The 141,924-nt window shown below is 47.7% G+C and overlaps 8 protein-coding genes and 1 non-coding gene across 9 annotated transcripts in view; 4 read left to right on the top strand and 5 right to left on the bottom strand.

Moving 5' to 3' along the window:
- Window positions 1–2,081: 2,081 nt before the first annotated feature.
- On the bottom strand, window positions 2,082–2,184 carry LOC8030618. Its single transcript, XR_003918969.2, has one exon. It is a non-coding gene; the product is annotated as a U6 spliceosomal RNA (small nuclear RNA).
- Window positions 2,185–26,612: 24,428 nt separating this feature from the next.
- On the top strand, window positions 26,613–28,830 carry LOC8036334 (nucleolar complex protein 4 homolog). The gene has a single exon (XM_002411775.4). It carries the CDS (start codon window positions 26,743–26,745, stop codon window positions 28,243–28,245), a length of 1,503 nt encoding a protein of 500 aa, XP_002411820.3. The 5' UTR covers window positions 26,613–26,742; the 3' UTR covers window positions 28,246–28,830.
- Window positions 28,831–29,324: 494 nt separating this feature from the next.
- LOC121833021 (RNA-binding protein 25-like) lies at window positions 29,325–40,034 on the bottom strand. The gene is made up of 6 exons (XM_042286072.1): window positions 40,007–40,034; window positions 39,125–39,366; window positions 38,008–38,160; window positions 32,574–32,707; window positions 30,218–30,302; window positions 29,325–29,835 (listed from the first exon to the last, which is right to left on the bottom strand). Exons 1-6 carry the CDS (start codon window positions 40,032–40,034, stop codon window positions 29,692–29,694), a joined length of 786 nt encoding a protein of 261 aa, XP_042142006.1. The 3' UTR covers window positions 29,325–29,691.
- A 4,639-nt stretch (window positions 40,035–44,673) lies between these two features.
- LOC8036333 lies at window positions 44,674–55,062 on the bottom strand. The gene is made up of 8 exons (XM_042286073.1): window positions 54,762–55,062; window positions 54,614–54,690; window positions 54,404–54,535; window positions 52,088–52,357; window positions 47,589–48,247; window positions 45,541–45,589; window positions 44,893–44,988; window positions 44,674–44,807 (listed from the first exon to the last, which is right to left on the bottom strand). The coding sequence occupies exons 1-8, from the start codon at window positions 54,875–54,877 to the stop codon at window positions 44,674–44,676; spliced, it is 1,533 nt and encodes a 510-aa protein (XP_042142007.1). The 5' UTR covers window positions 54,878–55,062.
- Window positions 55,063–55,290: 228 nt separating this feature from the next.
- LOC8036331 lies at window positions 55,291–72,879 on the top strand. The gene is made up of 4 exons (XM_029982779.3): window positions 55,291–55,556; window positions 60,415–60,508; window positions 65,528–65,843; window positions 70,183–72,879. Exons 1-4 carry the CDS (start codon window positions 55,399–55,401, stop codon window positions 70,704–70,706), a joined length of 1,092 nt encoding a protein of 363 aa, XP_029838639.2. The 5' UTR covers window positions 55,291–55,398; the 3' UTR covers window positions 70,707–72,879.
- Window positions 72,880–73,514: 635 nt separating this feature from the next.
- Window positions 73,515–74,720, bottom strand: LOC8036330 (ragulator complex protein LAMTOR2). The gene is made up of 3 exons (XM_002411771.4): window positions 74,535–74,720; window positions 74,230–74,392; window positions 73,515–73,761 (listed from the first exon to the last, which is right to left on the bottom strand). The coding sequence occupies exons 1-3, from the start codon at window positions 74,609–74,611 to the stop codon at window positions 73,615–73,617; spliced, it is 387 nt and encodes a 128-aa protein (XP_002411816.3). The 5' UTR covers window positions 74,612–74,720; the 3' UTR covers window positions 73,515–73,614.
- A 184-nt stretch (window positions 74,721–74,904) lies between these two features.
- On the top strand, window positions 74,905–107,165 carry LOC8036335 (protein ecdysoneless homolog). Its single transcript, XM_029982778.3, has 12 exons — window positions 74,905–75,109; window positions 75,173–75,290; window positions 75,395–75,482; window positions 80,339–80,670; window positions 81,306–81,468; window positions 82,160–82,300; window positions 93,056–93,269; window positions 95,138–95,243; window positions 99,169–99,365; window positions 99,830–99,904; window positions 100,636–100,826; window positions 102,599–107,165. The coding sequence occupies exons 1-12, from the start codon at window positions 74,917–74,919 to the stop codon at window positions 102,812–102,814; spliced, it is 2,034 nt and encodes a 677-aa protein (XP_029838638.2). The 5' UTR covers window positions 74,905–74,916; the 3' UTR covers window positions 102,815–107,165.
- On the bottom strand, window positions 107,165–110,331 carry LOC8036336 (ankyrin repeat and LEM domain-containing protein 1-like). Its single transcript, XM_002411769.5, has one exon. It carries the CDS (start codon window positions 110,182–110,184, stop codon window positions 108,172–108,174), a length of 2,013 nt encoding a protein of 670 aa, XP_002411814.3. The 5' UTR covers window positions 110,185–110,331; the 3' UTR covers window positions 107,165–108,171.
- A 30,208-nt stretch (window positions 110,332–140,539) lies between these two features.
- The window catches only part of LOC8026866, a 68,824-nt gene continuing 67,439 nt past the window's right edge, over window positions 140,540–141,924 (top strand). The window contains exon 1 of the mRNA XM_040205236.3: window positions 140,540–140,844. The gene's annotated coding sequence lies outside the window, so the exon portion shown is untranslated. The remainder of the gene's footprint in view (window positions 140,845–141,924) is intronic.

Below are 141,924 nucleotides of genomic sequence, written 5' to 3' on the forward strand. Positions count from 1 at the left end.
TTCACAAAATCAAGTTTAGAAAAGTTAGGGTGTAATATCTAGATTCTGCGAAGTTGGTCAGGCAATTAAATGAGACGACGAGTGTCCCGGATGTGCTGGAATATTTGGCAGTGCAGAGTGACGTGTGACCATAGATCAGTAATTGTGACTGCCAGCCCGGGGGGGGGGGGGGGGGGGAGGGGGGGGGGGGTCTTTAACCTGCATCACGCAGTAGTGATCACACGAACACACTGTTTTACGAGACTCATCCAGTTCGAAACGGCCAGGGGTGACCAGTAGGTTGAGGCTCAGAAAAACCTTGTAGCGACCTAGCAAACTACCTCGCCACCCCTTGCACGCTGGCAGTTCTCCTATCGAACGCCGCCCGAATGACGCTGGCATTTAGTAGGTTAAGTTTGTAATTGTCCTGGAGGTTTATTTTCTGGGACGGAGGAATCGCCTCGCAAAAAGCCGACACAACTCGAGGTCGAGGAGCGTTCGGAAGAGGAAAAACGGGGAGAAAGAGGGTAGCGGGGGGGGGGGGGGGGGGGGGGGGGGGGGAGGGGGGAGGGGGGGGGTTTTAGTTTTTTTTTTTCTTCCAGATATTTCGGACTGTTAAAGAAAAACAATACGGGGAAAGAGGACGTGGTCGAGCTTATTTTAATCTGAAATTATTTATGCATATGTATAGCTACTGTTAATTGCTCTTCACTGCATAAAAGATTGCGTAGATGGTCATTGTTAGAAACTCGTTGTCAGAGAATGCACTACTCGTCACATGCTTAGTGGTTCGGAAGTTCAAAGTTGTCTTTTTAACCTAAACACCTGTGCCAATAATAAAAAAAAAAAAAAAAAAAAAAAAAAGAATAAATGCGGGATAAAAAGCTGGAGAAAAAAAACTATCAAGAATTCGCCAGAAGTGTTGTATTCTTGCATATTCAGAGGTTCAGAACTTCGAAACAAGTTTCTTTTACCAAAATGTGTACAGGCTAAAAGAAACACGTCCCAGGAACGTGAAGCGAAAAAAAAAATGTTTTCTTTTAATGACGTGCTGAACTTGAACACAATTAGGAATCTTCTCCCATGGGTTAATTACGTGAAAAAACAATAAATACATTATTTTGTATTCTGCAGATGGCAATGATATGTACTGTCCGTGGTGTTAATTTAAATGCGATACCTCAAACAACTTAGACGAAAATAAATATCAAGTTTAGGGCATAATTGCATGTAGATACATGTTTGGACATTTCTTCGAAACTCACGTAGAATAACAATAATTACATCTTAAGACGGCACTTACCTAGGCTATACATAGATCATTCTTTAAAAAAGTGTAACATCTCTACCATAAATAGCTTCGGCTACAGCGCGCTTCAAATCTTGCACAAACGATAATCGTCGAAAACCCGTCGTCCTTCCTCGCCCCTTTGGGAATTTATGTCTTTAAAACTAAGCATGCCAGAACATTGAAACAAACGGCATTGTCTTTCGTAAGGAACGCAGCATCGCGTGTAAAAGTTCGAGAAAAAAAAATTACGAATGTACTTTACTACTTGAATTCAAATGAAACCGGCCGCCGGTCTTTCGAAGTTCGACGAACGTCGAACTTTTACCCTAAAAGTTCGAAGGTCGTCGAACTTCTGACTTTTCAGGATTCGAAAGTTCGAAACTTTTCGAATTCTCTTGATAAATAACTTCGAAAGTTCGAAATTCATCGAATTTTTTGGTCAGTTAAGTTCGGAAGTTCGACAAGCATCGAACTTTGCAGCGCAATAAGTTCGAAAGTTCGAAAAAGATCGAATTTTCTAGCGTAATAAGTTCGACGGTTCGAAAAGCGTCGAACTTCTTAGCTTAACAAGTTCGAAATTCGACTTTCGTCGAATTTTACGATGTAGACAATTCGAAAAATCGAAATCTTTCGAACCTTTCGAACCGCTTGATTCGATCATCGAAACTTCGAATCGAAAAAGTTCGCGGCATCCCTAAACAAAATTACGTCTATGCGCAAACATGTTCATTATAAAAAAAAAAAAAAAAGAAATTTGACAGAAACAACTTAATTTTGCAAGTTAGGGTTTTCCATATTGTTAACATCGTCAAAAAATGTGGAACGCTTCACGATTTTGCGTGTCATCCTTGCGCAGGGGCCATGCTAATCTTCTCTGTATCGTTCCAATTTTAGTATATGTACTTTGGAAGTACAAAACCCTACCGTGCACTTCGGCTATTTATGCCCCCACCACACGGGCACCGTTTTGTTCGGTGACCATTGTCAAACATTCTGCAGTCTACCGCTCCTGTTTCTATATATCTAATATAAAATAAGTTCTTAGCAAACAAGCATGCGATTTCATATATTTCTTTATTTGGATATTATTTTATTTGCACGTTTATGTAGGAATTTAGATTTTATATACCTTATTTTGCTCCCTTTGTCGCCCGCCGTAAGGAGCCTCTACCGCACAGCACCAGGAGCCATATTTTCTCCCTAGGTGGCGCAACGTTCCACCAAATTTAAAGATTTCAACCTATGCTTCAACCGTATGAATGCCTGCGACTGGCGGCTCTGTGCTGGCATGGTGCTGGCCCAGCTGATCTCTATGATGAAGCCTAAAGTCAGATTTGTGTTATATCACAGCTTCTGAAGCCACCGTGTCTGTAACACACTATACTCCGCGACAACTTTTCTTGGCAATGCAGTGGAAGGTAGAGGCCCGCGTCCCCTCTCCCGTTTTGAGTGTGCGCGGGCTCTCCTCCTCTCCCTGAAATGGGGGAGGAGGAGAGCCCGCGCACACTCAAAATGGGAGAGGGGACGCGGGCCTGTACCTTCCACTGCATTGCCAAGAAAACTTGTCGCGGAGTACACAAACGTTACTTCATTTGTAACCTCAGTTCGCCGTGGTATGTGACGTTCATTTCTAGGCTCACTTCCTTGACCTTCCTCATGCAAGCGCGCGCGTTGCTCAGGGGCAGAGAAGGGAGCTCTGAATCTGTAAGGGTAAAGCAGAGGGGTAAAGAACGAAAGTCTAGAACAACTTACGTTACACTTTCCTTTTGCGCTTTGTTTATATATCAATAAAAATTGTGAATCTTCTCTTTGTTTCGTTTTATCCTCAATTTTGCTTGGTCTGCAAGCTGAAACTGAAAGAGGAAATTTATGAACACAACAAACCGAGGCTCTGTTAACACATTTACTATCCTGTACTCTTTAAACACCTACTAATTGTATTGCACCAATTAAGCTGAAATAATTTCCACTCCAAGTTATATATTTTGATTAATTCCAAACATATGTGTCAAAGTTGAAAACATAAAAATCGACTGTATCAGAACTCAACGCATCAAATGGAAATTAGAAAGAGTAAACCTTTTTGGGGTTATTGTTTCCTGTCAACGCTTACTTTTATGAACATGGTCCTACTCAGATTTTTTTAACATTAAGTTCTTTTTCGACCGTCGCGAGCGTGGCTGTCTTGATTTAAAAAAAACACAGCAACCCTTTCGCATTGACAGAGCAATTCGAAAATAATTACAATATTTTATATATAAACCTTTGGCGATAACTTTTTCTTACAATATTTTGCCACCAAGGGGAGAGGCACAACGACGCATGCGCGTCGGTTCTCCTGCAAGAACGACGGTCACTTCCCTCAATGCTTGGATAAAAATGTCGTACCATTTTTATTCACACGATCACCAGCGACCTCCGCGCTTCCCAGTGCCCCGTTGTCCGGCAGCACCACGGAGTGAATTTTACGACAGTGTGAAATGCGGGACATTTGAAGATTTGGGAATTTCTCGCGGGACGCGGGACGCGGGACACGAGCCCTCAATGCGGAACGGGTGGTCAACCTAACATAAGCGCGAGCGGAGCCAGTGCGACAAGCACGAGTATGCTTTCTCTCTCAACACATTCAAAATAAATAGTGAATCATCTGAAATCGTGGAGAATATAATTGCAATTTGGCGGTTTGACATGATCATTAAAAACTTTCAGCCTTTCCACTCTGGTGAGGAAGGAAGACCAGAGAAGCTGTACTATGGTGGGGCGACCTCAAGGACGACTTCTTGGGTGACATCAAGGACGACGCTTAGAGGACCACGTCTAGGACGACATCTCGGGCGACCTCAAGGACGACGTCTAGGAAGACCTTAAGGACGACTTCTCGGACGACCTCAAACACGACGTTTAGGACGACCTCGAGGACACCACCAAGGACGACCTCAGGGACTGCCTCAAGGACGACATCTAGGGCGACGCCTAGAGAAATTCAGCCTTTCCACTCTGGTGAAAACCAGAGCTGGAAAGGTTGCCGCCATCTATAAGCGAGGCCGGTAAACCGGTTGTCTGGTTGCCGCCGTCACTCATAGATGGCGGTAGCTGCCCAGGGTTTCGCGTCGACATTTCTTTGCGGGGGACACTATCCTGAAAAAACTAGCCCTTAACAGTTCCGCTGTAAAAAGGACTTGCGATTCCTGTGAAGCCGAAGTGGCGGACAGGCACTCACGAGACACTGACCCATAATGCAACTCGGCAGGGACGATTGGGACGATTATCCAAAGCATTGGGATCCACGGTTAGACAAACGGATCTAGAGCGGCTTCAGGACGGTCAGGTGCGAATGCGGGCTCTAAATTGGGTCACTTTCACACTTATATGGCGAGAAAAGTCCACATGACCGGCATCGCGCCGCTCCAGCTGACCGAAACATCGAGACGCTTGGGAACATCCAGAGGGCGCTTCCGTCGCAAACCGGAAATTAGAGGTGGGGTAAGTAGGGTTTTTTGGAAGAGAGAGGGAAGAGAATGGCGGCCCTTTTTCCCAGATACGGGGGCTTTAGAGTGAACGAGTGTGTTTCGGATCCTGGCCGCTGCAAAAGCTGTGCGCTGACGTCCAGGTTCCCCGAGAAATGGCTCTTTAATGCTCTGTGCTACCAGATCCTCGCGCTCCAAATCTGCGACCGGGCACGCTGTGGCTCCGTTGTCGAACTGCCAGGCCTTGTATGTAGAGAGGAGGTTATGCTTTAGTACGCGATTCTGACGGCACGCGCTCACGTTAAATATACAAATGAATAGCCGGTAACAAAATGGAGCTTGCTGCCAAGAGCTTATGCCGGGAGACGTCATGTCATGCGTTCCATAACAAAACAAAAAAGGGTCGCTAACAAAATGGTCAGATGTCAACGGCCCCAAGCAAAGCACACGGGAGTGTGCTCTGCTTGGGGCATTGTAGTGCCCTAGGTACTACAAAGAATGTGGTAAATCGAAACAGGGCATTGAAGCAGCCAATGCGGGACAACTGAAGGACACTAAAACAAAAAGGGGCATCTGCTGCCGTTCGAGACGTTAGTTCGTTTGGCGCGTGTTTTGTTCACACGCCAATATGGCAAGCTCACCTCACCGGACTCATTGTCCCACTCTGGACTGTTAGTCCTTGGAAACGGTGGATCGGTGGTTGTGGTGAAAACGTCTTTATCGTCAAAGTATCAACGAGGCCATTAAATGGCGTTTCTACTTTTGCCCATATAACTTTTACATTAAACCTCCAACCTTCACTGGACGCCGCACAGGCATCCGTTTTCGCTTAGGTGTATTAAGTTCTACACGAAAAATTATTGAAATATCGAGTTTTCACCCTCTACAACTCACGTCAAAGTAAGCCGTGGAGTAATTTAGACGGTCGTGAAGTGCTCTGTCACCGGAAACGGAAGTTGTCTCGGCAGGAAGAGAATGGGAACGTTAGCGGCAAGCTGGTGGTGTGCCGGTAGATTTTACCTCAGGGTTTTACTGCGCTGATAACGCCGATGCCGGCGACATATTTTCTGAATCGGCGTCTCCCATCTCCGCGATAGCCATGGACACATGTCAGCCGAATGAAATTCAATTAGATATGTTGCGCTACATTGACAGCATGGGACTGGTTCCATACGCCGGTACGCCTGTTGGAAAGTGCGGCGACTCTTCTGCCGAAGACTCCAGTTCCTCGTCGGAATCGGACGACAAGGAGTGACGACTCCGATGTACGGAATGCTCCGAGCATACGCGGATGACCTTAGACTTTGGGTCCCTCAAACCGATGAGCCTGCACCAAGTGCTTCGACGTGGTTCCTCGAGTAGCAAGCGATGAAACTTCAGTATGTTTTTTAGATGCGGAGCATCTCTTGCTCGGGTCTATGTCCCGCGGCGTCGTAGTCCGCATTCACACTACGCATGCGCAACTCTCCTCCTTCCCTCTCTCCAACAGCTGCGCGTTACTCTCTCCGCTCTCTCTCTCTCTACCAGCTGCGTGCACTTCGCGTGCGTTCGCTTCTACTCACACCGCGCGCGCATACGCAACTCTCCTCCTCTAGTCTCCTCTCCTTCAAGTGTGAATATAAGCAGCGGTAGCGCGCTGTTCAAATCACCCGCTGTCGACTCCACTTCACTCCGTTCTTCCGATGAAGTGTGATGGAAGCAACAGTCCCGTCAGTTAGTGGGTTGGCGCAAGCAAGCGTCAGCACCAACCCACAAACTAACAGCAACGCTACGTCCACTGAAGACAAAGCTGCGAAGGGCACGCGACGCTGAGCGCAAACGCTTGAAGCGAGCGGCAGACCCTGAACTACGGCAACGAGAAGCGGCGTCCATTCGTCAACGTCGAGCGGCGGATGCTGAACTACGACAACGGGAAGCCGTGTTGGTTCGTGAACGTCGAGCAGCAGAACCTGAGGTTCGGGACCGTGAAGTTCAACGTAAACGTACGAAGCGAGCGGCGGAACCCGACCTTCGAGAACGGAAAGCCGCGTTGGTTCGTGAACGTCGACCAGCAGAACCTGAGGTTCGGAACCGTAAAGTTCAACAACGTCACTAACACCGTTAATAACGATCCGCGATGCTCCGCATCACCCCATGGTTCCCCTCGGGAAGATGGTGTAATTTTTTTTAGAGCGCAACTCTTAGGCGCCCGTTTCCAGCTTGGGCGGCATCGCCGTCGGCGTGACCGCGTGTTGCAGTATGGGACGTTTCCCATAATGACGTCACGCGTGACGTCACGTGTGGCGTAATGAGGGCCAAGAGTGACGTCACAATGGTCACGAGTGATATTACGAAGGTCACGACGAAGATCACGACCTTCACGAGGCCTTCACCAGTGACGTCACGAGGGAGGAAGGGAGAGGGAGAAGAAGGTGGAGGAGGAGGGGCATACCCTCCTCTCCGTACCCTCCCCTCCTCCTCCTCCAGAGCTGCGCTCTAACTCGGCATTAGAGGGAATTGTCTTTCATTTTTTTAAGCTCGGGACGGCACAAACTGCAAATCGGGCAATTGCAACGAGCGTGTTAGCTACGACTTCCTCCGTTGTGACCGGAACAACCGCTCTGCGCCGCGCGTGTACACTCCTGCAACTACTGCAAGAAGTGCAGCAGGTCGTCAGCACTACAGTCGCTTCTCCGCCGCCGTCAGCCGTTTCCGCGGTATCGCTAAAAAGAAGGGGACGCACTGTCACTCAATGACGTCAGAAAATGCAGAGCTTTCTATCGGCTCAAGCTTTATATTTTATCAGGATAGGCTCGTAGGGCAGAGTGGATGAAGAAAAAAAGAAAAAGATGCAGTAAACATTGTAAAACCCGAGACGAAGGACAAAAGGAGAAGAAAAAAGGGGACAACACAGGCACAGGTCTGCGTTGTCCCCTTTTTTCTTCTTCTTTTGTCCCACGTCTCAGGTTTTACAATGTTGAAAGTTCACCAGCTCGCTTACATCTTCTCTGATTTCTAAGATGCAGTACGCCGTCTTGGACGATCACGACTTTAAAACACGACTTTACTGATAGTATAAACCTCGCCACACGCCTTTTCTACGATTGCAAGAGACGATGTAATCTTAGCGGAGATATAGCGACGTAGAAATATGATTTCGTGATCACAGAGACGTTCCGATCGTTCAGGAACGTTAACACTTTTCAATTTTCTCGGGTGACGAAAACGCGACAAAATTCGAATCCTTCCTACACGCCTTTAAATCAGGGACGGCGCCAGGCTTTCCATGGTTGGGAGGCAGTGGGGAGGCACACAGCATTTTGAGGGAGGCATGGGCTTTCGAAACATTATTAAATATCAGGAAGGCGATGATAATTGAATGCAAGACAGTGGCTCCCGTTGAGTTATTTAGTTGAGCTTCCGAGTACAGACGTGGTCGCTCCCAGCGGGCACGACGGTTGAAGATTCCATATCACATTATAGAAAGCAGGCTCCGGTAGTTTGGCGGTTTCACAACAGACAAGACAAAAACACAGGGTCTGCTATGTTATCCCTAAGACGACTTGAGGGCGAAAGCCCAAGTGACAATGCGTTAAATACAGACACATGATTTACTTAATGATTCCTCTTAATTCCCTTTGTCATCCTTCTTAATTTCATTGCCTATAATTTGCCCGAGTGGTCAAGTAGACATGATAGCGAACCTCCGAAGACAGCGCACTCTCTGACGACGCACTTTTGGCGTATTTTAGGACATTTCGCGTCGCCAATGTTTTCTCAAGGTCGACTGAACGATGGGACATATAAGGCCTTAATAAAAAGTCGGATGAGAGCGGCATTAGAGGCTTCTTGGTGGCAGGCTGAAAGTTATTGGTGCTGTGATTACTCGACAGAATAAATGTCTAAGCTGCCTAGACCAAGAATATCACTGTTAGCTATCACAGATATGTAATGAAGCGCGGGGAGCACGTGCCGCTCTATGGATGCTCCCACGACCAGTTGACCGATCTTCCTTGCCAGTTGAAAGGAGACCCTGGAGGAGGCAGTCGGCACCCACATGGCCGTGGGCTCCCTCCCGCTTTTAGCTCTTCTAGGAGACTATCTGAGCTTATCGTGTCACATGGTCTTGTCTAGAGGCATTGCAAGATACTTTCTCGTTTGTAAATGCTACCGAAGGACACTTCTTCCTCGTTCGCTGAATGCCGCTTATCTGCTTCTAGCAAAAAAAAATAGAGAGAAAAAAAAAGAAGCGTTTGGTAAGGAGGGGATTTAAACTCATTCTCTTTTGTATCTAATGCTCGTTTATATTGGGGTGGCAGGTCAAAATTTAGGGGAGGTGACCGCCACCCCTCGCCTCCCTTTGGCGCCGTCTCTGCTTTAAATGCAGTACGCACCAGTAATACCTTGAATTTGAGCACACGCATGGAATGCGCAAAATAAGAAATCCGGGATGTTCGACGACACAAATGCTAAGAAAGCACCCCTGTAGTCGAAGTGAACAAAGACGACGGCAAGAGCGTTTCTGCTCTCTTGGGGGTGCCGCCACAACATCGCCGCACGAGTAGATGGATTAATGTCGATAGTTGGGCTAGTTGGTATTCGTTGATCACAATGTAAAAACAGCGCAAACGAAAGAGAAAAAACACGCAGACGGTACACGCAGACGGTACAGCGCTTGTACCGTCTGCGTGTTTCTTCTCCTTCGTCCGTGTTTGCTTGCGCTGTTTTTACATTATGAGTAGATGGATCTTCTTTTCTAGGACGTGCTGGGTTATGACCGCCACACATTTCGAACATTCAGTCAAGGAGAGCGCTCTACGCGGAACGAAGAGCCTCCACCTCGCCAGCCACGTCAACGATCACCAGCGGCGCCGTGTTTTTCAGCAAAGAGCAGGAACCGCGAAAGAGGCGTTACCTTTCTCTTGCTTCTTTTACCACACGATAGATGGCGCATAGCTCCGAGCATTATAAAATTCGGCAATTTCCGTTACATCGCTAATTATTCGACAAAATGGGGATCAGAATATTCTTTAATAAAACTTTAAAGACACATTCGCGAGTTATTTATTGTTTGTGATCGCGGTGCCTGGTAAGGTAGGCTCTTATCTGAAAGACGACGTGGATTTGGCTGGCGTGCATTGGCACCGCGGATGCATCGCAGTGAAAATGCATAGAGCTTTCGAAGAAAAGTAGGTATGAAAGAGTTCGCTTTTCTTTTGAAAGTTATATGGCGAAACAATTTTTTGGATCTCTATTTTTGTGCTTTGGTATTAGTTTCACACTTTTTACGACGTGCCGTGGATGAAATTTGATTTCAAAATCGTTTCGTGGTCCCTTTGCTGCCTCCGGCCGGTTGTCCGATGCCAGGAAACAGCAGAATGGTTTCTGTAGCAGGGTGCCTCAGCGTCCTTTTGTTTAGCGTGATGGTATTCTTCGTACCACCCAATGCCAACGCGTGTGCAAAGAAAATGCAAGCGGATCTCAAGCTGAATGACACTCAGATGGTCCTCGAACTCCTCAAGCTGAGGGACGTTCAGATGGTTCCTCGAACAGATCTCAGGTTTAGGGACGCTTAGATGGTTCGTCAAGCAGATCTCAAGATGTGGGACATACAGGTATTCCATCAAGCAGATCTCAAGCTGAGAGACGCTCAACTGGCTCCTCACGAAGATCTCAAGCTGAGAAATGCTCAGGTGGTTCATCCAACTCATATCAAGCTAAGAGACGCTCAGATGGTTCCTCGAACAGATCTCAAGCTGATAAGGACGCTCATGTGGTTCCTCAAGAACATCTCAAGCTGAGAGACGCTCAGATGGTTTGTCGAACTCATCCCAAGCTTTGAGATGCTCAGATGACTCCTCGAGCAGATCTCAAGTTGAGGGACGCTCAGATATTTCTTCAAGCAGATCTCAAGCTGAGAGACGATCAGATGGTTCCTCGAACACATCTCAAGTTGAAGGACGCTCAAATAACTCCTCAAGCAGATCTCAAGTTGAAGGGCGCTCGGATGGTTCCTAAAGTAGATCTCAAGCTGAAGGTCGCTCAGATGGTTCCTCAAGCAGATCACAAGCTGAGCTGCTCTTTTTGTCTATGAAAATTAATATCTTACTTTTTTCTCTTCTCCGATATTTTTGTCTTTTTAATGCATGTTTTGACTACTCATGGCATGGTGTTAGCGTTTTTATTAGTCGACTGTTTAGTCGTATATTTCTTTTATGTTGTGATTTCCACTCTTCTAATAGCCCTCACAGGCTGACAGTATTAATAAATGAACGAAATGAGATGGTTCCTCACACACATCTCAATCAGAGGGACGCTAAGATGGTTCCTCGAGCAGATCTCAAGCTGAAGAACGCTGAGATGGCTTCTCAAGCAGATCTTCAGCTGAAGGTGGCTCAGATTGTTCCTCAAGCAGATCTCAAGCTGAGATGCCTCTTTTGTCTATAAAAATTTATATTTTACTTTTTTTCTTCCCTGATCTTATTGTTTTTATGGATGATTCGATTATTCCTAACATGATGTTGTTTTTTTATTGGGCGACTTTTTAGTCATATTATTTGTTTCTGTAAAGTGTATATCTTTTTATGATGTTATTTCCACCTCTGTAATATCCCTCACGGGCTGACAACTATTAACAAATGAATGCGATTAGATGGTTCCTTGAATTCATCTCAAGCTGAAGGACGCTCAGATGGTTTCTCAAGCAGAACTCAAACTGAGGGACGCTCCGATGGTTCCTCGAGCAGATCTTTAGTTCAAGCTGAGAGACGCTCAGATGGTTCCTCGAACTCATCTGAAGCTGAGGGATGCTCAGATGGCTCCTCGAGCAGATCTCAAGCTGAAGAACACTCAGACAGAGGCGGATTTAGAGGGAGGTCCGGATGTCTTGACCCCCCTCTTGATTTTTACATATGTAAAATATAGGGCGTAAAACAAGGGAGAGGGGGAGGAGGTTCCTAACTCAAGCTGAGGGTCGCTCAGATGGCTTCTCGAACAGATATAAGGTTGAGGGACGCTCAGATTGTTCCTCTAATCAGATCTCAAGCTGAGAGACGCTCAGATGGTTCATCGAACTCATCTCAAGCTTTGGGATGCTCATATGGCTCCTCGAGCAGATCTCAAGTTGAGGGACGCTCAGATATTTTTTCAAGCAGATCTCAAGCTGAGAGACGCTCAGATGGTTCTTCGAACACATCTCAAGTTGAAGGACGCTCAAATGGCTCCTCAAGCAGATCTCAAGTTGAGGGGCGCTCAGATGGTTCTTGAAGTAGATCTCAAGCTGCGAGACGCTCACATAGTTCCTCGAACTCATCTCAAGCTGAGCGACGTTCAGGTGGCTCCCCAAACAGATATCAAGTTCAGGGACGCTCAGATGGTTCCTCGAGCAGATATCAATTTGTGGGACGCTCAGTTGGTCCCTCAAGCAGATCTCAAGCTGAGAAGTTCTCAGATGGTTCCTCGAACGGCGGTACAGTCAGATGGATCCTCAAGCAGATCTTCAAGGGCCCCTTAAAAAAAATGTTTGTTCTAAACAGTCTGTTTGGGACACGCGTGCCAAAAAAAATTACGCGAAAAAAATATATTTTTAGAGCAATATTGATTGCGAGAGTATTATTTGAAATTCTGCGCTCAAAGTCCATGACGTCACAGGTCATTCCGGAATGACCATCTCGGGCAATCGCTTTTTTCACCTCAACGTGAAAGCGAAGCCGATCCACCTTTCCTCCACGCACCCGAAATGCCGAGAGAGAAAACAAGTGGAAAGGAGGTGACTGCCGACTAAATCGCGTCTCGCGCCGTCAATATTGCTCTAAAAAAAGAAGATTCGCGTATAATTATTTTCTTTTTTTACATGCGTGTCCCAACCAGGCTGTTAAAAAAGCTCTTTTTTTTTTTTTTTTCAGGGGCCTTTTAAGCTGAAGGACACTCAGGTGGTTCCTCAAGCAGATATCAAGCTGAGAGACGCTAGGAGTGTTCCTCAAACTTATCACAAGCTGAGGGGCGCTCAGATGGCTCCTTGAACAGATCTCAAACTGAAGTACGTCCTTGCTTTTCCAGGTGGCGGCCTTCACAGGACCTCAGCAGCTGTGGCAGCGCATGGTCAAGTCGTACGACGACAACATGGGAGACACACCCATCGTGGTGTATGACATGGACTTGGACGACTTTCTCGACAGGTGCGCGACAGGCACCATGTCGCCTCTCGCCGAAGCCCTCTGTGTAGGGGTCTTCTAGCAAGAGAAGACCCCTACTTTGGCCTTCTCCTTGGTGCGGAGACGCGCACCGGGCGCCTTGTCCAGGAACATTTGCGGGGCGATGTTGTTACGCGGGTGGTCGTTTCGCGATAGAAAAGCGCCGGCGGGAATTCTGCATCAACGCGATTCTATCGAACTTTTAGGCGAGTGCACACGAAGACATTCACCTGCATATGACGGACATAATTGTTTTTCTCGATTTTGATTAAAGTTAGTGTTATGAAATAATTAAATAATTACCACAAGACAAATGTCTTCTTTTTCTTCAGTCTCCGATTGATTTGGATTACTTCAGGTCCCGATCTTTCACAACACTTACTTAAGTCACGCGTCCGAACGAGTTTTACACCTCATCTACCAATTTGAGGTGAACTTACATCACGATACTCAATTGAGGAAATACTCTTTATGATATTCATGCTGCTGTTTTCTTTGTGTGTGTGTGTGTGAGGGGGGGGGGGTTACATCAACAAAGAAAAATTTTGCCCCCCCCCCCTTTTTTTTTCCTTTCCTGCATTGTGCATTCCCTAGGTCAGGGGTCTCAAACTCATTTGACTATGGGGGCCGATAACCCACCCCCAAAATATCAAGGGCAAACATAGGACGGGGGTGGAGGGGGTGGGTTATTAGGGGAAAAAACAGCGGTGTTCCACGTTCCAAAGCACCCGAGTCTCTCAGCGAAACCCAGATTTCCTACTATAGCTAAAAATCTCGTGCAATTTGCTTTTTATATATATATATATATATAAAATAGCGGTTTTGCCAGTGCCGTCTTTAGCTTTGATTTGTTCATACAACTACTTCGGGTTTCACCCTAGTGTGATTATAATATTTAAAATACTACCATACAGTCAACGAGCTGAAATTTTTCTATACAACTAGAAACCAAGCACACTGTCGTTACAATATCGTTCAATTCACGAAGTATACAACTTTAATATGCCTCAAATTATTTCTTTTCTTTTTTTTTTTTTGTTTTTGTTTACAGTAGTTTTTGTTTTCCTTGAGGTTTTTATCAAAATCACAAGAAAATTATTGTGTCTTAGCTGTATACAAAACCAAACACTCCACGATCTGAAAAAGAAAAAAAAAAGATCAGTGCGAAATATGTTAGAACTTCATAAGAGCAGAGCTACGTTTCCCATGGAAATGAATGGACGACAAGAGGTCACTATTTATGGCGCATGCAGCGCTCGAGGCACAGGAATTCGGGAGCTCGCAGCCACGGGACGCTTGCGGGCCGCGTGTTCGAGACTCCTGCACTAGATGTATGTGGGGAGTGCAGCCCGAGGTCGTCGAAGAGTATCACCAGGGTCCTTCTAGAATGACCTTAGGGTGTCAGCCCTTGCGCACACTAAAAAAACACTCTTACGGATGAGAGACTTTTAGTGTGCACTTTGGCGTGACTTAAAATCGTTCTACGTACACGCACCAGCAGAAAAATGACGGCGCAGTCCGTGCATGCAAACGTGAAAATGTAGCGGTGCGTTTTATGAAGCCTTCGAATACCGTTTATCTCCATTCTTTTTCCCCCACTTCCGATGTACGTCGGCAATCCGTGTGGATGTTTTGTTTCGTATTTCATCGTCGCTTTTAGCTTCCGGCCCATCTCGTAATTGTTGGCAAATTATACAATTACGGCCCTCCCTCCCCCTGACAATACCTAACAATAAGTCGACCGAAGCGCCACCGCCGCACGGCGCGGGAAACAATTACCGCTACCAATACGAGAAAGTCGTTTAAAACGGAAAACGTAAGGTGATACGGAAGCGAACGAAACACGAGAATCTCGTAAGAAAAATATCCCTAGTAGTGCAACCCCCCACGAAATGGGGAGGACGATAAACGAGGAATATTCGTACGAAGGTCAAATTAATACTTAGGTGCCCATTTTAGGCTCGAAACGGAGTGGCCGGCCAGCGACGGGCGGACGATCGTGAAAGCCGAGCCTCCTGTAATAGGAAAATTGGGCTCTCTTCCTGTCGTTTTCCAAGTGCCAATTATACACGCCTGGCGGGAATAATTTTCTCCTTCGCCGTAACCGGGCGTCACTGACTTGTCATTTCCGGCAAGTGAACTTCGGCTATTATCGGTTCGGATCGCACCGGCTAGAGTGACTTCAACTGTCTACTGGCCAGCGAGTGACTATAGCCGTATATTAAATTTATAAAACAATCGTCGTGTTCACAAGCTTGCGACTGCTTACGACCCTTTAAAACCTCTTCTCTAGAGAACACACTTGCCCCATTTATTGGGTGCATCGCGTATATTACAGAAACACACGAGTTCTGCAAAGGGCCAATGGCACCCGGCATCTGATCTGCGAGAGTTTTCAGAAAGGGAAGAAGCGTTGGCATCAGCGGGCGTGTGTATGTTTATACAGCCGGAAGTTGGCCAGCCCCAACGGACGTCTGGTGTCTCAGCCGTAGATGAGAGCCAGAGCGGTACAACCGCTACCCTGGGATCTTTAACGTGCACCACCACGCAATAGTGATACACGACCGCGTGCTGATTGATGCTCATCCAAATCGGGCAGGGGCGGGGATCGCGTCCCCTGGATTTGTGCAGCGCGTGTACTCTATCCCACTCGGCCACCGATCTTCCTATCAAGGGACACACGGGACACTCCAACTCGAAGCATGGCTGCAGCCAACGGAGAACACCTGTCGCAGAAGGAGGATCCTTGACCCCCTCCTCACCTAATTGGAGAAAACGAAGTTTGGGAAAGAAGTCTATCCTCTTCAACCACCCCACCCGTCTTCCTCTCACCCTAATTTTTCTCCTATCTCATTTTCTAAATTCCAATTCTAGTGTTTCTCCCTTCTGGCCTCACCAAAGTGTAACTCCGCTCCACTCCTTCGTGTTTCGCGCATCTTCTTTCCTTTTTTTTTTTTTTTTTTTTTTTTTTTGGGGGGGGGGGGGGGGGGCTTGGGAATTTTTTGACAATGTAATAGAATAGATAAACAATTTCTCATAGAGAGTACGTAATTTGATCTGGCAAGTCTGGCAAAACCTTCGCTCTAGTGAAATGCAGTTCCAGGGTCATCTCAGATATGGCGCCAGTGTGCCAATATGCTCTCAATAGAGCCTATATAAAAAAAGTTCTCAACTATCCGATCGGGGTGCAGAGGTGAAGGTAATGAAATACTGTAATTGAATTACCGTAATTAAATTACTTTTGAGAGTAATTTGTAACGCATCTCATTACTCTTTGATGCAAGTAATTTACTAATGTAATCAATTACCCTAGTGGCGGTAATTATAATTAAAATCGTAATTAGTTTTCGGATATTTGAGTGATGTTTTTTTGTTTATTTATTTGCCCGGATATGAACCAAAAATAAAGCAGTTCTTGCATTTGCAAAAAAAAATAAAATAAATAGATAAAGCTTCTTTAAAAAAAATATATGGAAAAAAAAAACGACAAATGCGGTTTTCGTTTGTGGCCGCTGGCTCGTGTGACGGTTGGACTGGGTGCCTTTATGTGCGCGCTGCCTTGAGGCACTCTATAGGTCCGACTAGAGGGTCGTGCCCCCTAAATCCTGCTGGGTTTGTGTTGCTGGGACCAAGAACAGGCTTCCCCAAGCATGGCTTTTGTCCTCCTCGAAGATGATCTTGTCCCGAAGTTCACACAAAGAAGACACAGACGCCTTCGGGGATCGACAGCGTGCGCAGTAGGTATTTCAGAACAGTTGTTACTTTGCAAATGCAGACTGCGTTCTTTCTTTTTGTTTAGCTCCTCCTTTAATATGTATGAAAGAGTAATTTGAAAGTAATTTCATTCTTTTGATGGGATAATTTGTAATTGTAATGAATTACTTTCGTGTAGTGGTAATTTGTGCTGTAACTTAATTACATTTCAGTCGTTTTTAGAAAAGTAATTAGTAATGTAATTTCATTACAATAAATGAGTAATTTGGCCACCTCTGGGGTCACGTGATTTCTTGGCCGCGTTCGCGATACGAGCTGCGAAGTAGTACCGAAAGCGTACGTTCATCGTCTGCGAACGCCTCCGCCTTTCCGCCTGCTTTCCTCTTCGCCACGTGACAACGGAGCTCATCGGCACTTGCGACCAATCTCCTCAGGGGGCACGTTAAAGAGGAGGGAGAGAGGGGGGAAGGGGTACTCCACGAACAGTACCACCTCCCCTCCCCCCCCCCTTTCTCTGTCTCTCTCTCTCTCACTACGGCTCGCCTCCCGTTCTTCGACGCGCTGACGGCTGCTAGGGTAACTGCAATGTATTTTATGGAATACGCACGTTTCGAAACACAGCTTCTAGATGGCGCTCAAAACAACGGGAGACGGACTGAAATGAGGAGTTGCACAATTTAGGTAATCTCTACTCGCTTACGACTCAAGAACCGTGATAAATATTTAAAAAAGCCCCGCTTCTCGCGGAGCATTACTACTTCCCTCTTTGTGCTTAGAGATTTGTTTTATATCTAGGTGCATCTTAGAGTAGTAAGTTCTATCTTGTCAAGGTGTACGCCTTTCAAAAGCCAAAAGCATCGCGCTTCTTTCCCCGACAACCACACCTTGTAAGAAGTCTACTTCGCGCGGCCTATGAACAATGCGCAGAGCGTCAACTTTTTTCTTGGGGGGAAAACAAGTGTATAGTAACGTTGGCAGGGGCGTCCGCCATTAAATTGAAAACGCTATCGTGGGATCGAGATGGACCTGCTCGTTAAAAGAGCCCTCTAATGACATTGCAGCTTCCGACATATTCATGTCATTACCTCGTTAGTGGTTCGGGCTACTCTGGGAACAAGTAGTAGCCACAAGGTATTACAACATCCGGTGGCAACAGTGTGTTGAAAACCCGCGACCAGCCGGCAAAATCCGTCAAATCTTTTTTTTTTTTTTTTTTTTTTTTTTGTGCAGGTTAAATACGTGTGTTTCGTAAACCATTGTTTTTTTGTTGTTTTTTTCAATAAAGCATTTTATTGAGCGAGAAAAATGTAAAATAAAAAAACTATCGTTCAAATGTGCAGAAACAAGGGAGAAATGAAAACCACAGCCCTATATACTGGGAGAGTTTGGCCGATAGGCGGAGCCTGTCGCCCGATAGAACGGATAGAACAAGCGGACTTTACGAAAACAAAAAAAAATGGGGAATTTTGCTTTTGGCCACCCGACTTACGTGCGCGTCCCGATTGAACAAGATGAGTAGTTGTTTTATAAACAGAATTTATTGTACTCTGACATTTTGCTATGCCTGCAATTGGTCACTATAGTCAAGCACTGGCCATTCTTTATTGATCCCCAAACATCACTAAAAAATAAGCTTTATTGATTTTGGTTTTAAACAAAGCTAGGCTTTTTCTAACAAAAATTAATTCGGCGATTGAGCGCAAGGGTTCGTAGCGCCTCTCCTAGATGGCGCCCGTCACGGCACTGAATTTTAGTGGTGGTCATTTTTGAGACCTAATATTCAAAGTACTGTAAACGACTTAATTTTCGCGGATTTCACAAATCGCCTACAATTCGCGAAAAACAGGTCCCGCGAACAATTCCGGTAAAATGTAAACACATTAGAATCTGTATTGAGATCCCACCGTGTCGCGAAAATCGTGACTCGCGAATTATTCCAAAAGTTCCGCTTTCCCCTAAATCGAGAACTATTGAGCCCTCGAAAAATAAGTCGTTCACAGAATTCGAAATTCACTTTTTACGAAAGAGGAATAATTTTAACATTTTAGACAAAACCCCGAGACTGGGGTGAAGGAAGGACAACACAACACGACGTCTCAAACGCAGCTGAAATTTATTGGACAGAAGATCTTGGTTTTATATAGGGTACATTTGCCCCGAAAACCAAAGGGAAGGAAAAGGGGGGGAGTTTGAAGTTGTCTTCCCCGAACGCACAAGAGAGGGAGGACACTGTCCAATAGCACACCGGTACCAAATACTTTACATTTCCAGTACCGTTCTAACGCAAACAAAAGGGGGGAGGGGGAAGATCCCTTATCCCACCTCGGTGAGGTCCTGATACACCTCACTGAGGTGGGATAAGGGCGGAGCGTGGTCCAGGGATTCTTCACAGATTCGAATGTGGCCAGCCAGAAGCCGCGAATAATGCCCTGGCGTTGGTTATGACAAACAAAATTAGTAAGCTTGTCAGAGTAACTTTCGGAGACTGAAAATAGGGTGCACGTAATTCTTCGATTACGGTCCTGCAAAATCAAATTCTGGGACAACGATCGACGTGATCCGTACGCCAGGCGCACAGGGCCGGGAAAATGCCGTCCGAGCGGTCAGACTCCCAACCGAGAAAAAAAGAGTTAGAGCGGCACATTCCATTCTGACATCTTTTTGCATGATCATAACCGAAGCATCACGTGCATCATATTTTCAACCATGAAGAGTTACTCCATTTAACTCTTACGCACTTATTAAAATTGTTTCCCACTACCACCGCGAGGGGGTTATTACGTCACAGTCACGCCTTCTATTTGCGCCTCGTGCACACCCTGGCTCTGCCCTCTTCTCTCATTGACCGAACTGCCATGCTTGCAGTGGTCTATAGAACGTACTAAGAACATAATGTTATCTTATGCATAATTAACCAGACAAGGGAGAAAGACAACGATGAAGGAGAGAAAGAACAGGAGTCTTAAACACAGCTGAAATTTATACACACTCATCTTTACTTAGGGCTGGAGGATCGTTCCTCGAATGACAATTCAATCAATCAGTTTATTTTTTCTTTCAAAAGGGTACACACTCCTCAAAATGGTACCTTGGCGCAAAAGGCGATCGTGTCGCCTGACTGGGCACCAAGGTCCAACAGGGGGAGGGGGGGGGGCAAAGTTCAGCAGCAACAGCATTAAAGGGATACTGAACCGAAAATTCGAGTTCACAGAACAAGGCCGGGCGGATAGGCGGGAAGCTGCAAAACCAAGAAATATCATTCATACGGCGATATATCTAACGGATCGCCGTATTTTTTGGAAAAGAAGTGCGCGATTGAATCCGGCCGACGAGGCCGACACGACAAGGCACGTCACAATTCCCGTTCTCTCTCCTCTTCGCTACGTCCCGTCAAGCTGGTGAACCGAAGCGAGGAGGAGAGAAGCGAGGACGCTTCTCCTCATTCTCAAATTCTCCCGGAGGACAGTTACGTCAAAGAACTCGCTTGATCGCGCCCTTCTTTCCCAAAAGTACGGCCATCCGTTTGAGATATCGATGTACGAGTGATGTTTTGGAGTTCATAGCGTCCCGTTCAACACTTCTGCAGCCTTACTTTGCGAAATCCAAATTTCGGTTCAGTATCTTAAGGGTTAAACTTCGACAAGAGAAAAAATACTTATAGAAGATATAACTGACACACACACACATGCACACAAGAGAAAATGAATGCACACATAAAATTGTAAAGAAGGAATACTAGCGCACATTGATGATGTTTATGTTAACATTGTCATAAAAACAAAGATTAAAAAGTAATACAAGACGTCAAGCAAGAAATAAATAAATAAAAACAAGAAAAGCACTTTCGGTATAAACCATAAAAGTGAAGAAGCTAGATTACACATTCATTAATTCCCGGCACATATAAAAATAGCAATCTGGTATTGTTCACACAATAAAATCTGAAAATAAACATGATCACAAGGTATGCAAGCTTTGTAATAAAAGTGGATGCACAAAAAATGCTGGTTAAAATATTTAAAAAAATGTATTTCAACATATCTATAGAATTATCAACTCAATGGCAATTAAAAAAGAGCGTAGATTTTTCTTAAATGTAGTTTGGTTTGCAGGAATTATGAAATTATTGCCGACTGCACTTAGGAGCTGGGAAACCTGAAAATTTATCATTTATTTTCCGTAGTTAGTCCTAATAGATGGTAGTCTGTATGTCCTTGTTGTCCTTGAATTATATTCAGACAAATTTGCAGGAATGAGGTCAAAGCCGCTTACTCCCAGGTGCGGATTTAGTGGGGGGGGTCCGGATGTCCTGACCCCCCTCTTGATTTCTGCATGTGTAAAATTTAGGGCGTGAAACGAGGGAGTGGGGGTTCCTGAACATATGGTACGCTGACCAATACCTGACCCCCCACCCCCCTCAGGAAATTCCTGCGTCTGCCCCTGCTTACTCCGTTTCTATGCCATCAACTGCCCAAGCTTATAATGGTAAAGTTTAGAAAGTGGAACGATATTTAATCTGTCAAATAGGCTTTCTTTTTCACTACCGTGATTCGACTGGGCCATTATCCTTAAAATACATTTTTGTAAACTTATAAATCCATTATAGTTGGTTTTAACCATGGTGCCACAAACTAGTTAACAGTAGTAATGTTTTTGATAAAAGAGTGTGTAGTATATTTGTACCTTCAACCATGTCGGCACGAGGTATTTTGTCTTATAAATTATTCCTATTGTTCTAGAGAGGTCACTTTTTATATACTCAGTTTGTATTGTCCAGGATAGTTTGTCATTAAACCATACCCCTAGGAATTTGCAATCAGTTATACGGTCTATAATGCAGTTGTTTATTGTCAAACATGGCAGTTTATTTTGGCGTAAATAACATATACTTTTTTGCAGCATTTAATTGCATTTTATTTATGTCGAGTCACCTGTTTAAATCGCATAGGTAGTTATTAGCTTCTTGTTCTATTTCACCTACGGAGGTACCAGAAAAAAAGAGACTAGTATCATCAGGTTACATGACTAAGTTTGAAGAAACTGAGATGTTTACAATGTCGTCTAAATAGATTATAAAAATCAGAGGTCCTAATACTGATCCCTGAGCGACCCCATATTTAACGGTCTTACGATCAGAATGAATGTCAATAATTTGTACGAACTGCTCGCGATTTTGTAGGAAACTCTTTATTAAATCCAATGCTTTACCCCTAATGCCATAGCGGGGAAGTTTTTGTAATAGAATTTTATGATTGATACTGTCGAATGCTTTTCGAAAATCTAAGTATATGCCAAGAGCAGGGATGGGCAAAATACATGCAAATATGTATCGAAATACAAATACAAAATACTTCTTCAAAATGTATTTAATTATAAATCTAATTACATTTCCAAAAAAGCATTTAAGTACAAGAAACAAATACAACCAAATGTATTTGGTCTCCTTCAAATACTTTTCCAAAAACATTCCTCAAAATTTGCGTCAGCGACTTCAGGGCACCCGAAACGGGTTTCTGGGTATCTCATTTTAATTTTGCATAGCACACTTGGGAGTTAGTGTGCGAGGCTCTAATAACGTAATAGAAATATAATCATAAAAAATGTAATCAGCTTGGACGTAATAGGTGAAAAAAGTACAAAGCTCCAAGCAGCTTTCTTTGTCGATTACATTTTGGTATAGACCAACAAAGAACCGAGACGACCAAGATGCTCATCACTAGCCAGAGAATTTTTTATTGTTGCAACTCGCAGCAGTTACGAAAATCTGGACGACCCGCGCATTTAGAATGTTTCAGGCTAAAATATGGATGGAAATCAGGCTGGAAAGCATCACAAGTTGTCGCAGGCACTTATTTAGCCAGTCTGCCTGTGAACGTCGATTTCGTCACTATTCTTGCCCTGGAACAGCACCGTAATCACAAAGTCACTAAATGCTTGTGCTTGGTTGAGAGACACTGCATTCTGTGCAGAACGTAGTTTTCTTCCTGCTCTGGACACGTCCTAGGATGAGCAAAATGAGTCGTGACAATAAATTTGAGGGATGTATTTTCGCCCACAAAATTGTATTTAATTACAATTGTATTTGAAATACCCACGTTTTAGTATTTAAATACACACGTCAAATACATTACCCAATTTGTAATTAAATACAAATGCAAAATACACAAAGTATTTGAAATACGTATTTCAAATACTTGTATTTGAAATACTGCCCATCCCTGACCAAGAGTAAGAAGTTTATTTTCAATGTTATTTAAAATTTTATTTTTTATAGGTGACAAGGCATCTTCTGTTGATTTACCCTTTTGAAATCCGTACTGAGCTGTGGATAGAACGGAGAATTTTATTAAGAAAGCTTGAATTCGACTGTTTATTCATTTTTTTCAAAAACCTTCGATAGCACGGGGAGCGCAGAGATTGGACGGTAATTGCTAATATCCTTTTTATCGCCATTTTTATGAATGACAGTTACTCTCGCAGTTTTAAAGGCATGTGGGAAACAACCTGTTTCAAATATAAGATTCATGATATGTTACAAGGGCTCACTTGTAATGTTAGACACGTATTTGATCGGTTCGGCTTTTATGTTATCATCCCCGCAAGCGCTTTTATTTTTTAGTGATTTTATAACAGCCTCAACCTCAAAAGAAGTGACAGGATGCAGCATAATAGTATGTTCTAGGTGGGCTCGTAAAGAAATGCTCGATGACGTGATATTCGGGCGATTGTATGCACCAACGTTTATAAAAAATTCATTGATCGCATCTGTCATGCCACGTCCACTGAAAACGTCTGACCCAATCTGCAGTTCATTAAGGGGCGTATGGTTAGAATTGGGCTTGATGATAGAGTTTAAAGTGTTCCAGGTACGCTTAGGATCATATTGAATGCTATTAAACTTGCGAACGTGGTAATGTGATTTAGCTTTTTTTATGTCACGTTTCAGTGCATTTCGAAATTGCTTATATTCTAGTAGTACGCAGTTATCCCTAGATTTTCGGAACTTTTCGAACAGTCTGTTTTTCTTGTTATACGTTGTAACAATTCTCTCGATATCCACGGTTTTCGACACTTATATCGCCGTGTTCTAAATTGTTGTAGAGGAAACGCTGCGTCATAGCACTTCTTAAGAGCTGCCAAGAAAGCGAAATAGGATTTATCAACATCGCGACTAGTCATCACACTGTCCCAGTTAGTATCAGACATCATTTTGTGAAATGCCTCTATGCTATGTTGAATGATCTTTTGAAAAAATTTAGTTGAGGTAAATTATGACTATTTCTAAAATGTGATAGAAAGCAAAATAAGGGGAAATGATCGCTCATATCGGCATGGAATACCCCAGGCACAGCGTGCGATTGGTTAACATTTGTAAAGCAAACATCAATAAGCGTGCTGCTCTGTAACGTTGCTCTTGTTGGAACACTTATCAAGTTCTTGCATCCATAGGACTCTATTATATTTTGAAGTTGACGTTGATTGCTAGTGTCAGAGAGTAAATGAATATTGATGTCTCCCATTATTATTATTTTGGTGTTTTAAGGCAAAAGATATGATAGCATGCTTTCAAGATTGGAACATAATTTCGCAAACTTTCCGGTTTGGGGGGGGGGGGGGGGGGGGGGGGGCATATACCATTACGAAGCATGCGTCACGGTGTGCGCAGCAAGACACTCATTATCAGCAGTAGATACAGAGCATTTATCGATTTCGGTCATTTGTAGCGCTGACTTGTGATAGATAGCAACACCGCCACCGGGCTTGTTATCTCGATCGATATGTAAGCATGTATAGCTGGGGAATTGCACTGGTAATGTTTTCGCTGATTACCATGTTTCTGTAAACGTTAGTACATTGAACTGAATTTTTAGGGGCGTCAAAAATATCTCGATATCGTCTTTTTTTATTTTGTAAGCAGGGCAATTCGTCACACTTCAGCTGGTAGTAGGGCTATTCATGACTATCAACGAAATTTGAAATATTCCCGTCGTGTTCAAAAATAGGTTGAATATGATCCACAATATCCGTAAATCACAATCGCACGTTTGTATTTTGAGCCTGGTGGCTGTATTTTTCGTTATAAACGGCCCACTCTGGCAAGCGCTCGGAGAAGGCCCAGCGGAGACCACGTGACATCCAACGCAATCGTGACGTAGGTCGTCTCAAGACGAGCAAAGCTACGGCGAGGCTGACGTCGAGAGGATGGCCTAGTCGTTCCAGCCACCGAAGCGGCTGCTTTTGTACGAATTTTGAGTGACGGGTTAATCTTCTATAATCTTCTAGGGGGACAATAGCGACTTCTGTGACACACAGAAGGCATTCTCGGGAAGAGGGGAGTTTCTCCTGCCCCTCTTCTCTCGTAGTGGCCGGAGGCGAGACAGTTACCGTCACTAGCTGTCAAGGTTCCTAGACGGGCATTACAAGCGAGGCATTAGCGACATCCACCAGGTGCTCTTTGCTAATCGTTTAATTCGTTTTAAAATTCCTTTTCGAGAGTTTTTAAACAAGATATTGAACGCATATAGACCAAAAAATGAGCGCCGAAATTTCGTTGTAGTATTCCTTTAACAAATATTTCTTATATTTGCAGCGTTTCTGATGTTTACCGAACATATAGTTTTTCCGATTGATTACAATTACCAGCGACCCAATTCCTTGATTTAATTTTTTTCCTCGTCACAAGAAATCAGATGTTTACTAATTTCTAATAGACACTAACTAAATATGCCTTCACCGCCATACCGTGTTGCCAGATTGGGCTATATATAGCCAAATTAGGCTACATTTTTTTCTAGTTGGCGTCAAAATTTCGTGGTTGGCTATGTGGCTATTTTGGGCTGTTTCTAAGAATGCGGCGAACTTTTGTCGAACCTCATGTTCGACGCCGAACTTTGAGGTTCGGCTAGTTAATTTTCGACCTTTTAATCAGTTTCGAAACAAAAAAGGTTTTCTTTTGGCTAGCCGAGAGGAGGGAGAGGAAGGAGAAAGGCTTCAAACTTCTACGAACTTTGGGGTTTTCACATTACGCGGTGAAGCAATGCTTGCAGAGTTCAAGCGGTCTCCCTACAGCGCAGTGGAGCAAACCAAACAGATTGCACTATTACCACAGGCCAGTTCTCGATCGGCGGTTTTCGGGCGTAATGGCGCGAATTGTGTTTTGGGTGGTTGGGCTCTCATATCATTTGTCATGTACAAATAAAAACCTCGGCGAACATAAAAACCTCGGCGAGCATTGAACTCTATCAGCGATCTTGTCCTCCGAACGGCCGGAAGGTTACAAGATAAAATAAAATAAATGAAAGTTGTGCGAGTTTTCTGGCATTAAAAACGGCGCCGCCGCTAGCGTTTGTCGTAGAGCCGTCTATTTCATGATGGAAGGTTACGAAATAAACATCGAGCGACTCAGCGTCAGGCGCCTCTTCCCAAATCGTAAGCTTGCTCGTTTTAGTAGATGAATTGACCATTCCTAAGGGCGCTGAGATTCATCGTCATGTCATTACGTGAAAATTAATGGAAGATGGAAAGACAACAAAACTAGCTTTTTTATACAAAAAGGTGACATTTATTAGAAAGCACCGAATAATAAATCAATTGACTACGCGGTTTGGAGTTTTATATATATAATTTCTTTAAAAAAAGAAAAGGTGACGGTTGTGATAAGAACATTAAACCGCAAAACAACCGACCATTTTCTCACCAGAAACCCTGAAAATAAAGGCATGCGCGCCGTTCCCCCGGCGTTTTTCGTTGCTAGGCGGTTGCTAGGCTTTAGGAGTCTGGGAGAAGCGAAGGTACGGCGAGAGGTCACCGATGACAATAGATGTCCAGACTCTTCCTATATATAGATCTGGACTGCTTGCATTCGTGTTCCGCCTGGTTTTAGTTTAACAAAGTAAATTTAATATTAAACCAATATAATATGTCGTTCACTTTTTGTTGTCTCATATTTTTTCAAGTGATCCAGTCAAAATGGCCAGGGGGCGCAAGGACGCTTTAAAGCAAATATGGCGGCCTCCATTTGCGCGTTTGTTCCCATGTGTTTCTTCGTTTGGCCCGCGTTGAAGCGCTGTTAGACGTCTCGGAAACCGATCAAGGCACGTACGCGAATTGATAATCGACTATGACGGTTAGCGAAATCAAGAAAAACGCGACGCTGTTCGTGGAGGACCGCAAACACTGCAACAAGCTGGTCGACATCATAGCCGGGCTCAAGTCGGACGCGGAAGACATCGTGGTAGCCAGCATTCAAGCTTGCAACAAAGTGTTTTGCCACGTCCTGAAGACTTCCACTGTCCTGACTGAGGACCATGCGCAAGTCGCTCCTGAAACGCAAAAAGCCCTGCAAAAATACAACGCGTGGTTACGCGAGAAGTACGCCGAATCTCAAAAGCAGATCCTGCAAATCCTAGCAGACGACTCGACACACCGTCGCCATGACATCGCCGTCCAAGTGCTCATGAAGTGGATTGAGCTGGAGACTGTGAATAAACAGCAGGGCGAACACCACGTGCCCGTCGAGAAACTAGCCAGCCTTATCGGCGCCCTGTTGTCCCCGAAGCGGGACGGGAAAGGATGTATCTCAAAATTCAACCACTTCCTGGAACTCGCGGACGTGAGAACGTACGCCCTCAAGACACTGGCTCAAGCCTCGAAAGACTGGGACTCGGATCCCGACGAGCCAGAAAAAGAACAGTACCTCAAGAACCTGTACCACTTACTCCTCGGGTTCAACATGACTCCACCGGTCACGGCGGACGACGAACCGGTGCCGGTTCTGGGCGGCACCTCCACAAACTTTCTCGTGAACCGGGAGCAAGATATTAAACGGATCTCGAGCGTCTGGATCGCATTTCTCAGGCAGAAGCTCCCGATCAAGCTATACAAGGAACTCCTCATCCTCCTGCCAGAAAAGGTGGTCCCCCACCTCCATAACCCACTCCTGGTGGCCGACTTCTTCATTGAATCGTACAACCGCGGCGGCGCGCTGAGCCTAATGGCACTCAACGGCCTCTTCATGCTCATCCACCGCTACCACCTGGACTACCCCTACTTCTACGAGAAGCTCTACAAACTGATGGTTCCAGAGGTCTTCTACCAGAAGTACCGGGCGAGGTTCTTCTTCCTTACCGACCTCTTCCTCTCCTCGACCCACCTGCCCGCTTACCTGGTGGCTGCATTTGCCAAGAGGCTCGCCAGAATGTCCCTCGTTGCCCCGCCATACGCCCTCCTTTACGTCGTCCCGTTCATCGGCAACCTCCTGGTCAGGCACCGCAGTCTGGCGACCATGATCAACGACTCTGGGGATGTGGATGCATCTACGGATCCGTACGACGCAGAAGAACCGGACCCCGCCAAGGCGAGGGCGGCGGAGAGCTCCCTCTGGGAGCTGAAGACGCTGCAGAGCCACTGGCACCCGACCATCGCCAAGAAAGCCAAGTTCATCAACGACAACTTACCCAAGATGGAGTGGGACTTCTCAGAACGTCTCGAGGAAGGCTACACGGAGATGGTGAGGCGTGCCAAGTCGGCCAAGCACAAGGAGGCACCGACCAACTTCCACAAGGTGGAAGGGCTCTTGAAGCAGAAGGAGGAGTTTCTCAGCGAGCTCTGGAGTTTGGAATGAGCCACAAGGCACAAGTGTACGACGCGGGACTTTTTATATTAAAAGGGAAGTTGGAAGTTTTAAGGCTATTTGTTCTGCGGGTTGTTTTGTGAAACTCACTACCTAACTTGGTGGAACCCATTTTGAGACCCATTAACCCTTTGACAGTCGTCGTCGTACCTGTACGGCAGCGATTACACATTTTAAAGTGCCAGGCTAAACGTAAAACCGCGTGCACCGGGGGAGGTGTTGCTATTTGTTATCTCTATGGCAAACTGTAGACATTATATTCACGGTGTTTTGCTTTGCTGGGGCCATTTCTAATTTTAAAGTTGACACTCCACACATGTGATACACACCAGTTGGTCGCTTCGAAAGTTGGCTGGTCTGAAGAGCCGGCCTTACGATGCAGACCCTTACGCTTATAATTGAACTGAGAGGATGAGAGCTTACCCTTTCTTTATACATTTCCTTTGAGAACAAAACCCAACCACTGGGCAGCATATTTCGGGCAAAAAACTCTACCGTCAAAGGGTTAATGATTAATGGATGAAGTGTGTGTTGGTGTAGATCATATTGAACAAAGAATAAACATGTAAAACGAAGATGACACAACCACATCTTCCAACTAGCAACAGATATAGAGCAATACCAAAAGCGAGCAACCAAATAAATCATGTCAAAGATGCTAGTGTTAGTATTTATTTTGGGAAAGGACGGCTGCAACACCGCAGAAAGTCCAGTGGCCCGCGTTGAAGCCTACGTCGCCGCACAAAGATACCACGCCAATACATTTGCTCATTGGGTAACCTGAAGAAATCTGATAATAAATAGTTGAAGACGTGCACAATTTTTATTGCTTCATATTGTTCATCGCGTGCTAAAAAAGGCTGCCAAGTTTGCGAGCTGTGTCCTATTAATCGGCAGGCTTGCTTGAGGTTCCCCTGTTCCCGCTCTTTCCAGAGTCATTCATGCACAGAACTGAGGATCTGTCAAGAATCAACCCTACGACACAATCGTGGCACTAAAACAATTATGACGAGGTGTCGCAAAGCAGATTGGGATAGCCAAGTTTTGTTTATTTGAAACAAGGTTCCGCATGGGGCTCAGGAGCTTCTTTTATTAGCCGGTTAAACCAAATATTTTCTAGATTATGCGATAAGACATTGAAGTTGACAATACTCGAATGCAGTCAACCTAAATGGCAGTTGGAAGAGACCATTTGAACACCATCATCCAAATAAATTCTTAATCTTCGAAGCCAAACTTAAAAAGTGGCTCGAAAATTCCTCGAAATATTTAGTTGCATTCTTTAATCTCTACGACTTTAAAAATGTATGGACGGTCTCGCACAAAACTGCTCGTGGCGCCGACCACATGAAAATGCGCAACCAGAACTCCACGCAATGTCCCGGTGGAGACAATTGATTGCAATGATATTGGTTGACGCAAAGGATGGGCAGTTTGTCAAATTCTTTGGCTTCGTTTTCGTCTTCGGACGGCCGGGTCGGCGTCTACCCATCCGTCTCGAGTGCGGGCGACCATGTCGTACATGTTTCTAGTTTCCTCTTTGAGCTTGTCCCTGAATTCCCTGCGCATCTTCTCCAGGACCTGAAAAAAAGGTGTCCAGCGTTTTAAAGCATGAACCGCTTTGTAACGGGACCCCCTCCAATCTCATAATTTCATCCGACCGTCTGTACATTTCCAGCTAAATTTAGAGGAAAAATTAACGAAAATGTATGTTCTACTCTGCTCCCCAAAACAACTGCTTAATGTCTTTTAAACAAATTTAAACAATCGGTCCCGAAATAGTGCATTTGGTGCACGACGGGACTTTACGGAGGTAAAGGTTTCTGCCAATTTTTTACCAAGGCAGGCACATTCAAAGGGAAACCTCAACTCGAGGAGTTTCTGCCGTAAAGCACTCCAGGACACGATACTTCTAGAGTAAGATACTTCAGAGACGTGGCATCTGCCACGGGGGCGGTGGTACCTGGCTCTGGGCTGCGGCCCTCCTGCGCATTTCTTGCTTCTCCTTGCCGAGCGATTCCGTCAGCAGCGACAGTTGGGACTGGTAGCTGGACGCAACCACAGCTCAGGAAGCCAAGTCAACTTTCCGACTGCAGTCCGACTAACGTAGACAACTTTATTTTCGTGGGCTCCATATTTCCCATATATTGCCACATGGGGGTTTACCAGTTGCAAAATTTGCTAAAGTTAGGACCTCGCGAAAAGTAAGTCGTTTACAGTGTGCGACTGCATTTCTTTATTCGTTTATTCCTACCACTTCAAAGGCCCACTCAAAAGCATTAGATGAGGGTGAGATCATTTACAACACAACGCAGAGATCTAGTAGATCGTAACAACGAACTATGAAAACAAATTGCACTCTCGAAAATATCGATGGCCCCTTCCCCGTCCTGCTACGACGTTATCGTTGGAGCAACAGAAACGCAACAAACACAGACGGAAGTACAAAACGAGCGGGACGGACGAATGGGGTGACCATTAGAACGGGTTCGTCAAACATTGTCCGCTCGCCCTTTCCAAACGACTGCGCTCGTCCAACTGCACGGGACGCTGCTCAGCGCTTTGCCCCACTCAAATCCCGCGAGCGAAGCAATTCCGATCGAGGTCGAAGAACCTTGAGTGGGGAAGGTGGGCAAAACAAACCCAACGAGCGACTTCTTAATATTTATCTAGAAAAAAAGAGGGTTCAAATAGAACCAGTCTTCCAATTAGCATGTTTGAGCGAGTTCTAGAAGACATTTAAATATTGTGCCTACAACGCCTACCTGCCCTTCATAATGCGCGTGACTTTGCGGAGACATTGTTTGAATCACTCTTTTTGCTCTCAAAACGTAAAAGAAAGCAACATAACTTGTTTCTCCATGTGTGCGTAAGATTGATAAAACATATTGTATAAATCGTTTTTGCATTTCATGTATGTTTCATTGACGCATGGGCGTTTCACGGACATGCGCAGAATGCAAATGAGTCGCTATGTTTGTTTCTGCGTCCAAGTGAAGTCTACGACGCGATTGCGTTCTAAAACGGCAACAGAGCAAGAAAAAAAGTGCTCGTTGCCTTTGATGCAGCACCCGACGTGTTTTGTGGCGTGACCCTGAACCGTATGGACAACGTCCGAATCAGAAAAGCAGACTTTCGGACCTCTGCGGAAAGAAAGAAAATGATGGCAAGTGCCAGGACAGACTTTGCGAGGCAGTGCAAAGGGACTGGGCTGAGGACTATGTACCAGGCACGTTTTAGGATTGTGGATGAGCAGCCAAACGTCCAATCGCAATTTCTGGAAAAATTAATTTTTGTACATGTAAGGAACATTTTCTCCGTAACTAATGGAGCTGTCGGAGACATTTCTTTGTCAATTATTACTACGTCCCTAATTTATTTACAGAACCTCATAAATGGGATTTCTTTGAAAACATTTTTATTTAATAATATAGTTCTCTTCACAAGGAGCATGAGAAATGGACTACGGGTGAATAAAAATTGATATTGAAGAAATGAGAGGCGCAATTATTATTGTTTTGGATCAGATGAAAGCCCACGTAATGAAGAATAACCAGAAAAGGTTTCGTGGCTCTAATTAAATTTGACAAATCATAAATGTTCCTTAACCAAAGTAAGTAAGTTATATTTTCTTTAGTAAATGGCACATGCTTTAGTCTTTCTGAATGAAGCTTTGTAAGGAGCAAGCGGAGACAAAACAGAAACAACTTGGAAAGCTCGAAGTCGCTCGTATAAAGTGAAGCTGAAATGATGTCAAAACAAGTTGAGTCATACATCAACCTACCATCCCCCTCAAAGTCGCCAAATTAAAATGTATCTCCGTCCACACAAATGCCTTCACAGATACTCGCGCAACAGAAGGTCAAAGACTGCAACTGCATGCACCGACAAACGCGTTGCGCTTTCCGCTTTTTCTCGCCTCGTCCTTTCCCACACCCTCTTCAACTTTTACCTCGCCCCAATGCGGCTGAGCTTCCAGTTTAGGAAAGAACGCTCTGAGGATTACGTTCCCCGCACGAAACTGAGGTTGTACGTCGCTGTCTAAGGTTAAAGGCACACACACAGCACAGTGCTAACATGCCGTTATAGACGCAACACCGACTTTGCGCTGTATCGGCACCTCGTTCGTGCTTCGCTGCGCGAGGCCCGGCCTTTTCTCGTTTTCAAAAACGCTGCAATGCCAATGCAGCCCCAGCATCGAGTTGTGGTATTGCAGAGATGCACGCGCGAACTGGCCTCAACCGTGCCTAGCGCCTCAATGTCGGCGACGAAGGGACGGCGTTACCTCTGCGGGCCAGGACCACGTGTGAGAAGGATACAAGTTGTCGAGGGAGGCCAGGTGCACCCTGTGGCTGTCCCTCTCGTGGAGCGACCTCTCTCGCACCGAGGTCCGCACGTCCCGCAGGTCCGCCCTTTGCGCCTCCACGCTTTGCTTGAAGGCGCCATGCAGCATCTGCGAGAAACGCAAGGTTCGGCGGCCGTCAGCAACGACCGAGTTGCGACCAAGTACCGACACATTTGAAGGTGTACTCTGGCGTTTTCTTCAGGCTCCCCGATTTGCTTGAAAACTCACTAAAAGAAACTACAAACATTGCTAAAATAGCATCCAAATATTCGTCCTCAAATAAATTTTTTGCTAAGTTATTAAATTTACAATTTTGGTCCTCAATGTGTTTTCAAACCAAAAGTGTCTACTGGCAACGACGAAAAATTGACGCCAGCGGCAGGCAGGTGTTCGCTCTTTGGACTGCGGGATTTGTTCCCAACCGATTAGAAGTTTTGCGGTATCAAATGAACGCTTTGGAAGCTTGCTCCAGCATCCGGGCAACATCCCAAAACAAATGCTTGGCGCAATTCATTTCTTCGACTGCCCGCTCGGCGAACGAGCCTGCCTGACGCCGACGTCGTCGCACTAAAAAGCGTGGGAATATCTGAATGTTGGTTTTGGCATGATTTTCGTACGCCGATTTCGCAATAACTATCTTAAATTTTGCGATACTAATATCCTACTGGAAAGGGTAAAGTCCCGGGTTGCAGAAAGTTTAGTTTGTTGGGGTAGCTGAATAAATCGCCCCGAGTACGCCTTTAAAGGCCCGCTTACGCACTTGCTCTGACTAAGCTGTTGCGACCTTTTATGAGGAGAAAACACTAGAGAGCTTATGTTACGGAGAGTTTGTAACTGCTCGGTGGGGGTTTATAGGCCGAGTTTGTAATACGAGCTACAAGGATCTACGGTCGGTGACAGGTCAACGACCAGGGGGAGGGCAAGAAAGGCTGGGGAGGTGTAAAAGAGAGGGGGATGTTTCCTCCTCTCCAGCATTCCATCTGCTTCCTCCTCCACAGCTTCCCTGGGTTCTTGGCCTGCCACCCGCTCCTACACCAGCCCATGGGCGCGTTAAGTCCGTGCTCCGGAGCACGAGAAATGGCGCTCCTTTCATAAACGGGCAGGAGTGCCACCGGAGACTGATACTCGAGCGCGCTCTTCATGCATCGAGAATTTCTCAGAGTGCGAGTGACTTCTTTGCGCTCCGTGACGTCACGTAAACAAACAATATGGCTGCGCTGTTGTTGGGAGCATCGAGAAGAAAGGTGTAGCCGGACCACTGGCCCTTTTCAGTTGATTAGTGCTTAATCCAGCAGGTAAAAACTATTTGATTTGAATGCCAAGACAGCAATTAGTGTTCTGAAAAAGGTATGTTCGTGCATCTCGCCTGAAAAAGAAATGAATCTGTCAAACGGTAGCGTGCCGGTAGCACAGCGACAGAAAAGTTGTCGAGATGAGACATTCGGACCGCTCTATCCCTTTTATAATGCTTAGACCAGCGAATAAGGATACTTCGATTGGAAAGCCAAAACATCAGTGAGTGTCGAGGAAAAGGTTTGTTTGTGCGTCTTGTTTGAAAACAAATTGATCTATCGAACGAGCGTGCCGACAGCTCGGCGACAGAAAAGTTGTGATGAAAAAAGAGTCAGTCCGCTGCCCTGCTTAGAATGCTTAGTCCAGCCGCAGCGAATAAAGATACTTAGACTGGAAAGCCGAAACACCAGTTAGCGTTGCGGGAAAGGTTTCTTCATGCATACCGCCTAAGAACAAATTGACGTGCTATCGAACGACGGTGTGCCAGTATCGGCGTAGCTTCGGTCTCGCTGCAAGATGGAACCGACGGAACAAGGGAATCTCTGACAAATTTTAGGGTTTCTTGTGTCGACGAGCTGGTTCAAGAATGTTGTCTTTAATTTAAATCGGAACAGCATGCATGGTCAATAAATACTGGGTGATTCAAGGAGCCGCCAGGCTCTTCAAACTGACCGCAAAATTCGGTTTCTTAACCTATCGTGCTACGACTTTGTGCAGCGTTGCCCACAGATGGTGCATTTTTTTTTTTGTAAAATTTGCAAAGAGCGAACTTACCTGAGGAAAGAGTGAAGAAAGAAAAATGAAAGCCGTTTACAAATCCCTGTAACGCCGAATTGGAGCGCAGCTCTTGAGGAGGAGTAGGGAAGGGTACTGAGGGGGGTCACGTCACCTGCAGGTAGTCACGTGACCTCGGGGGTCACGTGACCCCCCCCCCCCCCCCCCCCGGTTACGCCGACGCCGCTCAGGCTGGAAACGGGCCCCTAACCCCCCATTCACACTGGAAGCGGATCCGCGTTCGCGAAGCGGTTGCGAAAGCGGTTGTATAAAGATCCAGTGCAATTGCACGCGCATTTGATGTCATCGTGTGCGCGTGCAATTGTACTGAATCCTTATACAACCGCGTTCGCAACCGCTTTGCGAACGCGGATCCGCTTCCAGTGTGAATGAGCCCTAAGAGCTGCGCTCTAAAAGGCTTAGCTCCTATTGAAACGCAGCGACGCCACCAGTCTTCAAACAACACGGCGCCATTTCGCAGAGGAGACACGAGATGGCGCAACGAACACCGACAATGCAATGAACGAGCATACAGCACCGAGAGCCGGCCTCTTTAGCAGACAATCTTTTCAGCTCAAAAGCGGCGCGAGATTTTTTCATATCAGCTGCCAATGCATTATTTTATCATCCTTACTAATAAAACACATTGAATGGACACATAATTGATTTAAAAAAATGGTTTGTCGGGTTATTTTAACTGTTTTTTGTTTCTAGTACTTATGTCGTCTGCTTTGCAGTTCCTTGTTGTTACCGCACCTGTTTTTGTTTCTGCGATTGTCGCCGCCTGCGGAACGCGCGCCGCTTTTGAGTCGAAACGATCATCTGCTAAAGACGCCGGCTCTCGGCGCTGTATGCTCATTCGTTGGCGGCAGTTGGCGTTGTGACCGCTTGCGCCATCTCTTGTCTCTCGTGCGAAACGGTGCTGTATTGTTTGAACACCGGCGGCTTCGCTGCGCTTCCATAAGCCTTTTTCTTTCTTTACTTTTTTCTCAAATAAGTTCGCTCTTTGCAAATTTTAAAAAAAAAGATGCACCATCTGTGGGCAACGCTGCACAAAGTCGTAGCGCGATAGATTAAGAAACCGAATTTTGCGGTCGATTTAAAGAGCCTGGCCGCTCCTTGAATCAGGCCAAGGTAACTTTCCACGTATGTGCACGAAGCGAGTCTTCAAACCTTTCAGGAATATCAAAACGTTCGCAGAAACTTCATAACGTCGCCATCTTTTGCTTTAAGGCCCGTTCACACTCTTGCGACCGAGTACGAATGACAGAGACGAGATCTCTTACAACTTCTTAAATGTTTCTAGAATGAGGGAACACACTGACAAAGTGGCGCCATCTATGCGGTGACCCTAGAACTGCATTTCACAAAAGCGAAGGTTTTGCGGGATTTCCGAGGTCAAATGTGCGTAATACCCATAGAAAGGCTCGTTTATAACATTGACAAAAGTTTTTCGAGCCAAAAAAAAAAGGATATTGCACGAGAAATAAAAAAAAAATATGCCGGACCGCCGAGTTTACACTGCTTCCCAATAGATGGCGCCAGTGTGTTCTCTGGTTTAAGAATTTTTAAGGAACCCAGGTTTAAGAGGTCGCAAGCAGTCGCAAGAGTGCGAACGGGCCTTTAGAGTCTTCCGCTCCACACGGGCCTAATTAATTTATCTTCGAAATAATTTCGGCTTCTGCCACCTGTATCCAAGGTCGGAAGGAGCTCGTGTGGCTCTTCGATAGTTTCTGGCCATGTTCCAAAACTTACACAATCTAACTCTAGGGTAAAGGTGGTTATCGAAAACCTACTCGCGCCCAGCGTTTCTCTATTTTTGTTGGAGTAAAGCTATACGCACTCCGTAGTGTACCTCGGCCGGAAATGGCTATACGCACTACGCGAAACTCGTATAAAACGAAAGGTTACAACGAGCTTGCTAAGTGGTGGCATAGCATAGAGGTAAGCTGTCTGCTTCATATGCAAGTGGACGCAAGTCCGTTCCGCGGTGGGGGGCCTACTTTCTGTTGAGGCATTTGGCGATATTTACATTTCTTTTTTTACAATCAGCACTAAAAAAGAAAAAAAAAGTGAATGTTGCCGACGAAACTTCGCAGAACTAGATGGTATGGGACTCCCTTTCCGGAGGTGCAATCTGGGACAGTGGGGCTAGGGCTGCCAGCTGGACGCTGTAAGCAGCATGTACGAGTGAAGTTTTGTAATTAGCAGCCGCACACTGCCGCCATGCGAAGCGGCATGAACGCAGGCGGGGGGTGTGTCAACGAGCTCCCCAGTGATACACGCGTCGTTGGAAAAGGGTGACCCAAATGGCATGAGCTCTACGCGTAGTATGTATAGCCCTTTCCGGCCGAAGTGCACTACATAGTGCGTATAGCTTGACTCTTTTTGTTGTCATGTGACACAATCCGCCAGAGTAACTCGGATCCTTTCGAGTAGGTTTGGAACACAGCCTCGGTGTGTCACGCTCCTGTACACCATGTGTCGTTTAGTTGCTGCGCTCGGAGTATGAAACTCGGAGCATCGGAGTAGGAGTAATCAGGCGCGAACTTAACGCGCCCCATGTTTACAAACAAACTGGAGCACCCCTGAAGGCATGCCACTGGTGCCGCACATACGCCATGAGACGTGGGCAAGAAGCTCGCCGTGACCGATAAACAAACCATCAAATTGTGACGTCAACGTCGGTGGGAGTCCCCGTGTTGTTTTTCGCGTTTAATTGTTGATTCCACGTCTTCCTCGCAATGTCTTACCCGTTTAGTGGCCCGAGTGAAATTATCGAGGCTCGTCACAAAAACTTTGCGTGAATAAAGTGACGTGCGGCAATCCATTCGCATGAAGGCTGCAGAAGGCACGATAAAACAATGATGAGATTCTGCTCGCTATTTTCAGTCGCCACGACGGAGAACGGTAAAGAATCTCACGTCGCAGCTAAGCACGAGCAGTCATTCAATGTCCTCAACAACCGAAACTTACAATCCACACGACGACGAAAATAACAACGAAACTTTAAACAAGAAGTCGGGGCACAAACAAGCCGGTGAAGACCCCCCCTGAGACTGCACGCGAGCAAAGAGAGACTTTGTGTCGTCCTTCGTCCACCAGGAGCCTCGTAATTGCGTTATGCCTAACGAGTCTTCATTCTCGCCTCAACTTATGCCACCAATCCGCTAACCTGTGCCTTTCGACCTCCCCTCTATTACCGTCTGTTTTTCCGTCGCTGCCTTCAAAGCCCAAAGTCTTTACGAAATTGGTTTCGCCCTAAGCATTGTCGCTGACATGAGTTGAGGGAACCCAGCATTTTTGGCCCCACCCCCTCTTGGCCGACGAGAGTGGGTCACCTGCTGCTCTCGGTGCCGCTGGCTCGTCCGCCGCGCCCTCATGATGCGCTCGCGCTCCTCGGCGTGTCGCTTGAGGAGCGCCCTCCGCTGCCGCCGCTCCTTCTCCAGAGCCTCAATGGCGCCGTGAAGCCGGCGCTGGGTGTCCAGCTCGTTCTGAAAGACGCGCCGCCAACGCCCGGCACGGTTACGCATTCTCCCAGATCGCAACTCCTCCAGACTCGAGATCTTCAACGCACTTCCGTCCAAGATCTCAAGTCTTCTGGTCAAATCTAAATTCTCAACGAAGGCTCTGTGACTGTGTGCTTGCAGCAATACTAGCAACCACTCGCAGTCGCAAACCGTTCTGCATCCGCAGATTCGAGAACGATCTACGCCATAGGCCGCAGTATTCAATAATCAAGGTATCAAAAATTTATTCCAAATCATTAATCTAAACGTATCAGTCTGCCACAAAAGGTAAATTTGAAACTTCTCTAAATCTCGCTGACCGTCGTTTGCACAAATCAGTTCGTCGAGCGCGCCAATACGTACGTGGTATATTCCCCAATCGTGCACCAACTTTGGATGTCAGAGTTAAATACTTAATGACATGCCCTATTTGATACTAAAATACAAACATTTAAAGAGCTTTTTGAGTTCAAATAGGAGCTCCAAAAAGAAGGCTATGAGATTTCTTCATTTTTTCTTTTACTGAACTTGGATTTGGGTGTTAGCCACAATACTTTTTTCCTCTGTTCTCTTAAAACTCACAATTGAATTGCTCGTATTAAATTTTAAAATCCTCGTTTTGTTGCATTTTAACTAAATTACAAAATCTCCAGTTTATGCAGAAACGGCCATATTGAGAGCCATAAAAAGCAATGTGGGCAGCGATGCCTGGAACTTTTGAAATAGTTAAAACTTCAGTTCATCCCATCCGTTCAATGTATCAAAAAATTAGAAAAATACTTGTTGTTGTTGCGGATAAATTATTTTTCAAATATGAGCCTCTCCAACAATGCGGACAACAGGTACACGCCGGCATTTGCCAGCAAGGCGCCAACAATGAGACAAGCCGCCGCAAGGTCTTAAACAGATTCCACGATAATGAAACGAAACGAGCGTTGGAGCGCCTCACCATTCGCTGCGCGTGGGCGAGCTCCTTCCGCAGCTGGTCCATTCGGACCGTGTGCCTCCGGAGCAGCTCCGCCTGCTTCCGCTCCAGCCGCTCCGTCTCGGTCGCAACCTCCGAAGCAGACCGACCCGTCGCGAAACGGACGTGTTGCTCGTGGAGCTTGCGGAGCAGGCGTTCCGCGTGCGGGGACACGTCCGCGCTTCCGTCGTCCGTAACGACGCCGGGAAAGCCATCTTCCCCACCGGCTGAAAAAAAACGAGCGTTCCAGTTACGGTGCCAGGAACGTGTCTTGGATCGGCGGATGGGACCACTTTGGATGCGCCCACGCGCATCCAAAGTGGTCCCAAAGTAAACTACCACGCAAAAGCCAGAGTGTCACGCTGTTGCCATTCTGGCGGTTGGGCGACCGAGTTCCGACAACAAGAATGTGAGTTTCGCCGTCTTCGCGGTGGCTTCTGTAGACTGAGAAGCTGAAAAGCGACCCGCGGTAAAACGCGCGTCTGCCACTGCCACCACGATTGCAGTCGGCGACGGCGCAACACTTTTACGACGTGGTCGGGCAGAAATCGAGAAACCACTGTTTAGGATGCTGCAGACAAGTTCCAGGCACCGCAGTTGAATCGCAAAACTGAGAAGCAGTGTTTCCAACCCAAAAGTAATAAACCCGCTAAAGAAATCCCGAAATACCGCTAAACATCAGGCGCGGGCTACGGATGACCGTTTTAACACCATTAATGAAAAGACGGGGATAGATAACCATGACGCTTAAAACTTGAGACTGCGGTGAGGGAAAATTACGAAACTTTTGAGTCGAAGAAAAAAGGCGCGAAAGAAGACGTCTCAAACGCGGCTGAATTGTTTATTTTCTCTCTCTCCTTATATTACCTCCGAGATGTTTCAATGCTTGCCCCATAATACCTCAACGGCGTTGCAAGCATTATTCTCACTCGCAACAATTTTGCTGATAGTAAGCAAAAAAATAACGACCTCGTGACACTAACTTACCGTAGAAATTAAGCTATTTATGATCGATAAATATAAACTGCAGAACATTATGGATGGCCAGGAAACATGCTACAGGGACTTGAAAACCGCTAAAAACTCCAACAACTGCAAAACGACAATTTCCCCCACTAAGTTTTGCCGCCAAACTTAGCGGGAAAACAGCTAAATGGGCAACACTGCCGAGAAGAGACTAGCTGCAAAAATCCCAAAAGCCAAGCGCACGGCAAAATAATGGCACCTCCTGTATGGGGCATACAGGATGTACCTATAACTCCTTGCCTTTGCAGCATCTACCACACGACACAGGAGAGAGCGACAGAGAAGGTAGTGACACCGCTACATGTCTGGCCTCGCCTTCGTTACCAGGTATACACTGTAGTGGTCGCTATGTGTGAGCTGGTCCAGCTAGTGGCGCCCTCTTAGTGTAGAGGGGGGCATGCGTGTTCTTTAGAAGTAAAAGGGAGTTCCTCACGAGCAGCCGTCGGTGTCGGATGTCTTTTACCGAGCTCAGCCTCACAGGGTTTGAGAGGTAGGCTCTGAATCCTACATGGTGTCAGCAAGTGGTGGGATATGGCAAGCTCGTGGTGCGGTGTTTCACCGAGCACTTCGTCCAACCCGTGAACGAAGTATATGAATCAACGCGTTTCCATCGGCGGGTACACGCGGAGGAAACCGTAGATGCGTTCTATGCGGAGCTGATGCGTCTAGTCAGGCGCTGCAACTATGGCACCCTGGAGGTCGAGGAACATCTTGTCGTCTGTCTTCGGGACTCTCAGCTGTCTGACCGTCTTGGACGTAACCCGAAGCTCACGCTCAAGGATGCGTGGGTACAAGCGCGCCAAGCCGAAGACGCCAACAAAGAAAAGGCAACCAAGGCAAGCACGGGAAAATCTGAAATTCTAGGAGGTCAAGGTGTAAATCTTGATGCGACCAAACTTGCAGGTCGTCTCAAGCGGCGCGGCACTATAAGCCTAACACCACCAATGCTGCTCATGACCAGTCGTCTCGCATCTCTGCGGGCAGGCCTGGTTCTTGTTTCTTCTGCGGACGTTTGTCTCATCCTTGTGAGGACTGTCCCGCACGCAAGTCAAAGTGTAACTTTGCCACAAGCAAGGGCACTTCACAACAGGTCTGTCTTTCCCGCATGAAAAAGCAAGCCAAAGTAGGCACTCTGCAGCTTTCTGTAGTCGATGCCGGAGAGAGGGCCAAGTACACTGATGTCACCGTGAAAAACTAACTATACAGCGTCCTCCAAAGTGGACTCGGGAGCCGAGGTGACGGCTGTTCCAGATGATTTCCCTCGGAATCCCCAGCGTTTGTCAAAGGTGCAAAACGCCATTCATGGATCGGGCAACCACCCGCTTAAAGTGCCGGGTTCTTTCTCATCGACGCAGTGGTGGAACGGCAGATCTTCCAAGCAGCAGGTGTATGTCATCCAGTCTCAGAGAAGCCCAGCAAAGGATTGCTGGGCTTCTCTGCCATAGAGGACCTTCAGGTCATCAAGTTCCTCAATACTGCAGCCAAGCCTGCAGTCAACCCAGGCTTCACGGAGCCCTTCACAGGGCTGGGTACGCTACCCAACGGTCATCGTCTCTGCGTTGACCTTACGAAGCTCAACAAGGTCGTCCTTCGAAAACGGCACATGCTCCCTACGGTGGACCAATTTCTAGGACTTCTGGGAGAAGCGACTGTGTACTCCAAGTTGGACACAAATTCCGGATTTCACCAGGTGAAACTTACCAAGGAAAGTCAGGAGTACACCACTTTCATTACTCCCTTTGGCCGCTTCTGCTTCTGTGATCTGCCTTTTGGACTTACGTCGGCACCAGAGTACTTTCAGAAGCAGATGGCGCGCATACTGGAACGACAGGTTGGGTGCGTCAACATGATGACGACATTCTTGTCTTTGGACGGAAGCTCGAAGAACATGACGCGCGGCTCAACCAGGTGCTTTCTGACTATCGAAGGCTGGCATCACTCTCAACAAAGACAAGTGCGTGTTTGGCGCGTCCGAAGTCAGCTTCCTTGGAATCGTCGTATCAGCAGAAGGTATGAAGCAGGATCCTAGCAAGATTCAGGCTGTCCAGGCGATGGAAAGGCCTGAGGATGTTGCAGGGGTACGAAGGCTACTTGGCATAGTAAACCATGTCGCGCGTTTCGTGCCGCACATCTCCGAAGTCACCGCTCTTCTCTGAGCACTTTTGTCAAAAAACAACGTATGGGCCTGGGGTCCTAAGCAGGCGGCTGCATTCCTACGGGTAAAGAACCTCTTGAGTTCAGACTGCTGTCTCGCCAAGTACAACCCGGTATACCCCACAACAGTTTCGGCAGACGCCAGCTCCTTCCGCATCGGTGCCGTACTCCTTCAAGACCAACCTTCGGGAGAAAGGAGGGCGGTGGCCTTCGCATCTAAGGCCATGACCCCGACAGAGATGCGCTATAGCCAAACAGAGAAGGAGGCTCTGGCAACGGTGTGGGCTATACGTTGTTTTGATGAGTTTGTACGTGGTTTGCAGCTCAGTGTGGAGACTGACCATATGCCCCTGGTGTCACTCTTTGGCAAGATGGAGTTAGACATGTTGCCTCCTCACATCCAACGCCTTCGTTTGAAGCTGATGCAGTACCGATTCCGCATGCTGTATGTGCCGGGGAAAACTACTGGCAACGGCAGACACACTCTCCAGAGCTCCCCAGAGAATGGGGTCTGAAGACAAGGGCAAGGACTGCCTTGACACATTTGCAATTGCAGCACTGGAAGACACGTCTGTTGACCTTCCACTCCTCCCCGAGGAAGTCCAAGCTGCGCAACAGTCTGACGGAGAGTGCTGTGCACTCAAACGGTATTGCCAGGTTGGACGGCCGACGAAGCACAAGCTGCCCGTCAATATGTCCAAGTATTGGTCTGTCCGAGGCGAGCTGTCGCCATGCAAAAAAATTCTCCTCAAAGGCCCGAGGCTCCTCATACCGACCGACTTACGACAGGCAATACTCAGGCTGATACATGAAGGTCACCAAGGGGTTGTCAAGTGCAAGGCCAGAGCTTGTGACTCTGTGTGGTGGCCAGGCATCAATGCGCAGATCACTTCCCTGGTGAGCGGCTGTGAGCAGTGTGCCGAGACAAGAGTGCAGCCGGCAGAACCTTTCATCTCGTCCAGCTTTCCTACTCGCCCATGGGACGTCATCGGTGCCGACCTGTTTCATAGGAAGAAGCAGGACTTCATCGTTGTTCTGGACTATCACTCGAGGTACCTGGAAGGCTTGACGTTAAGCAGCACCTCGAGTGGAGCTACGATCGCGGCAATAAAGTCAGCCTTCGCTCGGCATGGTATCCCGCGATCGGTAAGAACAGATAACGGCCCGCAGTTTGCATCGGCGGACTTTGGGAAGTTTGCAAAGGATTACGGATTACAGCACCAAACAAGTAGCCCCAGATTCCCGCAATCTAACGGCGAAGCGGAGCGAGCTGCCCGCACCATGAAGGAACTCTTAACCAAAGCTGAAGATCAATACTTGGCACTGTTGAGCTACCGAGACACCCCCGGTGTTTCTGGAGACAGCCCCGCACAACTTCTGTTCGGGCGTCGGTTGAGGACACGGCTTCCTAGGGCTCAAGAGGAAAGTGCTCCGCGGCCACCATCGCCCGCACGCGTGGCAAGGAGGAATGAGTTGTATAAACGGAAACAACCTCAGGCCTTCAACCAGCGGCATGCTGCCCGCGAGCTGCCCCCTCTTTGTCCTGGAGAAAGAGTGTGGGTGCAGTCGGAACAGTGTCCAGCCACAGTGCCCAGCCCAGGACAGCGTCCCCGCAGCCATCTGGTAGAAGCTGACCACAGTGGAGCAGTCCTTCAGCGCAACCACAGGGGACTGGTTGCGTTTGCATCCCCAAGGCCGCCGGTTGAACAACCCGCAGCTGAAGGTGTGCCTCCAAACCCCATAGCGGCTTAGCAGGTCATCAGTAGTGACCCAAGAGGGCCCCCTGAGTTGACAAGTCCCTATCGGAATCGCAGCAGACAAGCCGTGACCCGTGCCAGGTGTTTAGACTTGTAACGGCAGACAGTTTGAAAACATTGCAGTTGATGGGACAATTTTGAACATTAAGTGTGTGCGTTTCGCCACAAGAACTATTTGGTGAGAACGCAGCCTCTAAGAAGGGGAGATGTAGTGGTCGCTATTTGTGAGTTGGTCCAGCTAGTGGCGCCCTCTTAGTGTAGAGGGGGGGCGTGTGTGTTCTTAAGAAGAAGTAAAAGGAAGTTTTCCACGAGTAGCCATGGCCCATGGGACGTCAGATGTCTTTTCCTGAGCTCAGCCTCACAGGGTTTGAGAGGTAGGCTCTGAATCCTACATACACGATTCTATACAGTCAGTTCCCAGAATTCTGGAGGGCCGCACGATTTTCAACAGGTCTACCGACGAAGCTGCCTTTTTATTAATTTGTTTTTTCGGCACCCGCAGCACCTTTTGGCATTACAGTGGGGTTACATACACAAAAATAGATCAGCAGGTAATGGTGATAAAGAAAGAGGGAAATAATTGGGCCGAAATATTTTCTAGAACATAAACACAAACGCTAGGCAACAGAGGCACTGTTGCCTAGTGTTTGCAGACTTATCCAGTGTAGACACGCTTTTAGACCTTTTTTGGATGATTTGATTAAGAGCTTTGCCACTATAGTATGAGGCACCTGTTGCCATAAAAAGATTAGATGAAGAAAATGACTTGAACACATTAAAAGCATTGCAAACTGTTTCAATGCCTCATTAACCCACCTTCTTTGTCGTCCACGTCTCGCATCAATGGCGGAGGCCTTGCGGCAGTTTCTGTGCGCTTCCTCTTGGCACGGTGCAAAGAAGGCGACAGCAGAACTGCAAATGGATTTTCAGGGAGGTTAAAAGACGGCGCACGTTTGTGCAGCGAGACAAGGCTTGTGAATTCTGACACAAGCGACGTAATCGATTGGCTCAACCACGGTTCAGAATGAAAACGGCCAAACGCCGTCGCAGCATATCACGTTTGGAGTCGCCGCTCACAGTTGACTCCGATGAGGTTAAGGATGTGTACAGATCCGCATTTTCATTCCGACAATTAAACGAGGAATCATCTGTCGGTTAGTTACGAGTCTGGAAATTATTTCCAGCGTGCGAGTCAAAGAGCGCAGGTGTGGGCCACATTTCGAAGGAAGAGTTGCGCAAGCCTGCTTTCCAAAGAGGAGGAAAAGATCGCCAAAAGGTGAAATTTTAGTTGTCTCTTGAAAATGTTATTTAACGTAAGGTGAAACCCACCGACGTTTTCCCGTGATCCGGGCAAAGTTAGTATTCTTGTTGCCAGTAAACGTCTGCTGGCAATTTCTGGTTTTTCAACGCCATTGTGGGAGGTATGGCGACACTAGGACAGAAACAGAAACAAGCAAAACTGACCCGACTTCCTGACCATCCTCGGCCGTTTCCGAGCTCCCCTGTCGTCGTTCTGAAATACGGGAGCGAGCAAGTAAAAAACATTCCCCAAAAGACACTCTATAAAAGTGTGCGCCATCTAGGAGCTGCCGCGCCAATGTTTTGGGCACACATTCCGAGCATGTACTGGACAAGAGTCAGTGTGAAAACTCGGCTGAGCTCGTAACGAGACCGAGCGCTGCGCTTGTCAAACACTCTAATCCAATCACGCGCTTCATGCCTGAAGATTAATGGATGGATGCGAATAGCTGTACCCTTTATAAAAGGCAGTAGCTAGCGCCATCTAGCCTAGGAACCCCCCTCCCCCCCAAAAATTGCAGTGGCTTATCTCGGCTATGCCAGGATATAAGTAGCATGAGCTTATGCGCACAAAATGAGAGGCGCTATCAAGCGGCTCCGGTGCAGCGTCAGACTTGGCTACAGCGCAACGGAGGCGCACAACTGGGCACGCGCCGGCGCCAATGTGTCTGCCGCGGCTATGACGTCACTCCTCTAAAATGTGCACACCGGCGAGGCAGGCGCGGCGGCGGCTCCGGCGCGCCAGCTGTGCGCCGTGTGATGTCACTGCTCCTCACGCATGCGCAGACCAGCTCATTATGCGAGCCACGCGGAACTGCTCAACCTCGGCCAGTGTAGCTGACGCTACAAAAAACTAGAGTATAATTCCTTGCCTCGCCCTTCTAAGATAATTTCCTTCCCTTCCACATTTCTGCAACAGCAGTGCAACGCACTTATAACAATACCACATATAATGACATATCGTTTCTAACGATCAGTTTCTAGAGTTTCTAGACTGGAAACGATCAGTTTCTAGTCCAGATACAACGATAATCGGTCATAACGATTGAAATTTCCAGATTTCTCATTATCGTTATAAGCGGGTTCACTGTATCACCCAAAAATGGCAACTGCCAACGTTGCTCGATGGGGCTTTAAATTGGGCCTATTGAGCTGCTTCCGTAAGAGTATGAGCGACAAATTTAGTCGGCAACACTTCGTAGGAGCAGCGAGGAATGTCCAAAGTTTCGGATCTTGTGAGCCAATGGGAGAAATCTCTGGCAGGTTTACACGCTGTAAAAGCAGCGACAAGATCTATGCAGCCCCAATGTGATCCGCAAGCCTGAGCGTGAAATAAAAAAAGGCATCTGCGACAAACAACGCACACTCGCAAAATTAAGGAGGCTGCCCCTCGTTCAACGGATCAAATCTCCGTTCCGATCGGTTGTTTAGCTTCTAGTGTACGAACAGACATTAGAAGAGGAATTTGGGGCACAGAGTGCGTAGGCGACTTCAACATCTCCGATCTGGATCGGCTTGGCTGGTATCAGGATGCCAGCTAAGCTTGGGACATCAATCCGCCAACTCCTACAGGGTTTTTCTGAGCGCTATTTGGGATCGAGAAAATCTGTACAAATACACCAATCAAAGGAGTGCATCGAAACTTTTCGCAAGTGCCGTTAGGTGGTGCATTTATCATACTCAAGGTTCATGAGTCTGGGTTTTATGGAAAAAAAGTTAAAGCATTAAAATTGATGTTTTTTTGTTTTGTTTCCTGTGCACAGGGAGAAAAATGGTAATAAAAGTCCGGTTGGTGCTGCCACTCACAGGTGGCAGCACACACGCTTGGATCTAGCTGGATCTGCTTTTCGGTGTTCATCTCGAGGAAGCTTTCACGATTTTGTCCTGCCGTCTGTGAGCAGCCCTGTCAACCAGACTGTATTTACCCAGTTCCTCCCTGTCCATAGAAAAAAAAAGGATTTTTTATGCTTCTTTTTTTTTCCTGAAACATACCCATGAAATTCGAGTATAATAAATCCACCACCTAAAAGCACCTTTGTGAAAAGTTGCATTGCATTCAGTTTATAAGTTTGTTTACACAATTTTTTTTTACGCCCGAAGAGCCCTCGGAAGCACCCTGTAGACTGCGGTGTGCGGTATGTCGCGAGCAATCTGCCCCTTCGAAACCCCTTGAGCCCAGATTCGAAAAGGAGGAACGTCGGACGACGACTTACAGTCTCGGATTGGGCCACGAGTTGGCGAAGCTCCGCGACGGATCGGGCAAGCCTCTCCTCCTCGCCGTCCGATTGGTCCGGTGTGGCAGCCGAATCGACGGTACTGCGAAGCCAGTATGGACTGCAATGCCTCACCGCACCTGACAATCTTCGTGGGTGCACAGCCGAACCCGGAGACGGTCGGTGTACATGTCCGCACGGATCAGCTTCGGCTTCTCGGCGGGTTTCCAGACCGGCTCCGGATTCGAACCGTACTCCGGGCCGGACAGTTGGCTCGGCTCTGGATTGCACTTTGGATTCTGCACGCAGTCCAGCCTTGGATTGAACTGCAGACGGGACGTGGGATCCGGGAAGCGGCGCACCCCTGGGCTGGGCAGTGGATCGACCTCTAGAAAAGGCTTTGGATAGGAGTTTGGATTGAACGTTGGATGTGGCTTGCAGCCCGACTCTGGATTCTATTCGAGCAACAGACGAAGCGTCCGATTCTTGGAAAGCGTGTCGGTTGTCAGCTCGTTCCGCTTCCTGTTCTTTGGCAGCTACGTATTGGCAGAAGAAGCAGCGACTGTTGTCAGAATGACTCGGCGACTTCCAACTGTTGCTGGTTGACGACAAACATTCACCCGAGCCACTGGTGACACTGCTCCATCTGCAAGAAGGTGCTGAAAGTGCACAAACGGAAGAGGTTAAGAGCAACTAACCATTAGCGTCCACGACTCTCATGTGGTATTTAAAGCCCCTTCAAACGCTTGCATTTGTTTAAAATCGAGTTGTTGTGATCATTTACAGCAAGAGAGCACGCTGGCACCACATATGAGGCGACCCTAAAAGTGCGTTCCACTAGAGCGAAGGTTATGCAGAATTTGCGAGATCAAATGTACACTATGTGAAATGGTTGTTGTCATAAGTTTTTTGAGCCAAGAAAAAAAGAATGAAGATAGGAAATGCCAAATGTTCCTACCCAATAGATGGCGCCATTGCGTTCTCTTGTCATAAGAGGTGTTAAGGCACTTGGTTGTAAGCAGTCGCAAGCGTCGGAGCCAGCCACATTTTCCACAGAAAACACAACTTCAAAGTTAACTTTCTGTGGCAGCGCGCTGAAGTTCGTCTTTTCTTAATCTGTCAGGGACTACAGTAAACTCTCAATTGAGTGAACTTTGAGGGACCCAAGGAAATAGTTCAGTTAACTGAAAGTTCACTAAACTGAATACAGTCGACTCGCGGTAATTCGAACAGCTATAATTCGTACTTTTCGGTAAATCGAACAAAACCTGAAGTTTTAGTTGGCCACGTGTATTTACTATAGCATTTTCTTTCGATAATACGAACTGCACCCTCTATAATTCTAACTTTACATTGTTTCGTATTCAATCGGCTATCGCTAGAATTTCATCCGCTATTAATTTTTTTTTTTTCTTCCTGAAATCCCGACGAACAATAATCGGGCCCCAAAATAATTCTTGCTGCTCTCATCGCACGCTGTTGGCAACCTATGCCTGGCTACAAACGGCTTTGGAAAAGACGAAGCCATAATTCGTATAGCAATCCAAAACTTTGTCGCAATGGCGCGGCGTGGGCCTTACAGGGCGCTAATATTGAAGGAAAAATTGGACGCGATCGGAGATATCGAGCGCGGGGTTAAACTGACAGATGTAGCCACGAAATTTGGGGTTTCGAAAAGCACCCTGTCGACGATCGTAAAGGCGAAGAGCCGATTGCGCCAGGAGGCGGAGGACTTCACACCAAGCCGAAAGCGTCTACGAAAAGGAAACTTCCCTGAGCTGGAAAAGGCGCTTCTGATGTGGTGCCATCAAGCGTGGGCGTCGAAAATCCCGATCAGTGGGCCCCTTCTTCGGGAACAAGGTCTAGCATTGGCTCTTCGGACGGGCCTTGTCGACTTCACCGCCAGTGATGGGTGGATCGACAAGTTTAAGAAGCGCCACAGTCTGGTGTTTAAAACCGTCAGTGGGGAGTCGGCGGGCGTCAACACGGACGTTACGAAGAGCTGGCAGGAAATGCGCCTTCAAGAAATCTTGCGTGACTACCAGCCAGCGGACATCTACAACGCAGACGAGTGCGGACTGGTGTTCAAGTGTCTGCCAAATAAGACCCTGTGGCCTCGTAACAGAAAGTGCGCGGGTGGCAAGGCAAGTAAAGAACGTTTAACGGTACTGGTTTGCACAAATATGGATGGCAGTCATAAACTACCACTCCTAGTTATTGGCAAATCTAAGAGGCATCCGCAGCTTGCCAGTGGACTATGAAGCTAACGCCCGAGCGTGGATGACGCAAGAACTGTTTGAGAAGTGGTTGCGCCGTACCGATAAGGAATTACAGAAGCAGAACAGAAAAGTCTTGCTAGTGCTTGACAACTGCACTGCTCATGGTGTAGTCAAGGACTTGCAAGCAATCACTTTGGAATTCCTGCCTGGGAACACAACCTCCATCCTTCAACCACTTGATCAGGGCATTATTAAAAACCTGAAGGTTCTGTACCGTGCTCGGGTGCCTTCCCGAATGTTAGTATGTATGGAGAACGAGAAATCTTATGCTGTTGACGTTCTGTGTGCAGTTCACATGCTGGCAGCAGCATGGAGTGATGTGAAGGCCACAACCATTGCTAACTGCTTTGCCCATGCAGGATTCTTGAAGGAACAATGCCTCGGTGAGAGCTCCGACGACAGTGAGGTTATGCGAGATATCGAAGACCATGATGCAGTGCTCAGCTCTTTGAAGGAACATGGCCTCGATGTTGATCTTGCAGAGTATGCTGCAGTGGACGATGATGTTGTCACCTGTAGAGAGGAAACTTTGGACGATATTGTCAGGGAGATTCGGGCTACTGAAAGTGAAAGTGATGAAGAGGATGTTGCTTCTGCCCTCGAGAAGCCACCAGTGACAGCTCCAGAGGCACTAGATGCAGTTGACAGACTCCGACGCTTTCTGCAGAGTCAGCAAGAAGCCAACTCACATTTGCTAGCCCTTAATGCTATTGAAACCTTAGTTTTCAAGTCTGCTACTAGAAAAGTGCAAACAACTCTAGACAAGTATCTACATGCACCTTCCACACTATAAATAAACTTAATTTGTTTTAAGAGCATGTTATGTATTACTATAGCCTTAGAAAAGATGTTTATTTACCCACTTTCTATAAATCAAACTTTCTTTAATTCAAACACATTCTTCGGGCCCCAGAAGGTTTGAATTACTGAGAGTTGACTGTATATTCACTAGAATATAGAACAGCATTGGGCATAACATACATTGAGTCAGAAGTGTGAAATGCAGTTTATGGAGTCATGTACATTGATATATAGAAAGTGCATAACAGTTACATCGCTGCCTCGCTCATATTGAAAAAGAAATCTGTAATTTTCATTTACACCGGCGCTCTTAAAGGGAAGATGGGGCACTTCTACATTTGAGAAAGAACGCTTGAATTGCGTTCATTTCGCCTTTGGAATAACAGATATCAAAATTATATTTCAATGCGACGTGCCGGAGAGCCATACGAACAATTTCAAAATAGGACTGAAGCCCCGCCTCCCTAGCCTTGGGCAGCCAAAAGATCCGTCGATGACGTCACGGACAGCGACTGTCTTTCGCGTTCTTCTCGCGTTTACCAATACTTACGCAGCAAATGGTTTGGATATTCGGGTTCACGGGGTAAAAATACACTAGAATTCACTTCTAACTCATTTTTTCCAAGAAGCTCCGTAGCTTCCCTTTAAATTGCATGAAGTAACGAAGCTGCCTAGAGAGCCTATGTTGTTTTGCACTTCCTCTGGCAGAGCTCACTGCTGTGACAAAGCCATGCCGCAACAACATTGTCCACTAGCTCGAAATATCCCGTGCAGAGTTGCTTCCTGTTGGGATTGAACGCAGTTTCTCCTTCAAGCTTCGACTTTTGCTTCACAGTTGTTGACAACGTCGACGGTGGAATCCCGTAGTCCTTCGCAACTTCCACTTGCGTTTGACCATTGTCCAGACGCTGAAGGATTTTGAGCTTGTCTGATAGGGACAACCGCTTCCGTTTCGTCGTCCTGATTACGAAAGTGGGCAGAGAAACTGCCGTCCTGCCATTGTTACCCAAAACTAAGATGGTTGAACGGAACCGATGACAAAAAAAGACAGACACAGCACGTGGTTCGTTTTCACCTACCGCACCGCCACTTAGCCTCGGCCGCACTGTAAACGCCAGCAATGATACGCCGCCGCCTTTGCAGCGGCGGCGGCGGCGGCGCGGCGGGCATCGGCTACTACAGCACTGCAGAGCACAAAACTTCGTTGAACTGATTGCAAAAATAACTCTGGGTCGACCGATCAAGTTCGTTGAACTGAAATATTCGCTATTCTAAAATTTGTTTAACTGAAACATTTTTGCATAGAATGCTTAGGAAAACCGCCGGGGCTTTTATTAAAGTTCGTTATTCTGAAATACTCGTTAAACCGAAGTTCGCTCAAGTGAGAGTTTACTGTATAACGCAAGATGTGATTCCTACCGTGCTCGCTCGTGCTCGACGTGCCCGACGTCGATCCGGGAATCCAGGAGGGCGACGAGGACGACGAAGAAGACAGCGGAGCGCTCCGGACGCTCCAGCAGCCCTCGAGGATCTCGAGCAGGTCCAAGAGCGCGTCGGCGTTCCTCGACACAATGTCGCGTCCAGTGACATGCGCCAGCGACATGAAGAGCACGTCGCGCGACAGCACGTCCAGCATCTCCTGCACATTGCACGCTTCGTCCTCCAAGCTCGAGGGGCTTTCAATCGAGCCTGCAAAGATAGATATTTTGTGTCAAAGCACAAAGAGATTAGCCAGAGTTTGTTTTACGAGTGGCTATTCTGTAGGGGAGGGTACGAGGGAATACAGACATTTACAATAAGGGTAAAATCACGCACGCAAGCACTTAAAGTTGATCTTGAAGGTCAGTGTCCTGCACATATTTTTGGAGCGCTTTAAAAACGATACAGTGATATCGGCAAATTTTCACGAGCCCGGGACTTTTGTTACAGTAAATGGTCGTGAGTCTAGCTGTTGAAGTGCTTTTTTGGTGCGTCTTCATTGAATTTGGTAGTTTAGCCTACAGAGAGCAAACGTTCAACATCTTCTTGCAGTTGCATATATTCCAGTTTAGATTACGAGAATGGCCGAGAAAAAAATTGTAGCTGCTGGTGTAGGCTACTCCAGGTCACAGCCTATGGTGCAAGGTTTAAAGCTTTGTGGGCTGATTACCTGGAAGATGCATCCTTCGCATTGAATCGTTCTGTTGGCAGACAAAACATTCCGTTGGCGAAGTGACTGCCACTGCACCGAGAAAGCACTCTAAGACATGTATGTCCAGGAAGTGAATTATGATGAAAATAATCCCTGGAGAAGGGGAACAAGGGGGACAAAGGACAGACATAAATAATCTCCAAACACAGCTAGGTGACTGGTGAGCGACCGAAAAAATCCGCCTGGTCCGAGTATTAAAGTGAATTACTTTCAGACGAGCTACTACGCCTGTCCTTCAAAATCACTCCCTTCCCTGACCAGTGTTACACCCCCAGTATCACAGCCCTGACATAGTCCCTAGACTACTGGGCTAATGGCACACAATCCCTCGCTCCTGATTTTCACTCAATTAATCCAGTAAAATGCACCGTTAAAAAAACAGTCCATACATAATAGCCGATCCACACGACGAACAAAAATCACAATTTTCGTCCACGTGACCATTCATCACCGATTTCTGCGATCCGTGCCTCGTCCGAGTATATGCGGACTGATAAAGTCGAGCACCTTTTCACTCGCAGACTTTCGGCGGGCGATTGACTTGAAAAGAGTTTACTCTGGCAACAACAGTACAATATTATCTTGTTTTTTATTTTTTTTTATTTTGGACAAATAAAGCACAAATAGTGCATTGTTGTGCATTCGCTGGATCATTATGCCGCGCGATTCTAGGTTTCTTATGTGAGAGAAAATGCACAACTTTGCCCGAATGACTCGACACAGCTTCTGGTACTCCTCTGGGCCTGTGTCAAGAAGCTTCTGTCAAAACTCGTCTAGCATGACAGAATAATTCTTGGAGATTCAATCAACTTTTCACCGAGCAAGACCTTTCATGTGGCTGTGGTGTACTGAAGTGTTGTGCCTGAGCGCAGAGTGTATGAAGGCATCTCCAAACGCCTCTCCGCGAGCCAAGGACTTTGTTGCTTCTTCGCCGAAGCCTTCTCGAGCAGGACCACGCCTGCATCACTGTCATGCCTTGGGTTAGTAAAGCTAGTGGCGCTTTGCGCGAAGCCTCTCACGGTGTTCTGTCTCGCTCCGTACGTAACAGTGCCGTACGATTCTTTATCGCGGTAGCAAACGTCGATTGCTCTCTTTGACAACGGTGCCACAGTGCGATGTTGGAGTTTCGCGGCACTGTGAGGTGGCAAACAGGTTCGATTCGCCCTCGCTGGCATCTGCTCATCGTCTCGTGCGGATGCGCTTGGGAGACTGACGAACCGTGGGCATGTCTGTCATCACGTGACCAATCCGTCCACGGATCCGTCCGTCGTGTGAAGCGGCCATGATCGCATCATCCTATATCCGGCTGTAAGAACATAGCCGTGGCCAAGATTTCAACAAATCAGCATAGCAATGGTCGTCGTATCCGCTTCGATTACATGTGTCATGGGCTCCTGGAGGGCGCATGAATAAATGGTATTGCTCTTCTCGGGAACGCTGTTATTAATCTGCGTGCGCAGTATTTGATACTTTAAATTATTATACGTGGGAAAATGCGCGATCGATCAATCCGTGACCTCAGCAAAGCACAAGAAAATTCGTACCTTGAACTTCGATCCCGCAGCAGGCTTTGAAGAGCAGCGCGACCAACTGGGGTTTGACGTGGGACAGCTTGGCGACCCTCGGGTGCGCCAACTGACATTCGACGATCAATTTGTTCGCCAGAGACACGCACTCTGCACAAAGGGGTTGACAGCTTATTCAGAAAAGAAAAAGAGGTCACAGCTACGCCGATTGGCGCTAATGGAACATACCTCGCTCGGCACCCATGTGAAGACTGATCCGGTTTTCGACGTTGTCTACAGTCGGGTCAAGGTGGCTACACCCGGACCTGCATCGGTGATGAGAGATGAAGGTGTTTAGATCGCGCTGGTTTAAAATTCCCCCCGATAAAGATCTCACCGTAGGCTGCCTGACGGCTCCGGCAAGATTACCACACCAACGCCGCTGACGCACGCGCGCAATGGTTCTAAAGAGGTAGCGCAAGCCGCACCCGGTTTATTTGTACTTGTTCGCATTCCTGCGGTTACAGTGAGAATAGCTTTCTTCCTAATGTGACGAACGGCGAAATGTAAATCCAGCCTACTTTGTTTTTGAATGCACAATTTACCATAGGCACGTGTTGCCAAACGTCGCAGAACCGAAGCAAAACACGATTGCGGATCCGTAGTCCGCGAACCAACCGCCGCATTCCAAAGCGCTCATAGCCGCCAATCCAACCGAAACCACTTTTTCCTCCGATTTCTTTGTCGCTGCTGCGTCGGAGTTGCTCTATGAACGCCTCCTCATGACGTCAGTTACAAATTGTGTGACGTCCTATAAACTTCTACACGCAAGAGCAAGCTGGAGCGAATGGAGCATTGACGTCACACATGTCTATTCGCAGAAAGTGACGTTCTACTCAAACTTTGCAATCGAACGCACTACTTGTAATTGTGCTGCCATCTGTCGGCCGGCAGGCGAAACCGGCGAGCGGCGGCTGCTTCATTGTTCCGAGAAAGGCCGCAGCGGGTGTACGTGTGCACGGAACACACGCACCATGGCCGAAGCTAACGACACGACTCTGACTTTCTTCTCCAAGGCGACGCCGAATCAATGGAGTTATGTGCTGTCCCTGTACAAGGAGGTCCTCAAACAGAAAGCCGCCCTCCGGACCAAAAAGGGGGGACCCGAAGAACTCATCAAACTGGACGCCTGGCAAGTCAAACTTTTTTTCCCAGCGGTTCGACCAAGGCCGTCGCTTTGTTGGTTCGCGGTGTGGGGAGAGCGCTCCGGTTTTCTGTTTTTTTATCTCGCGCTTTTTGTTTTGTTTTTATGTTGTTGATTCCGTCGCGCACGGCTCCCGTGTCTACTATTAAACAAGGCAGAGGCAAAGCGTCCGGCGATGAGTGCGTCTCATTTGACAGTTTCCAGCGGCGGTCGCTCAAAACGTTCGGTGCCGGTCGTGGGATCGCTCGGCGTTTCTTGTGCAGGAAAAGAAGTGGGCCCATCGATTGCTGCTAGGCCTAAGCTCCGTTTAGTTTGCGACGGGGGTGGTGGGGGGGGAAGCACCCGAAAACGGGCAATCGGACGACGCCACACAAAACTCTTCCGACACTTCGCGTCCGCGCTTCGCCCGTTCCTGTGTCGGGACGCACCGGCGTTTTCGGCACTTCCGCGCGCTTCGTCGGTGGGCCCGGCGGCACGCTCGCTTTTCGCCAGTGTGCCGTGCTCGCTGGACTTCCTTTATGCCGAATGGGAGGAGCTAGGCCTAAAATGCCGTGCCACTCTACGAAGAGACGGGATTTTTCCATTCGCAGACGATCAACTTTGCAAAGTCGTCTGCTTGCGGGCAGAAACGTCTGCTACGGAATTTTGCCGGCGTTCGCCTCGTCGTATGTCGGAGCGATCCTTGCCGGTTCTCCGCGCCAGTATTAGCCCGAATAAACATTTTCTTTTGTTGAGGGCTTCGGGTGGTTGCCGCAGACGACTTCAATGGCTGTTTGGGAGCGAGACACGTCGGTGGTTTGAGGGGAACTCGACGTTGGTGGCAGAAAGCCGTCTGCTACTCGCCAGTGGCAGCCGGTTTTTTCTCACAAAATGTACCCCCAATCTTGTAAACTAGCCGCGCTCGATGTATGACCTGACTTAATACTCCGGGGAAAATATCCTCGTGGGAAAAGAAAGATGTCGTCGCGAATGTTGGGCGAGGATCAGGAATGTGTGGTGCGCGTGTGTCTTGAATTAAAAAACAACGTTCTGGCGTGCCGCACGTTGTTTGAATTCGTAGGAGTTTTCCTCGTCAGTGCCTGGCGAGTTCAATTACCGTGCGTGTCCGTCGTCGCTGTACTCGTAATGCGGCTTACGTAATTGAAACACTCTGGTCCTGGTCACGCTTTGATAGTTGCTTCTTTTGCTTTCGCAAAGAAAAAAAAAACTAATTGTTTCTGTGAAATTATTTTTTAATTCAAAGTACGCTCAAATGTACTTTGCATTAGCGTTGTATTAATTCTAATGGTATCTAGGGAATGGTGATCGAGTACACTTCGGCTGGCATTCGAGTATTGCAGACCTATTGATTTGGAGCCTGCAAGTCTGGGGAACAAAGCAGCAATAATAACGATCAGTAATATATTTAAAGAACACATTTCATCCACCATTTTACACCGACATAAACAGGCGCATTAAAAAAAATAAACACAAACAGTCCATTTTATTTTATACAGGGCTTTCAAGTGTCGCCAGTGCTGGGTACTGACGGTTATTTCTATGTTTCTTCTAATTACAACTTCTGTGGAGTACAACAGCACGGTCAACTGAATGCTCGCGGCGCATACAATACTGGCATGACCGCAATTCACATCACATGGAGGCTATGTATGGGCAACGGCTGTAGGTTCAGAATACCAGCAGTCGACTTGCATGAGAGGCAAGCATATCCAAATATGTATAAGAGGACTCGAGGAGCTTCAACACCTGGAAAACAAAGAGCTCGGTCCTCCTTCAAATATGTGACCATCAACCCGCTTAATTTTGATTCATGCTGTGTCTACAATGATGTTCAGACATTTGCGACATGCAGAGGAATGTGTCAGGTTGGCTAATAAACCTTGTCAACCGGTGCTTGAGAGCACGAGCTAGACTGTCTATCACTAGGAAAGCCAGTCCAAGATCATGCACTAAACGCAGTCAGATTTCTCTCTTTACATATTAGCTCTCCAGAAACTTAATTCATTGGATTTTCAATTTTATGAACTAAGGCTTTTGTTGAGATGCATGAGAAATTGCGGTAAACGACTTGACTATCGCGATTAAAAAATAATGCGTAATATTTACCATGTGAGTACATCACCTAACGGTGAGAAATACATAGCACACCACTCCCCGTCACGAAATGTTATCAAAAGCCACATGTTGCGACACTTGTGAAATAGTGTAGAGTAATTGCAACTTATCTAAATGTCAAAGTCTACTCCACTGAGGGTGCTACGCGAGAGAGTGCAATTTTATTTGTTAATAAAATCACGTTCGCAAACGAATTATGGAGACCAGGGGTTGAGTTTTCTGATACCAGAACTTTTAAACCAGCTGCATTGGATTGCGTACCATCACTCTATCAATATAAAAATATTATAAAAGAACATTTACTCACAGAGGAATAAAACCGGATGTGTTTTAAGCAAAATGCTTACGATGATTGATAATAGCAAGTGTCTTCACATTATGTTGTTTTGCGATGTATTTGTTGTGTTTTGTATAGATTTCTAGTTTGGAGGTGAAATTATTTCACTCATTTGTTTCATGTTTTTGCTACCATTGCTGCTAGAAGGGTGGCATGGCCCCATCAGGCATTTATGCCTTTTGTCATGTCCCCTGAAACGTCTTTGTACAGTTATGTCTTAAATGAAGGAAGGTATAAGCAAACAAGTTGCAAGTAGGCATGTGGGATTAGAAAAAATAGTGGTCACATGACAAAAGTGGAATTCGGGTCTGATTGTACTTTCAGAAGCATTAGTGCTGCTAGTTTGCAAAGGTGCATTTGAGATGGAAGGTTGGGCAGACTGATTCGAATTTTGCTAATCATGAGGGTTCAAAAAACTTTTTATTAATGCATGTTTTGTAAAAATAAATGTTAGCATTTTCTTATGAAAATCTTTACAATCATGGGAAAACTAATTTTTTGCCCCTTGAAGGCTTAAGTTTCAAATTTCATATATATGACAGACATGCAACTTAATGGGTCCAAAGTGCAATTCACTTTGAGTATGAAAACTTCAGTCGTTTCTAGCGTAGGTTTTTGCCAAGGTGTCGCACTTGAAATTATTTTCTGCAAATAGCTCTGCATTCACTGTAGTACATGGGTATGTGACAAATATGGTGGATCTAAAAGCATATACAAGAGCAAAGTTTTAGAAAAGATTATGCATAATCAAGTCTTTTTTTCTTTTAGCAATGCCTAGGTTTTTCTTTTTATGGGAACACTGAAGAGAATTATGCCTTAACCCTTTGAATTACAGTGCATTTTATAATAACCTTACCACTTCGTGCATGGCTTTTTAAAATCTCAAAAATAAGCTTTAAACATTTTCGTCAATTGGTGAACTTTTAGATGTTTAAATTAGTGGTACAATTGCAAAACCACTGTACCGCACCAGATGAAAGCAAAAGTGAGTCACCCGATTTCACATGTTTATAAGCACTTCTTTGTAATTATTTCGGATTGTGATACCACCACCATTTTTCGACAATCGACAGCCTATGAATGGAAATCGCTTTTAATAAAAGTGTTTTGCTTTTTCTTAGGCAAATGTGTACAGACATTCTTTTGGATTTAGGAAACATATTTTGCAACTGCAAAGTGCTAATAATAACATATTGGAAGTGCATGCTCAAGAGCATACTCCCCGCAAATTAAAGTGCATCATTAGAAAAAAAAAAACTGAAATACTTTTTATTTTTTACCCAGAGAGGGTGCTATCAATCTGCAAAGTGTGGTGGTTTCAGATTGATACCACTGTCCGTTGCACTCTTAGACGACATTGTTTTGCTGGTACAATTTTCACGTCGCCACACCTCAAAGGGTTTAAGCCTCTGTGCTTAGGTAACTTTTGTAAATGTAATGTTAATTTATTTCTAGCAGAGGCTGTTAACATCATATCTGGAAGTATATGCACCGTTTGAATATTTATTTGAGATGTTTTAAAATTCCTCAATTAAAAAGCATCTCGAGATTTCACTTTGCCATTCGCACGTGGACACTCGTAGCCCGTGCGCACTCCAAGTTGGGTCAAGGACCTTCCAACTTTGGAACACACGAGAGACAACTTGCTTTCCCTCATCGCTGGCCTGACATCTAATGAAGAGCTCTATTTGACTGGAATTAGAACAGTTTGAGGCTTACAAAACAAGTGGCTGCACGTTCCAGAAAGAAAAAAGTTCCAGCATATTCCACGTTAGAAAGATATTTTACCGCAAAAATAACTTCTTCCCTGCTTTATCATTAAAGCTGCCACTAACGCGCTGCTACACACGCTTTTGTTAACGAAGAGCGGGTACTCGTAATAAAGGACAACAGCATCCTATAAATGCCTCGAGAGGTTTAATAGTGTCGTTAAATATGCGATTCGATCTAGCTTGTACCCGTTTCAAATAAAATAGTTTAATAGAATCACTTCTGGGGGTTGTACCAAGTTATTAACAACTTCTTTTTTTTTTTTTTTTTGCCGAAGTTTTGTAAATGTTGAGACAGAGGCAGTGTCCAGTACAATTGTGGAAGAAGTTAGCGTAAAATCCTGAGCACAAACGCCCTCTCAAAATTTCAAAGTAATCATCTAAAACTGTAGGATTTGCACCTTTTAGGTCAACAGTGTTACAAAATTGAGGGGTGGGTGCGTAATGTGGAATGGGCGAATGCTCGGTATCTTACGGTATACTCGGACCTTCCAATGCAGTCGAAGCTAGGGGCGCTTGAGCATCTCGAACGCCGATCAAAGTTGTGTCTGGGTCTAGTGGCGAGTCTCTGGAGGCTCGGTGGTGGGAGCCCTCGGGGGTTCTGAGGTTTCCTTGGTTCCCCCAGGTACCAGGAGCAGCTGCCCAAGACGATACAGGCCCGTAAGGACAAGCACCTGGTGCACGAAGAGCTCGTCAAAATCATGAAGTGGAAACTAATGGTGAGTCCTCGGCCTCTGGTGATGTATAGAGGACACGCAGCGCAGCCAAAGGGTCTTTCTCTTAGCACCTGGGTGAGCGCTCCTTGCTGTCAAAGTGTCCGCTCTCGGAGACCTCTCCGCTTCGACGCGTTCCTCCAACTTTTCCTGCCGCCACTCGAGGCACGAAACTAGCGTTTAAGCGACACGCGTAGCGTGAGTGCCAGCTTATACGTGTAGCGCACACGGAAAATGACTTTAAAAACGGGCATCGGAAACGGGACCCACGGCGGGCCACCATTAGCCTTGCTTTGAGGAGCCGTCTGGTGGCGCCGCTTCCCAACCGCACCTATGTATATCTTAACACCGTGGCCTGCAGGTTCCACGGCGTAGACGCGATATTGTGCGCCGTCGACGGCGGTTGCGAAGGACCTACCGCGAAATACCGAGATGCACCCATGTTGCGATGAACGCTTCAAAAAAATTAGCGAAGGACCTATGGGTACCAAGCCCAAACTTCTGGGCCCACCTAGTTGATAGAGATGGTCCTCCGCACGAGCAGATTCTCCAAACGCACCGGTGCAGGGTGGGGCAGACCCCACCTTGCACTGGTGCGTTGGAGAACAAGGTGCACAGTTTTGCAATCTCGCGGAACGAGTCTTTGTCCCCCAGTTTTTGAAGGTCGTACACTTCTTGTTCTGCTTAACAAAAGAAAGGGAAGTTTAGCAATGTGGTTTGAAACATGTAAAATAGGGTCAAAAAGCAGAGAGGACAGCTGCATTTTTTTTTTTTTTTAACAAAGTAGTTGGAAAAGGCAAAGCAATGTTTCTTCCCAGCAATCTATTAAATCTCTTAACAGTAATGAACAAAGAATTACTATTTGGTCCGCCTTTGGCGTTTGAACTAGTAAGCACTATGGTTTATATATATATACTGTAAAACCCTTTATTTTTGCGGCCCCTTATTTTTCGCGAATTGGTCACATATAATCGCGACCACTAAATTTCGCGAATTCCAGACGCCTGCATTGAAAATTTTAAAAACTAAAATTTTCGCACGCCCTTAAATTTCGCGAATTCTTCATTTCGTGAAATTCTCAAAAATTGTCGGCACACAAACATTAAGGGTTTAACAGTATATTACATAACTTTTGAGCAATGTTTTTTATTTTTACACTGTTTACATTGTTTGACTTAACTTAGGTGGAGGTCACGGCCCATTCTAAGCCCCGCCCACAGATCAGTGGCCCCGCTCATTACTACTGGATTGCCTTGGCTACTCAGCCGAACATGCTTGCAAGCCTATTGTCTCCCTTTCGCGGCATCTAGTGCATCTAGTCTGGCGTCCGACTGGAGGTGTCTGTTCGTAGTGCGAGCAGAGGTACCTCCAGCATTGTCTGCTATTCTACTATTGTCGTCTGCAAAGCCCAGACACAGACATAAAAGCTGCGTTTCTGTGTCCGTTTTTGCCTTCCTCGGTCGGCTGTTCCACCCCGATCGAAAAGCTTCTCCAACGCTCGCAAGACGCGACCATGAAAGCGGCCTTCTAGCGTTCTCTCATGCTCTAGCAAGGGTCCAATAGAACAGCTGTCAGTATCTGTCGGTGTGTGGTAGAAGGCAACTGAGAGGACTAAAAAGAAATCAAGAAAATAAATATTAAGTCCCTCCAGTTCTTTTTTTCTTTTTGTTATTGTTTTCTTGCACAGCGTCTGCGGGCAAGGTGGGTGAGCGTCATAACGCACAATTGAAATGCGACCTAAAAATATTCCCTTTGGCAGGCCAAGTGCGCTGCAAAACTTGAGCTACTTGCCTTTCGAAGCAAAGGGACGGGAACAAAACTGAACAAACTTGATACGAACTGAACGCCCCACTGCCTCCAGCCAAATGGCTCGCAAATTCTTGCTTGTGTAGTTATCTTCTGGGTGTTGAAACCATGGTTTCAATCGCGACTGTTGCACAATTCACCGAGCAGTGGGGCTGCTTTTGCGGGTGCCAACATCTTAATTCAGCTTTAACACGCGCGAGCAAACAAATCGAGCCAGATCAAGCAACATATTTGACTTGGGACGCTAGCCTTCAGACTGTCCAGCTACGAAGACAAGCACCTGCACAGCGCTTCCAAAGGCACATAGTTGCGGCTATTGTTCGTTGGAAACTACGGCGGTTGAGATCTTCCCCTAAACACCTCAATGAACGCAAAACGACTCACACTCCTAAAAATAGACAAGATGTGCTCGTTGAGCACTCCGAACAGGCCGGCAGCCATGTTCGTTGTCATTTCGTGCCAATGCGGAAAAGGAAGTCTTGGGATACTTTTGAAAACAAGAATGACCCTAGCTAGATTACTTGTTTTTCAAACAAAGACGATTGTCGATTAAGATACTGTTACAGCACGGAGATACAGTTTTACCACCAACATTTCGCACGTCAATCATCTCTCCAACCAATGATCGCCTAGGAAAGGTGCTTAGTTATTTAAGCACCAGTCCGGGCCTATAGCAGTGCTACCCCCGCCTAAACTGTGTCTAACGGCATAAATATTGATACATTTTTATAATACATTTCTGTAAGCTTTTACAAAACAAAAAAGTGTCCCATTTAGGCTCCTTTAAAAAACTTATTTGTTCATTTCAGTGTCCCCTTAAACGATCCTTTTTCTGCCAGCATTTGGCTTACGTTATAGGGTTTTCCACGTCATTAATTTGCTTATTTATTTGCCCGATTTTGGCAAGGCCGCAAAAAAATTTTTTCGAATCTAAAAGCAGTAGGACATGCCTGTAACGCTATCGCCTAGTTTTTCTTCCCACAGAACGCATCTCGAAAAAAAAAACGAATAGTGACGCATTAGTCACCACTGCCGAGGGGCCATTTTAGTGATGCACGTAGCGGTTGGAATAATTAGGTACTTCGGTAGTTTTGAACAATTAATTTCTTGGTTAGTAAAATGAAGCGTGGTGCCAAATATAAACTTGCTGGGCATGAACAAAAACCATTACATCGATCAATTTTATAAAGACTGAGTGCATGTAAGTGCGCAAAAACCACTGGTTGTGCATCCTAGCGCAAGGCTGGTGGAGCGAAAATGCGGGTAACAGAAAAACTCTTTGAGCACTTAAAATTGAGTGCACTCTGGGGGCACTGAAGTACTAAGAATGCGCTCAAACTGACCGATTTTGTGGTTTTTGTTGGTGGCTATCAAGTTTCTCATTGGAAGATCTGCGTATTTTTTATTACCTCAAGAAAACTATGCTAATCTTTTTTTTTTTTTAATATTGCTGCGAGCGCAGCTGACCAAGTAGACAGCGCGCCCGCGGCTTAACGGTTATCGCGCTTGCATTCCACGCAGAAGGCCAGGGTTCGATTCCTGGCCGCGTCTACACATTTTTGTTGACGCTGTATTGTGATGTTCTGGTAAATTCGAGAACCGTCTTGCTAATTCGAGGTTAGAATGTTCTACTCACTGAACCTTCTATGTAGATTGTTACAGAAGCCCACGCGTGTACAAAAGGGGCTCCGCCTGGCAAGCCGAGTCAGTTTCGCCCCAGCGTTCGAACCTGCTGTTACGCCGACTTCGACGCTCGCGACGCTCTGTTCTTATTCTTTGTGTTCTCTTTATTTTGGGCACAAGTTCGACCCATGAAACATTAATTTCCTCCTGTTTATTTATTGTTTTCGAATCACTACCCGTGACAATATATTTTAGTTTTACGGTTAAAGGATGTTGGGAGACAGACTGTGCGGGTGAAGGATGTTTATGTTTCTCCTTATAACGAATAATAGTGTAGTTATTTAGTGGGATTTTAAGTTTAGCTGGACGTAAGTCCGCCATATTTGGCAGCCATGGGACAGTGTTTCGCTACGCTGTTTCGTAATGTTATGCCCATCTCGTGGAAACAAGCTCCATCATGCTCCATGTTAAAACTTTCCCGTCTTCCGCCATGTATGCTATGCGACACCGTTAGCGTGAGCGAGCAATCTCCCGCTTTTTGCCGCATTTGCCTTAGAATCACGAGAGCCCTCATTTTCACAAAGTCCGTCCACATGGAAACTACTGGCTCGGTGTAAATTGCCCATTGGAGGCACTAACCTAAGTGATCACATTTTGGTACTTGCCAATACCCTTTGGACGTGAACTTTGAAAGAGCACAAACGTGTTGTTTGTGCTGTCTGTGCCTCGGGAAAAGGGCCCCTTGGTTTCACCGTAGCTTGGCAAAGTGTAAACACTGTGGCAGCCAATCGGAGCAACGAGGCAGGTGACTGCCCTTACCAAAGGTGGCGAGAGTGTAACCCAAGCAGCTGTGGAAGGAGGAAGCACCCGGACCGTGTGTGCCCAAGACGACGAGCCTTTCACTCAACAGTAATATCAGAGCTGCGTTCCTCTCCCGCTTTGACGGAACTATTGGCAACTAGCAAAATGGATGGCGCCTAGCGGCCAGAACAGGAAGCCCCGGCGGTGGGTTCGGTAAAAAGGGGGCAACAGAGGCACACAAAAGAGGGTAAGAGTTCTTCCCAGGGTGTAAGATACACAGGTGGGGAAACGGCCCATAGAAGTCTACCGCCGTGCCGTGACCGGATTGTGTACTCGTCTGCTGGCGGGTACCCCCGATTTGTGACAGATGGCGCTGCGGCGAGAGGAAAGAAATCGGAATCGGATTTGCAAGGAACTCAATGGGAGAGTGCGAAAAATAAACCGAGAGCACGACAGTCCTCCATTGAAAATCCACGAGAAACCATCTCCGTCAGTTTAGCCGGTCGCCCATCCGGAGTGAGAGTTCGCGGTGCTCCACATAGATGGTGCCACAGAAAAAGAGAAAAACCGAGGGGGACACAATCCGGTCGCTCATTTGGCTCTCGTTTCCCCACCTGTCTATCTTACACCCTGGTTCTTCCTTTCTCTTGAACTGCTAACAAACCCTTCGGTAATGGTGCAGCCCACTGGTACAGTCCCGCGTCTCCCTCCAACGCCGGGATCTTTGCCAGGCTACAGCGAGACGGGGCATAGTGCGGTCCCATTTGTGCGCTCATTCACCCTGTTTCCGTGCAGCGTGGCAAGTACCGGCCCCAGCTGCTGGACCTGGTGCGCATCAACACGGAGCTGGCGGTCAAGTCGACGTCCAAGAAGGCATTCCGCAAGCTGCCCAACCTGTCCGGGGCCATCACGGCCCTGACCAACCTGAAGGGCATTGGCCCCGCCACGGCCTCGGCCATCCTGGCGGCAGCCTTCCCCGAGCAGGCGCCCTACATGGCCGACGAGAGCATGCTGTCCACACCGGGGGTCGAGGCCACCGACTACACCCTCGCCGAGTACCTCAACTACGCCGAACGCATCAAAACCTGCACCGACCAGCTTGCCCAGAAAGGTGATATGAACGATCTTGGACTTTCACCAATCGCACATATTGCTGCGCCAAAGTGCTTATCCTGCTTCATTTTGCCTAAATGTGACGAGTTTGCACCAAAACCTAACTGCTCTTTATTTGAGATATAATAGCTCGCGTTCCGCTACTCTGCCAGATTGTTATGGTGGGCTGATGCTCATCTTTAAATCTGTCGATTGTCGCCTCAAATAACGTACTATCTGACTTTATCGCTGTACCAGTCATTGACAGTTCTCGGAGGTTTCACAATATCTCTCGCATTCGTAGTCTGTTGTGCCTGGTTAATTTCATTGGGGGTGCTTCTCACCGCGCACTGGTGTACTGCAGAGAAGCAAGAACTGCGGAGTAAAAATCGCAATTTGCTTCGTCTTGCTTCGCTGCGGCGCAGCTGCGTACTAAGGGGAAAGCACTCCTCCAGAGCAAAATGTGACGAAAATTTTTAATACAACTTCGGCTGGTTTATATAATAAACTGCAATATCCTGGTAGTATCCTTTCCAATTTGTGATTTAGCAAAGGTACTTCGGTACTATAAGAAGATTTATATGCACTCTTTTGTAGGCTTATTTTAAGCGATTAGCTTTCTTAAGATCTTGGGGCCACCTCGAGGTATGTTGCTGGCCGTTTATTTTCCCCGCCAAATTTAGCGAAGAAAATGATGTTGCGTGACTGTGTTTTAGTGGATTCGACACGGCGCGCAAGAAACGAAGACAAAGGGTGTACACGGGACAAGCGCTTACTCTCAACTGAAGTTTTTATTCAAAGTACAGTATAGACCACTTACAACGTAACCGCTTATAGTGCAGGACCGGGTATAACGCGGTTTTTTTAAACCACCGGTTCGCCTCCCATAGAACTCCATGTAATTACATACCGCTTAAAACGCAGGCGCGCGATGGGAAATACCGGTTATAGTGCGGTTTCTGGCACAGCCCGCCGACCGCGCCGACGACCGGAGCAGCGAGCACGCTTGCCTGTGCGACACTAGATAACGGCGCTGACGGTGCGAGCCGCAAGCGTTGCGCAAGCGGCACCCGCGGGTCGAGGAGGGCGCTCGAAGAAGCGGGAGTAGCGAAGAGAGAGGCTTCAGTTGCCCTAGCGACGGAGGGACGCACGCACGTGTCGTTCACGTGCGTGCGTCCCTCCGCTGCATTGGAAACCAACAACCGCAACGACACACCAATAGCAAGTCGAGAAGTGTTCGCGCGCGTTGCATGCCCGTCGCGGGCCGGCTGCTTCTATCCGCGTACATGGGGTCGGTTGTGATCAACGTTGTGATCGTCGTCGTAGACGGCGTTCATCTCATCGTTCCGCGTAAAAGCGCTATCCTTGACTGTGAATTTTCGTTGTGTGTCGCTATGATAACCCAGCACGTACTGGAAGGGAAGATGCACCTACTCGAGCGGCAATGTCGTGGCGGCGCTCTCAAGACGGCAGAAACGCCCGTGTCGTCGTGTTTGTTTACTTCGACTACAGTGGTGATTTCTAAGCATTTGTGTCCTCGAACATCGCCCGGATTTCTTATTTGGCGCATTTCATGCGTGTGCTCAAGTTCAAGGTATTACTGGCGCGTACCGTATGAAGGATCCGAATTTTCACGCGTTTTCATCTCCGGAGAAAAGTGATTAGGGTTAGCAATCCTCAACGCTCGCAACATCCGGTTGCAACCCGCGACGCCGCTAAGAGGCTGCACCAGGCAAAAGCCGCTCATTTCTTTCAAAATGTGTGACACACTTGAGAGAGAAGTGTACTAGTCTGGTGAAATAAAGACTTTCCTCAAACTAAGCTTTATTTTTCATCTAACATAAAATAAATTCTTTTACAAAGGTAAGTTGTCACATGGCATGTATTTTGGCCTGAAAAATTGATGTTTCGGTTATAACGCGGTACCGCTTATAGTGCGGATTTTCGCGACTCCCGCGAGATACGTTATATGCGGTCTACACTGTAAACAACAGCATTCCACGCCAACACGGCCAGTTCAGTACGTGTCGAGATAATGACACGTGCGACGTCGACCGGGAGGCGAATTAGGCAGGCAGTTCCTTGACGTGGTTGGCTGTCGACTGCGCCAAATGTGAGGCACACTGATGACAGGGTGGACGGCGTTACGTGTTAATTAAAATGGTTTAACGAATGACCTTGCATGGCGGCAGCCACGCGTCGGGCGGTAGTGTCGCCCAATGTTGCCAGAGTTACCTGGCTCAGAATTTGTGATGCGGTTTTACATACAACATGTAATGACGTTCATAATCAAATGACGAGTGCTTTGTTTTGTTCGCCGAGTTATAAATTGCGGTTCTATTGCAAGCTCTATAACTTGAAGGAAACATTCATTTAGGCGTGCAGAGTTATTGTATTCCAACAACCATTTGCAACAGTTCGGGCTGTCCTCGATTGGTCGTGTCACCGTGTCTGGTGCTTCTCCCCGCAACTAAGCACTAGTTCTATGTTTGAGGGAATCTCTCTTGCTGCGCAATGGATGCTAACAAAGGCTTGCCTCTAAGTGAGAAGGCAAAGGAAACATTGCCTTCTGCTTGGACATGCCAGCACATTAATCTCCAATGGTGTTTTAGCTGGATTGAAATTTGCGCTGAAATGGACTTCATAAAACTTGGGAAGAAATCTTTTGAAAATTCAAAATATTTTGGAAGTTTTAAGCGAGTAAAAGTTACAAAAAGAAGCAAATCATTTTTGTTTTGTGACACAGAAGGCAAAATACAATGATTGAAAGGTTGGACCAATTGACTGCAAGTTAGCCTCCTGGCTGCCAGACCGAGGACCTACACGCATGATTGCCTCGTCGTCCACTTCGCTGCACCCCACCATGGTCTGGTAGCGCTGGTGTGATTGCAGCAGCGATTCGAGACAGATAATTACACTAGGATAGAACTAAACACTAGGGATAACTTGTGCAAATAAGCATTTGCTTTCTCCCAAATGTCGTGCAAAAGTTCACAAAGGAGGAGAAGTTAGATCGCAATGCCGCATCCATCAAAACATCCGCCTACCGGTTTTGACAAATTGATTGCACTTTTGTCTCGCAGCAGCCTTCCACATTGTTTTATGTATAACGTCGAAGGGAGCCGACAATCCCTAAATTACTTTGTTTAGGCATCCGAAATTGTAGCTTACTCCAAATGAACATTCCGGGCTGCGACTTTGTTTTGATTGCACACCGCTTCTATAGGGTGTTCCAAGTCACCAGGCGCTGAGTTGAAATGGACCGTAAAATCGACGCCTGGCAACAAAACTTGCCAGGGTCCACGGCAGGCAGCGGCACAGATGACTGAGTCGAGTAGCGGGATGCGTTTAGCGCGCGTATTTAGTCGCTGGTTGGTGTCGTCTGGCGGTAATTTCTGGTCCTTTGAACGCACTAGGGCTTTATAGAGTTACATCTCCAGCAACACCGTTCCGCACACAAACAAAGGTAAACAGTCAAGATGGCGGAGTGGTTGCATGCGTTGTGACGTGAAAGGGGGACCGGTGAAACTATCTCTAGCACCATCAGTGAGCAGTGAGAACTCGTGACCATGTGCCTGCGCCGCACGATCAACATGCTGAAAGGAGGAAAGTGCCAGCGTGCTCGTCGGGGGCGCTGTCCAGCTTCTGGTGGCTCTTCGCAGCAGCTGATAGAGCCGACGGTTTTATTGACCTCAGGTAGATGGCGTTACTGAAACTCCGCGTAATAAAAGTTTTGGCGATGATGCCAGATACCAGGTTTTTGACGCATTTATATTCACGTTGGAACGATCAGATTTATGAGAAACATTACCTTTTATCGAGCAGGTACTTGCTATCTTTTTACAAATCCCCCTTTGACGTCGCGCTGCATGGTTCTCATGACCACCGCTCGCAACTGCAGGTCGGGAAATATAATTTTTGCCTCGCAATTAAGCGGCGGAATTGCAACTTTTTGAAGAAAGGACATATGTTTTCTGTGCTTTGTGAGAAGATAAACGATGTAAAAAGGACCAGATGCTAATTCTTTCAACATAATGTCGATGCACAGCTCCTCTAAGGGTTTTACAGTAACATAAATAAGGCAGAAGATCAAATGTAATTGGAGGGCCACTTTACCATAAAATTTGCGGTGGTATGAATGAAAATGAAGTGAGTGTTCATGCTCCAAGAGCTGTGGTAGAACTTGACGAGTTTTTCACCTAGAACACCGTAACTTGCAGCCCGTCTTGCTATTGAAATTTGGCATATTTTGTATATTTTAGAAGGCAGAAACTGCCCTCTAAAAGTGCGCAAAGAGTTGCCCATTCAGATGTCACCCTTTGACGGCTGTAACACCTTGCACCCCTCGTCTCCCGCAGACCCCGAGGGCAAGTGGACTCCGCACAAGGTGGAGCTGGTGCTGTGGGCGCACTACGTCGCCCGGGAGCTGAAGCCCTCCCTCCTGGAGGACATCTCCAGCCACAAGGACAAGGGAACCTCCAACGGCAACAGCAGCCCCGCCCCCACGGCCGCAGCACCCCCCGCGGACGCCGCGGACGACAACGCCACGCCCGTCGCGGCGGCGGCCAACGGAACCGCGGAGGACGGCCACGACGCCGCCGCCGTCTCGGACTCCCCCTCGGACTCGCGGTCCTCGGCGGACCTGGCCCAGGCGGCGGCGGACGAGAGCTCCAGCCAGGACGCAGCCGCGGAGAAGAACGGCACGGGGGAGGCGCCCGAGGGAGCCACGTCGTCCGCCGCGGAGGAAGACGACAGTTCCTCGTCGGCCGTGGCGGCGGAAGACGCTCCGGTCCAGGACGGCAAGGGGATCAAGCGGGACTTGGAAGAGGGCGAGGAGGGGAGTGGCACGGAGGAGGGCACTGCCAAGAAGGCGCGGGCGTGAACTGGACTCTCATCTGGGGTTGTTTTTATTTTTTTTTTTTTGTTCGGACTCTACTTTTTTTTTTCCCCCTTTCAGCCTTCACAACCACCTTTCCTCCCCCTCGCACCCCCTTCCCTCCCCTTTTCGGCCCTCCGTCGAAGCAGCACCTTCCGTACCCCGTTCCGGTCGAGAAAAGCGGGATGAGCTCCGTCCACGGAGCCCTCCGGCCTTTCCGCTTTGACAAGCAGATGCCGGACTCGCCTTCTCCCCGGCGTTTGCTCCGCTGAAGTGAAAAGAGCAAAGGGCTTGGTGGGCGAAGCTTGTCCCACTTTTCCTAACCCTCAAAGGGGTAGCGCCGAACTTTCGTCGTCGCCTAAAGAAGCAAATGTGGGGAACGGACTGCATACGAGCGTTGCGTCGACGTTTGGCCGAAACGAGTAACACCGGCGTGGCGCCCTTGTCTCATCCGTTCCGCGTTTGCCTCTTTAGGGCGACGTCAAAAAGTTTGGTGCTAGGCCTCCTTATCTAGGCGGCGTTGTTAAATGAGTCTTTTTTTATTTTCCACGAGATAGGACTCCAACCACCTCATAACGTTCCTGTCATTTTTTTTTTTTTTTTTGTGCGTGCGGATTGCGGGATTTTTGGCGACGACAAGCGCCAAGCTGCGTCGCCAAGATTGCGCCGCGTGTGGCGGCTGCGTTTTGTGGGAGTCGCCGATCCTAGTTTCCCACGTTTCTCCTTCGCTCTATTTTTTTTTTCCATCTTACGATCATGCCTAACGTCGATTGCTTATTTTCTAAAGTAAAATTGTCTCCCCGCCCCCTCTTTTTTTTTTACAATAAATGAAATGCAGGCAAGTGGTGTTTTTTTTTTACAAGTTTTCAATTTTTTTTTTTTTTTTTTTTTTTGAGAATGCATTTGTTGTCGGAATTTCCGGGGTGAAAAATGTCGTACCAAGTTTTACGGTGCCCTCGTTGGTTGCGAGACGTAAAAAGACAATTAGTCTCGAAGTGCTACGTGCTCGAACTTGCGTACGCGCCGTAGTAAAACGTTGATGACGCCAATGGCTGCAGCAAAAACGAAGGTGAATGCCAACAAATGTGCTCCGTAAATATGTGGGAAACACGTTTGAACGCCAGAACGGTCATAGTCTACCTCACACTTCCGCCGTTTCCACAATCGGTTCGAGAATTCACCGCCCAGTGTTGCCTCGAAATTTCACCGCCATCGGAGCACCGCTTATTTCCCCCTTTATGCGGCAAATTTAAGATACTTGTGTACGCACGCAAGACTGCTCGTCGAAACGTAAACTTTTTCAGATGCAAGGAGCATTCCTTCCTGCAACAAAATCATCTAAGAACTACTTTGTGCAGTGTATGAACTGCGTCTCTAAGCAACAATGAGCACGAAACGTTTGGGGGGAGCCAAGCTGTTGGCTTTCGGCCGTCTCTGCACGTAATGAGATGTCCAGTCTGTCCTCGCTCCCGAAAAAGATGGAAACTAGTTTGCAGGAATGTTGCATTGCTACGAAATGCTTCGCACGATTATTTTATGCTGCATTTAGAATGTATAGAAGAGGGGAAAGTAATTGCAGGTGCCTCTTGCTCCAGGTTGTTCTGAACGGCGTTGCATCAGAAAATGAACTCTCCACACAAGCGGATGCCCGTTGACAAAGAACATTTTGGAAACATTCTAAAACTCTCGTACCTCTGAAAATATTTAAAAAAAAAAAAAAGGCTGGAACCTGCCGTGAAAATATTTCCGCGCATAATGATGTCTCGTGAGCAGTCCCGCAGTGTTTGCTAAAGTCCTCGGTCGAGAAAGGCATTTTCCGTGCTCGACGAAAACACTGCTAGAATTTTTACGCGGTATCAAAGTGGCAGTCCTATGGTGTTTTTCAGACTGTTCTATGGGACCTATTTCAAACAAAGGAGATCAAAAAAAAAAAACTTCCTGGATATGTTTTTGTTTGTAGGAAAGATGGTCTGTAACTGTGAGCAGCGACCTCTCTATTATATTCACGGAGAAGCCTCGTTGCTCACATCTGGCAATTACCGAAAGTGTTCAACCTTTAAGATTTTCTTTCGCGTTCTTTATTTCCCCGACAAATTGTCCCATCGATGACCGGTTTGACGGAACTGCGAGACTCGTCCATTTGTTTGTAGGACCATTAAAAGGATGTTTTTGCGCTCGACGCCAGCCTCCCCATTTAAGTGCAGCGGTGACATCTCGCACATTGATGCACCAGGAAAAACGAGGTTCCACTCTACCTAAAGTTTGTGCTGCACATCCTTCCCCAAATTTCGTCGCCATTTATTTCGCAAGGTGTTCCGCTTTCTGGGCCTTGATCAAAAGCTCGACATTTTTGGGTCGATACCAAAGCTTCGAAAGCTTTTTAACTGAACCCCTTTCTAGTCAAAAAAACTTAGTCCACCCGTCCGTGTATTATTTGTAAAATTTTGCGGGGAATTTGATGTCGTGACCTATATCTTCCCAAATTTAGTGGGAAACCAACATGTAACCTATACAGTAATCCAGTTTCCCCACCAAGATTGGTGGAAAAAGAGACTTCGTACACCAATTCAGTTTCCCCCGCTCAGTTTGGCAGTGAAGTTGATAGTCTGCTGACCTATGCACTGTCAGTTTCCCCGCTATATTGAGCAGGAAGATGGACATTGCATCGCCGAATGTCCCGGAGCTATGCACGAATTCAGTTTTCCCGCTAAGTATGTGTTTATCAGAAACTGTCAACTCAGCTGTTGCCAAAACCCCAGTGTTGTGCTGCCACAGGGGGCGCGAAATTCCGCAGCCGAATGGAGAGGCTCCCTCTAAAAACATCCTAATGCTTCTCTTTATTGAGGAACGGCCTTGCAGAAGTAGGGGATGCGAGGAGGTATATATACACGGGTAGACGGTACTTTGTCTTCACCTAGGAAACGGCAACCTGCAGAAGGGGCCCTTCGAGGTACTCCACCAGCGCCCTCGCTTTGGCACGTAGCAAGCCTTGGCCCACCGAAGTCTTGGCGTGGAGACAGAGCAGGAGGTTGGCAACTTGGGTGATGGCTACCTGACCGTCCTAGAGGACACGGAAGAAGGAAATGCGGGACACGTCATTGCCACGGTTTTTACATTCCTTAGTTCAGGGGGTTACTGTTCCTAGTATGGCTCTGAATATTGGGTGCCCATTAAGTGATGTCACGAAGTTTGTTGAAAGACAAAAATATGGATGCTGAATTTTAAAAAATTGTTTTCAAGTGTACGAGTTACAAATGCACAACGAATATGCCTGTGCTCGTATAATAGGCTCAGGCTTATTTAGGAGCAATAACTAGTGGACTGTGTAGAACTGGAAGCGATTTGGTCTTGGGCCTGGTACCGAAAGTGCAATTTGGTCTCTTCGGCCTCCGACAGAGATGACTTCATAGATCGAGAGAACAAGCGCCGGAAGTCAACTACGAAACAGACCTCTGTCTTCAAAGATAACTCCCTCAGCACAGCGTGTTCTCTTGGGCAAAGGCCTTGGCAGGGCCAACTGGGCACTGACCTCGCATTCGACGACGACCAGTCGCAACTGGCCCTCGCTGATGGCAGCGTGAGCGTTCTTCTCGTTGGCCAGCCAGATGCTGCTGGCGATGGCAGCCGTCATCTTGGCGTCCTTGTCGGCGTAGCCCGAGTACGCCAGCAGGGTGCCCTCTCGGTTCAGTAATCTACGAGGTGGGCATACTTTAATAGCGATCAAAAACATGCCATCCAAGCAAACGAGTCAACGATAGCATGGGGAGGACAGGAAGGGCATGCAGTTTGAGGGGCGGAAGCACAGCTTCGATAGAAAATCTCGACGGCACTTACAGTGTACACAGCACGCCGCTCGTATTTGCCTGGGAGAGCACTTGTGTGAGAGCTTTGGGCTTTAGCATTTTAGACATGATGCTGAGACCAAAAGGTGTACGGACGCAGAAATGAGCGGACGCGCTTCGCCCGCTTACGACCACAACAAATAATCACGTGAAAATCTCACATACTGACTCAGCCGTGGCTTCATACTCCGCGTAGTTTCGTTTTCGAGCATTTTTAACAATGGTACCTAAAGTAAGTTGGAGTAGCATTTGTTTTCGAACTTTGCGTTGTTTTATTAGTTCAATGAATGCGTTTTTTTTTTTTATTGAGTTATGATGTGAAAATTATAAAGAGACATTCTGAACTTACGGCACGTTTGGTTTCGTATTTCAAGATGGCAGCTGCCAGGCGCGTCGCAGACGATACTGTCCGGTACTATTTATTCCCGAAGCTCGCCGAAAACGCAAACGTGAAACTCCTGCTGGAGGACAAGCTTGAATCTTACACAGCCAAGCTCTTTCCGCTCATAGCGAGCTACATCTGGCAAGATGAGCCGTTCAACCTGGGTGTGGTCGAAGCACAAAGAGGTGCGTGCTCGGGGTTCCTACCTCCATCACCTGTCAATCAAAACTTTTTTTTCGTTCTTTTAGACGGCATGCCGCCTCACTTGGAAGGCATCACATACTTTGGCGACAACGTCGAAGACGAGTGGTTTGTAGTCTACCTGCTTCAGCAGCTGACCAAAGAAGACCAAGACCTCGTTGTCAAGTGAGCGCGGGAGTTTTTGACGTCACCGTTTCTGCATGACGTCACGAAGTGGATTGTGACGTATTCAAGCTGGTACTTTTATTTTTGCGTTTTTGTTTTCTCAGAGTGGAAGATTCAGATGGAGAGTTTTTGCTCATTGAGGCCGCCGATCATTTGCCAAAGTGGCTGAACCCAGAAACCAGTGAAAACCGAGTAAGTATTTTTGAAAGTATGCTACCTAATAGATTTATTTATTTATTTATTTATTTCAAAATACTATCAGTCTCTATAGGCAGCCGGCAATGGCCAGGCGGCGCCACGAGAGCACTGCATTCAGCGCCACAACCGGAGGCGTCTCTATTAATAGGGCGGTCAGTTTTCCCGCCGGGCCGTTGCGAGCGGCGGCGACCCCGATTTCAGCAGTCCCCGTGTGTACCTGCGTCCCTGGTTCTTTTATGCGGTTTTTTAATCGGGAACCTTGCTAGGTCCAAGTGCTGAGAGAATATTCTAGAGTCGTCATTTGGACACCAGTTTGAGTTGTCTTCACTACTTGTGGCCGCCCGGCGCCTGATCGGTCTGTGCTTCGCTCGTTTCCCAGGAAGTGACACAATACAACAAATGGGTTTATTGTACATCCCGGTTGCCCGTCTTCGAGAGCCGGCACTCCGGACCCGCCGACCCTAGTTGTCGCCCGTCGTTCAGAGCTCACAGTCGGGGCCCGTGTCCAGGCCTGCGGATCGCCCTTCCCACGCCAGTGCTGCGTAGGCTAGCTGTTCTGTCCTATCACTGCCAGAGTCTCGCTGCGGAACCACTCCGGGATCGTCATGGACTAGGCCAGTATGGTCAGGGTTCGCCGCTTCCGCCGGTCCTGATCCGAACTTCGCTGGTGGAATGCTCCCGGGAATCGCCATGGGATAGACCAGCCAGAACGGCTCTATCGTTCCTGCCCGGCCCCAGCCTCGCGCAGCACGCTCTTCCTCTTTCCTCGCCGGCTGGCCCGCGCTCGCGCCTCGCTCGGCCGTCCTCTCCTCCCGACGCCCACACACACTAGAATAAAATTTGGGTAATTAGAACCAAACTCTGCATGCTACAGAACCGTACGCACATTGCAAAGCCTGGTGTAAAATGGCGACAGGCAACGAAGTGTACGCGTAAAAAGGATATTTACGCTTCGCATGAGATTTTTCTAAAGAAAAACTTTAGCATCCTGCTTTCTGCATGCCGTCACAATTGTTACCAGACTCAGCATTAAATTTGGTTGCTGAAACAAACAAATTTTGTGCTACGAAAATCCACTATTTGAAAATTCGCAGGTTTGGAAGGTTTTGGTTGCGACCACGCGTGCCGAACAGTGCCGGAACGGGCCGACGAGCCTTTCACTTGAAGACCTGATCGCCTGATTCTCGACGCCACAGCGAAGCAACAATCGCCCCGAATGTTCCTATCATATTTCCCTAATGTGGCTGTCAAAGCAACTCGTAATACAACTAGTATAAATTTTATTTTGCCGAGTAGTCCGCAAAATGAGTTCGTCCGACCACTTTCCAAGCCTGCACATATATTTTCGTTCACTTCCCTCCCAACAGTTTCTGTAAAATTCACTTACTTGTTGCGTCGCACTGCAGTAATCCACTTCTGTCGCCGTGTCGCTTCCCAAGATCTCGAAGGGAAGCTGGGGAAGCGGTGAAGTTTGATCCTTGAGTCACCTTCGCGACTGTGGCCATATAAGCCATTATTAATCATATATAAAAATTTCAATCTTTTTTCTTTACGCCTCATCTTAGGTAAGGGAATGTTGGCTTTTGAATACAGTGCCGTAGGTGAATCCAGTCGACGATATTTGGAAAAAATAAAACGTAAAGCAAGTCATTGCACCTTTTCTAGCTTAGCACATCTTTAACAATATGAGGATCCCAAATTTCGCATGCGTAATCCATCAACGGACGAATGAGTGTTTTATAAGCCAAAAGTTTTGTGTTCATTGAACTTAGTTTCAAAGCTTGCAAGGGTCGCCATTGCTGGGTACTGACGGTCATTTCTACTTACTGGTTTCTTTAAACTACAAAATCTGCGGTGTGAAACTAACACGGTAAACCGAACGCTCGCGGCGCATAAAATAGTGGCATGGCCACAAATGATGTCACATGCAAGCTATGTATGCATAGTTGTCACGGGTGTCACTGCCAGGGCTTATGGGATATGTCGTCGCCATTGCCAGGTACTGACGTAGTTTCGGTTTCAGGCTTCCGCCGGCAACGCCGGCCACTGCTGCATCGTTTTCCATGCGCGTTTCTTCCTTTCACCTTATTTGAACTTACGGTCATAGTGGTGCAGTAATGCCAATGTGTGCAATGTTCGGTTGCCACAGCAGAAGCAAGTCCTACGCAAAGGTCAGTAACACGACGCCAGATATAAGGCTGCATTTTTTGCCGAAAGTGATAATGGACAGTTTGTGCGCACAAAACTCCTGTCCGAGAAACACCAAGGCTCCTCACTTGCTCAGATGCACCAGAAAGATTTCAAAAACCTCGCAAGAAACAGTCTGGCAGACATCAGTCGCCGCGATATCCGCGGTACGAATGCTGCGTGCCAAGTTTCTCCTTGAACTCGTTGCCATGCGGCATTCTAAGAACGGATCTCATGGTAAGTTGCGTTCAAACCTCTGTGCAGTCTGTCTTTCGTATCATGTATAAGCAGTGTGACCCCGGCATTACGTTCGTCCTCTGTGCATCTTGCCACAGTGGCTAAGGTAGCTTTACAGTACCAAGTAGCATAACGCTGCAGGCACTGACAAGCTACTAGATTACTGACACTGAGCCGCTGCTGCCCTCTTTGCGTTTACCTTTGTTGTCGAGCTCCCTCTCTCTGGTGTTCGTAGCCCCTTGTGTTGATAGTGTTTTGGCGACGGCGCAAATTTGCAGTATAGCTCAGATGCCGCGACTTTTAATGCCTCAAGTATACAGGCACATTTTTTAATGGGTAAACCTTCGACTCTCATGGACGATACAAAGCCGACTGGGTGCCCACCCAGCGTCTGGCCACTATCAACGCAATGAACAACCTCTGCCCTTTACGAGCCTTGCCGGTTTGCATACTGCATTTCATGAATCTTTTTAGTTAAAATGTTTAGTTTAGTGATCCTGGATTTCGGGTGGAAACTTTGTCTTGTAGTCATGCACACGGACGCTGCGACATGCACGACGATACATACGCCGCAGCAATTTCTTAATTGAGCGGCGGCGCAGTTCGCATCTGCTTCTCAGTACCTGGTAATTGCGGCCGGCGGGTGGGAATAGGGAAAGTGATGTCCTGTAAAAATTACGTATGCATGCCTTGCACGTGACGTCATATGGCACCGCACCAGCCGCCATTGCTTCGTACGAATTCTGTGCCCGTACCTTCTGCAGCATACATTTCGCACCATTGTGTATGCTGCTGAAGGGACGTCAATGCAAGCCATGTATAGGCCCTTCAGATAAAAGAGCGCCATCTGTCGCGTGGATAGGCAACTGACCCCATCTTAAAAAAATCGCTCATGCCAATTTGTGCGCCTTTCATTGCTGCAATACTAATCACTGTAGGATTGCGTTTTGTTGTGTACAGTCAGATGGGGAGTGGTTTGGTTGCCCAAATGAGTGAAGAAGCTGCATTTGTCTTGTACTGCCGTGATGTCCAGACAAAACGTGAGCCACGATTGGGGTTGCGACTGCATATTTGTTGTTGCCAGGCCCGTTTGACGCGAGGATTTGCAAGTGAGCCCGATACACTAGAGTTAGTATTGCTATTCATAAAAAGTGTGCGGCTATTGGTTTTGAATACGGCTTTATTCGTGTGGAGTATTTACTCATAGACGCGGAAGGTAGGTAAAACTACCTACTGCCTCAAATGCTTATCTAACAGATTTAAGCAGCTTATTAATTACAGCGTTAAACTGCTAAGTACAATTTAGAGTGATCAAGCACGTAGCCAGGATTTTGTTTCGGGGGGGGGGGGGGGGGGGGGGTCCCCCATGACAAAATGTTGTATGAGGGGGAGGGGGGAAAAGAGACCCCAGCAAAATGGAAGGTTTCGGAAGGGGGAGGAGCCGGGCCCCCCCCTTCCGAAAGTGTTAGAATCTGTGGCACAACTTAAAGACAGCCCCAGTAAGAATTGTGATACTATAATCAAGTATGGCTCTTACATAACCAGTTGCACAGATGATGTGCTCGCACCATCCAAGCAAATCGAAGGGGACACTGCTTTCGCAAAACTGCTTCCATACTTCGTTTCACTTTAAAGGGGCCCTAAGATCACCAAACTATGGCGATAACTGACCCTGCAAGCTCTAAGCAGTTTAGAAATCCCTAAATCATGACATTATGCGGCTGACTTTCCTATGAAAAAAGCAATCGAAGATTGCAACACACCGAGGTCACCTCAGGGGATGGGAGGGGCATGTTCCAAAACACCACTGTCAGCCATAGCAAGCGAAAGATGCTCGCATCTCCGACCAGTGGACCCGTGGAGTGATATCTCGAATGTGCGCGGCTCGTTACCCGGATAGCCCGGTCACCTGGACTTCGGCGAGTTTTTTTAGTCAGACATTCCGTCGTAGCAGACAAAGTCAATCGTGTGCCACCGCTTTATTGCGCCATGGCTCTCACTAACCTGACGCCGATGATTCTGCTTAGCAAGCACGTCTCGAGAACAGACCAGCACGGAGGAGCACATCATCGAAACATTAAAAGAATCTTCGAGGAACTAATGCACTTTCACTTTTAGTAAATTAATGGTAACACTCAGTATCTCGTTCTTACTCTGAGCAGATAAAGAAAGAATTTCTTAGCTGGTGATAAAAAAAACGGCAGTTGTATTTCACGCACGACCTTCTTCCCACACCACGAAACTCGTTCTAAGGGGACGTAAACAAACTGGGAGCATCCTTCAAGATGGCGTCTGCTGCCCAGTGTGCCCAGCCAGATCTAGCTTTTTTGCACTGTTGTCAGACTTTTTGAATGGGGCCTATATTGTCGGAGCTTCCTAGGAATTGCGGTAAAACTTTGGATCTTGCTTCTTTTCCGTCCGTCTAGGTCTACCTCTACCGTGGCATCCTTCACATCATTCCAAAAGACGGCGATGCAAAGTCTCTCGACCAAGCCAGCGCGCCGACTGTCATGGAGGCGGTGGCGACGCTTTGGTCGCCCGCAGCATCCACCAGGGCCGCGCCGGCGGTGCAGAGGGCACTGTCGAAGCGAGTGGAAGACCTGCCGGAAAAGCACAGGCAGTCGCTTCACCGGGCTCACTGCTTCTTGCCGGCGACCGCCGTGGCGGTGCTTCGACGAGACCCGCAGATCCTCGGACCCGCGGTCGGAGCGTTCGTGGCGAGGGATCCGTTGGACTTGAAGGCACTGCGAGCAATGAGGCGAGTTTTCCTTGGGGGGGTCGTCTGGCGAGTGGCGGGTTTGAATCCGGGCCGAGGGGCCCACAGTCTGACAGAGGCTTATTGCGGAGAAGGCAACCGAGATTTTGGTTGCACTTCAAAAAAGATTTCCCCGTTTGTCCAAACGAATCCTCAGTACTCCGCCGGTGCGTGCCAAATGCCTTTGTTGGTTTGGCACGAAAAAAAAAAAAAAAGTGCATTTAACTGACTTTTTATGCCGCCATTCATCCTCAGACCGGAGAGATGGGCCTGATCTGCAAGGGAGGACGATTTGTGGGCTTTCCATTAACTGAACGAACGGACAGACATCGCTCGCATTTACTCATGCTTTTTGTCGGAACTTCTACGCGTAATCGCCAGGATCGGCACATCCGACAGCGGGACACTCCAGCTCTTGCGTCAAACACGCCGGTCAGAGATTCGTTCTAGGCACTGTGGCATTGTTCTGGCAACATCGTCGGAGGGCAACCCTCCCCTCCCCCGCAGGCACGTTAAGTAGCATAGCCGGTATTTATTTATTGTCTTTCATTGCTTTTTCGTACTATGTTATTGTCTCTTGAGTCAAATCTGGCCGCCGCAGAAACTGATTAAATGGATTGACGAATTGACCCCCGCAGGCACTTCCCCCCGGAGACGCGCGTGATGGCGGAGGTGCTCTTCACCCGCTGCCTGTACGCCCAGCTGCGGCAGCAGAGGTTTGCGCCTGACCGCCGGGTCGGCTGGAACCTGCCGCCCACTCACTCCCCGGACTTTGTGGCGCACGACCTCGGCCTCAAGCTGGTCGGTTCCTTTTCGGCTCACTTTCCTCCTAACGGCGTTTCTGGGGCCGCAAAGCCGAGATGATGCGCACCTTTGTCCATTGCCTAGAGTTAATACAATAATCTAAAGGGAAAGGTCCCGCACATTCCGGCTGCTTCGGAACAGCGGGGCATGGACGCAAATGTCGCGGTCCCCGGGAATGGTCCCCACGGGCCCGTGTTGCCGGCGACGCCTTAATATACGCAAAGAAGTTCGAAGAAGATTGAATACCAACAGAGCCTTCAATGATGCAACATTTCGGAAAGTGTCTTTCCTTCCGGAAACAAACCCCAGTTGCAGAAGCAAGAAATATCGCCTGTAAGACCTGTGCCTAGTTCTTTTCTAGCTTACTTTGAGGGAAAATATCCACATTCCGCGTTGTATAAAACTAAATGCAGTTGACAGGCACTCGAATGACTTTGACTCGTCCCGGCAAGACGAACATGCCTAACCAGTCGTCTGCTTTCTTCCTCCGCTCTTCTGTCGGTTCCTTCCTTGTTCGCCTACGATTTGCTGTGCTCGTCTGCTTCAGTCTTTACCGGTAAATGGCTTTCTGAAGTGAAATCTTTTCAAGGCGAGTCATTTCCTTACTAAAATTTAGCTGGGATCCACGTGTGCAACGTGACGCACCGCATTTCATTCGGCACACGAGTACGAGGGGCACCAATTTCAGGCGTGTGGCTTGGAGATCCTGGCGGCTGGCGCGAATCCGGCCGGTGATGGAGACAATCCGCAAGACGCAGCGGAGGCAATCGTGGACGACGTGCGGTGGAAGCGTTTCCTCAAGAGCCTCACCGCCAAGGGCTACTTCCAGGTGAGGACCGGCGGCTGCATTTCTGTGGCGAGTCCACGCCCAGACGGCGCGCTGCTTATATTTTACTCGAGATGAATGAACGGTCCTCGAAGTTCTAGGAATGCTGCTTGCTGCTTCTTTGGAGTAGACTTTGCCAGTTCAGCTCTTTGTAATTAGACAAATCAAAATTATGTTTGTGTTTATTGATTGATGCCCACCAACAGCAACATGCCTCGCCGGTGCTGCATCGCAAGACAGACAAAAAGGAAACGCACACACCTCAAGCATTCTAACGTTATACATAAGCGAAAAAAACTCCCAGACATGGTAAACAGAATAAAATCACTAAACTAGTTTGGAAAGTGCCAGGAGCAAAAGTATGAAGGCGAGCTGGTTGGGAAGCATCATTACCTGAACCCTGAGGCAGGAGGGCATAAAATAATGGTCAGGACAACACAAAATTGTAAGATTTTCTGCTGTCTTGTCCTTCATCTTACTTCTCTGGATCCCAGGGTCTAGACTATGATATACCGGGTGATTCAAGGAGACGGCAGGCTCTTTAAATCGACCAGAAAATTCAGTTTCCTAACCGATCGTGCTACGACTTTGTGCAGCATTGCCCACAGATGGTGCATTTTTTTTGTAAAATTTGCAAAGAGCGAACTTACCTGAGGAAAAAGTAAAGAAAGAAAAAGGCTTAGCTCCTATGGAAACGCAGCGGCGCCGCCGGCCTTCAAACAACACGGCGCCGTTTCGCACGGGACACAAGAGATGGCGCAACGAACGCCACCAACGAACGAGCATACGGCGCCAAGAGCCAGCGTCTTTAGCAGACAATCTTTTCGACTCAAAAGCGGAGTGCGTTCCGCAGGCGGCGACAGTCGCAGAAACAAAAACAGGCGCGGTAACAACAAGGACCTGCAGTTCCTTGTCTGCTAAAGACGCCGGCTCTCGGCATCGTTTGCTCGTTCGTTGGCGGCAGTTGGCGTCGCGACCGCTTGCGCCATCTCTTGTCTCCCGAGCGAAACGGCACCGTGTTGTTTGCAGACCGGTAACGTCGCTGCGTTTCCATAGGAGCTAAGCCTTTTTCTTTCTTCACTTTTTCCTCAGGTAAGTTCGCTCTTTGCAAATTTTATGAAAAAAAATGCACCATCTGTGGGCAACGCTGCACGAAGTCGTAGCGCGATAGGTTAAGAAAGAGAATTTTCCGGTCGATTTAAAGAGCCTGCCGTCTCCTTGAATCACCCGGTAGTTGTGGCATTACTAAGTTTATTTATTTAATTAACCTCCAAGACCCCCAGAAGAAGGGGTATTACATGTGGGGTGGTGCTATACGCTGCAAGATGTCTGACAAACGGGAATCGAATTTTCGTTGGAGTTCGAGTTTGTGACGTATTGCAGTCATGTTTCGTTAATATGGATGCCTCCGTTCCCCAGAAAAATCGTCCGTAGTGTGTTCATAATAATGGGTTAAAAAACACACATCAACAAACGTAGTAGGGAGTTCCTCCTTCCCCTCTTCTCGAACCGTTGGAGAGAAAGGGAAGGAGGAATTCTGTCCCAGACGTTGCTTTGTCCCCCCGTAGCCTTCGCTCTTTGCCAAGCTAGGCTGAAACAGAATATATAGGAGAGCTTTCTGGGTCCAGGGCTTCTCTTCCCTTCCCGAAACAGTGACAAGGTCTACAGTGAGAGCTGCTTTAGGAATCATTCTTCTTTGTTCCCGGTTGGAAGTCGTGCACAATCTCAAGCGACAGTACAGTCAAACCCATTTATAACGAAGAGCAGGAAACGCTACGATCAGTTCTATATAGTGCCGCGCGCAAGGCTGAGAAAGCAACGCTCGGTCGCGGTCCTCCAGAAAGCTCCCGTTTATTCATGTACCGCCCGTAACTTCTATCATTTATCCTGCTTTTGTTTTCTAGAAAGTGCGTGTTCATTCTCGCCCCGATCACGCGACGCTCGAACCGCTTTCGCCGAATCTTCGAGATAGCGACGCACTCTAGATAAGAGGCCGCCCGCGACCTTGTCGAGTCAGTCTCGCCCCAGCGCTCGATTCTGCTGACACGCCGACTTCGACGCCCGCGACGCTCTGCTTTCTTCTGTTTCCTTCTTTATTTTTTGGCACAAGTTCGCCACATTAAACGTTTATTTATTTCTGTTTATTTCTTGTTTATTGGTCACGAATCACCACCCGTGACATTCTGGTGGAGGTGCGGGGTAACGCATGCCCCTGCCGCGTACCCCTCCGAGGTCCCGCAGTACAAGTCCGGACCCAGCCTCCCGAGGACCCGACGAAGACCAGATCGAGACCCGGTCAAGTCGCCGCATCCGAGGTCTACCCCCGGAACACGAACTTCTGCCGCCCAGGACCAAGCAGCCAACAAAGCCGACGATGGCCAACCAGTCGCCGACGCCCGCCGCTCCTGCCATCGTCTACCTGCCCGCCGCTCCCCGTATGCCGACATCTTTCCACGGCGAGATCCACGAGGATGTCGAAGACTGGATCAAGCACTACGAGCGTGTGGCGCGCCACAACGGATGGACTGCGGAGCAGTGCCTCCAGAACCTCTACTTTTCGCTGGAGGGTACTGCGAGGCATTGGTTCGAGAATCACGAGGCTTCGCTTACGTCGTGGGACATCTGTGTGGCCGAGTTGCAGCGGACGTTCGCCACCCTACACCGACGGGAGAAGGCAGAAGATCTCCTCCGAATTCGAACGCAGGGACCCGACGAAAGCGTCACAAGCTTCGTAGAAGATGTCCTCCGCCTGAGCGCCCGTGCCGACCCACGAGCCACAGACGACAAGAAGCTGCGGGTCCTCATGCGCGGGGTGAGAGACGACATCTTTGGAGGCCTCGTGCGCAACCCGCCGGGCACCGTCGAAGCCTTCGTCACCGAGGCGACAAACATCGAGCGCGCCCTCCAAGCGCGCGCTTCCCACTACCAGCGACATCCAAGTGTCGCTGCAACCGCGCTGCTTGGCGGCGAGAACGCTCCTGGTACGGACATCCGTGAAATTATCCGGGAGGTCGTCCGGGAGGAACTCCGCCAGTTGCTGCCAGCCGCAAGTCGTCCAGCGACACTCTCCCTTGCCGAGGCTGTGCGCGAGGAAGTACAACGGGCGCTCCAACCAGAGGTTCCCGTCACCATGGTGGCACTGGAGGAACCGACGTTGAGCTACGCTGCCATAGCCCGACGACCGCCGCAAGCTCCCCGCCAAGCCACGGCGCCACCCCGAAGAGACGTCCCAACGCCGCAGTATCCCCGACGACAGGAAGATCAGGCGCACGTTCACCCAGACCGACCTGCGCCGAGGAAGACAGACGTCTGGAGGACGGCCGACCGACGCCCGCTGTGTTACCACTGCGGGGAAGCTGACCATGTGTACCGCCGATGCCCATACCGACGACTCGGGCTGCGCGGATTCCACCCAAACGACCCGCGACCCCGGTATGGTGAACGCCCTCGGGAGATCGACGAGTACCTGCGGCGACCCCAGTCCCCCGAGCCTGTGTCCCGCCGAGAGTTCCGGTCACCATCGCCGCGACGTTCAGCTTCGCCGATGCACCGACCCCGACGTGAAAGCCTGTCGCCCCTTGCTCCACGCCGGGGAAACTAGGCGCGGCAACCCCTGGAGGTGGAGTTGCCGAAGACGACAGACGCCAAGATCCTCCACGAACGTCGGAGGGCCCCCACTCGAACCCTACCGGAGACCGAAACGACGCTCCTGAAACGGTGTCCAACAACCTAAACGTCATCATCGACGGCCACGACGCATCGGCACTCGTGGATACCGGAGCAGACTACTCAGTTTTGAGTGGGAGGCTCTCCCGCCGCCTTCGAAAAGTCACGACGCCGTGGGATGGACCTCAAATACGAACCGCCGGTGGGCACCTCATCACACCAATCGGGCGATGCACCGCCCGCGTCGAGATCCACGGTGAGACGTGCCCTGTAAAGTTCGTCGTTCTGCAAGACTGTTCGAGGGACGTTATCCTCGGAATGGACTTCCTCTGCGAGTATGGCGCCGTCATCGACCTCGGAGCAAACCGGTTGACGCTGCGAAAGCCTGTTTCACCACCGGAGGAACCCAAAGCGACGTCATCTGCGGTCCGAGTCCTCGCCAGCCACGTGAACTTACCGCCGCGGTCGAGTGTTTTCGTACCCGTCGGGATCACCGAAGATTTCTGCGGCGAAGTTCTGCTCGAAGGAAGCCTCCAGTTGCTTCTGGGAAGAGGAATAGGCGTCGCAAGAGGAGTTGCTGAACTTCAGGATGGCCGCACTGTGGTCCTCGTCACGAACTTCCGAAACGAAGCGCAACACCTCACAAAAGGTGCAGCCGTGGGCCAGGTCGAGGAACTCCAAAACTCCGCCGCTGTCGCCGCCATTACTGACGAATTCTCGCCACCTCAGCAAGACAGTGCGTCGCCAGCGCAGCTCGACATTGACCCTAAACTCCCGGGCCCGAAACGACGACAGTTGATTAACCTTCTCGCCGAATACCGCGACTGCTTTGCCACGTCGTCGAAGGTGCGCCAAACCACCGTTGCGAAGCACCGCATCGTTACCGAGGACGACGCGCGCCCTGTGCATCGATCGCCATACAGAGTCTCCGTTAAGGAAAGGCAGGCGATCCAGGAGCAAGTTCAAGAAATGCTGAACGACGACATAATTCAACCTTCAAGCAGTCCTTGGGCCTCTCCAGTCGTACTGGTTAAGAAGAAAGACGGGACGCTTAGGTTCTGTGTAGACTACCGGCAGCTGAACACGGTGACGAAGAAAGACGTCTACCCACTCCCCCGCATCGACGACACTCTAGACCGGCTGCGCCACTCTCGATATTTCTCATCGATGGACCTGAAGAGCGGCTACTGGCAGATCGAAGTCGACGAAAGGGACCGAGAAAAGACAGCCTTCGTCACGCCGGATGGACTGTACGAGTTCAAAGTGATGCCCTTCGGACTGTGCACGGCGCCAGCAACTTTCCAACGTGTCATGGACACCGTACTGGCAGGACTGAAGTGGCAGAGCTGTCTCGTCTACCTCGACGACGTCGTCGTGTTTTCCAGCGACTTCGACGAGCACTTGCGACGACTCCGAGCAGTTCTCCAAGCCATACGGACCGCCGGACTCACCCTGAAGCCGACAAAGTGTCGGTTCGCTTATGACGAACTGAAGTTCCTCGGCCACGTGGTTAGTAACGAAGGTGTCCGCCCAGACCCCGAGAAGACTCGTGCCGTCGCAGCATTTCCAGCTCCAAGAGACAAGAAGGCCGTCCGAAGGTTCCTTGGGCTATGTGCCTACTATCGGCGCTTCGTTCGAGATTTCGCAAGAATTTCCGCACCGCTCACACACCTCACGAAGGACGCCGAGAAGTTCGAATGGGCCGATGAACAGCAGCAGGCATTTGACGAGCTGAAGCGACGACTGCAGACTCCTCCTGTTCTTGGACATTTCGACCAGGATGCGGAAACCGAGATTCACACGGACGCAAGTAACGCAGGGCTTGGCGCGGTTTTGGTTCAAGTACAAGAAGGCACCGAGCGAGTCATCGCCTACGCAAGTCGGACATTGACCAAGGCGGAGAGAAATTACTCCACGACTGAAAAAGAATGCCTTGCGGTCGTCTGGGCAATCACGAAGTTTCGTCCGTACTTATACGGGAGCCTGTTCCGGGTAGTCACGGACCACCACTCGCTCTGCTGGCTTGCGAACCTCAAGGACCCGTCAGGACGCCTCGCGCGGTGGAGTCTCCGACTACAAGAGTTCAACATGACCGTCGTCTACAAGTCAGGCCGCAAGCACAGCGACGCCGACTGCCTGTCCAGAGCTCCCGTCGCAGCACCTTCCGGCAGCAGCGACGACGATGACGACGAGTGTTTTCTGGGCGCAGTGAACATCGACGACATGGCCCGGCGTCAACGAGACGATCCTGAGCTGCGCGCACTAATAGAGCACCTGGAAGGGCGCGGGAGTACCATGCCACGTGTTTTTTCACGAGCGCTGCCGACCTTCGCCATTAGACAAGGTGTACTCTACAAAGAGAACTTCGGGAACAACAACTCGCCATGGCTGCTGGTAATCCCGACCGACCTTCGGGAGGAGATCTTTCAAGCCTGCCACGACGACCCGACGTCCGGACACCTTGGTTACAGCCGGACCCTGGCACGTATTCGTGAAAAGTATTACTGGCCCAAGCTCCCCAAAACCGTCCACCTGTACACGCGATCATGTCATGAATGCCAACGACGAAAGAAACCTCCGACGAGGCCGGCCGGACTCTTGCAGTCAATTCCTCCGCCAACAGCACCCTTCCAGCAGATCGGAATAGATCTACTTGGCCCTTTTCCGCCGTCGACGTCGGGAAATCGCTGGATCATCGTCGCCACAGATTATCTCACGCGGTATGCCGAAACGAAAGCCCTTCCTTCCGGAACTGCTGTGGAAGTTGCCAAGTTTTTCATTGAATCCATCGTCCTCCGGCACGGCGCTCCCGAAGTCCTGATCTCAGACCGTGGATCATCATTCATGGCCCAGCTGACGCAAGAAGTCCTTCGTCTCAGCCACACCAGCCATCGCCGCACCACGGCGTACCACCCGCAGACCAACGGGCTAACGGAGAGACTCAACAAGACCATCGCCGACATGATCTCCATGTACGTCGACGTGGAGCACAAGACATGGGACGAGGTGCTGCCGTACGTCACATTTGCCTACAACACGGCCGTACAAGAGACCACCGGAGTGACACCCTTTCAGCTGGTGCATGGGCGCAAGGTAACGACAATGCTGGACGCTATGTTACCCCACGAAGTGGCTGTCGACGCAAGTGACGACGCCCAGGTGGTTGCCCAAAGGGCAGAAGAAGTCCGTCAGCTCGCCAGACTTCGGATTCAGGCTCAACAACGTGTCGACACTGGCCGCTACAACCTTCGTCGTCGGGACGTCCACTTCCAGCCCGGAGACAGGGTGTGGGTGTGGACACCGATTCGCCGCCGCGGTCTCAGCGAGAAGCTCCTGAAACGTTACTTTGGACCCTACAAAGTGCTTCGTCGACTCGGGGATCTGAACTACGAGGTGATGCCCGACGGAACACGAACATCGTCACGCCGCCCACCACGACCTGAGGTCGTCCACGTCGTGCGCCTGAAGCCGTACTACGCTCGATAGGACTGTGGACCTTTTGTGCTCCAAAAGACTCTTTAGTTTATCGTTCTTTTTTATTTTGATTTGTTTTACACTGCATCGGGGCGATGCACTTTTAAAGGGGGGAGTAATGCCGCGCGCAAGGCTGAGAAAGCAACGCTCGGTCGCGGTCCTCCAGAAAGCTCCCGTTTATTCATGTACCGCCCGTAACTTCTATCATTTATCCTGCTTTTGTTTTCTAGAAAGTGCGTGTTCATTCTCGCCCCGATCACGCGACGCTCGAACCGCTTTCGCCGAATCTTCGAGATAGCGACGCACTCTAGATAAGAGGCCGCCCGCGACCTTGTCGAGTCAGTCTCGCCCCAGCGCTCGATTCTGCTGACACGCCGACTTCGACGCCCGCGACGCTCTGCTTTCTTCTGTTTCCTTCTTTATTTTTTGGCACAAGTTCGCCACATTAAACGTTTATTTATTTCTGTTTATTTCTTGTTTATTGGTCACGAATCACCACCCGTGACAATAGCAAGTAGTTCGATATAGCAAAAAAGTATTTACAACGAACTTCCGCGATGAGTTTGTTGTAAGGCGAGAGCTTATCTTTCTTTCTCATCTCTTCGCTTCTGCCTTGTAACAACGCGCTAACAATTTTTTTGTCCCCTTTTGGCGTTTTGTCATTTTTGCCAAATTTGACGGTCTGAATAGACGAAGTTTAAATAATAGAAAACTTAATAATTTTATAGAGGTTAGTAGTCTCTAGTGCTAATATTTGCAACAATTAGTTCAATTATAGAAACTATATATTGCGCATCAAAAATCTACAAACCTGGCTACTTTCAGAGTTTTACTTTATATTTGCGATTTATTATCCGAGTGTTTTTAAGATATAGCCTTTAATTTTTTTTATATAATCACATTAGGATCTATTTTCTGTATGTGATTTGTTACTCTATCAAGAAAAATATTTACAATGCTTCGAGCATGTCACAAGGTAAAAAGGTCCGCACCTTTACCTTAAATATTTTTTAATTTAGGTGAAGCATTTTACATCATGTCATCATGTTTTCCCCTTAAAACATGTTGCATTATTTTGTTTCTGCCAAAAATACTGGGCTTCAAGATGTACCTTCCTGACCGACTTTTTTGACGCAGCTCGCAGCCTCGGTTACTCTTGCGTTTTCGTTTTCGTAATATTCTCTTTTGATAAGTTGTGCCCACGTGTAAATTTCAGGCATGCGACATTATAAATGGATAGATTAAGTGCACCCATAGACTCCCGAGAGTGGTTGGAAGCATCTATAGACATTTTTCATAGGGGCGCCGCCATCTTGAATTGTCACTTCCAGTATGGGTGAGGACAAAATAGTAAAGCGTTTCAACCTGTAACCAGTAAAAAAATAGAGGGGAGCCAAAACGAGAATGTGTGACGGTTAGGCTTATATCCTAAATGTCTTCTATTGGCGTGGCGACGGCAAAGTAATGTTTTCGCCCATACTGGAAGTGACGACAATTCAAGATGGCGGCGCCCTTGTGGAAAAGGTCTATATGCACCCGTCTTGTGGCAGGCCCGCCTTTGCAGAGCCGTATATGTAGAGAGTTTGGCCATTCGTTGGGAGGTATAGGAGACAAATGAAGCGGCGCCATTGGCCGAAAACGGGCTGTGCGTGTTCCAGGGCGTCTTCAGAAATACGAATGTGACCAACCAGAAGCCGGAAATAATACCCTGGCGGTGTTCGCGAGAAACAAACCTGATAACTGCATTGGAGTAACTCTCGATGGCTGAAAATATGGTACACGTGATGTTTCAATCACACTCATCTAAAGTGATGGTGGAAGAGTGCGACTAGCGAAAAGATCGACATAATCCTTACGCCAAACGCCGAGCGCCGGGAATCTGCCGTCAGAGCGGTCACACTCTGTCCGCGCAAAACAGAGTTGAGCGGCGCATTCGTTTCTTACATCTTTCTGCGTGATCATGATGAAACAACACGTGCACCCTATTTTCAACCACAAAGAGTTACTACACTTCACTCTTACGCACTTATTAAAACCATATACGAACAGAGACCTTCTATGCCTTCGATGATCGATCGGCTGATTCGGCTCAGAACTGTTTCTCGCTACCACCGCTAGGGGATTCTTTTCGGCTTCTGGTTGGTCAAGAGAGCATGCCAAGCCCTCTTTCCGAGTCTGCCGCACGCCCTGGCTCTGCCCGCGCCTCCCATTGACCAAACTCTCTACATATACGGCTCTGCGCCTTTGTGCTCGTTCCATAGGTCGATGTATTTTAGACGGAGACAAAATAGGGCAACGTGATTTTAATAGAACAACAACATGGCGACATGCTGTAGAATGCTTCCCCTAAATGTTTTTCAAATCAAAGATGTTTTTGTTTAGTTACAAATTGAAGTTGCAGAATGTTTTACCTTGGGACATATATCTGAAGCGCCGTAAATATTTTTCGTCGTGAACTAAAACGTACAGGTGGTAGACTGTCATGCGAATAATAGTATATTAAAAAAATTCCAATGCTCTATCTCAGAGACACTAAAATAATAAATCGCAAAAATAAAGGAAAGATGTCAAAATAACCAAGTTTGTACATTTTTTAATCGCAATATATAGTTTCCAGAATAGACCGATTTCACCAGCCAGTTTCGTTATGCCATCACTGCTGCCATGCAACGAGGGAACTTTAGTCTTTCTGCACGTGAGACGACCTTGCCGAAGCGCCGCACGTGCCAAGCACGACGCAGCACGAGGCGTCTCGAGAACTGTCGTCTGCCTCCTTGGAGCTTGGAACTAAAGTTATGGCGGCGTCACGCATGTGCCCAACGCTTGGCAAGATCGGTCTATCGTACAAGCTGTTTTCGATATTAGCACCGTAGACTCAATTACTCAATTTCTAAGTGAGAGCTAAAAAAAAAGGAAATAAACTGTTTCTCTCTACCTGCACCACCTAACGGTATAACAGGTTTAATCCATTATAAAACAATAAAAATTGGGGTCGTAATTGGCCAAACGTTTCTTTAGTTCTTTAGGCTTTGGAACGAACTTGGAGAATTTAGGGGGCATTTATGATTATTTGCGTAGCTGCTATCTTTATAAAATTTTTGAGTTTTCTATCATTTGTACTTTCTTCTTTTACGTGCCATCAAGCTTGGCAGAAATGACAAAACGCCAAAAGAAATTTGCCACTTTAATGCAGTCTCAATTTTTTTCTCGACAAATACATTTTTTTTATACTTTTCATGATTTCTTTTTTTTTTATACGTTGTTGAAATTGTTGCACACATTTTTTCTCTACATTGATTGTCACGAGCCCGAATTGAATGCTCACGCGGTGCTCGCGTCCATGTTTGAGCCGTATTTAAGATATTGTCGCCGCAAGGTTTGCAAAGATAAGCGACGAAATCCCAGGGATGGCATTGTTGGCTCCACCAAAGATGCTTTTATCCTCTGAATTATGCCGCGACCGAAAGCTTCTCGGTCAGTGGCGTTGCGCGTGAGTATACTCTGATCCCACTAGGGCCAGTAAGCTCGTGTAAAGGGAGAAACATTTGTGCAATGTCATTGCACAGGCGAGGTTATTTCGACGAAAGGACAAATGTCTGGAAATGAAATGTCCCACAGGGCGAGCTGGAGGGCTCCAAGCTGTACCGGCAGCTCCTGCAGCGGGCCAGGGAACACTTCGTGCGAACGTTTGCGGCCGGGCCTTCGGACGCCGTGGACGGCTGCGCCAGGGGTCGGCTGCCTGCTGCGGCACGCGTAGCCAAGCTCCTGCGGAGCGTCGACGTCAACGTCGAGAAGCTCAGGGAGGAAGCCCGGACGCTGAAGCCACCCGACGGTGAGCCACCCATGTCGAAAGCTCCGGGGTCGTTCTGCAAGGGCGATTCCAGTCAATATCCTTTCGTTTGGGATTGCGACTGTTTTCTGCTAAACCGGCGTCCCCGATTTACGAGGTACAGTCGCCGACCGATTTTTCAAACGCCGACAGTTCGGACTCGTTCGATATTCCGGGCCTAAAGGAGGAACCGTGACCTCGATAGCAATAGTGCATATTCACGAACGATGTTTTGGGCAGCTTGAAGTCGGAAAGTTGGATTTTCTGGGCAAAAACGTCGCGAGCTGTCGGCGGGAAATGCCACCGAGAAGCTGCCGTTTTAGATTCTATCTTGGCTGCAGGTGGATTGGCTCAATTTGGCGGCACTATTTGATTACCTCCAAATCCTGCTGCCGGTATAATTTGTTTTTTCGATATTGCTCATAGTTTTATAACTATGGCGGCTCAAAGTTTGGTTTCGGGCGTCTACGGGAAAACCGAAAATAGCTAGAGGGGTGGCAACACTGATCGTCAGCTGTACGGCCGCGACATCCCGTCAATGTGGTGCTGCGGCACGCGGTCCAACCAATCAACCGCAGCTCCACCGCAGTGTGACGTCGCGGGGGTGCGGCACAAGTGTTCCTCGACTAAAAGCTAACCCGCTTGCCACCCGCTAAAGGGCTGCTGGTCGCATTTTTATAATCGGTTTTAGCGAAGTACGCAGCTTCACTTGGACGTAATATTTCGGCTGCAATCTTATTTTGTGCCACTATAGCGAAACCGGTGATTCATTTTGTTTTTTGTTTTCGACCGGGGTTTCTTTCGCATTATTTATCGTCAAGAAATCAGGATAGACAAATTAATATTTGAAGGCCCCTTTCTACACGTCCGGTAGAAGTGATAGTGTTTTCAAAAGCTGAGAAATTCCTTTTAAAGGTGAGCGACATTCTTTTTTCTTTTATTTCTGCTTAAACTGCATCTGTTTTGGAACTCTCTTCCGTCACGCACAGTCCCTGTCGCATCTAAAGACGCCTTTTTTCGCTCGCTAGACACGTAATCCTTTTTGCACTCTTGCATTCGACCTTCGCCATACAGCAAAGGTCGAATAAAGAGAGGACGTATGGATCTATGGGGCGAGAACGGCAGGGCGTTTCTTTCTCTCGAGCACACGCTCGTCGCCTTCTGATTGTGCATTCACGCTCGAGGCGCCACAGCGTAGTTGGAAGCTTGACAGACCTCCCTTTTCACGCCAACTGGCGATGCCTTGATGGCGACGCAACATTCGGTGCCTCCTTTTCGAAAGTCCACAGTGGTGACCCTGTGGCATCGCGGCACGCGAGCCACGAGCCGCACGGATGCAGACAGCTGCAACACCGACGGGGCGGCAAAAGTGCTGGACGTGACGAGCGGCACCGCCAGACTAGCGTTGCGCGATACGTGTAAGGCGTTACGAATTGAGGAGCCCGCACTTGGCAATGTGTAACTTTCAGCGTAGGTGTATTTCAACGGTGGATCTTGCCTCACAAAGTTTTGGGATGCAGCTCCGCTCTTGGAAAAAGTCGGGAGCAACGGGCTTCAACCATAGGCGCAGCATGCAGACAACAATGCCGTCGTCTGCATGCTGCACCCGCCGGGAGCATGTCGGAGCATCCGTTCGTTTTATAATGACGAAGGCGTCGAGTCAGCGACAGGAGACGATGCAGGGGCGAAATAAAGTCTCCCGCTCCTTTGTGCTTCTGTAGTTGAAATTCTATCCATGTCTCGTAGCTTCTCAAACAGTAAAAAGTAGCGACTTCCAGCGTGGCTTTTCCGAAGCTCGCAGTTACGAACAACTCGAGCACCGTGCCTTTGTGGAGCGGAGCGAACGAGTAAGCGTCGCTCGTGTTTTGCAGACGAACGGTGGATGGAGATTGGTCCACGGGACTTGGATCGCCTGCTGGAGAGCTACGCCAGTCGCGGAGGTGGTGGCAACCACAAAGAGGCGTCCGACCATGACAGGTTTGTGGGAAGTTTGGCATCGTTTGCGACTCGGAATCGGCCATCTCCCTTCGAGTTGTTTGCCGCGCGGCGCAACAACGAGCTTTGTAATCTGCAGCTTCAGTTCTCCAGAATCGAGTGAGGCATTTTCGCTTCGCTACTTGACATCTACATTAAAAAATTTGTGGGACCTGACAATATTAGAAACACATTTTTAAAGCATTATGCAGAATGGGTTTCCAAGTACCTTTTCGTTATTTATAGCGTAAGTCTAGAAAAGCAGGAGGTACCTTCAGACTGGCTGGCAGCGAGGGTCGTACCACTGCATGAATCTGGAGACGAGCACTCCATCGAAAATTATAGGCCAATATCACTTATGTGTGCACGCTGCAAGTTGCTCGAGCATATTGTATCCAAAGAGCTGTATAGTTTTCTTCCACAATCAAATGTGCAATGAAAGACCCTGCAGCTCGATTTATTACATCAATCTATTCCTGCAACATCAGTGTAACACAACTTAAACAAACGCTAAAACTTCCCATACTGTCTGACCGCAAACTAACATCTCGAATGTGTCTCATACATAAATTTTACCAGAAAAAGACGTGTCTATATGACGCCCTTTTTTTACCTCCCGATAAGATATCATCTCGCCTCAATCGCAGTCGCTGCATCGAACGTATAACGGGCGAAACACTAGCCTTTAATTAATAGCTCATTTTTCCCGCAGTCTATATAACCATCTGGAACTCCCTCCCAGAGGAAATAGTACTTATATCAGAACCATCTATTTTCCGGCAGTCAGTCACCTTACAGCTGTGCTAACCACCACTGTCCTACCCGATTGTAAAATTCATTTTTCGACACGCGTGTCCCACCCAAACCGTTTAAAAAAATTTTTCTTTTCAGTAGCTTTTCAAAAAGCAACTCTGCTTAATTTTGGGTTTTGAAAAAAGCAATGCAGTCCTCTTCAGTATCGCCTAGGAAGACCACACGTCAAATATTGCAACCTAATTCTGTCTAAATGTTTCTTAAACAATCCGGCAAACTTTGCAACTCGCCAAGTTGCCGAAATTGGCTGACTCGAGCGGACGAATTGAGGCGCAACAACCAACAGCGCAGTCAAGGCTACGGCGTTGGCGTAGCCAGCATTGAACAAAACGTCATCACATCGCCCCTTTTTGCTCGTTTTTGCTTCTCCGGGCAAGCGTAATGGGTGACATCGGCAACGTTTCTCCTCGGCACTCAGCAGTGTCCACGTGATTGGTGCAACGCGCCTGCGCATCAGCGCTCTTCTTGGAAGCCATTCGATTGTTGCACCGTGGTCCCGCCATTACCGCCGTCTCCCGCGTCACAACCTCCGTCGTCGTCCCTCCAATTGCGATTACGGTGCAACCCACTTATAACGATACCACACGTAACAACGTACCGCATATAACGATCAGTTTCTAAAGTTTCTACTCTAGAAATGCTCAGTTTCTAGTCCAGATACAACGATAATCGGTTATACCGATTGAATTTTCGGGTTTTCTCATTGTCGTTATGAGTGGATTGCACTGTATTACGACCTTCAGAAAACACGGCAACACGAAAGGTAGCAATGAAATGGCGCCCAAAGTGCGTCGTTTGAGAGCGTGCTGTCTTCGGAGGTTCACTATCACGTTTACGTGACCACTCGGGCAATTAGAGGCAATGAAATTAAGAAGGATGACAAAGCGAATTAAGAGGAATCAAAGTGAATTAAGTAAATCGTGTGTCTGTCTTCAATGCATCGGCGCCTGGGCTTTTGCCTTCAAGTCGTCTTGGGGATAAAATAAGAGACCCTGTGAATTTTCTCTCTTGGGTTTCGTTCACAGTCTGGATACCATGTGCGCAGGCTTATGCCGCAGTTGCACGGATGTCATCGAATGTCGTAGACACCAAGACGTGGTGAAGAGTGCGGTGCAGGCGACACTTGCGCTTGGCACACGCCCGCCCGTCGTTGTGTAGAGGATCACGTGGCGTCTCATACCACATAAATAGTCAAGTTCTTAACAGCCCGAGGCCCATGTCGTAACCGAAACTTCGGACAGAGCCGAAGTTTCGGTTACAATTTTCGCTTGTGTTTAAAATTAGATTGAGCAATGTATATCCCATTTTTCGTGAAGCAAATTACGTTTTGTCTTTTATTAGTGCTTTTAATGCGAAATCACTCATTATCCTGAAATTTTCTGAATTGAGCAGAGTTGCCCTTTAAAGGGATACTGAACCAAAGAATTGAGTGCCCATAATAAGTGGCACACATTCTTTCCACGAGCCAGCAGCCACCAGTGTGCGCGAGCACACGCAACAAAAATGACGTCAAAGACCTCCATTCGCGCTTACGAGGACACTGAAAGGCATGGGCTTCGGGCCAAAGGAGAATAAAGACAGGCTTTTCATCTCTACAAGTGAAAGCTACGTGCTTGTTGGACCAATTAATCGCTTACCTTTTACACCAGACACCAATGTGTAGATGAAAAACTTGTCTTTATTCTCCTTTGGCCCGAAGCCCATACATTTCACTGTCATCTTAACCGCGAAAGGATGTCTCCGACGTCATTTTTGTTGCGTGTGCTCGCGCGCACCGGCGGCTGCTGGCTCGTGGAAAGAATGTGCGCCACTTATTATGGGCACTCAATTCCTTGGTTCAGTATCCCTTTAAGTAGAAATTAATTAAATAGAAAAGTGTTTGAAAAGTGCTTGAGCCAGCTGTACATTGGAAGTTAACTGTCCCTGTCATTATGATTTATTTTTTATGTGTATTGGCTACTTTTCTTTATGGGAGATTTTACACTCTCAGTTCAACTTTGGTATGTCATCCTTATATAGGACGTGTCTTTTTTATGTGTATTTACTGCACTTGTTGTTTCCTTTTACACTTGTGTGCTCTCACTGCAGTTTGTCTTTTTTTTATTACGTGGCGTGTTAGGTAGGAAGTCTCGTTTTTTTTTTGTTTTTTTTTCATGCATACCTTTACACTCCTGTACAGCTCTAAAGGGCTAACGGTATAAATGAATAAATAATAAAATAAAAAATTGACGCTTCACGGGAGAATAACTCGCGGGTACTCGTTGTTACCTCAAAGAGTAGCATTCCTTTCTGCTTTCCTATTTGCGTTTTGGTTTGTTTTGGCGGAGAAAGTGCAGTTTGTAGGTGTGGCATATGCAAAACACAATGTTGTCCTTGAAGCGTGACGTTGTTTGCAGAATACGACGTCTTCCGCAAAACGCAATTATGTTTGCAAAGCACGATGTCATCCGCAAACCATGATGTTGCCTACTATAAGATGTAACGGGAAACACAATGGTACGCGTTCATTTCAATGAAAAGATTCGCAAGAGACGTCATTATGTAAGCTTTCTTTCGGAGTAAGCAGACGCCGACCCGCTTGAGAATAAGGGCACGTTGCTTTGGGCCGTGTGCCGTAAAGCTGGTTCGAGCATTTGCGACCCACTACGACCGACTCTGACGGCTGGTTTTAAAGCCACCCACAACCGCCATCGCCTCTGCGCAGCCAGTTCTAAGCAGTGGCAAGTGGCTGAAGAACAGGTTGTGTCCTGTTCTTAAGGAACGTGCGAAGCAGCCCTTCAAACTTGGAATCTCTCCCCACAAGAGAGCAGACTGGTGCCATCTATCGAGTATCCGTGGAACAGTTCCATTCTACTATTTCCTTTTCTGTTTTTGAGCATCATTCTTTTTTGATGCGAAAAACTTTTGACAATGTTATAAACCCCTGCATACATTTGATCTCGCAAACAGCGGAAAGCCTCGGGTCTAGTGAAATTCAGTTTGACGGTCACCTCACGGGAGCCTGCCAGTCTGTCCTCTCCCGAGAGATTACGAGAACGTCGTGAAAAGGCCTTTATTCCCTCCGCACGATTAGAAGAGGGGCACGAAACGAGATCTTCCGCTCGCTCCACTCCAGGAACAGCGTCGACGAAGAAGCTCTGGGGACCAGAATAGCAGACGGTGTCAAAAACTTTGTCCGTCACGTGTCGGACTACGAGGGGGCGGAGCTTCCGTCGGGGGCAGCGAGGCGGGGCAAGTCCGGGGCGGCGGCCAACGGAGCCAAAGTGGACTTGGACGCGGACGGATTTGCGGATGCGGTCAGCGCCATCTTGGGTGAGATTTTGTTTTTCTCGTCGGCGTGAAAAGCTGCAACTGCGTGTCCATTTGCGTCGCGCTTGTTTTTAGCTTTCTACGGAGGCACGGTCTTTGCTTCTTTATTTTCACGAAGCAAATGCAGCACCTATAGTCATTGGCGGAGTAAGAACGACGGAGTGCGTCTTTGGAACGCCTTCAGATCGCGATGCGTGCCTTACGTTGTGCCGTGGAGGCACGCTCGAGGTGCATGAGGCTCCAAAGCTTCGTCCAAGGTGGCAAGCTCCTTCTTTTCATTCTCACCAGGGACTATAGTTGCACATTTGCGGGGCATTATAGATGCCCACCATTCAAACCAGCCTTTTCCAATCTATTTGAAGCGCGTTAGATACATCTGCTTATCGCCTCGGGGAGAGAACGCGTCGTAACGCATCTTCAAGAACTCGGCCTTAAGTATTTCTTTGCCCACTCTGTTCCACCTCCAGACTTCAGGCTTCCTCCGTCGGACGACGACTCGAGCTCCTCCATGAGCAGCTACGGAGACGAAATGGACTTCCATGGTAAGTTCCGCCCGCCGTACCGTCTGCTCGTACCGCCTCTGAGTGCTGCGCGTGTGATTCGGCCTTGTCTGAGACGGACCGGACTACAACTCGATCGAATGTGTGGACGTGGGCTCGGATGTCTTACAAACTACGCTTCGTAACTTGGCTTACGGTAAGCTCTTCGTACCTAGCCGGGAGATCATGTTTTCTACAGATTGGGAACAAAGTATGTACCAACTGAAGTTTCGTCCAAAGATACGGTAGAGCCTCCTTGATAGGGTTTTCGGGAGACCGGGGAAATCAAACGTACGATTCTGGAAAATGTCAGAGACGAGAGCTGCATTTGGGGGGTGCTGGGGACGAGACAGAGAGCAGCAGTCGCGAGATAATTTGTTTTACGCAAACATTCGTAGGTGTGAACTACAAATGGCTCAGGAAAAGTTTGTAAACATTTGTAGATGTTAACTGAAGTAAACGTACCATAGAAGTTTGTAGGTGCAATTTCAAATACGCCCAAAACAAGTTTGTAAACATTTGTCCTCTCGAACTCGAATACGTTCGGAAGAAACTCGTGAATTTCCACCCAGCGCTTTGGAGATAGGCTTTGACAGGATGCATTGTACCGAGACCATAAATATATCGTCGCGCAACCGAGATTTCGTGTTGCACGTCGAATATCGATAAGTCGCGCGTTGGGACACGATCCTTCTTCCGCTCGACCGGCGTCTGAGCGCTCCTTCCGACGGCAGGGAGGAGAGCAGACTCGGACGACCACTTGGAAGACAGCGACGACGAGGAAGCGCCTCGACCCGGCGACCCTTCCACGCTGGACATGCGGAGCTACATGGACCTGATGGACCGGGAACTGGCCGGCACCGACGTGGGGCTCAGCTTTGAGCGGGAGCCCCCAGCCAGACCCCCGAGGCGTCGCCCCGCACAGGCAAGTGACCGCTCGGTTCGCTGCCACAACTCTCATCCGGTTACGGTGCCTGGAAAGTGTCTCCGAACAGTGCGTTGCTCCCACGCATTGGACGTGTACCCCAAGTGGCAACGAGTGAAGCCGGAGTGTCGTACCGTCGGAGTGTCATGCACCGGTCGGAGATACAACCGGTCCGTTTACCGGAGACACGTTCCAGGCTCCGCAGTTTGGTACCGGTGTCGCCTAGAGCCACCGTACGTGGCAGCTTTGGTAGCCAGTGTAGCGCTACGCTTTTCCCCGTGCCACCTCTCGTCACGATCGGTCCAGCGTGGTACCGTGGCAACCGGCCAAGCAGGCTCAGTTTCCATGGTAACCAGTGGAGCCGAAGGAGGCCGACAATTGGTTAGGTGGCGTCGGGATATTTCGGAGTGCCACCCGCACGCCCGTCGTCCACTCCTTTCTCTTCTCGAGTCGCCGGCGCACGTCCCCGCGTGCATCAAACGTACGGCGAGTGAGGCGCTCACGACTCGAGACATGCTCGCGCCGGCGGGCCAATCACACTTTTACGCGGCTTTTACTCGGTTTTACCGATCTTTACCGCGTTTCGACAAACGGGAGGAGAGGTGAAATGGGAGCCGTGCTAACGAAGAGGCTGCCGGGCACTGCCAGACGCTCGGTTAACGTGGCAACCTTTGGGCCCGAGACAAAAATCCCCATCGGCACTTTTGGAATGCACACCTACCGGGGGTGGCGCGACCTCAAAAGCGACGCGTAGCACCACGTGCCCCACTGCTAATTGAACCCGCGACGCCTCGATTGCGAGCTCTACACTCTACCTCCGCGCCAATCGGTGAGTAGACGCACAACTGGCCGGCTTTGCGAACGCGATGCCTCTTCGGCGTTATGGCGTTCGTGTTCGCTTCGGAATGGTGTATGGGAAGAATTGAGAAACTCAACACGTGCCTACCGTCGCATATTAAAGGATGGGGTTTGGAATTAAATAATGCACCATTAACGAAAAAAAGGACTGCAATGCCCACCGCAAACTTTAAAGAATGTCACAGGAACTCGTTCGACGTATACCGATTTCGTCCGTAGGGTCGAGATAAATCTAGAATTTTTTCATTTTCTAATCGCGTTTTTTTTTTCGAGTTCCCCTTTTCTCGTCTCTCTCCTCAAATGTGAGAGTTTTAACCGTCGACTGGCCGGCACAGTTTTTGTTCTCCGCTTTTAATGCAGAATGTTTTTTTCTTTTCCTACGAGAAAATCGTCACGAACGAGCGTCGTGAATGGGCAGCGTTACGCGCCACTTAAATGTAAAGTTTATAGGGCCGGGTCGGCTCACTCGGAGGCTATAGCCATTGAGCTGCTTATCGCAGCTGATCTTTAATTGGGCTCCCGTCAAGAGGTGCCGGAGAAAGCGGCGCAATGTCAAACACCTGACCGCTCACCTCATTGACGTCACGCATCGCGCGGGAGCCATATAAGGTAGCACCCGTGCAGCACACTCCTTCGCCGTGTCTCGCCCGGGCTAACATCTGCGGTGCACGACGAAAAGACCGGCACAAACCGCATTTAGAGTGTGTTTCGTGCTAGAGTCCCGTGTGCTTGTGCGAAATGTGTTCCGCGCGGGACGCATTTCGTGCTCCCTGGTCTTTGTCAACGCGATTGAGTGAACGAGCTTTTTCTCTTTTCCACCTTTACGAATGTGCATGCCTCCCCGGTCTTTGAGTTTTAGTGAGGACGCCAGCTTCGACTTATTCCCGACTCTGTTGCCGCGAACGTTCCAACAGGCCAAGAAGAAAGCTCCCGTGGCCGCGCCGGAGAGTGGCGGGGAAGAGGCGGACGACGAGGAGGCGAACGAGGACGACTATCGCCCGGTGGACGTGGACCTGACCGCCCTGAAGAACATCCTGGAGTCGTACGGCGGCCAGGAAGGGCTGCCCGGGCCGGCGGGGAACCTCCTGTCGGCCATGGGCATACGGGTGCCTCGAGACGCGGACCCCTAGGCACCACCCCATCTGGACGTCCCCACATGTCGGCGGACGACCGTGCGTGTTCACAGTGTGTGTTCGTGAGGGCTGGAGCACGGTGTGGGATATATATATACGGGTGTTAACTGTCCACGCATCGCAGCTACCGGATAAAGTCCTCACCGGATGACTCTGCGATGATTGGCTGGAGGTAGCCTGTCGCGAGACCAGATTTTCACGCTTCTCTGTGTCAGACACGCTTGGTTTTAAAGTAGCTTTCTGGGTGTGCCGTGTCATGTACAGCTTGGCACTTACACTATGCGTGTGGCTTAGACACAGCTTCGTCATTCATCGCAGTTTTGTACCTCAGCGGTGGCAAGAACAGTTTTATGATGAGATTGAAGCGAAGAGATCTCTGACACGACATTGGAGGCAGCGTCCGTCGAGGTTGGTGCGGACGCGCCGGGCAGCGGGTGCATGCGTGAACATGCCACATAAAAAATACACTTTTTTTTTCTTCTGGTTAGCAGAGATGCCGTCAGAGTGGGCTACTGGGCCACATGCCAATAAGACTTTGACTTTATCCGGTCAATCACGTTGCAGCATTCACCCTGCTGCACGTCCGCTATATGTATCTTGCGCCGTGAGCCGCTGTTCGGATCGAAAGCTCTCCGGTCTCCCGGACATTTCCGGAAGGTTTGAGTCCCCCAGATGCACTTAGCAGACGCAAAACTCGGGTTAACTTCCAGCATTTCTTGTCCGCTTTGTTTCGTTTTGACTTTCTTGAGTAAGATGCACCTTCCGTCCAGTTTCAGCTCCGTCTAGAATCGGTCCGCTATAGGCGGGACGAGGGCAGCGGGAGTTCCGGTCGCCCCCGCCTCTAGCGCGAGCTTTTTGCCTTCAGTGGCGCTTTGGCGTCTCGTCGGCCTCTAGCGTGCGGGCGCAGCCGAAGCGCAGTCAAAGGCAACGAGCACCTGCCGAAGGCCGAGTGTCAGAACCCCGTTGTCCTCACGTTATCGCTGGCTTTAGGGGCGACCGTTTGTAGACGTCCATGATCCTGTTTTCCCCCACATCCTTTCCTGACTCTTGCTTGTGAAGCAGTCTTCTCGAGTTCCCTCTTTGCATGATCTGTTCCCCAACTTCATTAGCCACGGGGCAGACGATGTTGGTTTGTACTGCAAGATGGGCATTCTCCCAAAATGTCTCGTGCCTTCTTCGATTCCCCGTGATGTGTGCGGAGCTAAACAAGGTTGCTCTCTGCGTTTGTTTCGGGCGTCTTTCCACGGGTCTCTGTACGAGGTGGGAGAATAGCTGAGTCAGCACACAATTTTACTAGTTTGCAGATTTGATGCCGTGTGCCCCTGGCGTTCGCCCGTCGTAATGCTGCTTGTTTCAACATTCGGGTTCCCAGACTACGTTGAACCCAACCACCTTCAAACCACCTTTTCATCTGCAAGATTTTTCATGCGCATTTAATTGTAAGTTCTAAGTCATTCAATTTCTGATGATTCATTGAATCTTTTGGGGTGTTGTTTTTGTAGACTTCTACAGCATGCGCCCAAAGATGCGTTGGATCCCTTAAACGACCCGATAAATTGGTTCGTTAATTTATTTATTTGCTACGGAGGTTCAGGGTGTTTCTCTGCACTATTTGGGTGTACAAGCATTTGTATAAATGAACTGATTGCAATTAAACTTTTCACTAAGGTGTCTTTAGCTGGTGCACTTATCACACTCATGTTTCAAGAGTGTAAAGATTCTTGTTTTTTTTCTATGCGTGGGAAAAACAAAAAAAAAGTCATGTGGTTGATGCCTCCACTCGCAGATGAAGCAATATAAATCAAAAGCGTGAAAACTTTTTTGAGATACAAATACATGAAAGGGTAACACATTGAGGATGGGGACGCAAACAGGACTTCTTTCATATGAAAGAAGTCCTGTTTCTGTCCCCGTCCTTGATGTTTTATCCTTTCAGGTATTTGTATCTATTCACCAACACGTTTTTAATTTTCTTTGAGATGAACACCCGGAAGAAGATCCAGCAGATCTGAGCGTCTGTGGTGCCATCTTTGAGTAGCGGTGCAGCCAGATAGTTTTTATCATTTTCCTCCTGCACATTAAACAAAAATGTTTTTTTGGCTGAAACATATTTTCTGAGACCCATTATAAAATTTGAGTAGGATAAATACACCAGCTAAAGGCACCGTAGCGAAAAGTTTCACTGCAATCCTTCCATCGATTTATTTATACAAAAATGTTTTTACACCCAAATAGCGCTCAAAAACACTTTATAGTTTATTTATTGTGTCAAAATTTCGAAGAAAACTTTTTTTAGTAAAAAGTCCGGAAATAAGAATGTTTTTTGCCCAACCTGCAGTCTGTCTGCAATCGTCACGCATTTGATTGGCGCAACAGCTGACAGACGGCGGCAGTGATCCACGAAAGGCTAGTAACTTGGACGACTATCTCTTTTTTATTATTATTGATTTTCTGTCTATTTAATGCATTTTATTAGTAAGAGTGACACAGTCAATCACACGCTGACAACCAACACGAAAAAAGCATGCGCCCTTATTGACTTCTCGATCTGCCATCTTCAGTGAATTAGAGCCTTTGCGAGGAAAAGGTTGCGACCAGTGATCTCTATTGTAGTAGGCTGGATCGCGGATCGGGAGCCATTGCTTGACACCAGGCAATACACGCAAGTTTATGGGAGAAACGCACAAAAGTAGGAATATTAAAGCATGTACGCTGTGCTCGGAGGCGAGTATCTTATGGTGTGCTGCGATCCTTATGTCAGGTGTTGAGAGATTGAATCGGTATTTGTCGAACGTCCCGTCGCCAAATAAAAAAATCAAACGTACAGGAGCACCCGCGGCCGAGCTGGCAAACTTGCTCTCGTATTGGAATAAACAAAGGAGCTTGCCATCAATGAGACCGTCCTCGGGGAAGCCCAGAAGTTGATGAATGTCTAAAACGTTCAATGTTGACTGCGGCTTTCCGGGGGTGAGCGAATTCCACAAGGCAAGGCCCTCAAGTTTGTCGTCTGCTAAGCCAAACTTGTTGAAACCGCCACCGACTCCGCGGTAACTCTAGTTAACTCTCGTCTCATTAAGCTGCACTACATTTCTCACCCAGCGGAGTCACACTCTACCACAAAACATTTATTTATAAGAACTGCGAGGGCTGTCAGTTTTAATGTTTGTACACGTGCTATTAGACAGGCTTCCCGAAAAGCAGTCAAAGTTTCGGTGCCGATACAAGCTTAGAAGCGGAGGAAACGGCACTTTTTTTGTTCTTCCCATAGGGTCCCATGCGTTTGGTGGCGACACTTGGCCCCAGCTGCCGAGGCCGCGGTCCGCGATCCAGCCTACTACAATAGAGATCAGTGGTTGTGACTTGTAAAAGGACTGCTGCCCCCACCTATCAGTTATTGCATCAACTAAACGCAAGTCGTAATGTCCATAGATGGAGAAAACACACTTATATTTTTTTTTTTTTTATGTCTGCAAGTGTGTTCTTTGCTCTCGATGCGTCGCCTGTGGGCACCTCTGTATGGTAAATCGTAGGGTGATATCTCAAGAAATCAAAGTGTGCAGTCCCGTCAAAAGGCCATTGTGTTGACGCCATGGTTTGAAAATGCTGCCAAATGTCCTTCAGGGTACACATGCCTTCAGTCTTGGTCTTTTGATGGAAGTCATGAAAATTCAGCCTAGAGCATTCATTAAACTTACTCATTGTAATCGTGGACAGATTACAATGTGGAAGTCTGATACTTGCCGAAAAACCATGAGCCTATCTAACCGCTAAGCGTACTTTATCCTTTGTCATACTGAGAAGAAACCAATCGATTGCTGTCTACAGCCTAGGACACCGCCATTGAGTTTCAGATGGGGCAGAGGGGCTGGACATGGCTAAGCCCTTTGAATTGGGGGCAACTTGCACCATCTAGCCAGTGGGTAGGTTCTACCAAGGCTATGGGCAGAGCGACGACACCTTTCTGCAGCAGATGCGACATTGCTTTTGCAACAAATACTGCATTGTTTGGTCATCTTTAGTTTATTATCCACGGGCTTTGGCAAGTGTGTCCAGATTTACTGTCAGACTGAGAAAAGTGACATTCTAGTTGTGGGTAGCAAAGTCCCCACGGGCATGACATAGGCTCTTAAACTCCAGTGTTCTGCTCGTCATCAAACAATGTTGGAGGCATTACGGTGTTGTCTGCTTGTGCTGCGAAACGGCCAACACCGTACACTCAGGAAGCAGAACCTGCTTACTGCCATTTGCTCATTTTAAGGCTGCTGTGTTTAGTGTGTATGTTTAAGTTGCCAGCACTGTTCATTTGAGATTAGAGAAGGCATTGTATATTATAAAGTCTTCTCATCCACTGGCATGACTCTTGTCCTCCTTGAAGTTAGGTCTTGTTCCCATCAGGTGCAGACATCAGTCGACGAAATGTCCCTGGTGCAACTCCACAATCCACGAGAGGAGAATGCAACATTCATCACGTTCAAAAGAATGCCACTTTCGGCAGTTCTCCGTATGTAGTTCTTCGCCTTCGTCTAAACGCTCGCCGATTTTTAAAATTTTAATAACCTACCGTAGTCATGAAATGCACTTCAAGGCTTGAAAACGGATTCCCGCTGGGATTGATGCGTGCAGACTATTTTGAAATGGAATGTTTATTTGCATGAAATTATGTACACTGTAAAAAGCCACTTAAGTGTCGGTAGCTACGCTTAAATGGAAGACTAGTAGAATGTTTTGATTACTCTTTCTGCAGCAGCAGCGTCCTCTAAAATGCGTGCTGTGACGAAAACGGACATTGAAGTGTGGTCCAAACAAAGCTGGCGAAAACAAGAGAATGTTGGAGTATACTTAGCAGGCGTGTCACAACCAAAAACATGATACCACGAGTTAAACCACTGCGGCGATGTCGAAGCATCATAAAATTCACTTCTGCTAACAAAGGACGGCACAAACACATTAAGAAAAAAGGTAGAACAACCGGAAACCTGCTGGCAGTTAAAAACGATGCACGTGCAAAACTTAAAAATATCTTAAAATCTTAAAAACGGCGATAAAATAGAAGAAACAAAGGCTGTGATAAACTGTACCGGAGATGGCATTGCACTGTGTGGGATCTCTCGGCTCCTGATCTACAATGCTCAACAGGCACTCGGAAAGTGCAGGTTGCATCCAAAGGGGTCAGCATAACGCTAAACTGTCGAGGCTGGTTCACGCACTTGCAGCTGCTTACCACAGGAGAGGCTTATTTTAAGTCTCTCGAGTTGTAAACAGTCGCAAGTGTTTGAACCAACCTTTACACCCACCAGCTGAAACACCCAAGGTCCAAGGTTAGTAATGGAGATGCCTGCCGACGGTCCAATAGTTCAGAGGTCCAGCGGGCCCAGACGCCGCTCGCCCTCGCTGAGGAATATCTGGAAGGCCTTGAAGACGAGAAAGGCCCCGAGCTTCTTGCGCGCCTTCTCCGACCAGGACCCAACGACGCCGTAGCAGTCGCCTTTCTTGGCGTTGGTCAGCCGGCGCTTGGTCAACGCCTCGATGATGCAGGCTTCCCGCGTGTAAGCCTCGGCAGGGAGGACGTTCTGGAAGACGTGCAGCGAGACCACGCCGCAGCCGGCCTCCCAGATTTGCAGGACCTTGCGCGTCTTGTCGCCGGCAGTCTGCCACGCCTTGGCCGTCCCGTTCCAGACCACCAGCGCGTCGTGGAGGTGGCTAAAGGGCCGCGACCGCTTGCCCTTGCCCACGTAGAAGACTCCCCTCACGAAGTCGGACACCTGCTCCGCCAGGGGGAGCCCCCTCGCGCGTACGGGCAGGTTCCGCGTCACCCGGGAGTCCAGGAGGAGGTAGTTGAAGGAGGTCTTGGAGTTGCCTTCCCGCCAGTGCCCCTCTGGCCGCGGCGTCTCGAAATCCAGGACCATCTCCCGCTCGAGTGCCTCGTAGGCGTCCAGCGCCTTGGCGACGTTCGCGACCAAGAAGTGGACGTCGGGCGGCAGGACGTCTCTGGAGGTCTTCAAGGACCGTTCGGAAGTCGCCCTCGCGAGACGCCGGAGGTACACCTGCCTCGTCGCATCCGTGACCGGGCCGGGGTCGTCGCCGAGCTGCTTCAGCCGCTCGAAGACTTGGTCGTTGGTGAGCTTCTGCATGTCCACGGGCACGACCGGTGCGTCCGGCGAAGACCGACCGGACGTCAAGACCTCCGCATCGCTGGACGGGTGGTGCGTCTCCTTGAGGGCCAGTCCGTTGTCCGGATCCTCGTGAACAACCTCGCAGAAATCCGAGTTGGCGTCGCTCGCGAACGTCGAGTCCGGCTGCACGAAGAGAGGCTCGCAGAGTCGGATGCGCGCCTCGCGTCCCATCTCGAGGTGGGCCAGCTTGTGGAGGTTCAGGCTGCGGTTGAAGTCCGTCACCGGGCCGCCGTCTTCGCGGTAGGATAGCAGCCTCTCGCGCAGTTCCGAGTTGCTGAGTCGGAGCAGCTCGGGCGGCACGTTGGACGACGCCGACGACGTCGCGCTGTCGTAGCCGCCTCCCGCCGAGGAACTGTCCATGGAGTCGGCTTCGTCGTCTGTCGCTCGAACGTGGTGTCTGCGTCGCCTGCGGGGCGCTTCGGTGTACGCCGGTGACATGTACGGATGGGGGAAAACGTACGCGGTATTGAGCAGAGACTCCGTGTCGCTGCTGACGTCACTGCAGTCCGGGCTCAACAGGACGGTGGGAGTGTCTTCGAGATGGCCACCGTCGTGGTCGACCTCAGCGGCGTCGGAGACGTCGGAGTCCGAACAGTTGGTAGCAGGCGACGGTTCCAGCGAATCACTCCGCCTCTTCACACCCTTGGAGGTCGGCGCTGCGTCGGAGGCCGGAGACAAGGCAGGCGTACTGGCCGCGGACGACGACCGAAGCGAGTGGCCCTTGGCCGATTCTTCGGCGTCCGAGTCTGGGGGCGACACGGGCAGTCCGAAGAAAGGTCTCACCCTGAGCAGGCACTCGAGGTGTCCGCTGTCGAGCAGCAAGTCGAAGACGTCGTTGCCGTTGCCGTCGTGGAGCCTGGGGTCGCCGCCGGCTTCCAGCAACGTGAGCAGGGACGCCTGGTTGCCGCACGCGGCAGCGATGTGGAGCGCCGTCACGCCGTCCGCGGTGGCGGCATTGGGGTCCGCCCCGTGGTCGAGGAGGCCGCGGATGTAGTCGGTCGGGCTCGGGTCCAGTCCCGCGGCCAGGTGCAGGAGCGTGGTGCCGTCGCTCGAGTCCTGGAGAACGTAGCCCGTCGCGCCGCCGAGGCGGGTCAGCTTGTCAAGGAGCACGCTGTCTCCGCGTTCCACGGCCCGGAAGAAGATGTCCGTGCGGAGTAAGCTGCACATGACGGCCGGTGAGTTGCTGGCACTCATCGCGGCGGCGTCGAAGCGTCACTGGGCCAACTGGGCGCCCGTTGTTCGACTGGTCCGACTGCAGCCACTGCAGCTTTGCACGAACACACAACTGCAATTCGTAAATGGGCGCTTTGTGGAAAACGGAGAAAGACGGTTGGTGGCGCGACGCAGACTGGAAAAAGCGCCGTAGTGTGGCGCTTCAATCGAGCTCGTGTGCTCGAGGTGTCCGCTGTCGAAGATACGGAAGAGCAAGTCTCAGTTAAGAAGAAAGTTAAGGCCACAGAAAGAGATCGGTGGCTAGAGGGAATGCAGACAAAGACTGCTCTGGAAAGCTATAGATTAAACAAAAGAGTTATTGCCAAAGAAAGCATTTATGACAATTCTAGGGGAAGCTCATTGCTGTTTGAGGCAAGAACGGGTGTTCTGCGAACCAGAACATACAGAGTGAAGTACCAGGAAATTGATACAGTGTGCACTGCTTGTGGAGAGGAGGACGAGACGGCTGAGCACTTGATACTCTACTGTAAAGGGCTTCACCCTATGCCTACCGAAGACAACATAGATTTAATAAAGTCATTGGGTTTTAGAGACAGCGAAGGGAGAGTGGATTTCAAGACTGTAGAGATTACCAAGCAAAGATTAAGTGAATGGTGGCAGAAATCGAGAGAAAACTAGGTATTTTCTTAATCACTGATGGCAAGGGGGTTTCATAGCCTCACTTTCTTTGCACTGCGGAGTGAATATAGATTTCACATTTAAATATTCTAAGCTTAAATGGTAAAACAAAATGGCTAGGTGGCGTAAGCTACCGCCCGATCCAAAGGGCTCAGCCGTATTCATCCATCCATCCATCCATCCATGTGCGCAGGGTTGCCGGACACGTTTTGCGTTTGTACGCTTTTTGCATTTTTCGTTGAGTAGTAAGTACACAAGGTGCCCCCAAAAAAACATTTACAGGGTTTTCGTCACCACAAAAATAAACTACGCACCGCCGAACGCTCATTCTTCGCTCAAAGGTAGCGCTAGAGGTCCAAACCAGACGTCAAAGTTTCAGCCCGAACCGATGTCTTAAAAAATGGCGGCCGACGGAAAACCGAAAACGGAATTGCTCGCGATCATGGATCGCAAAGTGCAATTTCCGAATATGAACAACACTCTTCATTGTCCCAACGTAGTGCTGCAGCCGGTATGGAATTGTACCTTACTGGGGAGTTTTAGTATTGCGTATAGAAGCAAACGCAAGCGCTGTGCGTTTGCGTTAGAGTTGCGTGCCCCACGTTGTGCACGCGCGTCATCGCCATGCGCCAATCCAAGGCGCGCAGTGTGGAACACGCAAAGCTAACGCAAACACACAGCGCTTGCGTTCGCTCGTATACGCAATACTAAAACTCACTACTGTTTCACCGGCTCCCAACGCCTACGAAAGTGAGCAGACGTGCAAGCAGGTAGGCGTTCCCTCAAACTGGAAAGGCTGAGATTGGCAAAACGACGGCGAGTAAAAAGGAAAGTAACTGAATGTTATAAAAAGATTAGTAATTAAAAAAATAGAAAATCCTTTTTTTTTTGGGGGGGGGGGGGGGGGGGGATTTGGTCTGGAAGGATATTTGCGGCCACTTTGGAAGTTTTGCCGATTGTCAAAAGTCGTGAATTTGATAGCACAATATGCTTTACCCACAATTTCAATGTAATTTTACGTGGATTTCTCACATTACCCAGGATGTCTTAATTAATTTTAGACTTCTTTATTTTATAACTTGGTAATTAAAAATGATGCGTTGGCTCCATTGATGATAATTTGCACACTTTTGATTGTCATACTTGTTCACGCGTTTGAAATTAGATCATAAGCAACAAATTTCATTAGTGCTTGAAAAATTACGTATTAAAATTTCTTAATTTCATTATTATTATTATTATTATTATTATTATTATTATTATTATTATTACAAATCGCGGCAATGTATGGCCCCAATTAACGCTACGATCAGAAAAATACGTCATTTAACCATAATAGCCTGTCAAGAAAGGTGCAGTTTTGTTTTCTTCTTAGAATATGAAAAACTCTGACATCGTTATCAATTAAGATAGACAAACAGGAAAACACTGCATGCAATACAAAGTACAATGCGTCACGCGTTGCTTTAAAAATCACACGCTTCAGCTGTCTAACTCGAATTACGTCTTTGTTTTTTTTGTTTTTTTTTTTGTTTTTTGTGAGAACAGCGTTTTTTAATTTAAATGTTTTGTGAACATATTGTAAAAATTTGATTTATTTTGTTATTCTTGTGCTGAAAATAATGTTAAAGCAATTAATGATCTCAATACCCAAAAAAAAAACCATTAAAAGGCCAACAGTTCATGATTTCACAGGACAGTTATCTGAGCGAGAAAAGGCAGCGAGAACGCACAAATATCAGCACTGGTTTTTTTTTTCAACAAATAAAATATGCTATGTTACCTCTAAGGTGTATGAAAAACCCTGTATTTAAAGGAACACTGAAATCTCCAAACTGTTTTGAAGTGCCTGGATCGAACACATGTCACAAAATAAAGTTTCCGCGAACAACTCCTTTAACTAAATAATTCCCACGTGAGGCACATCTTGAGTTACGAAAGAATTCGAAATTAAAACCTATATCGAGAAATTAAATCCAAAATCGAGGTTAGTTTCGGTTCCGCTCCAGATGTCAAACGTGCCTCCTGGAGTAAGTATTACGCAAAACACCGCTTTTGTTTTCAGGATAAAGAGGCGACCTGCGCTCATAACAATTTGTGACGCTCAGTGAAGCCAGCAAGGGCGAGGGAAAAATTGGAGCGGACGGAACGCTGGAGAGGGGGAAACCTCCTCCTCTCTTTAGCGTTCCGACTGCTTCCTCCTCGGCCTTCCTTTGCCTCGCCCTACCTTCTTGAGTTACACCGGAATTAGCGGTATCTTTGGGTCGAAAATCAGCTTTCGGTGACGCGTAATTATTTTTGTGGTGAAAAAAAAAAAAAAAAAAAAAAAAAAAACTCTACACCGGGTACAGTGTACTTGAAATCAAGTGTCATAAATACAATGTACTTTTAAAGTCAAGCACGAGTACTTTTTTAAAACAATCTTTCATGATGCCCGTTTATTCCCGGTGATTTTTGGGGATGATTTTGGGCGAGCGAGGTCCAATGAATCAAAATAAAGTACAAACAGTGAATGTGTTAGGGTTCTTGAACAAAAGGTAAGGGCGCAAACGAGCTGGTGGTGGTTAAACATTTCGACAAAAACCCCGAGACTGGGGCAAAAAGGGACGAGGCAAAGCAAACGAAGCAAACTCAAGAGTGCCTCGCCTACGGTCCTAAATTCTGCGAAAATGTGAAACCGTCTAGAATCGATATTGTTTCAGCCATCCACAGTTTGTCAAATGTTTTACCCAACCCTGCTGAAAAAACTGCATTGGAATCAACGTCGATGAAAATAATGTCTTCCTTAGTAGATCCATCTTACCGGACTGACCGTAGGGATTTTCGAAAAGTTACCTCCGTGAAAAACGAGTTGAAAGAAAAGGACATCATGCTTCTCGAAACTGACAAATCTGGGAAATTTGCTGTTTTACCAATGAATGAGTTCCGAAAAAAATCAGATTTAGCCATAGAGGGGTTGTTCAGGCAGTTCAATGGAAACCTAAGACAGATTAAGCGGGAAATTGTAAGAATAATGAAAGACAATGAATTTCCTGCCTTAGTTTCCAAAATGAAAGTAACCTCAAAAGACACTTTTGGAATCAAGTTTTTCTTGAAGGAACATAAGGAACTCGAAGAGGAAGGTCCTTCCTCTTCGAGTTGTGGTGAATGAGGACGGCACTTGGCAAAAACTAGTGTCGTCCTTTCTTCAAAAGGCCTTGAGTGGTTTAGATGTCGGAAGTCCATTGACCCTACGTTGCTCAGATGACTTAGTGACAGAATTGGAACCTTTTCATAGTAAGCGCTGCACTCTCTTCTCGATGGATATCAAAGACTTATATTATTCGCTAGAACCTAAGATGTTACTTGAACGCGTAGGTCAGTTTCTTGAAAACAATCTTGTTAGATTCCAGTCACATTCTGGGATAGGGGTAGCCGACTTCCTTAGGATTCTTGAACTATATTTAAAAGCAACTGTTGTTCAACACAATAATCGAGATTTCATTCAGAAACGTGGAATATGCATAGGTTCGGCAGTTGCTCCAATTTTGTCAGAGATATATTTAAAGTTATCTAGACCTAAAGCTCCATGACATCGTCCGGAACCGTTCTCCCAGTGACGTTCTTGTAAGGCGGTACGTCGACGACCTTTTGATATGCAGTACCGATCCTAATTTAGCGGCCTCACTTGAAAAGGCTGCCCTTAACAGTTCTCCAGAATTAAAGTTTTCTGTAGATAGACCAGAGGGGGGTACCTTACAATTTTTAGATCTACAGCTGAAACATCCGTCCAGTTTGTCCTGGGAATACGGCAAGCCAAATGCAAAACCTCTCCTTCCATTTCACAGTTGTCACTCAAAACATGTAAAGGCTGGCATAGTACGCAATTTGATCAACAGTGCTCTGAAAAAATCATGTTCCCACTTTATTGAGTCTGCTCTCAAGCGCCTGTTTGACCGTTTTAAAGCCGCTGGGTACCCTCAAGATTACGTGTTCAATCAGTTGTTGTTTCTCATCTCCCTCAAGAAAAAGTGCCAAAGTGTTCTTCAACCCACAAAGCGTGTAGTTCTTCCGTTTTTTCACCAGATTTCACATAATCTTAAATCTATTGGTAATAAGTATGGTATTAGCACGGTATTCAGCAATGATTACAAACTGAATCGTTTGACTCCGTTTGCTTCCGCCAGACCAGGGTGCACTAAAAAACGGGATGAGGACGATTCGTCACACGCGCACTCGTCGCAGGAAGATTGGTCACAGGACGATTCGTCACATAGGAACATTCGTCACAGGATGACTTGTCACGCGGGCCACTGGTCACATCGAGCGGGCAGGGGACAAAAGTAAAATATAAATTTCAGGAACTTCCCAGATTCCCTGTTGACCGTGCAGCTAAAATAATAAGCATGGTCTTTTGTGAAAATGAATTTGTGTGCATATGTACGTTATGCATAAGGTTGGGCCGATTTGCGTAGCTCAATCATAATACGGTATATGCATAAATACCATGAAATATTCGCACCACTTTGCTAAAATATAAAACTTGAAAAAAAAAAAGTTAAACTTGGAATTGCAACTTTATTGCTCTGATCATTACACGATTTTAGAAAGTAATGCTCCTGGCCAATGCCCTGAGAGTGTTGAGGCGTCGGGTGCTGTCGTACTGTCCAACGATGAACTGGATCCGCCTGTTGCAAACGGCGTGCTTCTTGGACGTCCTTGTTAACGTCGTGCCGCCTTCAGACTGTGCGATCTTCATCTCACTGAAAGACTGCTCCTTCTTGATGCAGTCCAGAAAAAACCACAAGTTTGGTGTTGTGCACCCCACGTTCCTCTGAAAATAGAAAGCCCAGTCGAACGTGATATGTAAAATGCGTTATAACTCAATGACCTTCTAAACACAGCCTCGCTCGAGATTTAAAAAGAAAAGCTTACCAGCAGTCCCCTGTGCCACGCCTCGACGCTGTTGTTGGTTCGAGGCATGTCGGCTATTGTTGACTCCCTCACAGACCACACTTCCGGTTAAAAGAGCGAGGAACACAGGCCATTTCGACGGGGCCTGCCTACATACGTGTCCTCGAAATAGTTAGCCGCACGGATAGCCTCCGCGGGGATGACCTCCAGCAGATCCTGGAAGGCTTCAGGTATCTCGCCAACCGGAAGAAAGGCAAGTGCTGGGAATATTCTCATCTGTAAAACATTGAAGTGGTGGGAGTGCAATGCGGTATAGATTAGACAACAGTGAATGATTGATTATTACTCCATAAATATATAGAATACTAACCTGCACCGCGAAGTCCTCGTCCGTGTTGTATCTACTTTGGAGACCGGATGCACAGACCTTCCGGTAAACGGGCTGACTTTGATGAAAAAAACATCCTTGGATCCTCGCGTTAGGTAAAAGGCGTTTGATGACGGTTATAGCCGCGATCTCGAAGTCCGAGTAGATGACCTGAACGCTCAGGGGACCCAAGATATTGAGTAGAGCTGCAAAAAACCTAGCAAAAGTAGGGAATAAAAAGGTTTCGTTTAGAAAATTATGTCATGTAACGTTTCTAACTAAAAGCACTAAAACTATCGATTCAACATAAGAGGGATCACCTTGTGTAGGTGTCTTCACTCTTGCTTGACAGCAAGCCGTAGGCCATTGGCACGACCACTCCATGAACTATTGCGTGCACCGTGTACAATTGATAGAACAGCTGGGGTGTCACTTTAAACGTACCATCCACCAACCAGACGTTTGACTGAGCCAAATAGCCCATGTTCCTCCCTGTTGCGAAGATGAGGAGCCTCGCCTGGTCGCCGTCCCCGCTGTCGTGCAGAAGAAAGGACTCGCCTTTGCTCGTGACCTACAATCACATATGAAAATTAAGAAAAATACCACTATCATTTAGTCTTGGACAGTACCTTAAACTCCTCGGGGATGCGGATGTCTTCTCTTGCAGACGGGATGCTGTAAGTGAACGTCATGCGCTGTCTCTGCTTCCTGATGGTTCGCCGAAGGGATGAAGGGGGAGGCATTTGAGACGCGGTGTCCTCGCTCACGGTGGACGCAGCGTGCAAAAGAATGTGATGAGGAGTTTCACGACTTCCCATTGTGAAATAAACCATTGGTTAGAAAAACTAACCTTACGTTATTCAACGCACAACAGTTTCAGGCACTCACCCGCTTTTCCTTTCATCATATCACGAGTCGTCAGCAGGTTTATCTCCGTTGGGTCTCCCGCGTGCGTATGCTCGCTTGAACGGGCAATAATACAACTGGCAGCCAAATCAGTTGTTAATTTTGCCTTGCATTTTCCTCTTTTGCCACAAATCCAATAAGAAGTCTCATCATTCTTTCTGCTGCATGTGTACGAGAACCCCTCGTGAAGCAGCAGAGCTCCACCTCTCTCTGTGGCGATCACCTCCATCTTTTCGAATAAAGTATGAGTTGAAAAATAGTCGCCCTTATATAACCTTCGCATTCACCGTTCGGGACGGAACCAGAATCTAAAACGTTTGTTGCATTTCTTCCCCCTTGAGAAACGAAAGACATGCTAAGATAAGACGTGACCCACTTTATCCGCCTAAACCAAATAGAACAATACATTGTATGTTCGAAACGTAACCAGAAGCTAAAACGTTTGTTGCAAATTCTTCACCCTTGAGAAGTGAAAGACATGCTAAGGTAAAAGGTGACCCACTTTATGCGCCGAAACTAAATAGAACATTACATTGTTTGTGGACGAAAAAACTCTTGAGACCGGTTGCCCGTGTGACGAGTCATCCTGTGACGAATGTTCCTGTGCGACGAATCGTCCTGTGACCAATCGTCCTGTGACGAGTGCGCATGTGACGAATGGACCGTATCCCCTAAAAAACACAAGGAAAAAGAGGTCAGTTGTGTGTCAGGAGTAGTATACAGGATCCCGTTTGATTGCGGATTATGCTACATAGGACAAACCAAGCGCTGTATAAACGATCGTCTCACCGAACACAAACGTTGTGTCAAAAACAAAGATCCTTATTCGGAAGTATCAAAACATGTAGTGGAATGCAATAATTGTCTACCCAACTGGGACTCAACAACAGTCATCTTATCAGAAAAGGATGATCGGAAGCGTTTGATAAAAGAATCTATAACAATCATGAATCATGGGAATGCGGTAAATAAGCCATCCCTCACAATAGATAAAGAACAAAGAAAGTTTTTACAAATTTGATGTCTGCACGTCCTGTCAATCGATGTGTTGAGGCCTTTGTCCGATTTTAAGTCTTTTCGCTTTGTTGTTTCCTGGTCGTTGGTTCGTTGCGTCCTTCCTGTTATAGTATTGGGGTTTTTTGAGGACTAATGCACTTTGGTCCTTCTACTTTGCTTTTGTTTCTGTATAAACGACCTGTTGTAGTGTTGGGGTCTCTTGGGGACTAATGCACTTTAGTCCTTCTACTTAGCTTTTGTTTTTGTATAAACTTTTCAGTTCTATTGTAATGCTTGTTTTTTGTTGTACTGCTTGTGGCACGGGTTTTCTTTTTTCTTCTTTTTTTTCGTCTATTTTGTTTGTGAAGGTTTCTCCCTCTCTTTCCTTCGTCTCTTTTGATTTGTGTAGGATTTGACGCCTATATAAGCACCCTTCCTTGTCAAATAAAATTCAGCTGTGTTTGAGACTTTGTGTTTGTCCGTCCCTTTTTGTCCCAGTCTCGGGGTTTTTGTCGAAATGTTTAGGGTTCTGCTTTTCCAATTTCATCTTTAAAAAATAATTTTTTTTTTTTTTTTTTTTTTTCTTAGGGCATTTGTAGTTTTATGGAGGTCTTTTGTGGTACACATAATTCTGAGCAAAGGAAAAAGGTGGCAGTGATTCCAGGAAAAGTTTGGAATTGATGTTGTCTTGAGGTCCGATTATGAACTCAATCGTCTGACTCTGTTTCAATCCGGTCAAAAAGTCTGTCAGAAGGCGCGTCGGGAACGGTCAGTTCCGTGCCAAGAAAGGGTCGTTAATGGGATACCGAAGAAATGTAAAAATAAGAGGATCGTTAAGGGAAACAGTAAGAATCAAAACAGCAGGAAATTGTATTTCCCAGGCCTCGATGCAGCTTGAAAGTAAATACAAAGAAAAAAAAAAATTAAAAAATTGGAATGTAATTTTGTTTTTTACTGCATTTTATTTTATTTTTTTATTATTATTTTATTTTTTTTTTTACGTGCATTGCGATCATTAGGTGTGACAAGAAAAAGAGGAAGGAAAAATATTGGGGGGGGAGTGAATTTTTAATGTGTGTACTTTTTTTTTTTTGCGCAATGGGAACGATGGTTTTTGATGCTTATTGTGTTTCAAAGGTCAATCGCAGCGTTTTGACCAAAATAATGTGTTGACCATGCAATTAACGAAAAGGTGCAAGGCAAGGGGAACAAGAGGGACAAAGGACAACCACAAATCTCCAAATACAGCTCGGGGACTGGTGCGCGACTGAAAAAATCCCCCAGGGCCAGGCAAATTTTTTCACTCGCGCACAATCACCTAGTTCTGTCTAAAGATTTGTTTTTGTCCTCTGTCCCCCTTCTCGAGGGATCATTATCGTTGTCGTTATAAAGGAGATGTCAACGAGGGAAGTTGGTGGTGATTGTATCGAGAGTGACTGAACACTTCTAAGGGGTCATTCGGTGACTGATTCATCCAGTCGGTGCATTGTGAATGTCCGGGAGAGGAGTTGTTGGTGCATATTAGGGGTACAGTGGCGTAGCTAGCTAGGCAATCTGGCACCCGGGGCCCTTTTTTCTTTCGTAGCCCGCCCCCCCTCCCCCCTCAAGGGGCGGTGGTGCCACGTGTTGCGAGAGATAACACCCCTCCTCCTCCCCCCCCCCCCCCCTCAAGTGACTGGGATGCCTGGTACCGAGGCCCCCCACCTAAGGCCCCTATGACCTTACCCCCCCCCCCCCCCCCCCCCCGTTGCTGAATCCCGGACAAAAGCTCACCGGACAGAAGCTCGCTAGTCAAAAGCTCACCCATTTTTTACAGACCCGGACAAAAGCTCACGAGGAGAAAATTTCAGACAACTTAGGTGCATGCGTGCGAGACTAAAATGTAACGATACATGAAAACTGACAGGTGCATGGTTTATTGATTAGAGTAGAAACAGGTTGATTTATCGATTGGTTAGAAGCGAATGCAGCCCCTCCAGCAGTCTTGGTGGATCTCGGTGTACCGGAACCCCTCGCGAATATTTTTTTTTTCAGCCAATTCTGCAGGCGCAGAGTGGTTTTTCACACCCGCTTCACTAAAGCCTGACCTCTCCTCCGGGCTTGTGTCAATGCCGTGGCAACGAGCGCCTGATTTTTCTGTAGGCATTCAATCAGCTTCCAGACGCTTGGATTGATGGGCGTGGCCGACAAGCTTCTGGAACCCGGCAATTCATCCTTCGCAGAAGTTCCAGCGCTCCGGGGGAAACTGCGGTCGTCGTGAGCGCACAGTCAGGCAAAGGGAAGAATTCACTCTGGGTGCCGTCGCAGAATGAGCAGAAGCATAACGAAAGTGACCGCTGACATACGTGCAATCAAAGTAGTCCAGCAGGTCGTCGATGTCACCGGTAGACTTTTCCCTAGGTTAGTCCTTCGGGCACAAGTTGGGGTGGAGGGAGCGCCAGCCTATCAAAACTCGCGCACAGCTTTCTAAATTGGTCATCCGTCTCGTACTTGTCCAAAAGGCCCAACTCCCGTTCTTTAAAATATTTTTTTTTCTTTTTAATTCGCAAGTCAATGGTTTGTATATTAGAGTTTTGTTTCATTTTCCCTTTGACATCCCACTGAGATAATCATTGATTTCAAATATATTTACGAAGTACAATGACGGAAACAATTTAATTTTCTTAGCCATTCATTTCAAATATTCCCCTGAACCCCAAGAAAACCGACGGATGAGTAATGAAGAGACATTGTGCCTAACCTTTATAAGCGCGTCTAGCCTGACATAAGCACAATGAAAAAGCGCGGTTACCAAAAGTTGTCTTTGCTTTTTTTTTTTTTTTTGGGGGGGGAGGGGCGGGGGGGATCGGTGGCCGAGTGGTCTAGCGCACACCAGCTCGGAGCACGTGGAGCGAAAGCTCGCGCTGCAGAACCCAGGGATCCTGGGCTCAATCCCCACCCCTGCCCGTTTCGATCTGGATGAGCATCGATGAGCGTGCGGTCGTGTATCACTACTGCGTGGTGCACGTTAAAGATCTCAGACTAGCGGTTGTACCGCACTGGCTAAATTTCTCATCTACAGCTGGGAGACTCGTCGCCCCTGTGAGGCAGACCAAGTTCTAGGCTGTATAAACACACACACAACTTTGCTAATTCGGCCCCACATCGTTGCTCCTCTGCCTGTTGTGGCTCATCTGTCGACACCTTTGCACAGGATGAGGCACCATGCAGTTCTCCTAAAAATGGCGCAACGCGTCCATCGCGTCCGCACTTTATCCCGGCCTGTGTTTTACCTAAATAACAAAACAAATAAAAATTAGGTGAGCGTTTCTCCGGGTGCGTGTTAGCCCCGTTGCTACGCCACTGCGGGAGAAAATTAAACGATTCAGCTGCTTTGAGACGTCTTCCCCTGTGCCTTTTCTCTTCTAGTTTAATAGTTTTTCATTTTCCTTCCCCGCAGTCTCAAGTTTTAATCATCGTGCTTAACAATCACCGGTTCGCCTGCACACTCACTGCTTTTTTTGGAATCATGCAAAGAAAAAATAAAAAAATAAGAGAACACTTTAGAACAGGGATGACCACAGCTGTATTACAGATGTGCGCGGCCAAAAGCGTCGCTGTGGTCAGCTTTCCACGATTGACCAAACCATCGTCATATGAGCATTGTCAGATTGTCAACTTTGACGGTGTTGGTTTCGGATTGCGATGGCTCCCAGCTTCTACTGTGCTTTTTAAACACACCATCCAACTCGTCGTCGCACCCGATGGTAAGTAGCCAGAATAACAAATGGTGACGTCACGGCGAGGCAAATCCCAGTCGTGACGTCACGGAGTGAAACCATAAGAGGGCGCCACCGAAACATCTCGGCGCTAATACCGGAGTTATATAAATCGCCAATGTCCCGCCTAACCAGCTATTTCTAAACTTGCCAATAAGCTGACTCCTTTATTCTCCAGTGTCAATAAACGTCTTTTCACTCACTCACCAAGAAAACTGGCAAAAAAATTCCGTTGTGCTTTGGTTGCGCGTGCCTGCGCGTTCACACTTGTGTTAGCAAGGGCAGAAAGCTCGCGCTGAAGGCGGAGCTTCTAGGCTCAGCTTAATATTTCCACGAAATTTGAATACCCGTCGTTTTCAGAAATAGGTTGAAATATGATCCACAATATCCGTAAATGACAATCGCACGTTTGTATTTTGAGCCTGATGGCTGTATTTTTCGTTATAAACAGCCCACTCTGGAAACTGCTCGGGGAGCAGTCAATGGAGAGCACGTCACATCCTGCGTAGTCGTGACGTAGACCGTCTCGGGAAGAGCAAAGCTGCGGCGGGACTGACGTCGACAGGATGCCGTTCCAGCCACCGAAGCGGCCGAAGCACGCCAGCGATGGGGCCACTGCAACTAAATTGTGTTGCTTGTATGTTTATACAGCCTTGATGCTATAGTACGCCTGAACGGATCACCTGTCTCTTTGGGGATTCGGACAATATGGTCCCGGATATTATGGTCCCGGACAATATGGTCCCGGACAATATGGTCCCGGACAAAATGTTCCCGAGTGCTAGACCGGACAGAATGGTCCCAAATCATTTTCGTGGCATTTTTTTTTCTTGCTTTGACAGGTTTGTAGTTTGCCAGTACTTATTTTCGCTAAACACTGAGCCGTACTGGTCATTTTGAAGGTGTTTCTTTTTCTTATTGGTTGGTTTTCACGGGTTTCTGTTATTAAATGTGATTAGCAAAATACGTATATTTTGCGAGCCGTTTGTCAAACTAGTTTATATTTTTTTCCGCATAATTTTCATCATTCGCTCTTTTTTTTGTGTGTTCAACTTGAGTTTGAACCAGTCTACCGAGAATCAACAGCGACTTCTGACAATCTGCACACACTACGTACAAGGGGGAGTCGTACCATAAATGACTCTCTGAAGGGTGTGGGCCATATTAGCACGTTCCCACACCAAGTGCCGCTTCAAGAGCCTAGACATTTTGTTGGAATATAATAAAACGTGTCATGTGTTCAAAAGCATATTTATTTCCATTGTTATTCCCTAACGTTGCATCAAAACATGGTGTATCTGCACGATAAATTGCCTTTATTCCCTCTATGACAAATCGACATGAGACGAATGAACAGTATTCCATTCCTACCACTCACCTTAAAACTAATCGCGGCGGATATCAGCGACATTTTAGGCAGAGCGTCAAATATTGACTTGGGACCATTTTGTCCAGGTTTTCACTCGGGACCAAATTGTCCGGGACCATATTGTCCAAGGCCATATTGTCCGGGACCCATACCTACTCCTGTTTCTTAGCTGTAGATGAGAAATTTAGCCAGTACAGTACGACCGCAAACCTGGGGTTTTTAACGCGCATCACGCAGTAGTGATTACACGAACGCGTGCCGGTACGAGAGTCATCCAGATCGAGACGGGCAGGGGGTATACGGATCGAACCCAGGGGGTTCTGCAGCGCAAGCTTTCGCTTCATGAAAGCTTTTGTACAAACCTTGAGTAACAGGTTAATCTTCTATAACCTTGTAGAGAGACCATAGCGACGTGTGGGCAAGTCTGGGACAGACAAAATAGAGTCCCGGTGAGAAGGGAGTTCCCCCTTTCCCTCTTCTCTCGTGGTGGCTGGACGGCTGATGGGATTTCATTTCATTCATTTACTCTTAGGGCCCGAATGCATTACGGAGAAGAGTGGGTTAGTTATTAAAAAATACAAAAATACAACGCTATCAAGGAAAAAATACATTAATATTAGTGAACAAGGCCAAAAAACTACGTCAATACATAAAAAAAAGTACGAACATCGCTAAGGAACATTATTTGAAAAAAACTGTAGTTGAAGTTTTAAAAGCTCCAGGTACACCTAAGCACTTTTTATGAGTTGTGAATGCGAAAACATGCAAGCCGCTCGTCCGCTCCTTTTTCGTCTACTACGTAGCGGCCAGTGGGAGCCCCGTCGACGCGCGCCAGCCAATGGAACCGAAAGCGAAATCCACCAGCTTTACTTCGCTCCTATTGGAATCGGGGAAACTATAAAAAAAAAAAAAAAAAAAAAAAAAAAAAAAAAAAAAAAAAAAAAAGGTGCTGTTTTAGCACTTTAAACTTGTGACGTCGGTTATTGCTTTCGCATTAAAATCAGCGCTGGCACTTATTGAGACCATTTATGCGGGGAGGCGATTCCAGTCAATGAACGTCAGGTTCAAGGCATGTACAGTTCTAGGCGAGACAGGCATGGACATTCCCTGTCAAGGTTCCTAGACGGGAATTACGAGGGTTTATCGACATCTAGCAGGTGCCATCTGCTAATCGTTTAATTCGTTTTAAAACTCTTTTTCGTGTCTTCTTCAACGAGAGATTGGTGTGGCCGATGTGATAGTACTGCTCCCTTGAACACGTCCAGACCAAGGGAAGTGCCGAAATTTCGTTGTATACGGTGAACGCAGTATGGAGTTTGATAAGCGAGTATGTTTATTTCGAGTCTCAGGCCCCCATAACGTTTCGCCAGCATTCGTGAAAACATTACCAACATGGGTATGGCATCGTAAATCGGGTGTAAATGTTAACCCTAACTATATTTATGTTCTTTGACCCTGTTATCAACATATAGACCGATTTTTTTCTTCGCGCTTGATATATATATATATATATATATATTTACAAACATCTGCAGTGCAAGCGAAGGCATGGGCTAGAGTGCCTACGAGCGCGTGGCTTTGGAATGTGCTTCATATGCAGGCGTTCTCGTACAAACAAAAGCATTCTTCTGAGCTAAGCTCACGCGCCTGTGCATATATTTGTGAGAATAATAATAATTGGGTTGTGTGTGTGTTTATACAGCCTAGAACTTGGTCTGCCTCACAGGGGCGACGAGTCTCCCAGCTGTAGATGAGAAATTTAGCCAGTGCGGTACAGCCGCCAGCCTGGGGTCTTTAACGTGCATCACGCAATGGCGATACACGACCGCACGCCGGTACGATGCTCATCCAGATCGAAACGGGCAGGGGTGGGGCTCGAACCCAGGATCCCTGGGTTCTGCAGCGTCGAGCTTTCGCTCCACGTGCTCCGAGCTGGTGTGCGCTAGACCACTCGGCCACCGATACCCCCCTATATTTGTGAGACTTGGCTGAGACCGTGCGAAAGCGAGCAACTGCCGAAGCGCTAGTGGAGATGGCACGTGAAGCCCAGTCTTGCGCGCCCCAGGCTTGGCAGGGTTTCTCTCTCGCAGGCCGCCTCCGGTCGTCCGGTGTTTCGATTTCGTTGTAAATAACAGAATCGTCAGCGAAGAGTTTGATTGGTACTCAAATTACGTTGTCGAAATCGTTTATCAATATAAGAGGGGGCCCAAAGGCGGATCCAAAACTCCGTTTTTTTTTTGTTTTTTTTTTGGGGGGGGCGGAAAATTTGTAAGGATACTATTCTTCCATTGTTTCCTGTGCACCGGGGGTCCACCCATGTCAAATTGTCCTCCGAGAAGGGGAGGGGGGTGGGTCGACTTTGTTTAGGGAAGGGGGGGGGGCCGCCCCCGTCGCCCCCCCCCCCCCCCCCCCCTTGGATCCGCCCCTGTACTATGGAGAGTTTAGCATCGATAGTTTTTACGATAGTTGACTACCGATAGTATGCATCAATAGTTCGATAGTATATTATCCCGGCCCAAGCGGCATACACGCCGAAGCTCGACGAGAACTGGCAGACGTTTCAGCGTCGCACTCCTTGTGGGACCCTATGCTAACCTGAGAGTGATGACCATGTGGCGGGTTCGAATCCCGGCCGAGGTGCCCGCAATCTGACGGAGGCTTATTGCGGAGAAGGCGCCGTGTAACCGAGCTTTCGGTTGCACGTCAAAAGATCCCCAGGTGGTCCAAAGTAATCCTCAGTCCTCCGCTGGGGCGTGCCAGATGCCCGTCGTATAGGTTTGGCACGTAAAACCCCCAAATTTGACTTTTTGGGAGTGATGAGGTGTTGGGGGCGAAGGAAGAGGCCTTCTCTTGGCGTAGTACGTGTATGCGATCGCTTTCCATACCGGGCGTGCACTATCACGGTCAGTATACTGTTCCCCACAATGTTATCTTCGGCGCCGTCCTCTTTCCGATAAGTGGTTTCATCACACGCGCTCTCAATCGCGTCGAGATCAAAAGGGCTGCTCTTTCGGGTTCTCCTCCGCCGGCTAAGGGTGAGTCCAGACGCCTTCTCGCTCTGCCATTCAGTAATGACCATTTGAAAATGTTCCTCCAATGAATGACGTAGAAACATCAGAAGAAGGTATTTTTTTCTTTACTGCTTTGTATCCATTTAAAGTAAACTGCTGGTCCTGGTAAGATTCCTAACGAATCCTTAAATGGTTAGAGTGAATGGTCTTCGAAGTATCTTAGCCTCGTCTTCAAGAGATCGTTGTCAGGTGGAACTGTTCCAGATGACTGGAAAATCGCCAAAATAATAGCTGTACATAAAAAAGGTAATGCAAGCTCAGTTACAAACTATAGACCCATTTCGTTAACATCTAGTTGTTGTAAATTGCTAGAACACGTCATTTCAAAGCATATAAGAACGTTTTTAGATGCTTATCAAGTACTTGAGAGCAAGCAACATGGGTTTCGAAAAGGTTTATCTACCACTACTCAATTAACGGAACTAATTCATGATTTTTCTTCGACTCTGTCGAAGGCCTTCCAGAAGGCCTTGGACAAGGTGAACCATAATGAGCTGCTCGTTAAAGGAGCGATGCAACAATTTTTGTACTGTGCACAAATTCCTCTTAAAACGGATCCCTGACGTTAATGACCTATGAAACACGCGTTCGTTTTTCACCCCACGCAATAGAAGTCACAGAAAAAAATTTAAGAAAAATGAGAAGCGTTCACCCCCTCAACTCGCAGCCAGAACAAGCGGCCACGTGATCTGGAGCCGATTATATGCCGCCAGTGTTGATCATAGCCACGCGCTGGGGTTGGCAAAGCGCAGGACACGCGCTGAGTTCCGGACATTGTTATGGCTCGGCTGTTGTCGTCGTTGCAGCGATTGGACGCGGGTCACAACCCGAATGCTTCTCGAGCTAGCAATTGTTACGAGCCCAAGTCTAGTGCCCACGCAATGCTCGGGTCCAATCTATGAACCGCATTCAAATATCGTCACTTGGGTGTATCGCAATCCCCGAGTTACGTCATCAAATTTCGCAAAGGAGAGATTGAATAAAAATGATCGCTTTTGTTTTTGAAATTACACCGCAACAAAGGAGTTTCTTGGCCAATGGCGTTGCGTGTGAGTATCTTTGAGTCCCAGGTGTGCCAGTAAGCTCGTGTAGGGAGAAAAACATTCCAACTGAATATCGTTGCACAGCTCCTTTAAGCTAGCGCCTTTGCTAAAGAATTCGAAACTCATGCGGTGGATTGAAGCGTTCTTGACTCTTAGAAAGCAGTTTGTTAGTATTGATGGGCATGATTTGATGCTATACGAGAAGTTTACTCGGGAGTCCCACAGGGATCTGTACTTGGACCCTTCTTATTTTTAATTTTTATAAATGACGTCCTTCGTGACATTACTGTAAAAGCGAGGCTCTTCGCTGATGATTGCATTTTATATAATTATATAAACGATGACTGTGATTCCATCGAGTTGAACGGTTGTTTACAAACAAATTAGCAATGGGTGTGAAAGCTGGCAGATGTCTTTAAACCTGGAAACGACCGTTTGCATGTCAATGACACATAAGAAAACTCCTGCCGTGCATAACTACCACTTAAACGGAAAGCCTTTGTCTAGAGTAAACGAATTTAAATACTTAGGGGTAACAATAACCAGCGATCTTCGATGGGATAATCACATTAATAATATAATTAAGAAAGGTACAGGTAAACTTTGGTCATTAACGTTAAAAATGGCCACTCCGGAAACTAAGCTGTTAGCTTTTAAAATGATGATAAGACCAAGTATAGAATATGCCAGTGAAGTGTGGGACGCGTACACAAAGAAGTTCGTATTAAAATTAGAGAGGATTCGGAAATTGGCGTTGCGCTTTATTTTCTCGAAGTATAGGAGGCTAGATTCACCCACGGAACTGTATTCCAGGGCAGGAATCAATCTACTGGAATAAACGTCTGAAAATGCATCACTTGATTTTAAACGGGACTCTTCTGCTAGACAAAGAAAGACTGATAAGACACCGTACCTCTAGAATTACGCGAAACAAACACACTGGAACACTTGAAGAATATCGTTACGCCAAAAATTGCTTTGAAAATTCCAGTTTCTCTCAAACGATAAAGGAGTGGATATGCGCTGCCAGAAAGCCCTGTTGCAGCCAACACCGTTTCTGAATTTTTGAGAGGTCTGCAAAAGTTACTCTAAAATTTATGTATCTAAATCTGTTGCTCACAGTGCTTTGTGTAATTCTTTTTTTTTTTGTGTGTGTGTGTCAGTGTGTTTTTATTGTGTTTGATAATATAACCGTAGAGTACGCTGGTAATGTTATGTTGTACACCATGTTCTGCGTGGCTATTTTATGTTCACTTTCGTTGCTCACCCTATTATGGTCCCCGTTGTGAGGACTAATAGTATTGTCAAATAAACAAATAAATAAATAAAAAAACCTTGCCAAGGGCGTCTTCGTCGAAATCGAGAAAAGGACCATCCGCCTTACAAAGTTACGCCACACTCTCTTTTACGTCCATGGACAACAACCGTCACGCATGAGCCCGTCTTGCCGTCGTCTCGTTCTTTCAGCCGCTGGGGTCGCCATCGTTTTCCACAACCTGCACCCCCAGTGGTGACTAGGGTGTAAGATAGACAAGTGGGGAAACGAGAGCCAAATGAGCGACCAAATTGTGTCCCCCTCGGGGTTCTCTTTTTCTGTGGCGCCATCTATGTTGAGCACCGCGAACTCTCACTCCGGGTGGGCGACCGGTGGCGACCGGCTAAACTGACGGAGATTATTTCTCCTGGATTTTCAATGAAGGAATGTCGTGATCTCGGTTTATTTTGCGCGCTCTCCCATAAAGTTCCAAGCAAATTAAATTCCAATTTTTTTCCTTTCACCGCAGCGCCATCTGTCGCAAATCGGGGGTACCCGCAAGCAGACGAGTACACAATCCGGTCACGGCGCTGCGGTAGGCTTCTAGGGGCCATTTTCCCACCTGTGTATCTTACACCCTGGTGGTGACTAAGGTGACTGGACCACCTGTCCGACTGGTGCGTGTTTACCGTATCCAGAAAAGCCCCGATTTCCGCCTGCTGACATCGTACATGCCGCGCCTGTTCAGTTGCGCTTTCCCGCAGACACCCCACGGAATTTTCGGCCAGGGGACGTTAGTAAAGTCAACCAATACAAATGACAAAGCACACTCCGATGGAACAAAATGGCGGCATTCAGTTCAAACCTCTGGTGTGCGCCGCCGTTCGCTTCCTAAAACCTGCACTGTCACGCAGTCGGCGCTTCAAAGAATGTCGCTACTTGTAGGAAGCTCTTATCTAGGCACTTTAGACGCTAATGAAGCAATGGTGAGGGTGCAGGCTAGCTGGTGTAAATTGAGCATAGTTGTAACCCGAGACTGGGGATACGGACAAGGGACAAAACACAGAACGACAGGGACGAAGTCTCAAACGCAGCTACAAACTTTATTTCACAGGACAAACATATATGTCACTCGCCACCCTCGTCCCCCTCTTTTTCCCTTCCTTTTCCCAAAACTCCACCCCTTCCCTCTTCCTTTTCCCAAGCCCCCGTACATTCCAGTCAAAAACAATTTTGATGGCGCCAACTCCAAGTTGCCGACAGATCCCGTGTCAACAGCCCACACCGCGACATCCCGAGGTCACTCCGGCTCTCCCAAACACAGTCGCAAAGACGCCGACAGAACCCTTGTCCCCCCACACACACCGTGAAACCCCGAGGTCATCCCGGTTCTCTCAAACCAGTCAGCCGCAAAAATTTTTCGGCTTCCGAACTTAAGTGGACGGACGTGTGACTGATGCATTCGGGAGACGTCTTTATTCTAATGGTCTCTCTCACTAATCTTTTCATGTCGTTGTTTTCTTTTTCTACAATCTTTACGTCTCCCCAGGCTGGAGTGCAGTCGGCACATTCATTCAAATGTTTAGCTATTTCCGAATTCGTATCATTGTTTTTTACATTTCTTTTATGTTCCGATAATCTGTCATTCACACATCTTTTGGTTTGACCTACATAAATGACACCACATTTCATTGGTATCTCGTACACTACACCGATCGCGCATACTGTAGACTTCTCTCTGTGCGCCCTTTTACACTGGTTGGGTGTTCTCAAAAATGGGGTCAACCGGTCCAATCTGAAATCCCTCTCAAAAACTACGTCGGCGCCGAACTTCTTTGCGCACGCCTTTAAGTTATGTGAGATGTCATGGTGGTACGGGATAACCGCCCAACGACCCCGCCGGGGCTCTAGACTTCCTTTATTTCCCGAAACTATCTTTTTTATCTGTCCAATTATGCTATCACCCGAAAACCCAGCATTCCTCAGTCGACAGATCTGCTTCTCCACTGCCTTACTAACGTAGTGGGTGCAAGATCGGTTTAAGGCATTGCCTAATAATGATCTAATAATGCCGCATTTAACTGTCCTGGAGTGGCAACTCGAGCGCGGCAGGATAGGTTTCGGCATGAGTTTTCCGTACTCCCAGCATATACCATTTTTCACGTGAATCTGCAAATCCAGAAACTGCAAGCTCCCAGCTTTCTCTCTTTCTAGCGTAAATTCCAATTCTGGTGCGGACTTCCTGACTATTCTTTCCAAATCTCTTCCCAGCTTTTCTTCTGCCGTACACACTAAAATATCATCGACGTAACGTCGGACAAAACCTACGTTCTCTGGCGTTCCTCCTAGAAAACTCAACACACTGGAATCTAGACTGTTTAAATAAATCTCCGACAGAATCGGCGCCACCGCTGACCCGATACATACACCCTCTTTTTGAATATATTTTCGTCCACTGTACTCAACGACTGTTGACTGCAAGTAATAGTCTAAAATACGTAAAAAACTGTCAACCGAAATTCCTGCTCCAGACTGAAATCTTACAAGATTTATCTCCAGGTGGTCTTTGACCCGTTCCATCAGGAGATTTTTCTCCAAGGAATAGTATAAGTTTTTTATGTCCATTGAAAAAACAAACCGACGCTCATGGTGATGTTCCCCCAAAATTTCGATTAGTTCCGCAGTGTTCCTGAGCGATAACGCGTTCGCCAACGGCACAAAAGAAAACCCCTTCTGGATGAACCCCGATACAACTTTCTGCCACGTTCCATTTTCATTGATTACAGCACGTAATGGCATTTCCGGCTTGTGATCCTTCAGAAAAAATTTGATGCCCAATTCTGAACGCTGTGCGCCTCTGATTCTAGTGACTAATTGGTCGAATTCATACTCCTTAAGTTCTTTGCAAATACCTCCCCTCAGTCGTGTCAAGTTTTTGTCAGATTCATTAAATAGGCCTCTCATGGTGCACTCCGCCTTCTCTCTGAACATTTGAAACGGAAGCACAGCAAAACTTCCCGACTTATCCGTTTGCAACAACTGTAAAGATTTTTCTTTCAACTCTCTCTCAACCACTCGGACCTCCCGAAAGTTTCTCTTTTCAATTGGATAATCGTCTTTCATTAGGTTTTCCATCCGGTCAAGTGCCTGATCAACAAAAGCAGGTCTTTCATCAACATCAATCGCCCTGGAGACCGTCTGGATATTCGAAAAAACATCAAGGCGCGATGGCCTGACATTGACACAAAACTTAGGACCCTTCATCAACAGCGTTTTTGCACGTTCCGATAACACAGCCTCAGATGGATTGACAATCCCATGTTCCGCTGCGCTGCCCTGGCCAATGTTGCTCTTCTTGGGGGCGAATCCCGTGTTCGATTTGCGTGCACCTATGCCTTCAAGTACAAGCCTTCTTTTCACGTACCAGAGTCTCTCGAAGTCAATCCGCCTGAGTCCAGTCCAATCTTTGTAGTCCTTCGCCTTTCTGAAGTCCTGTCCCAGGACGTTGCCCCACAACTGGTCACACACAACTCGGATGTTGCCAATTAAGTCGCTTGTGCAGTTCCTGTAAGCCTTGAGCAGCCTTTTCTTGTATCTCCACGGGATGCCGGTCGACGAAAGGTGTCCAAACATAGTCGGGTCTACATGCTTCTTTCTTAGGCAGATCCCGAAGAAACACACATCTGCTTCTAATTCAGCCAAACGATGGCCCAACTTGCACAAAGTCAGCAACGTTTGCACATACACTGCCACTGGTGACGAGTGCCACAACTGGGTCGAAGAAAATGGGACGATGCCTGCCTCAGGAACAAGTAATGAAGCAATGGTGAGGGTGCAGGCTAGCTGGTGTAAATTGAGCATAGTTGTAACCCGAGACTGGGGATACGGACAAGGGACAAAACACAGAACGACAGGGACGAAGTCTCAAACGCAGCTACAAACTTTATTTCACAGGACAAACATATATGTCACTCGCCACCCTCGTCCCCCTCTTTTTCCCTTCCTATTCCCAAAACTCCACCCCTTCCCTCTTCCTTTTCCCAAGCCCCCGTACATTCCAGTCAAAAACAAATTTGATGGCGCCAACTCCAAGTTGCCGACAGATCCCGTGTCAACAGCCCACACCGCGACATCCCGAGGTCACTCCGGCTCTCCCAAACACAGTCGCAAAGACGCCGACAGAACCCTTGTCCCCCCACACACACCGTGAGACCCCGAGGTCATCCCGGTTCTCTCAAACCAGTCAGCCGCAAAAATTTTTCGGCTTCCGAACTTAAGTGGACGGACGTGTGACTGATGCATTCGGGAGACGTCTTTATTCTAATGGTCTCTCTCACTAATCTTTTCATGTCGTTGTTTTCTTTTTCTACAATCTTTACGTCTCCCCAGGCTGGAGTGCAGTCGGCACATTCATTCAAATGTTTAGCTATTTCCGAATTCGTATCATTGTTTTTTACATTTCTTTTATGTTCCGATAATCTGTCATTCACACATCTTTTGGTTTGACCTACATAAATGACACCACATTTCATTGGTATCTCGTACACTACACCGATCGCGCATACTGTAGACTTCTCTCTGTGCGCCCTTTTACACTGGTTGGGTGTTCTCAAAAATGGGGTCAACCGGTCCAATCTGAAATCCCTCTCAAAAACTACGTCGGCGCCGAACTTCTTTGCGCACGCCTTTAAGTTATGTGAGATGTCATGGTGGTACGGGATAACCGCCCAACGACCCCGCCGGGGCTCTAGACTTCCTTTATTTCCCGAAACTATCTTTTTTATCTGTCCAATTATGCTATCACCCGAAAACCCAGCATTCCTCAGTCGACAGATCTGCTTCTCCACTGCCTTACTAACGTAGTGGGTGCAAGATCGGTTTAAGGCATTGCCTAATAATGATCTAATAATGCCGCATTTAACTGTCCTGGAGTGGCAACTCGAGCGCGGCAGGATAGGTTTCGGCATGAGTTTTCCGTACTCCCAGCATATACCATTTTTCACGTGAATCTGCAAATCCAGAAACTGCAAGCTCCCAGCTTTCTCTCTTTCTAGCGTAAATTCCAATTCTGGTGCGGACTTCCTGACTATTCTTTCCAAATCTCTTCCCAGCTTTTCTTCTGCCGTACACACTAAAATATCATCGACGTAACGTCGGACAAAACCTACGTTCTCTGGCGTTCCTCCTAGAAAACTCAACACACTGGAATCTAGACTGTTTAAATAAATCTCCGACAGAATCGGCGCCACCGCTGACCCGATACATACACCCTCTTTTTGAATATATTTTCGTCCACTGTACTCAACGACTGTTGACTGCAAGTAATAGTCTAAAATACGTAAAAAACTGTCAACCGAAATTCCTGCTCCAGACTGAAATCTTACAAGATTTATCTCCAGGTGGTCTTTGACCCGTTCCATCAGGAGATTTTTCTCCAAGGAATAGTATAAGTTTTTTATGTCCATTGAAAAAACAAACCGACGCTCATGGTGATGTTCCCCCAAAATTTCGATTGAGACGCTAGGGGACAACAGCGACACCCGCGTTTGCTTGAAAAACCGAGGGACTTTAGCGTTTGTTTCCTGCTTTTTGTGGGAACTTCTCCGACTAACTGCCAGGATGGCGAGAGCATGGGCTTTTGTGACGTCACCTCGGAAGTCGGTAACGCGTTCCAGTACCGAGTCGGTGCCGCCAAGGTTAAAAGAGCATACCTTCACCGAGTGGTCTCCCCTTCGTCCACACTGGCAGGTGCGGCTGATAGCCTCGGCGGCTCATGGCGATCAGCTGGCTCTTGTCCGCTTATCGGAGGAGCACATGTGGGGTCTTCATTTGACCCTCAATACAGTCATTTATTCCTCTCTCTGTTGAAAAAGGACTCAAAGGCAGATACGCGCTGAACTTTCCTTGAAATCCCGTTTCGGTGTTTCGGATCGTTCGTCATCCGAACGACTCGTGCGTACGAATGCGTGGTGGCTGTCCATGTTACGGAGGTCTCGAGTGATGACGTTTCTGTGAATGTGGATATGGCTATACCTATACTTAAACATATCCCGCTGGTTCGTTTCGAATTATTCCAAAGCAAGTGTAGACGAAATCCGCTACAATTTTACATAATCTTCCGTTCCGTACATAGCCGACTTTGATTCTCGATCAGTTAATGAAAATTGTAGTTTAAAATATAAATTCCTCGAACTCGCTGATATATACATTCCGAAAATCTACATTCACTCTTGCCCTGAAAGGCCGTGGTTCTGAGCGCGATGGAAGGGACCACAGAATAATCAACGGCGCCTTTACGCGGCTGCCAAGCTTTCCCAGTCTGCAGAATCGTGGGGAAAATACAATCAATGCCAGTAAACGTCAAAACCTATACAAAAAAATTCCAGATCTTTTTTTTTTTTTTTTAAGAGGGATTTTAGTACCATTATGAGGACTAACCCCAAAACCTCTGGACACTGTTAGCTCAAAACAACGTAAAGAGCCTTTTCCGTTCATCGATGAAACTGAAGATGAGTTGAACCCTGCTGAGACACGTCAACTGTTCAGTCGGTGTTTCAATGTTTTTTTTTTTTTTTGTCTTTTTCCGAAGACCTGTTTCCTCTACCGTACTTCAACCCAGAATATAGGATGTCTAAATACACAACCTAAATAACCCTCTCCGTAGCTGGCGTTCTGAAACTTACTCATGATCAGCCGTCAAACTCAGCTCAAGGTCAAGACAAAATTTCCTCGAAACTTCTCAAACTTTGTAAATATGAGATTTCATCCCTCCTTCCCTATGACGAATTCCACCTTTCCTATGACAAATTCCACTGGTAGTTTTGGAGCGCGCCAGGATCAGTAGACCAGATCCGAGATTGAGCACGCTATCCGAGCGGAGTTCGGATCCCCAGTGGACCACGACCACTCCTCCGGGATCGGCGGATGCCTTCCCGTCATTCACGTTCCCGGGAAAACCCTTCCCGCGGTCCCGAATCTCGAAGCAAAAGTTTTCGCAATCGCGGTGCTAACAACATGTGTTCAACCACAATTTACAAAGCCCGGCAGATTGCCACGAGAAGCGGCCGCCGAAATGGAAAAGGTGGAGAGGCAGACAACGGATGAGAGGAGAGTCACGTGACTGCCGCCCCGCTGTGGCGAGACGCCGAAACACACCTCTCCCGAGCGAACAGGTGTGTTTCGGGTCCTCGCCGCTGCAAAAGCTGTGCGCTGACGTCCAGGTTCCACGAGAAATAGCTGTTTGACGCGCTGTGCCACCAGATCCTCGCGCTCCAAATCTGCGACCGGCTCCGTCGTCGAACTGCCAGGCTTTGTGAGTATAGAGGAGGCTATGGTTCAACGCAAGAGCAAAGTTAATCATGATGTGAAAGATGCGTGTCGATAAGCGATGTGCATTAGCATAGCCCGCTTGCCTCTTCATCGGAATACTCGTAAACGGTGGCCGTCTCGAGTTTCGGCCTTTTCTAGGGAGGAGGCAGTCGAATTCACGCGGGACATACAAGCAATCCTCGTCATCGCTGTTACTCTAGCCGCTGCTGCTGGAGCTGCATGCCAACTTTACGACGAGCTGTCATCGAGCAGCAGTAAAGCGGGCGAGCGGCCATTGCGAATTCTTCCGAGACGAGATGCCCGGCGAGAAAAGAAGTCACGTGTGCGCGCCGAGGGCTGGCCAGGCATGCAGCTCTCGGTCAATCAGCCGAAATCGGCGGAGCGACTTTTCTCGGATCCGGATCGAGATCTGAGTGGAGTGAGACGAGTGGAACACGTCCGGACGTCCGCCTCGATCCCGATCGCCCTAAATAGGCGCGCTCCAAAACGACCTGTCGAATTCACCTTTATTTGTTCTAACAATCCTTAAACTATGGCAAAATATCAGACTACTGGAAGCACCCTCAAGTGATTCCGATTTACAAAAATGGTCCAAATATCGATTTTACTAACTATATTCGCGGTTAGAACTTAGGGTATCGCCGTCTGGTGTAATGTTTTCGCAACCCAGAGTAAGGATGCTTCAAGTTCCTTTGCTGGTGCAAGCACATGCAATGCCTTCCATGCACTGTAATCATGAAAACATAACCGTGTGGGTGGCACGTGCACTACCCGTATTGAGGTAGAGTGCCTTCATACACACTATTGAGGAGAACAGAAGCGCCCCTAGCGAGCTGCTCACCGCGAATAGACCCATATACCGCTAACAAGTGTTCCCAGTAAGCTCACGGAGAACAGAGTCCATTTAAAACATAACAGATTACTTATGCACCAACAACTTCTTTTTCTTTTTTTTGTAAACCAGCACGGCTTCCGGAAGTCCCACTCTTGCGAAGCACAGCTTTTCGAGTTCAGCACTGACATTCATGAATAACTTCATTTCAGAACAGGAACGCACGCCATCTTTATTGATTTCCAGAAAGCTTTTGATTAGGTGCCTCATCATCGTCACATGTTAAAGATTCGTTCGTTAAAAATAGATCCGTTTGTAACAGAATGGATTTCAAATTGTCTTTTTAATCGTACATAAAGCATTCGTTGTGGGGTTAAAGCAAGGAGGTTAGAAGTACTAGGAGGGGACACGTTGCAATATTGGTGAAGCCTAGTCATAAAAAGTTTAAACGATTTTGTGCCCAGCGTGACCGCAGATCTCTCTGGCGATTGGTGCGCGTGACATGTCACGTGCGAGATGGATGGTTGATTGTAGGAGGACTCCTGCAAGCTTGCGCGCGCTCCGTCCGGTAGGTTTTATCAGATCGAAGGCTAGACTGTGGTGTATTGTAGTAGCCTTTAGCAAGACGATGGCTAGCTACGGTCACGTGATGCGGTCACGTTGGCATGGTAAGTGAGGAGGGTAAGGAGGAAAATGAGAAAGAGGCGAGGCATCAAGGGAGCATGGCTTGTGGAGGCTACGCGGCCGACGTCATGCCCTCTCCTACCCTTCTATTCTCGATGGGTTAAAGATTCATTAAATCAACACGTAACATCGGGTGTGCCTCAGGAAACCGTGCTCGGTCCGTTGCTTTGTAAACGACTTGCCACTTGTATTCGGTCAACAATTATATTGCGACGATTGCGTGATCTACCCGAAGGTGAAGGCTTTGGATAATTGTGCACTTTTGCAGAGCGATCTGTCCTGACTCGAAACATGCATGGTGTAGTGAGTGGCAGGTGCAAATTAACGTTTTCAAAACAAAATACTCGAACTTCAATAGCAAACGTACTTGAACACTCTCCGACTATGTACGGCATTTTCAGTAGCTCGATAGAAAATGTCTTTACATACAAGTATTTCGGAATCTATTTCACCTCCAACCTTTCCTGGGCGTCGCACATTAATCACATCACTGCAAAAGCAAACAAAACCCTAGGCTTCCTGAGGCGACATCTGTCATCACGAGAAACAAGATTGATCGCATACTCGACTCTCATTCGATCAAAGCTTGAATACGCGTCTGTCATCTGGAATACATATCAGTCATTTCTAATTGATAAGCTAGAAGCTGTCCAAAGTCTTCGCTTATCACCCTCCGCAATTATACCTGTACAAGTACCATACCACTAAAACAAACAAAACAGCATGTCTCTTCTCGCAGACCGACGTACAGTATCGCGATTGGCTGTCCTACATCCGTTGTACTGTCATTCACCTTCAAAGAAAGATAAATATTGTAGAGCCGCCAGACATAGCTCATCGCATGCAGACAACACACATAAACTTCATCAATAGTGACAGATGGGCCAGTTGGTACGTTATCTCTTTTGACAAAATGCGCCGCAAACAGGGGAAGGGAAACAACACGAAGCGCTACTTTCACCTAAATGTTTATTGAAACAACACGCACTATTTATACACCCAATCGGGCTTCTCAAGCAAGAATTCAAATTCCTTGTCTGTTCGATGGAATGACGGGGCACTTATAAATCTGCAATCTAATGTTCAATAGCTCTCTAGAGATTTTGCTTCTTAACTTGCTCAGAATTTTTTTTTTTTTTTTTTTTTTTTTTTTTGCACTTTTGGGGCGCTAGGGCATCTGTCGCAGTGAATAGCTAAATTGTCCGAAGGGGAATTCCTTACTGATAGCGCGTGCTCTCTTGCCCTTTCATTAACGCATCTGCCCGTTTGGCCCACGTACAGTGCTAATCACACTTGTCTATAACGCGCGAGCGAGCGGCTTTCTCCGGGGAGCGCTAGACTGGTGGCATTCGCGGAAACTAATCTAGTCACGTGGCGCAACATGGAACGGCCCGCTCGAGGGGTGTCCTGCCCACCCTATCAGCTTGATAAGCGATAAAAGTAAAATGCTTTGTGATATATCTTTTTTTTTTTTTTTTTTTTTTTGATGACGAAATCGTTGATACGCCTTCATGCTTTAGCGTGTTTATTGTTCGAGCAATGAATGACGTTTGTAAAAAGCGTGCGAGCAGCCTTCCGCGTTCGCCGCCAGCTGATAAAGCGGGCAGGACGACACCCCTCGAGCGGGCTGTTCCATGTTGCACCACGTGACTAGCTTAGTTTTCGCGAATGCCACCAGTCTAGCGCTCCCCGGAGAAAGCCGCACGCTCGCGCGTTATAGACAAGTGTGATTAGCACTGTACGCTTTTCCGCATGTCATTGGAATATCGTATACAACCGAAGATGCGCATTCCACGAATTTCCTAGAGTGTTTCTTTCTGAAAACGTCACCTCCGTCTTTTTTGCTGCTGCTTTTTTTTGGCACAGGCTGGACAGCTTTTCCGGGGACATATAAAGTTCACCTCACCACCCCTAGGACGAACCTCCTCCAACAATTGTCAATTCCTGAATGGAACTCACTTCCCGACGACATTGTAATAACAGAGGAGCCCATCAAATTCCGAGCCGCACTTGCTACTCTCTAAGTTATGCGAAACCTTGTTGTTTTTTTTTCCTCGTGTTAAGTTTATATACCTTTATGTCTGTTCCCATTATGTCAAATGAGGGATGCGCAGGCGGAGATAAAATGATAAATCAGTCCGATCCCGATTGACTTTCCTCGATTATCTCCAAAGATAATGGCCCGCTTCCCCGCCCCCGCAAAATACGGCCCACTCGTGTTGTCACGTTAATTTTTATCTTAAGAATAACGCGGTTTTTGACGGGAGAAATTGAGACACCTCTAAAGGCGAATTGTCGCCACCCGTCCAAAGAGCACTTAGGCGACTGATACGGAGAATCGAACACTGGCCCACACCGTGAGCCGGAATACGGCGAATAGACGGAACAAACGCGCCGATACAACTTCCCCCATTTGGTCCCCGACCTCAAATCTTGGCGCCCAAAAGCAAGCGACTTTTCGAGCGACGATATTTCCGACCATCGGGAGTTGCAAGCAGAGTTCATGAAACACGAAGCCCAAGACACTTTTCCGGCGATCCTCGCTATTCTCAAGTCCCAATCCTCGACCGCGCTTCGCGAAAAACGCGCGAAAGATTCGCAAAAAATACCCCGAAGCAGTCTACAAGCCGACGAGTAATAGCTAGGAAAGCAAGAAATCAACGTCCCAAAGTCACGTGTCACTTATTCAGGCGTCACAAGACGAACGTAAACCATGTGACGTCAACCTTGTGACGTAAAACCCAAACGCAGCTGCGAATAGTAGTGTGCCTAGATCTGAGAGTGTTCATCTCATAATTTGGGGTCACGTGGTCTCTGGGCCTTGACCAGCCGCGCTTGCGACACAAGCTGCATGGAGAGTTCCAACCGCCTGTCGATCCGCTCCCCTTCTCGCCGCGCGAGAACCCGCCATTAAATTGCAAGGACGGCCTTCACAGTTTGAGTTGCTTCCTCTCTCCGAAACGCTCACGTGGTTTGTAGGTCTCGTTTGCAACACGAGCTGCGAGGAGGTGGTGTCTCCGCCCAACTCCGCCCTCCGCCTTTCTCTTTGCCACGCGTGGCACATGCACAGGTGTGACCCATCCCCGCAGGAGGGGTTTGAGATGGACCCTCTCTTCAATCGAGGCTCCCTAGTGCATGTCGTTGCCGATTGCAGCGCTGTGATGTCGCGCGGCGGCGCTTTCTGCAACTAAGGTCGCAGCGAAAGGCGAGAGTGGATGCTGGCGCCGGCGTCGAAATCCATCGCATCCGCAGGCGTTGGCGGCGGAACTGGCGAGGCGCCGGCGCTGCGTTGGCGCCCGGAACGGTGAATGTTGCGCGCTCCCCGGATTTTCCCCGAGGGCTCGAGACGCTGATTCAGCCCGCAGATGAAGGGATCACCCCTAGGATTACCGTCGGTTTTGCGTCGCAAGTCCAGCGAGGATTTGACGCGAGTGCGAACGTGGTTGGGAATGCAGCATCCACTGGCCCCATCACTGAGGAGCACTTGATCGCCTCAGCCTGTGAGTATCCTTTGTGGACCCCCCCTCCATCCCTCTTCTGCTTCCTTTGAAAGCGTCGCAAACTTTGATTCGCCTTGTTCCTGCGTTTGGCCTCGGATCGAGCATCGCACATATTTCTGGCTCTCCAAATATTTTTTTTTTTTTTTTTGTTCGTCTGCGAGAGCTGACGTTGATCTCTTCTGCCCGCGGCGTTTCTTGTCAACTGGTTATAGGTATGAGAAGGACCTACTAAAACTCGATGCCTATTATATTGGATGAACCATGTTGTTTTGCTCTCAACATCCGAGATATATATGGGCTCCAGAAAGGCGTTGCATGATTCGTTTCATCGTGTCCCTTTTCTTCTTCCTCAGATTATTATTGTTATCGTAAATACTCATCACTCTGCGCGTGTGCTTGTGCTATCTAGTAACACCCAGGGCGACTTCGGTTCATTGGTTCTAGTTTCGACCGATTTTGACGTCGGCCTTTATTCTGGCCGTCGTCCGCAAACTCCGCTGGCACCGATGAATCGCAGCACAGCGCGAGGATCAATGTCGTACGAAGCGGCTCGATTTGTCGCCCCCCCCCCCCCCCCCCCCCCCTTTCCAAAAAAAAAGAAACGGCTTTTTGACGTGGAAGCTGTTCAAAAGTGGCTGAACTTGGCGATATCCTGAAGCGTCTAACTTTTAATCAGTGGCGTAATTAGATGGAGGGCGAGGGGGTACAAGTGCCCCGGGCGCCACTTGGGAGGGGGCGCCGAGTCGAGTCTACCCATAATAATAATATAACGATGATGATGATGATGATGTCATTATCACTATCACCATGAGGGGCGCAAAATTTAATTTGCCATGGGCGCCGTCATATGTAGTTACGCCACTGCTTTTTATTAAACAAAAGCCGGGTAGCGGCAAAACATCTGTACTTTTTTTTTTTTTTTTTTGCCTCTGTGTGTGCGAAGAATTTTGTTTGTGAGCCACGGCAGGCCCGGCCTCTTTGCAGTGTCTGGGTTCCCTACGAGCTTCATGAAGAAAAAAAATTATTTTTCCTAGACGGTTTGCACCTGGTGCTTAGTCGACACGGAAAAACTCGTTGTAC

This window comes from Ixodes scapularis, unplaced genomic scaffold (assembly GCF_016920785.2).
Source record: "Ixodes scapularis isolate PalLabHiFi unplaced genomic scaffold, ASM1692078v2 PGA_scaffold6__148_contigs__length_123643588, whole genome shotgun sequence".
NCBI classification, from domain to species: domain Eukaryota; kingdom Metazoa; phylum Arthropoda; class Arachnida; order Ixodida; family Ixodidae; genus Ixodes; species Ixodes scapularis.

Excerpts from the sequence above, each read along its gene's own strand:
- LOC8036334 (XM_002411775.4), top strand. The coding sequence starts at position 26,743 with ATGACGGTTAGCGAAATCAAGAAAAACGCGACGCTGTTCGTGGAGGAC.
- LOC121833021 (XM_042286072.1), bottom strand. The coding sequence starts at position 40,034 with ATGGGGCAAGCATTGAAACATCTCGGAG. Across the intron at positions 39,367-40,006 it reads AGCATTGAAACATCTCGGAG|CCGGTGGGGAAGATGGCTTT; the intron begins GTAATATAAGGA and ends GTTTTTTTTCAG. Across the intron at positions 29,836-30,217 it reads GGGCCGCAGCCCAGAGCCAG|GTCCTGGAGAAGATGCGCAG; the intron begins GTACCACCGCCC and ends CCTTTTTTTCAG.
- LOC8036333 (XM_042286073.1), bottom strand. The coding sequence starts at position 54,877 with ATGCGAACAAGTACAAATAAACCGGGTGCGGCTTGCGCTACCTCTTTA. Across the intron at positions 48,248-52,087 it reads GTCGAGCACGAGCGAGCACG|CACCTTCTTGCAGATGGAGC; the intron begins GTAGGAATCACA and ends GTGCACTTTCAG. Across the intron at positions 45,590-47,588 it reads TCGTGGCCCAATCCGAGACT|AACGACGACAGGGGAGCTCG; the intron begins GTAAGTCGTCGT and ends CCCGTATTTCAG.
- LOC8036331 (XM_029982779.3), top strand. The coding sequence starts at position 55,399 with ATGGCCGAAGCTAACGACACGACTCTGACTTTCTTCTCCAAGGCGACG. Across the intron at positions 55,557-60,414 it reads CTCATCAAACTGGACGCCTG|GTACCAGGAGCAGCTGCCCA; the intron begins GCAAGTCAAACT and ends TGGTTCCCCCAG. Across the intron at positions 65,844-70,182 it reads CGACCAGCTTGCCCAGAAAG|ACCCCGAGGGCAAGTGGACT; the intron begins GTGATATGAACG and ends CGTCTCCCGCAG.
- LOC8036330 (XM_002411771.4), bottom strand. The coding sequence starts at position 74,611 with ATGTCTAAAATGCTAAAGCCCAAAGCTCTCACACAAGTGCTCTCCCAG. Across the intron at positions 74,393-74,534 it reads AGCGGCGTGCTGTGTACACT|ATTACTGAACCGAGAGGGCA; the intron begins GTAAGTGCCGTC and ends CCCACCTCGTAG. Across the intron at positions 73,762-74,229 it reads TGGTCGTCGTCGAATGCGAG|GACGGTCAGGTAGCCATCAC; the intron begins GTCAGTGCCCAG and ends CGTGTCCTCTAG.
- LOC8036335 (XM_029982778.3), top strand. The coding sequence starts at position 74,917 with ATGGCAGCTGCCAGGCGCGTCGCAGACGATACTGTCCGGTACTATTTA. Across the intron at positions 80,671-81,305 it reads AAGGCACTGCGAGCAATGAG|GCACTTCCCCCCGGAGACGC; the intron begins GCGAGTTTTCCT and ends TGACCCCCGCAG. Across the intron at positions 100,827-102,598 it reads CGAGGCGTCGCCCCGCACAG|GCCAAGAAGAAAGCTCCCGT; the intron begins GCAAGTGACCGC and ends ACGTTCCAACAG.
- LOC8036336 (XM_002411769.5), bottom strand. The coding sequence starts at position 110,184 with ATGAGTGCCAGCAACTCACCGGCCGTCATGTGCAGCTTACTCCGCACG.